The sequence below is a fragment of the Lethenteron reissneri genome, chromosome 34 (genome assembly GCF_015708825.2).
Source record: "Lethenteron reissneri isolate LAM-NWPU_2019-01 chromosome 34, ASM1570882v1, whole genome shotgun sequence".
Taxonomy (NCBI): Eukaryota; Metazoa; Chordata; class Hyperoartia; order Petromyzontiformes; family Petromyzontidae; genus Lethenteron; species Lethenteron reissneri.
In genome coordinates this window covers 12,337,905-12,462,201 of record NC_083812.1, presented here as the reverse complement: position 1 = coordinate 12,462,201, position 124,297 = coordinate 12,337,905, and the positions used below count along the sequence as shown (strand labels likewise).

General features: G+C 46.7%; 6 protein-coding genes across 16 annotated transcripts; 3 read left to right on the top strand and 3 right to left on the bottom strand.

Moving 5' to 3' along the window:
- Positions 1 to 5,282: 5,282 nt before the first annotated feature.
- Positions 5,283 to 15,796, bottom strand: RNLS (renalase, FAD dependent amine oxidase). Of its 4 annotated transcripts, none has more exons than XM_061565374.1 (7): positions 15,716 to 15,796; positions 14,458 to 14,563; positions 12,643 to 12,788; positions 11,212 to 11,370; positions 9,334 to 9,507; positions 8,018 to 8,193; positions 5,283 to 6,496 (listed from the first exon to the last, which is right to left on the bottom strand). In XM_061565374.1, exons 1-7 carry the CDS (start codon positions 15,720 to 15,722, stop codon positions 6,323 to 6,325), a joined length of 942 nt encoding a protein of 313 aa, XP_061421358.1. In that variant the 5' UTR covers positions 15,723 to 15,796; the 3' UTR covers positions 5,283 to 6,322. The 4 variants fall into 4 exon arrangements, with proteins under 4 accessions (XP_061421358.1, XP_061421356.1, XP_061421357.1 ...); XM_061565372.1 differs by lacking the exon at positions 15,716 to 15,796 and adding an exon at positions 15,450 to 15,707; XM_061565373.1 differs by lacking the exon at positions 15,716 to 15,796 and adding an exon at positions 15,129 to 15,258.
- Positions 15,797 to 19,618: 3,822 nt separating this feature from the next.
- On the top strand, positions 19,619 to 33,413 carry LIPA (lipase A, lysosomal acid type). Of its 2 annotated transcripts, none has more exons than XM_061565363.1 (9): positions 19,619 to 19,725; positions 21,671 to 21,785; positions 22,563 to 22,761; positions 23,246 to 23,355; positions 24,308 to 24,444; positions 24,855 to 25,001; positions 26,902 to 26,973; positions 27,984 to 28,055; positions 30,431 to 33,413. In XM_061565363.1, exons 1-9 carry the CDS (start codon positions 19,669 to 19,671, stop codon positions 30,668 to 30,670), a joined length of 1,149 nt encoding a protein of 382 aa, XP_061421347.1. In that variant the 5' UTR covers positions 19,619 to 19,668; the 3' UTR covers positions 30,671 to 33,413. The 2 variants fall into 2 exon arrangements, with proteins under 2 accessions (XP_061421347.1, XP_061421348.1); XM_061565364.1 differs by having other exon boundaries at positions 19,642 to 19,725; positions 22,566 to 22,761.
- A 2,691-nt stretch (positions 33,414 to 36,104) lies between these two features.
- LOC133350694 (spondin-1-like) lies at positions 36,105 to 46,968 on the bottom strand. Of its 3 annotated transcripts, XM_061565336.1 has the most exons (9): positions 46,837 to 46,968; positions 44,123 to 44,160; positions 43,348 to 43,441; positions 42,887 to 43,227; positions 41,133 to 41,383; positions 39,796 to 40,105; positions 38,981 to 39,142; positions 38,012 to 38,554; positions 36,105 to 37,269 (listed from the first exon to the last, which is right to left on the bottom strand). In XM_061565336.1, the coding sequence occupies exons 3-9, from the start codon at positions 43,419 to 43,421 to the stop codon at positions 36,830 to 36,832; spliced, it is 2,121 nt and encodes a 706-aa protein (XP_061421320.1). In that variant the 5' UTR covers positions 43,422 to 43,441; positions 44,123 to 44,160; positions 46,837 to 46,968; the 3' UTR covers positions 36,105 to 36,829. The 3 variants fall into 3 exon arrangements, with proteins under 3 accessions (XP_061421320.1, XP_061421318.1, XP_061421319.1); XM_061565334.1 differs by having other exon boundaries at positions 42,887 to 43,441; positions 46,837 to 46,966; XM_061565335.1 differs by having other exon boundaries at positions 42,887 to 43,441; positions 44,123 to 44,165; positions 46,837 to 46,952.
- On the top strand, positions 46,771 to 75,270 carry THUMPD2 (THUMP domain containing 2). Of its 3 annotated transcripts, none has more exons than XM_061565362.1 (11): positions 46,771 to 46,972; positions 53,690 to 53,834; positions 60,347 to 60,477; positions 61,258 to 61,706; positions 66,876 to 66,953; positions 69,028 to 69,080; positions 69,688 to 69,775; positions 70,470 to 70,541; positions 71,394 to 71,508; positions 71,732 to 71,793; positions 73,479 to 75,270. In XM_061565362.1, the coding sequence occupies exons 3-10, from the start codon at positions 60,378 to 60,380 to the stop codon at positions 71,737 to 71,739; spliced, it is 963 nt and encodes a 320-aa protein (XP_061421346.1). In that variant the 5' UTR covers positions 46,771 to 46,972; positions 53,690 to 53,834; positions 60,347 to 60,377; the 3' UTR covers positions 71,740 to 71,793; positions 73,479 to 75,270. The 3 variants fall into 3 exon arrangements, with proteins under 3 accessions (XP_061421346.1, XP_061421343.1, XP_061421345.1); XM_061565359.1 differs by having other exon boundaries at positions 71,673 to 71,793; XM_061565361.1 differs by lacking the exons at positions 46,771 to 46,972; positions 53,690 to 53,834 and adding an exon at positions 59,315 to 59,572 and having other exon boundaries at positions 71,673 to 71,793.
- LOC133350693 (disintegrin and metalloproteinase domain-containing protein 12-like) lies at positions 64,780 to 107,715 on the bottom strand. 3 transcript variants are annotated; one of them, XM_061565331.1, is made up of 20 exons: positions 105,259 to 105,394; positions 99,015 to 99,100; positions 98,000 to 98,073; positions 96,882 to 96,963; positions 95,655 to 95,731; positions 93,740 to 94,094; positions 92,582 to 92,650; positions 91,287 to 91,358; positions 90,797 to 90,966; positions 90,013 to 90,097; positions 89,065 to 89,213; positions 88,152 to 88,329; positions 87,628 to 87,717; positions 87,122 to 87,314; positions 86,130 to 86,238; positions 80,643 to 80,835; positions 79,483 to 79,560; positions 76,563 to 76,674; positions 75,491 to 75,617; positions 64,780 to 66,153 (listed from the first exon to the last, which is right to left on the bottom strand). In XM_061565331.1, the coding sequence occupies exons 1-20, from the start codon at positions 105,317 to 105,319 to the stop codon at positions 66,075 to 66,077; spliced, it is 2,439 nt and encodes an 812-aa protein (XP_061421315.1). In that variant the 5' UTR covers positions 105,320 to 105,394; the 3' UTR covers positions 64,780 to 66,074. The 3 variants fall into 3 exon arrangements, with proteins under 3 accessions (XP_061421315.1, XP_061421316.1, XP_061421314.1); XM_061565332.1 differs by lacking the exons at positions 64,780 to 66,153; positions 75,491 to 75,617; positions 76,563 to 76,674; positions 105,259 to 105,394 and adding an exon at positions 107,610 to 107,715 and having other exon boundaries at positions 78,615 to 79,560; XM_061565330.1 differs by lacking the exons at positions 64,780 to 66,153; positions 75,491 to 75,617; positions 76,563 to 76,674 and having other exon boundaries at positions 78,615 to 79,560.
- LOC133350722 (carbonyl reductase [NADPH] 1-like) lies at positions 106,889 to 124,028 on the top strand. The gene is given in 7 exon segments (XM_061565381.1): positions 106,889 to 106,984; positions 111,068 to 111,111; positions 112,788 to 113,013; positions 113,015 to 113,084; positions 118,020 to 118,270; positions 120,484 to 120,628; positions 123,429 to 124,028. Coding segments are annotated over 5 exon segments (837 nt in total). The 5' UTR covers positions 106,889 to 106,984; positions 111,068 to 111,111; positions 112,788 to 112,791; the 3' UTR covers positions 123,578 to 124,028.
- The last annotated feature ends 269 nt before the right edge of the window (positions 124,029 to 124,297 follow it).

Sequence of the window (124,297 nt, the reverse complement as noted above, 5' to 3'; positions counted from 1 at the left end):
ACTCACCACCACCACCAAACACATCTCACTCACCACCACCACCAACACATCTCACTCACCACCACCACCAAACACATCTCACTCACCACCACCACCAAACACATCTCACTCACCACCACCACCAAACACATCTCACTCACCACCACCACCAACACATCTCACTCACCACCACCACCAACACATCTCACTCACCACCACCACCAAACACATCTCACTCACCACCACCACCACAAAACACATCTCACTCACCACTGGCCTCTCACACCCACCAGATACTCACCTCTCACATTCACCACTCACTACCACCACCAAACACATCTCACTCACCACCACCACCAAACACATCTCACTCACCACCACCACCAACACATCTCACTCACCACCACCACCAAACACATCTCACTCACCACCACCACCACCAAACACATCTCACTCACCACCACCACCAAACACATCTCACTCACCACCACCACCAAACACATCTCACTCACCACCACCACCAAACACATCTCACTCACCACCACCACCAACACATCTCACTCACCACCACCACCAACACATCTCACTCACCACCACCACCAAACACATCTCACTCACCACCACCACAAAACACATCTCACTCACCACTGGCCTCTCACACCCACCAGATACTCACCTCTCACATTCACCACTCACCACCACCACCAAACACATCTCACTCACCACCACCACCAAACACATCTCACTCACCACCACCACCAACACATCTCACTCACCACCACCACCAAACACATCTCACTCACCACTGGCCTCTCACACCCACCAGACACTCACCTCTCACATTCACCAGATAATCATCACTTACACTCAGCAGACCCCCACACCAGAAACTCACCAGATACTACAAATACAAAAATCCCCGTATAGCCTTAGGGGCCGTCCATAAATGACGTCACGCGATTTTTGACGATTTTTGACCCCCCCCCCTTCGTCACACGGCGTCACAAAAAGTCAGACCCCCCCCCCTCAAATATGACTCTGCCCCCCCCCCCCCCCAAAAAATAAAAAACGCTTCAAATCGCTTTAAACTATTGTCATTGTAGTGCGTATTTAATGTGCCGCTGCACTCTGATGTTCTAGGTTAAAACATTTATTATAAAGTCTATTTAAGTAGAACGTGTTGTCTATATTTATTTAAAGTTGTGCATTTTGATGTGACGTCACATTTCTCACCCCCCCCAACCCCTCGTCACACATCGTCACAAATGTCTGAGCCCCCCCCCCCCAGGTGCGTGACGTCATTTATGGACGGCCCCTTAGACTGTAGACACGACTCCACTCACCAGACACGCACCACTCACCATGCAGCACACACACACTCAGTGATGACAGACAGACACGATGGGTGTCATATGAAACCTTTACATTTCCCACAGAAAATAAGCAGCTGCCCAAAGCACGGGCGAGTCCCCACGATCCTAAACAGATGCCAGTCTCTGCATTCTACTACTGCATTCTTGAGGTCCTCAAATGACTTCTTCAGCTTCACACGATCAATTACTTTATCAAAGTCGTCAAAACACAAATTGTGTGGGCATGTTCAGGGCGTGTGACGCAGTGGCTCAGCGGTGGCACGTTCGCCACTCATTGCAGAGGTTTGCGGCTTGGATCCGGCAGGCCGCCCTGGTTAATACTGGGGCTGTATATAAACAAATTGGCCTCGATTCCCCGAGCCAAATCTTTAATCTTTCGAATAGATTTTTGTGTTTAGTTTGTTTTCCTTCCCCGCACCTCCTATTAGCACGGTTGGCTACGTACGGCGCGAATGAAATTAAACATACATACATGATGCATATACACGGGCATGCTATCGCTCAGAACGTCGACACAAATAGTTGAGAAAGTGTAGCCATCCCAACAAAAGGCAGGAGGGAAGCAAAGACACAGCTGTAGGCCGTTTTCATCTTCACGAAGACGTATGGGTACATTACAGGATGTTTCCAGCCAGCATTCATTTTTCCACGTTATTCAGAGATTTGAATTCACCCAAACTATCGCTCACCGGCAGGCTTGACGAATGCGTCTCATGCGCGTTGTGGGACATTGAGGGGGCGTTGTTGGGAAGCATTGATATGAATTGTTCGCACACAAATAATGAGTCAATCGTGGACAGTGGCTGACAAGAGTTAACCAGGCTGTGCTATTTTGTGCAGCCCCATCCGTGGGAAGTGAGAGATTTTTTTTCTCTATACTGTCGCCGAGCCAAGGCCCAGAGGACCAAAACATAAAACGGCAAATGCACCGTCAAAGTACAATAGGTGAGTCAACGTGTTTCTTGAATTGAGAAAGGTTATTCCTAGAGCTGGGGGTGGGGAGGAAACGATGGGAGGGAATTCCAAGGTGGCGAGGGAAATAAGCAGAAAGAGCAGTGTGGTGAGTGTCTGAGTGTTACCGTGACCTGCAGTGTGGTGAGTGGGTGAGTGTTACTGTGACCTGCAGTGTGGTGAGTGTTTGAGTGTTACCGTGACCTGCAGTGTGGTGAGTGTCTGAGTGTTACTGTGACCTGCAGTGTGGTGAGGGGGTGTTACTGTGCCCTGCAGTGTGGTGAGTGGGTGTTACTGTGACCTGCAGTGTGGTGAGTGGGTGTTACTGTGACCTGCAGTGTGGTGAGTGGGTGAGTGTTACTGTGACCTGCAGTGTGGTGAGTGTCTGAGTGTTACCGTGACCTGCAGTGTGGTGAGTGTCTGAGTGTTACTGTGACCTGCAGTGTGGTGAGTGGGTGTTACTGTGACCTGCAGTGTGGTGAGTGGGTGAGTGTTACTGTGACCTGCAGTGTGGTGAGTGGGCGAGTGTTACCGTGACCTGCAGTGTGGTGAGTGGGTGAGTGTTAATGTGACCTGCAGTGTGGTGAGTGTCTGAGTGTTACCGTGACCTGCAGTGTGGTGAGTGTCTGAGTGTTACTGTGACCTGCAGTGTGGTGAGTGGGTGTTACTGTGACCTGCAGTGTGGTGAGTGGGTGAGTGTTACTGTGACCTGCAGTGTGGTGAGTGGGCGAGTGTTACCGTGACCTGCAGTGTGGTGAGTGTCTGAGTGTTACTGTGACCTGCAGTGTGGTGAGTGGGTGTTACTGTGACCTGCAGTGTGGTGAGTGGGTGAGTGTTACTGTGACCTGCAGTGTGGTGAGTGGGCGAGTGTTACCGTGACCTGCAGTGTGGTGAGTGGGTGAGTGTTACTGCGACCTGCAGTGTGGTTAGTGGGTGAGTGTTACCGTGACCTGCAGTGTGGTGAGTGGGTGAGTGTTACTGTGACCTGCAGTGTGGTGAGTGGGTGAGTGTTACTGCGACCTGCAGTGTGGTTAGTGGGTGAGTGTTACCGTGACCTGCAGTGTGGTGAGTGGGTGAGTGTTACTGTGACCTGCAGTGTGGTGAGTGGGTGAGTGGCTGAGTGTTACTGTGCCCTGCAGTGTGGTGAGTGGGTGTTACTGCGACCTGCAGTGTGGTTAGTGGGTGAGTGTTACCGTGACCTGCAGTGTGGTTAGTGGGTGAGTGTTACCGTGACCTGCAGTGTGGTTAGTGGGTGAGTGTTACTGTGACCTGCAGTGTGGTGAGTGGGTGAGTGTTACTGTGCCCTGCAGTGTGGTGAGTGGGTGAGTGTTACTGTGACCTGCAGTGTGGTGAGTGGGTGAGTGGCTGAGTGTTACTGTGCCCTGCAGTGTGGTGAGAGGGTGAGTGTCTGAGTGTTACTGTGACCTGCAGTGTGGTGAGTGGGTGAGTGTCTGAGTGTTACCGTGACCTGCAGTGTGGTGAGTGGGTGAGTGTCTGAGTGTTACTGTGACCTGCAGTGTGGTGAGTGAGTGTCTGAGTGTTACTGTGACCTGCAGTGTGGTGAGTGTCTGAGTGTTACTGTGCCCTGCGTGTGGTGAGTGGGTGAGTGTCTGAGTGTTACCGTGACCTGCAGTGTGGTGAGTGGGTGAGTGGGTGAGTGTTACTGTGACCTGCAGTGTGGTGAGAGGGTGAGTGTCTGAGTGTTACTGTGACCTGCAGTGTGGTGAGTGGGTTAGTGTCTGAGTGTTACTGTGACCTGCAGTGTGGTGAGTGGGTGAGTGTCTGAGTGTTATTGTGACCTGCAGTGTGGTGAGTGAGTGTCTGAGTGTTACTGTGACCTGCAGTGTGGTGAGTGTCTGAGTGTTACTGTGCCCTGCGTGTGGTGAGTGGGTGAGTGTCTGAGTGTTACCATGACCTGCAGTGTGGTGAGTGGGTGAGTGGCTGAGTGTTATTGTGCCCTGCAGTGTGGTGAGTGGGTGAGTGGCTGAGTGTTATCGTGACCTGCAGTGTGGTGAGTGGGGTGTCTGAGTGTCACTGTGACCTGCAGTGTGGTGAGTGGGTGAGTGTCTGAGTGTTACTGTGACCTGCAGTGTGGTGAGTGGCTGAGTGTCTGAGTGTTACCGTGACCTGCCCCCTTGTGAGCATGGGTTGTCTCCAGGTGCGCTGGTTTCCTCCCACACGTATAAACACTCACCATTGTCTGAAAACATCTTAAAGTAAACACTCATTGCAGGCCTTCCGAAAAAAGAGTCCATGACTTTAGTGTGGCTTTCTTGGATAATAAAAGCACATTTTACAATAAATGTGTTAGTTATTCTTTAGTCATTATATATTCATATAATATGGAGGACATCTCATGGTCTCTTAAAGAAGATGTCATCTGCCACCAGAAGACTGGTGGCAGAACACAGTAATCGACTTATGGAGGCATTGGCCCGTCACCGCTCTTTATTTATTTATTATTTGTCGACTCTTCCAGGAGAGCCACGCCACCCCTGAAGGTCTGGACATCTGGGCCATAGCATCCAAGGACCGGACAGGCAGTACACCACAGGCAGACTAGCGCTTGTGCTCCTCTATATATAGTGTAGAGTGTGGCGATCGAGTATTAACTGGGGACTGCACTAGTTGTTGTTTTGTGTATGTGTGTCTGCCTCCCATAGTTATATAATGTGGAGTGTCTGAACCACTTCTCCCTCGGGCCTCTGTGAGTGGCAACGATGTCCACTTTGGTACCAAACCCAACGTGTAGGAAACAGAGTCCAGCTTACACGAGTACATCACGTTTCACTAACCCATACCAATCATAACCACGTGCCGCTTAACAAGCAAGCATGCCTTACTTTATTATAACCTTGTTAAATTCACGAAACGTATTAACTCTGTATCTATCACGGCTTTAATGGTGCTCTTTGTTGCTAACCGCTTGATGGCTTGGCCCTTTGGCTCTGTGCTTAGCAACCTTGTTTAAAAAAAAAACATCAGGTTCAAGTTTATTTTGTGTAACCAGGTAAGAGATGAATACACAACAATGGTCTCATTTGCAAGAGTGACCCGGGTCACCAAAATAAAATAAAAGGACAGCAATCAAAGCAAATAGAAATCACAGCAAAAACTGGCACGAGAAATTCAGAAAGACCACTTGGTACAGCACTCACACAATCAGAATCTTTACTTCAAGTGTGCCGACCTTGTTCAAACCTTACTGGTCATCTGATTATCTTCAAATTTCAATTAATGTAATTTTTTCCTTTACGTGATATTATCATCATCACCTCTGATTATCGCGGTTGGCTACGTACAGTGTGAAAGAAGTTCAACATACATATACATACATAACCCAGCTATGACGAGGGTCTGCTTACTCACGTTTTAAAGCTACCGAGGAACCCGGGTTGGCAATGGAAACCTTACCAATATTGGTGACATTGGAAACCACACAGGAATTCACTAAGGCTCAAGCCAAGGCGCAATGGCAGGCGGTGGGTAAGATTCCGATGCTGTTGACCTCATAGATTCTCATCACCCTATGGTGAGATTATGAGTTTCCAGTGCCGCTGCTCTGCTGTGGATACCACTGGTTTCTGAGGCTACCCTGATTTCCGTAGATCTAGACAAGGGCTCCCCACGGTTGTATAGCCATGCGACATTGGCCACTACCTTCGGGAGATCCTGCTCATCACATTGCATGTCTACCATGATGACGATGGACGTTTAGATTTGGGAAAAGTAATACATGCAAGGCATTTGTGAAATGTGCAAGAATGCACAAACGTACCATTTTCGTTCATAAAAAAATCAGGCTGAACCACGTTATTGTTTCATAAAATGAATTTTCTTTGCTGGATGCCTAAAAATGTTAAAATATATATTATTGCATTAAATTCACAATTTTAGCTTATCTTGTACTGCGGATATCAAAAAAGCAGAAGATGTTACAGCAATGGTTTCCATGACATTATGCCAGAGAATAAATTGCATCTGACATCTCTTAATGGAAAACATCAGCATGTGGGTATTTAATGTCCAGACTTTCCATCTAAAAATATAGATTTAAAAGCCTCAACGGCCGAGAGGGCTGACTTGACACAGCCATCAAAGTTGGAATGAGTGAAACCGTCTCCTGCACACAGAATGAGAGGCTCCGCACTCAGAACCATATGTCCTGCGCTCCCACCAACGGGCCTGGTCACCTGAAACACATCAACAATGCAATGCTAATTCGATTGTGAAGCGTATTCTCCTCAATCACGCTAGCGATTATGTTGTGTCAGCAAAGCATGTGTCCTCTGGCACTAACGGAATGCATAGGGACATACGGCTTCACACGTCCAAACAAACCAAGCTGGGACTACGTTACAATGTGAAGGTGATTAAAAATTGATTCTTGCATGGGATCGCGTGAGTAAAATGTGTGTCGTAAACCCTCCCCCACCCGACACAGTCAATTAATGAAATTGTCACGGGAACAAACTTGTACGCCATGGAACACCACCAATCATGTTGGAGAGCGATCCACACACATTTAACAATTTGGTACGTTTCCTGTTACAACCAGCATCATCAGGCAGATGTTAGAATTTAGAAGTGTTTTTTTTTACCGTGATAAAGGTTGAGACTAATATCGCTTTAAAGCAAAAAAAATGCATATTTTATTATTGACTGTGTGCTGCAATGTGTACTATAATACCCTCGCGAATTACGTTAATAACTTAAAACAGACAAATGCAGACAACTAACGCTACCACAATGTTATAAGGTGCTCTTAAAATTAACAGCAGTGAGAGTTGTTAAGGGTGCTTATTCATTCTCTTAATCTTGTACTACCAAAAAGATACAACGTTAAACTTAATGCAACCACTTTTCCCAATATTGCAAATTTCAATTTGATAAGACGTGAGAAATGTTGTGGGAACAACTCCGTAGAGTGCGCAACGGTTGCACCATCTGTGCGCGCAAGCGCATCAGTCCGGCGCCTGATTCGTCCAAACTCCCTGGGATGGGGAGCTCATGTTGGCATCGCCATTCTCCCGCAAAACCTCCCGAGACCTGCTGCCGCGTCGCCATTGGCTGCCACCAACTGAGAAAACCACATGAGGTCCACCCGTTCGGTCTGGCAGAACCGAGTGCGACTGTCGTAACTAAATAAATCGTTTGGCGATGTTGATTCTGCATTGGCCATGGTGCATGAGCACGATTAACACCAAACAGATTCATCAACAACACTGCGGCCTTAAAAGGGAAAGACATGCACACAATTGCCAATGCTTCAGGCAATGGCCCTTCATTGCACATTGAGAGCGGCCAAAGAGATGGTGTGAATAGTAGTTGGAAACTGCACTATACATCACGGGGGCCTGCTATAAATTACATTTTATAATTGTTTTCAGACGAACAGTGTTATTTACACAAAGGATCTGTTTTGTGTTAGTGTCATGCCACATCCTATCCAACCCACCACAACTTTATATATCAATACCATCCTATGTATGTAATGATAGCATGTATCCATGTACCTCCTTCCTTTTCCCCATCCATTATAAACCGTATTTATGGTATTATTGTAGATTTTATTTAAAATTCCAGTTATTGTTCACATTAGTTTTTGTTTGACCGTCAACTTAAAATGTTTTTTTTAATACAGATGCCAAGCGAATTAAAAAAATCAACAGCAGCCATTGCGTCCTCCTCTGAAAAGTGTGACACTGGCCTACCTGGGAATAGCGCCACTTGTGGCACTTTCCGTAGGCATGCTGAGGCAGCCCGGGCAGGAGCCTGTTCAGTTCTGCCAGAATGAAGGGCTGCACCACATTCACATCTTCATCCACGTACTTTTGTCCAAATGCCACATTCGTGTGGACCACCAGGGAAGGGCCCACTGAACCACATTCTGTGAAAAGCATTGCACATGCAGGGAGCACAGGGCACACAGCCAATAGTGACGTTCACTTCACGACCATTGCAACAGGGCAGTGCTGAAAACAGTGAAATGTATAGATGGTATTTTTCATGGTATACACCATTGACATAATACTCAAACTCTGAACATTCCTCATTCAATGGAAAAATCAGATCAGACATGAGATTTGAAATACATGTGAGCACAGAGCCACCGTGTACACAGCAGAACCTACCATCACACTTTCAACTCATTTGTTTTATGATCAGGTTGTGCTTAATTGGCAAACATGATAGTACATTTAATTGCCAATAAAACATGTGGGACATTAAAATAGCCTCTGAGTGTTATTCATTTCCCTCATCCACACACCCCCCGTTGCCCTGCACTAGAGTTCAAGGTAGAGCTCTCCACAGAAGCGCCACTCACAACATCCTCCTCTCGACACAAAGGACCACTACGGCCGCTTGCCTGGCTTGCAAGCGACACTGAGCACGACTCGGCGCCTCATTTTCACGGCAATTTATTTCCATGAAATATTGTGCACGTTATGAAGCACATTATTATTAAATTGAAAATGAGGATATATATCATACATTTATTTGAGATGTAAATTATAATGATTAAAACTGATTAGAAACTCTGAAATTGGGCACAATTACTTAAGGCAAACCGGGATATTTCTGATGAAGTAGAGGTGGACGTCAGCGATGTGGTTGCGATTTGGGGAAAGTGGATCGTGATAATGAAAGCGGCACGGCAATGCGCTGCGAGAGAACGGGTTTGGATCAGTGTGTACTAACCACTGTGACATATGCATAGAAAACAAGGTCATGAAAAAAACTGGAAGAAAAAAAACTAAAAAGTGTGCAGAGAAGCAAGGAGAGCCGCATACTCAGAGTGACATCGGCATAAGTTGCTCTAATTTCAATACGTGCAAATGTAAACCTATAGATGTTTACCTGAAGAGAAGACTGTCTAGCAGAGAAATTCTTCAGCGGACACGTTATGAAGTGAATGTTTCATAGGTTGCAGTGATGCCATGGTTGATTGTTGCGCTAATTTACACACGCTATGTGATGCCTTGTGATTATATTGCATTTTTTTTTTACTCAAAGCAACATTCCTGACCTTGACTTCGTTTCTTTTTGTTGACAGCGATGTAACGTATGACGGAGTTATCCGAGACATATTTGGCAGTCCAGGGGAATTCAAAGTCAGCATCAGAATTATAGAAAAGGCCCAGTGCAAACCGCGAGGAATAAGTGGCCATCTCCAGGGCTCTGCGTTGATCTGCATTCAGCACTGACAACACCGTTTTACAAAGCACCATTAGTCAGCACACTACAGCGAACACATGCATTGAGATTATTTACATAAATCTGCTGCTATAAATGTCCGAATGATAAGCCACTTTGTTGAGCTATCATTTGTGGCCAGGCCACTTCTGAAAAATAAGTGAATACCTCAGTGGGCTTTGTCTGATAGGATGGTGGATGGTTTCGTTTTATTTGTTTGTGTTTGGGTGATTTGTTTACCTTTCTTGTACTTTGCACTACTATCATGTTTTGTTTGGTTTGTTGTTGTAACGTTCTTACCCGCCCCTACTGAACATCTCTACAAAAGAGCTTTATAGCTCATTGGATTCCTCCAGTATAAATAAATATTCTGATTCTGTTATTCTGAACACAAGTGTGCATTCAAAGTTGATCATCTGCACTACATCATAAACATTATCATCCATGGTAATTCTACTGCTGGATGGAGGCCTCTCCAAACCACCGCCACCTGTCGCGATCTTGCGATGTAGTAATCCACCCAGCACTTGCACGTAAATTATTTCACTGCTCCATCTCAATTAAGGCCGAATCAACCCGGGGGGGCAAGACCAGTTCAGATAATCACCACTTATGTTAGCTATGGCCAGGAATCGAACTCAACTTGATGGGTTCTTAGCGCAGTGTTCTAACCACTTCGCAACTATTCCACACAAATAACTGCATATTAGGGATAAGTTTTGGATTTAAAAAAAGTGGAATTCACATTTAAAGGAAAAGTTAGCATTTTTTACGGATTTTTCAGATCATTTACATCGTATAATAACTGAATGTGGCTCTGTGCTAACAAGTGACATCACCCAATGCCACCACATTTTACAGGAAAAGCATGAAAGTGACAAAATACAAGTGCTGTCAAATCATGTGACGTCTTACTTTTGGATCAATATGAAAGTTAATTTTCTTGGTATTATCCAAAATTTTATATCTAGGTACGATTTTATTATTTTTCAGATAACAAAAATCAGGAACACATCCCTGGTGTGGAGTGCATGGTATGTGGTCAATGATGTGGGTTATGGCTTGCTCGATGTAAAAACCACCTTACCATTTAGACACATACTCAAACTATGTTGTATTCGATATGAGAAAAAAATTGCATTCGGTGTTTCCCTAGCTTTTACGTAACTTTTGTGTATAATATACGAGTTCCTGCCAGAAGACAGGTAATCTAATAACGGATGTACACTTTTGTATTAAACATTTTTTAAACCACTTGAAGCCACCTTAAGAGAAGTACGCTAATCATACATTATGAATACATTGCAGTGTAATAGATTGCATGCCTCCCTTCCCTGACCTTTGAAAAATATTTCCTTGATGTAAGACATCCCGCTCCTTGCACGTGATTAGCGAAACCCGTGCGATCTGGTCCTCTATTTCTGATATGCACAACATTCCTGCATGTGTGCTTAATGGACTTGGTGTGACCTGGTGCTTCAGAGTTGATGTGCATCATCTGCCAGTGTTTATTTGAATGGTGCATGAGTTGGACGTTGCTTTCCTTGAATGCAGTTGCTACTCAGTCTCTGCGCTGTTATGATTTATTTGCTGTAATTTTTTTTCCCCACCAAGGTTCTCTGCGGGTCATTCTTGTAAAACAGCTCACGGCTGAATTTGTCTTACCTGTGTAAAATAATCTAATCAAATGGAGTATAACCGAGATACGTACTGGCCTGCAGGTTGCCCTGCAGCTGCAGGATTTGTGGGATAGGCATGGTGAGGATGAGAGTATCGACACAGGCCGATGAGCCGTCCCGATTCTCGACCGTCACCACCCCATCACCGAGATGGACTCGCTGCACGTGGTGGTTATACAGCACCTCTGCTCCTGTCAACACGCAGTGAGATGGCAAGGCAATTATCACATGCCAAGGCATCAAATAACCCCAAGGTAATCCCCATCAACAGTTAGCAGTGCATATTTGAACCTTGTGGCGGGACCCCGGGGTCCCGAATAAACGTAAATCAAAATCGTAATTAATTTATTGGCGACTCCGTCCCACCGCGCACATAAACGCCGCGACCCACCAGAAATCAATCCTCTCGTTCTTCTCCAAGCACCCGTCGTTGCCAAAATTGCCGTAGTCATAAACAAAACTTTCAAACTTTGATTAGCGCATCGTGTAGAGCTCGCCGAGAGGAATGGATTGCCGTATCGTTTGCCTTCAACAGACATAAAATGACGTCGTTTGTGCGAGAGCCAGGGGCTTATGGGACCTCGGGGTCCCGCCATAAGGTTCATTTATCAGTCTATAAAAATACTTGATGTTTGTGATTATGTACACGTTTTCTCGTCAATGTAACAATATTCTTCGTGGACTTAGCATGTGATGCTGTTTTATGGATCCCAGCATAATTGCTGTTTTTTTGGCTGTACTGTATAGGTCTGCACTGTGTCTTCAGGTTACACCGCACGTAGTTAGGCAATCTATATATATTTTAATTCTCAGCACGTGGAGCGAAATTTTAACAATAATGCTAAACAAGTCGCAGTACAACCTGAAAATGCATCGGAGAGATATGGATTAACATCGCCTAGGTAAAAATCACGCGGAAACCACCCGATAGTGTTGTATCTCGGAAGCTAAGCAGAGTTTTAATCGAGATGGTGCGTTTCATGGGTGACCCCCAACATCCAGAAAAAAGTAGGATGTTGTGGGGAATTGAGGTCGCCATCTCCTGATTTTCCAGGGTATTGCAATATAGTTGATTACATATTAATTCCCATCTGTATTCCATCTGTACAGGTGAAAAGTGTTGCCCCCCTCACGCACATGGATTTTCTCCAGGGACTCCGGTTTCCTCCCACATGTAAAAATGCTCATGAATGGAGTTGGAAAAACTCCCCAATATAGAACCACAGAGCTTGGGCAATTGCTGAGGCAGGTTTTGACTGCCTTCCCGCTTGTCTGTGCTTTTCCGCACTTCTGATTCTTTAAATCTAGTGAAAACTCTGCGTGTTATAAATGTATAATTTTATATATATGTAAAGCCCCTCATCCTTTGTAACATGGTGTACATCAGAAATTCCCTCTGTCTCCCACCCTGCGCTAAGTGCCTGATAATGCGACTTTCAAATACAGCATTGTACAGCGGTTACCTGACTCCTGAAGATAGTATTTCACCAAAGAAGAAGTCCCTTCTGGAACAATGAAGTGCCGGATGTTCTCTTCATACTCCTTCATCCCGTCGACTTGTGATTGAAGGGGATAAAGTATTCCCCTATCTAGGAGCTCCTCGTAAAACCTCCAAAGAAAAACACATGCTTTGATTATACATTTGAGCCAGATATTTAAAGTGTACATTTTAATAATACATCGCAATATTTGCATGTACAGGACGCTCACTTAAATGTCTCATCACAAAGGGTAACTGTGCCTGTGTGACACAAAGTGAACTCGGCACCTGGCTTGCAAGTGAACATTAGTCTTCCATTAGGGCAACGTTTCTATGTGTAATCCCAATTGAGTAACACATTTTTTCGGATATTTTGGACTGTGACGATGGCACGCAATGGCCTACTCTGCTATAATGACATCAGAGGATCTTTAACGTCCACTGTGACGCACATTATGCATAATATCTAATGATTAATACACCCGCAGGATTAACAATGGTAGGCAACCAGATTCGAACTGTGAACATTTGCAAGAAGTGGCGAACGCTCTACCGCTTGGCAATGTCACTGCCTACATTTTACAAACAAAACTTTATCAATGCACATATTAGCATCCACATGCAAAACTAACATCATACACCTCGCATCAATGGTATGCTCTTATTTATGAGGTTTAATGTTATCAACGCAGCATTTATAAATATATTCCGCATATAACATGAATGGAAAAATATAATCTTATGTGTAATCGTCTAACCAATGTGCAGTGCAGAGTAGAGAACTTTCTGTATATATCCACGATGCTATCACTCCCAGTGTTTTGAAAGTGTATGAAAAAATACGTTAGATATTAAACCTGTAGAATAATGAAGATTAATCATGTTTGGAGACTAAATAAGGGAACTATTGAAATATATAACGCATAGGCTTGAAATATAATCTAAAATTACATAGACACGTGGGATAAAAACAGCTGCAATAGCTCATTCTAGAGTTATAAAAGTATTCTAGAATTTGTCTAAAGTTTGTAATGCATCTGGACACAGTGGAATGACCCTTACCCATGGCCTTGCCCATGTCTTGTATCACTAGAGACTAAATTCTACCCGTAAGCTCCACAAGGGCAAAACAATTGGTTTGTGAACCGAATCGTACCAATACATAAAACAAATTGTAGATGTAAATGGTTACGATTTTCTCAGTTTTTAAATCCTTTATATTAAGTTCGCATGCTTGCTTGCTTGCTTGTGTGCTTGCTTGCTTGCTTACGACCGTGCAAACCTTTCGGTCGTTTTTAAACCCACTTCCCGTGATCCAATCGAGCTGACATTTTGCACACAGACTCGTTGTGCGAGACAATTAATGTTCGTGAAATTTTTTTTCCAAAATTTTACACTGTTTAGGGAAAACAAATTAAATATTTAATTACCAATTGTTTAATACTGCAGACAATCATTGCACGTAAACCCATAAAATAAATAAATACTCCATCGCATAATCGTCAGAGTGATTTCCTGCTCAAGTGAGCAATGTGGTGGTGAGCAATGTGGTGGTGCTCACCTTTTTTTTACAGCCCTGAGCCAGTGGTGGAAATTCCACATTCCGGAAACAGGGGCAAATGCTATCCATCGGACAACCACTGGTGACTTACCCACAACGTGGTACTCATATCATTGACCCCGGAGGGGTTATGGACTGACCAGGAAGCCGCTCACGATACCACTGAGTCACCTGGCCGGATGAATGGCAAGAGGCAGTGTGATAGTCGGTGTGATGTGGTGTGAAGGAATGGCATACTTCTCATGTTCCAGCCAATACGCTGGTGTGGCAGAAATGTATTGTGCTCCAAGGTCAGCTGAACAGGATTCATTGTTGGGGCTTCTACTTGTGCTCATTCTTCCACCTGCAAACCAAAACGTTCAAGTACAGAGTATGGCGTTTAAGCTTGTTTGTACTTTCAGTATAAATAAAAAAATACTTATTCGAAGTTTAACTGTAGTTCACTCAAAATCATCCATTAGACTTCTAATCACTGTCACTTTATGGTTTATATCGCTCGAGCTGGTACACGAGACGCAACTAAATAATGCAATAAAGTACAGACGTGATAACGTCCATAACCACGATGCAGTCAATCCTTCCTAAAGTGTTTTGTAAAACAAATACAATATCATACCTGTCAACCCTGTATCAATGCCTACCTTATTAGAGACCAATTCAGACCTTATTGGTCGCCCCGTGCCCTTATAAATCTAAACGTTCATCCTACAAAGTTCCATCACAAGGGAGAAACACGAACAAATAAAACAAAAATGCCCGTATTGAAACGGCTGTACGCCGTACGGACCTGAAAATATTTTATTTTTGTTTTCGTTACTTCACGATAGTCAGTAAATTAAATACAGGTGCTTAAACATAAGCAACGATAATCACGATATGTATATTTTTCTCTCTCAAAGGGACAATACTTTTATTGTGAACGCCATCCATCGTGTTGGGCGGCATGTGGTCTCCATAGAAACGGGAGGGGGAATGTGGTCCCCATGGAGACGGGAGGGCAAATGTGGTCTCCATGGAGACGGAAGGGGTTAAGTGGTCCCCATGGAGACGGGAGGGCAAATGTGGTCTCCATGGAGACGGGTGGGGTTGAGGGCTGCGGTCTCCATGGAGACGGAAGGGGTTAAGTGGTCCCCATGGAGACGGGAGGGCAAATGTGGTCTCCATGGAGACGGGAAGGGTGGGGGCTGCGGTCTCCATGGAGACGGGAGAGTGACCCCACGCACACACACCTGGGCCCCGGGCCTTGTCCCACAGGCGCACCGCGCAGCCGCTCCCTCGCCTCGCGAGCAGCGCCGCGATAATCGCTCCCACAGGCCCCGCGCCTACCACGAGAACCCGCGCCGCCATCGCCACCAAGCACCACCACCTCCCCGCTCAGCCCGGGGTAGCAAGAGCGAGCGGAGCCACGAGCGGCCACGCCCCTAAAAGCCCTTCACGAGCAGCGTGTGAAGGCCGCGATGGACCGCTCCGTCAGCGCGCCGCAGGCTTTCCTCACCCAACATGGCCGGCTCCGCGCCTTCGTTCACTCCCCACGGGCGTCTTCCCCACGCAACATGGTCGGGGCGGGGGAGGGCCCGCGGTGTCACCCCCCCCCCCCTCTACGACCCCTCCCCCCCGCGAGGGTCACGTGGGAAAGCGGAAGCGGCACGGACTGCGGGAGCACGCGGAGACGGAAGGCGACGAGGTGAGATCCTGAGAGGGACGAGGTGAGAGAGATTACCGACGAGGTGAGAGGGGTTAGTGACGAGGTGAGAGGGGTTAGTGACGAGGTGAGAGGGGTTAGTGACGAGGTGAGAGGGGTAGTGACGAGGTGAGAGGGGTTAGTGACGAGGTGAGAGGGGTAGTGACGAGGTGAGAGGGGTTAAAGACATGGTGAGAGGGGTTAGTGACGAGGTGAGAGGGGTTAGTGACGAGGTGAGAGGGGTAGTGACGAGGTGAGAGGGGTTAGTGACGAGGTGAGAGGGGTTAGTGACGAGGTGAGAGGGGTTAGTGACGAGGTGAGAGGGGTTAGTGACGAGGTTAGAGGGGTTAGTGACGAGGTGAGAGGGGTTAGTGACGAGGTGAGAGGGGTTAGTGACGAGGTGAGAGGGGTTAGTGACGAGGTGAGAGGGGTTAGTGACGAGGTGAGAGGGTTAGTGACGAGGTGAGGGGTTAGTGACGAGGTGAGAGGGGTTAGTGACGAGGTGAGAGGGGTAGTGACGAGGTGAGAGGGGTTAGTGACGAGGTGAGAGGGTTAGTGACGAGGTGAGAGGGGTTAGTGACGAGGTGAGAGGGGTTAGTGACGAGGTGAGAGGGGTTAGTGACGAGGTGAGAGGGGTTAGTGACGAGGTGAGAGGGGTTATGACGAGGTGAGAGGGGTAGTGACGAGGTGAGAGGGGTTAAGGACATGTGAGAGGGGTTAGTGACGAGGTGAGAGGGGTTAGTGACGAGGTGAGAGGGGTTAGTGACGAGGTGAGAGGGATTAGTGACGAGGTGAGAGGGGTTAGTGACGAGGTGAGAGGCGTTAGTGACGAGGTGAGAGGGGTAGTGACGAGGTGAGAGGGGTTAGTGACGAGGTGAGAGGGGTTAGTGACGAGGTGAGAGGCGTTAGTGACGAGGTGAGAGGGGTAGTGACGAGGTGAGAGGGGTTAAAGACATGGTGAGAGGGGTTAGTGACGAGGTGAGAGGGGTTAGTGACGAGGTGAGAGGGGTTAGTGACGAGGTGAGAGGGGTAGTGACGAGGTGAGAGGGGTTAGTGACGAGGTGAGAGGGGTTAGTGACGAGGTGAGAGGGGTTAGTGACGGTGAGAGGGGTTAGTGACGAGGTGAGAGGGGTTAGTGACGAGGTGAGAGGGGTTAGTGACGAGGTGAGAGGGGTTAGTGACGAGGTGAGAGGGGTTAGTGACGAGGTGAGAGGGGTTAGTGACGAGGTGAGAGGGGTTAGTGACGAGGTGAGAGGGGTTAGTGACGAGGGGAGAGGGGTAGTGACGAGGTGAGAGGGGTTAGTGACGAGGGTGAGAGGGGTTAGTGACGAGGTGAGAGGGGTTAGTGACGAGGTGAGAGGGGTTAGTGACGAGGTGAGAGGGGTTAGTGACGAGGTGAGAGGGGTTAGTGACGATGGTAGTGGAGGTGAGAGGGGTTAGTGACGAGGTGAGAGGGGTTAGTGACGAGGTTAGAGGGGTTAGTGACGAGGTTAGAGGGGTTAGTGACGAGGTGAGAGGGGTTAGTGACGAGGTGAGAGGGGTTAGTGACGAGGTGAGAGGGGTTAGTGACGAGGTGAGAGGGGTTAGTGACGAGGTGAGAGGGGTTAGTGACGAGGTGAGAGGGGTTAGTGACGAGGTTAGAGGGGTTAGTGACGAGGTGAGAGGGGTTAGTGACGAGGTGAGAGGGGTTAGTGACGGTGAGAGGTGTAATGTGAGGGATGGGGCGACGAGATGTTTGACGGATCGGGTAGACAAAGTAAGAGGTGTGTGATGATGAGTGATGATGTGAAATGTAATTCTCATCAGGCCCCATGGTGTAGAGTGCAGTCTCCGGCTCGTGTTATTAACTTTGTCTCTGGCCTCTCCGTTTATGTCATCTGAAGGGCAATTGCCCGAAACGTCGCCTGTTTTATATTTTTTCTGTTTATAAAGTCCGCAGTGTTTTGACGAATGTGTTAAATGTATATTGTTTGTGGTTGTAACGCAGCAGCGCATCACTAAATAATGTGAGAAAATAAGTTGATTGATCTCAATGGCAGGGTTTTGTGCAGTTTTATATTTGTGCCAGGATTTATGGTGGGGGTTAGGGGTGAGTTATGGGGGTGAAGAGTCATGAGGGTGAGTTATGGGGCTCAAGGGTGAGGAGTAATTTACGTGTCTTCTCGGCCAAAGTTATGCCCTCCATTCTCTATGCTTGCGAAACGTGGAGCCTTCTAAAGGAACATTTGCGCCGGCTTGAAACATTTAGGCTAGCCTGCGTACGATCCATCCTGGGTTTAACCAGACTGGATTGTGTAAGCAGTGCATAGGAGCGCCGTGGTTGCGAGATGTTAACTTCCTCACTCGGTATGCAGGAGGTCGTGTGTTTGATTCAGACCCTGACGCCTCTATATTTGGAGTTTGCGTGTTCTTTCTCCCCGTGGATTGTGTGGATTTTTCTCCGGGTCCGGTTTTTCCCTCCACATTTAGAAACATGCGTGTAGAGTATTTGGTTTCTATGAATTACCCACATGATAAGCCACTTATTTGAGCTAACCCATGGCACCTAGGTCTGTTCCATGACCTCCTGCCATCGGGCCTACCACACTTTACGTGGCCTCAAAGTGCACCTAGCATGGCACAAGTGCCGTGGTGACATCACTGCCACTTAGTAGTGAACTGCGGTTGTTATGGGAGTGAGGTATGGGGGTGAGGAGTGATTTACGGGGGTGAGGTGTGCGTGGGGAGGTAAATTGTGGGTGTGAGGGGTGAGTTAGGGGGGTGAGGAGTGGCATGAGGGTAGGCATGAGATTTTGTGATCCTATAGAGGTTCACCTGAACACTCCGCTCTATCCAGCTCCTACAGAGTAGGTCGGTCGAGAGCCATGTAACTGGTGTTTCATAACGGGTACGTCATCACCATCGCCTTGCCAGATCGGGCAACCCGCCTTGACCTTGCATAATTCATTTTACACTGTTGTGAAAGAGCTTGCTGAAAAATAAATAATCAATCTCCTTTTCTGTCATCCTTTTTCATGCAAATAGTAGCTATTAAACTAAAATTATTTTATTTTACCACTTGAGGCCTGGCCACAAATATGATAGCTCAAGGAAGTGGCTTATGTGATAATTTATAGCAGTCAAATACTACTCTAAACGCATGCTTCTTAACGTGGAGGGAAAAACCAGAGAACCCGGAGAAAAATCCTCATGACCACAGGGAGAACATACAAACTCCAAATATACAGGTGTCAGGGTTGTTATCGAACCTACGATCTGGGAGTGCATCATTTCAGCAGCATTACTTGAAATTAAGCAAAACGCTTGTTTTTTTTACGTGGAAATACACATTTGTGAAGGAGGCGGATTGCAAATAAATTACGTCGTTTAAGAGGAGGCTATGGCTCACTCCGTGCAGGGCAAAATCCAGGAAGTTGGAAAATGTGCATGATTGTATTGACAAACGTTTGCATTGCTTTGTCAAATTTGCTCACAACCTCATCAAATTCTAGATTTGAAGCTTTCGTGACTGCAAGGATTCATATTCTTAGGTTTTTTCGGTAAAGTTACCTACGTGACTTTACCGAAAAAACCTCATCAAATGCATGCGATGAGTCCAAGATTCAGCGCTACCACTTGACATCGTTTTCATTGTCTGTTTCGGATTTTCCCACAGTGTTGTGCATGTTGTGGATTTAATTATGCTTTGTCTTGATCAGGAACATGGCGCTGATTGTGGCACTGCCGTGTCACGTTTGCTGTTTGGCGTGGGCTTTGTGTCTGGTCGTATGCTGCCTGATCAGTACAACGGCCTACGCAGCGACCCAGAAATTTACATGAACATTGTAAGTGCAGGACATCGTTGTGCGTCACGTTTGTTTATAACCTAAGGTGCTCATGCCAATTGCGCTTCTGTTGTCGACGATCTTGACTATTGTGTAGAAACAATTATTGCATTTATGTTTTACGGCAGACTAGGAATTGGTGCACGAGTTTAATTTTAAATGCAGTCATTGCTGAATGCAGGGTAGGTGAAGCAAAATGTGCTGGTCAGTAACACTTTACATGCATAAATAACAAATGTCAGAATAATGAACGGCTATATCAAGTGCATGTGTTGTGGCCCACCTCTGAGGTGACAGAGTTTCACTCTGCACTCAATACAGATGGACTGACACTTTAATTATAACCGGACAGGATACAATTCGTGTTAACAAAATTATCTTGTGAAAACAACACAATATCCACATCCTAGCATATGTGTGCACGACAACGTTATCTACAACTGGTCCTACAGAACCACAATTTTAAAAAAACGTAAACCTAATTCTGTCTGCCTCACACCCTGTTGTTACTCTTCCACACTCCCCCACATCCTTCTCTCTCAACCTCTCCCTAACACTCTCAATTATACTGTGTCTTCCCGTGCAATCTTTCTGCCTCCCTCCTCTGTCCTATCTCCCACCCTGCTCCCACATTCCACTCTCAAATGCCTGTCTCTCCCAATTGAATCCACATTCCCAATGTGGTCTACTGCATCCTCCTCATTTGCACCATTCCCATCCCCTTAATTTCAGATTCCTCAAGACCCTCCCCTATTTGCTCTGCTGCCCCGTATCCTCAATTGGAGGTCACAATAACACAACATCCGATAGCTAACCTTGCACGTACGCCCCTGTGTTTTAAACATAGTTTTGAAAACAAATATTTTACGCAGATCTTTTTTTATGAAACAAACTACACATTGTGACTGCCTTCGTAGTTGTGTGTGTTTTCACATCTTGCAATGATTCCCTCATTGAGCTGTGAAATCGGGAAGTGGTTTATTGTGGTCTTGCCAAAGAAGCATGAGCTTGTTGCAAATATAAAATGAATAGGAAGTCATGGGTGACTGGACTGGGATAAACAACTTGATACTCTAGGAAAACCTGGTTTGTCATCTGCAAAAAAAGATAGATCTAGATTGTAGTGTTGTGTTAAAATGCTTTTGGTTATGCAGATATGTTTGCCTGTATGTTTTCCGATGCATGTATAGCCTGTCGAATAATAGACATTGCAACTATTGACTAAATAAGCAGACAATACGCCTCTTTTCCATCCACATAACAAATATATTTTTACACATCCCATAAGTCACAAAGCCTGCCAGTACACTCACTCAGTTTAATAAACATTGCTACAGTCTACATCATAGACTGCCAGTACACTCACCCAGCTTAATAACCATTGCTACAGTCTACATCATAGACTGACAGTACACTGACCCAGCTTAATAACCATTGATACAGTCTACATCATAGACTGCCAGTACACTCACCAAACTTAAGAACCAGGCTACAGTCTACATTAGTGTTTTTTTATTTTATCATTTTTATTAACTTGATTTTTGATTATTATTGTTCTATCTACGTGACTTTACCGAAAGAACCAAAGAATATCAGCAGCAATGGTTCAAAACAAGCAACCTCTTGACTGGTTTTGACATTGATTGTCTCATCAGCAATCAGGTTTGCTTAAACGAATGATGGTGAATTGTATATGTACGTTGAACTTCTTTTGCACTGTACATAGCCAACCGTGCTAATCGGGGGTACCTAGCTTGTGGGAGTGCAAAGGGCACTTGGATGCTACTATTGTGGAACCATGTCACATGTGCATGGTGATTGCATAAGGTATTACCTTTCAAAACATGCAGTACATTCGTTTAGCATGCTTTAATGAAGGTTACTGTTTGTATGGGGGAAAAAGTAATATTCTGATGAACGTGTGTGTGTTTCTGTGTCCCTTCAGAGCGAACTTATTTCTAGTAAGGGATATCCGAATGTGGAGTACGAGGTGGAAACTGCAGATGGGTTTATCCTGAGTGTGAACAGAATCCCACGTGGACTGAAGGACAACACGGCAGGTATGTATGATAAAGAGATGACCCAAAATAACTGTGTAATCCAGTGGTCCTTGTCACACCACCCGCTCGTGCACCGTGCTGGCCTTCATAGGTGCTCCTGAGCAGGGCACAAAAGGCAATATGGGGAAGATTTGTGTTTATCTTTTTTTTACATTTTCAAAGTTTATTTTGCATAGCCAGGTTTAAAACTCAAAGAGACCAGGATTAGAGTTTCATTTGCAAAAGTTACCTGGGTCACAAATATGAGAAAGCAAGAACATAAAAACATGTACAACAACGAATCAAATAGAAATCGGAGCATAAACAAGCCTGTTACAGAAGAAATAAAAAGCAGTGCGCGAACATAACATACATTTTTAAGAACATTTCAAGTCCAGTAACCAAACTTGGCTCGGACAGTAAAACTAATTTAGAGGAATTTCGATTTAAAGCTTTCGTGACTGCAGGTATTCATCTTCTTGGTTCTTTCGGTAAAGTCACGTAGAAGGGAAGTAATAAAATAATAAAAATAAAACATGACAGACCTGTTCTTCACCTGAGGACGGCTGCTTGCGTTGTGGCCGAAACGTCGTGAGAATTATTTTATTATGTTTTATTTTTATTATTTTATTACTTCCCTTCTACGTGACTTTACCGAAAGAACCAAGAAGATAATTTAGAGGAACGTAACAAAGAGTATGTATTGGGGTGATTATTGCAATCCGTGTGTAAACGGAAGATGAGGATGCGTGTTTGTGGACCGAGTGAGAATGGCGTCTTGCCGCTGTGTGGGTACAGCAGTGCGTCCCGCCGTGCTGCTGCAGCACGGGCTGCTGGCTGGCGGAAGCAACTGGGTGTCCAACTTCCCCCACGACAGTCTGGGCTTCATCCTGGCCGATGCCGGCTACGACGTGTGGATCGGAAACAGCCGCGGAAACACCTGGTCGCACCACCACCGTACCCTGACGCCTGATCAGGAGGAGTTCTGGGCATGGAGGTAATTGAAAATGTGGGGGTGTGTGTGTCTGTGTGTGGAAATTAGCACATTGTCACGTAGAGGCAGTGTCCTGAACCATGATCGTGTTAATTAAGACTGGTGGAATGTAGCTGATGGGATGTCTCAAAAATACTTAATTTTTTTATTTAGAGGGACAGCTATGTGAAGTATGGGAAATTGTTTGCTTCTTTATTCGGTTTCGTATATACGCCACAATTATAATTTTGTGTTACGTATTGTATAGTTCTACGTCGAAGTAACACTGAATGTTGAAACTGCCCCACCGTTTCCTTGTGTTGAACCAATGCAGCTACAATTATGCATTTCTACTCAAATTTCTATGATCCACCAACCCAGTTAATGCTGTTCATGTTCTTTTGATGCTGTGTGACACACAACTTGAGTGGTTGTGTGCAAGAGTTTAAGCAATTTGTGTTGCTCGAGCCATCGCTGTATATTTGCTTCGTCCATTCTGTCCAACCAGCTACGATGAAATGGCCTCTTTGGATCTCCCTGCCGTGGTGGACTTCATCCTCAACGAGACCAAACAAGAGCGGTTGATCTACGTGGGGCACTCCCAGGGAACCACCATTGGTGAGTCCCTATTTTGGGTGACCCAGGTCACTCTTGCAAATGAGACTCATCCTGATCCCTTGGATTCTCACACCTGGCGGATAAAACAAAAACAATTTGAAACTTGACCAGTTGTTGGATGTTGTAACTTTATGAGCTGTAGTCGGTCTTCTCTTGCTGGTGAGGAAGTGGGGGTACGTGGTGTCTCTCATTCATGAAAGCATCCTGTAATAATAGTGTAATAACACTCCGGAGACGGCTTGTGGAATCGGTCCTTTTATTTACTTTTCTCAGTTCACAAGCACTCCCTGTTGCTGGCAGGCAACGGGAAGTGGGCAGACAGATCGCAAGAGACGCACCGCCACGTGGCACTCGGAGCCCCGCTCGCGCGTGGCCCCTCTCTCTCTCTTCGTTCTTTGTCTGACCACGGGTCCCTCGGCTCTTCCCTTATTTAATGCCTGGGTCACGTGGTTCGCTCCAGCCAATCCTTAATAGCCTGTGCTGAATGTTCCAGATTCCTCCATCAACTCCCGGGACCACGCCCCTGACTTGTCTTCCCATTGGCAGAGGCCAAGAGCAGCAGAACCAATCATCCTAGCTGACATCCCTCGATCACGCCAGGGCCATGCTCCCAGGCTCTCCCCCCATTGGCTGTAGAGCAGGACCGGCAGAGCCAATCACCACGTGAGCCAGACATAGGCTCTCATTACATCAGAAATAGGCAGAAGTTGTGTCGTGTAGTGGTGTAGTGGTATGGTGTGGTGCAGTGGTGTATAGTGGTGCGTTGCCATCTGCTGGTCATCTTGCAGGTCCGCACCTGCAATGCCTGGCAAGCACTGGTGGCCGCCCATCCAAATACTAACCGGGCTCTAAGATGTGGCGCGATTAAGCACACTCTGGGTGCTTTGGTCGTACTTATCTGTGTACTTGTTCAAGAGTGAGAGATTCACATTCAGCTTGTGTGCCTTTGCAGCCCTGGCTGCTTTCTCTTCCAACCCTAAACTGGCGAAGAAGATCAAGCTCTTCATAGGGCTTGCGGCTGTGGTTAGCGTGCACCACTCCACAAGCCCCATGGCTAAACTGGCTGACGTTCCAGATTGGCTCATCGAGGTAAATGTGCAATGTTTAGAGTTTAATCCCTTGGGGAGGTGACATGATCCAGTGGTAGATGGTTTGCAGTTAGAGCATGGAAGCTGCCCTGGTGTAACAACCAAAACAACACGATGCGCCGCCTGCTTCACAGTGGCCAGTAAAGATCCCCTGACGTTCTTCACAAGGGTAGGCCATTATGTGCCTGTGTCATCCACATTTTCCATATTTCACAGCATTTACCTGCAAATTATTCAATTGGAATCTACATAGCAATCATAGAGCCTCTCTCCTGGGAACGCTTGACAGGATACTCCTGAAAAAGTCATTACACTCAGGCTTTCCTGGGTAATCAAGCGTAGTAGTAGTAATAATAATAGTAGTTCTCGTGAATGTGTAATATTTCAATTCAAGTATTTTTTTTGTTTTAGGTGATTTTTGGAAAAAAGGACTTCCTGCCTCAAAGTGACATTCTGAAATGGCTTTCGGCAGAAATTTGTGACAAGGCAATCATCGAAGACTTGTGTGAAAATGTTTTCTTTGTCATTTGTGGCTTCAACGAGAAGAACATGAACGTGGTGAGTGGAGTAATTGTGGGTGCTGGGTGCCGTTTAATTTGTGAAACGTTAAGCTTTACAAAAATGTTTAAACATTGTTAAATCAATAATTACGAAGCAACAAATCGGTACTGTACATGTGTAGTGTTGTACTCATCGTTGAGCTGCGTTGATGCTCCCTGAGCATAAAAAAACCAACGTGAAAAGAGAAACTGACGACAAGAGACAAACGGAGTAAAGGAGAGGCAAAATGGAGAGAAAAAGGAAGGGCTATAGCAGAGGTCGCAACCGGGTACCCGATACCCGTACCCTACCTGATACCCGGCTACCCGTACCCGGCCGGGTACGGGTAGCCGTTTGCGACCCTGGTACGGCCGGGTACGGGTACGGGTAGGCCGTGAGTCACTGGTGAGTAGCCGTTTGTCATTCATTTCGGGTAGGGTACCCATTTGCGACCCTGGTGCGGCCGGGTATGGGTAAGGAATCAAAACCCGTTTGCGACCTCTGGGCTATAGAGAGAAGGACTACACTGCGTGCGTGTGCCCTACAAGCCAATTGCTCTAGGTGGCGCTGGAGGGTGCACATTTTTTTTTTACAAAGTCTTAAACATGAGGCGAAACCAAAGCGTAAAACTTTGCTAACTCTAAAATGTTTAAACTCTTAAACACTTTCAACAACTAATTGAAGTAGCGAGATGGCTGTAACTTTGTGTAGGTCATTGCGCGGCGATCTGAGAACATTAATATGCTGCGTCATGTGTATGAGCGGAATTGGGGTGCCCCAAATAATCACTCTGAAATTGGTCAATGGCTGTTAAAAAATGCATATTCAGTAGAATAAAAAAAGGAAAATGTGCAAATACAGATTGTGGTTTTAGACTTGAGCTCTGTGGGCCACCATAGGCACATGACCACAGCCTATGCTTGGAAAGGAGAAGTACATTTCGTGAGACTGGCTGTGACAACAACAACCGCCACTAAGAGACAGATACAGAAAGACGAGACAGAGAGACAAGACGGCAATGACGGAGAGATAAGACAGAGAGAAATAAGACGGACATGACAGGGAGACAGACTCGTATAGACTGAGACACAAACATACACAGAACCAATTACGGAGAGTCAGAGACAAAGCAAAAGCTACAGAGACACACACAGACAGAGGGAGCCAAAATAAGCCAGATAAAAAAGAGAATTTGTGAATTAGTCCTTCCCTATGTCGAGCTTTTTACAATGTTACAAATTTGTTAGACTACATATAAGCACAGTTGCGGAGCACATCCCAATAGGCCAACATGTCAAACGGCCAGCAACAAATAACACAAAGTTTTGATAGATAAGAGTGAACACATTGAATTGAGGAAAGTCATGAGAACTTGGCTAATGAGAGAATGGAAGGGAATCCAAAGCCAAGCTTGGAGAAGAATCTGTTCAGAGAAAGAAATATCACCTGAGACATGAAGTTTGGGAGCTGAAGATGAGGTTGATTTCCTGTGTGTGGGGATGAGAGGATGCACTTTGCCCCGAACCCAGCGACTCGAGTTCGATTCCCGTTCACAGCTCACATTGGTAATGAATATCTGAAACGGTCCTGAATCTCCTCTATGTCGACTCGGCTTAATGTTAGTACCTAGTTCGGTGTGTAAGCATCAGCACTGGGGAGACAAAGGCAGCTAGGCGTTGAGCTGGCCAACCACCCCCTCATGTGCCATTCCGGCGTTGTTAGGCGCTCGCTATCAGTACTTGCCCAAAAGCCTGTGTAGCCTACATATGTGAGGAGAGATTAGATCGTCGTTGGAAACTGAGGATTTCTAAGATGGTTTTTTGATTTTCACATAAAGTAACACATTTCATTGAAAGAGTATACAAATTGTATCCAATATTTTTATAATAATGCTGCTGTTTGTGGATATTTTTCACAGAGTCGAGTGCCAGTCTATACCTCTCACTGCCCCGCTGGAACCTCGATTCAGAACATGCTTCACTGGCGACAGGTTGGTATTTGGATTTTTGTTTTCTGTTTGTTGCGGTTCCACCCAAATCAAGAGCCGAACGGCTCACAGGGCTATACCAAGTAAATGAAAAACTGAAAACTGAAAACTGATCTGTGTAGTAGAACTGATTTCTGTTTTCAATGTAGCTCTGCACTCAGTGGTGGAAACTTCTTAGAACTACAGTCCATGTTTTCTGACACAACCATCACACACTCTCTCTCATTCTCACACTTCCATTTCCTCTGAGGAAACATCGGAGTATAGGTATAAGAACTGTTTTGAAAATTGCTGGTAGACACAGGTTTTGTGTTGTGGGAAGCGCTGGTATGGCGTACAGTCGTATACCAGCCTATCTCCACCATTAGACATAGTGACGTGTGTTACCTGAGTAGGCTTCACTTTCATGGGCAGGAATGCAGTGTTTCTGTGTGTATATAATTACGGCTTCCTCATAAAATACCACCTGGTAACATCTGGCAGCATTTCATTTTGCCTCATTATAAGCACTTTACAGCATAATTGCTGAAATAATTCCAAAATAAAAAAATGTGTTGAATAGATACTGTATGTATGTTGAAATTCTTTTTCAACCGTATGTAACTAAATCTTGACTTAAAGCTTTCGTGACTCCAGGAATTCATATTCTTTGGGTCTTTCGGTAAAGTCACGCAGAACAAATTTTTTTTTACAAAGACCCAAAGAATACGTATGTAACTAATCGTGCTAATCGGAGGTGGAGATGGACGTTGTCTGCTTATTTACTTCGTTAAAGCTCTGCAATATTAAGTTCCAGAATACGTTATTTGCAGTTACGTTTTTTATACAAAAAGTTTTTCCTTCATTGCTGTTTTTTTTTTCTTACATTTTTATTTGAATATTGCTTTGGGGGTATTATGGGTGAGGATGGGCAGGTAGTGCACCTGTGTTCACAAAGAGACATTGTGTGTGCACTTGACCCATGCTGTGGATTTTAGTGAAAACTTTGTCTGAAATGTTTTGCATTTCTCCAGGCTGCAAGGTCGGGCCGCTTTCAGGCCTACGACTATGGGAGCTTGTGGCTGAACATGAAGCATTACAATCAGGTGCTGCACAGTGAAGCCTTTCCAATCTTCCTTGTTAAGTTCTTCGATCATATCTCGTAGTTCGTTTCCATTGGGTGTTATAGTTACTATGCCACTACTGATGTGATATCTCTCTCTCTATGTTTGTCTTCATATCTTTCATGTATTTTAAGAAAACATTTTATAATGTCACTGTGAATAGCCATAGAGCCTTGTCTTTTTTTCGTACAAAACTCACTGAAGCTATTCCGTTCTTGCGCTTGGCTTTTATGATTTCTTTTGTTGTAATTAAGGTCTTGTTTATTAAGACCTTGGATTTGAGAGGGGGAAATATTCCGTCCCCCTCATGGGAGTTCACATTTTCACTTCGATGATTCGACATTTGCAGTCAAGGCCGACGATACACATCCCACCCACGTGTTCTATGTGGGAGTGGAGAGTGACAGCGGGTGATGCTACCAGCATCGCCTCCACCCAAGTGACTTCATTCCCAGTGTTTGTACACTTGGACAGAACCAATCTCGACTGAGTCTCCTGGCTCTTGAATCCCATATGGGTGCTTGGCCTCTGCAATAATGGAAGGATTGGCGAAAGGCCACTTAGAACTCCCACTGAATACTGACGATTTGCAAGTGCATTCAATCAATCTGACCCCATTTATTTATGGTGATCCAAGGTTTTGATGCAAAATAATTTACATCATAATGGAGATTATAAGTAACAAAATACATAAAGATACAATATGCCTCCTTCCAAAATTTGTTTGCACACCAAAAATAAGATGTATTTTTTTAACATTTCCATCAGTCACACGGCCTGGGAGTGCATAGTTTCAGCAACAATGGTTCGATACAAGCAAACCACTGGACCAGTTTCAACATTCAGTGTTTTATCAGTAGTCAGGCTTGCTTCAACCAATTCCACCAAATTGCCAGATGCCCATAGGCAAGGACCTTCTCTGTGAGACATTCTGGGTGGTGGTGGCACATGCCTGTAATTCAGCACTGTGGAGGTAGAGAGTATTGGTAAATCACACAAATGTTGTGAGACTCCCTGTAGATGTAGAGTAGGGGCTGTAGCCTGGCTCACAAGAAGAATGCAATACAGCAAAATGGTGGACTCCACTTGTCCCATCTTTATGGTATAGAGTGTCTCCCTTTCCCACGTGTGGGTTTTCTGCGAGTCCTCCGGTTTCTTCCCACATGTTAACACTCATCATTTGGCTGATAGCACCTTAATGTATAGTGGACCGCAGAACTTTGGCAATTGTTGGTGCCAGCTCACCTCGTGGCTGTCTTCCCTCTTGTCTGTGGTTCTTTGTGCCTCTGTGTCATTCATTCTCTTTGAGAGCGAGTGATACTCGGCGTGTTACAAGTTGAAATTATTATGTGTCGGGGACACTGTCGAAACCAGTTGAGAGGTTTGGTTGTTTTGAACCCGTGCTGCTGAAATTATGCGCTCTCAAAAGGCTGTGTGGCTGATGCAGTAATTGACAGTAATGCTTACCCTAAGATTGGAGGCAGAAGAATAAACAACTTAAGATATGCTGATTATACCACACGACTAGCAAATCGCCAAGCTGAAATGATGATCCTGTTGGTGAATGTTAAATAAGCTAGTGAGAAGGCTGGACTCTGCCTCAATCTCCAAAAGACAAAGGTGATGGCGACAGAACAACTAAACTCATTTAGTCTGGAAAATGAACCAATCGAAGTTGTGAAGGACTTTGTATTCCTGGGCTCCTTGATTGCTGAATACGATGAGTGTAGCCACGAGATCAGAATGCAGATAGTTCTCAGTAGAACAGCCACGTCACAGCTCAATAGTATATGGAGAAACAATTGCATTACCATAAACACCAAGAAGAGGATTGTCAAAGCTCTGGTATTCCCTGTTGCCTTATATGGATGCGAGTCATGGATGCTTAGATTGAATGAGTGAAAGAGGATCAGCGCATTTGAGATGTGGTGCTGGAGAAGAATGCAATGTATACCATGGACAGCCATAATATCAAACATGTCCGTCCTGAGAGAAATCGATCCCACTCTTCCACTCAAGGCCTTATTCATGAAGCAGAAATGTTCATTCTTTGGACACGTTATGAGGACCTCTGGACTAGAATAATTGGTCTTGCTTGAGAATGGAGAAGGTAGTAGGTCGACCTCCGTGGAGGTGGATGGACGACATCAAGAACACCACTGGCCTTACACTAACCCAGCTACGAGAGGCCGCGAGAGACAGGTGTGGATGGCAGAGTCTGGTCATGGATGTCACTAGAGGTCCTACTCGACATGACGGCACAAGGTGACAAGGTGAAGGTTACTTACCCTAAAGTAGTTGTCAGTGGTGACTGAGCCCCCTACTAACCTCCCCCACCCCGTGTTGATGTTTGCCAGGCAACACCTCCTGCGTACAACATTAGCGCCATGACGGTGCCTACGGCCCTGTGGTCGGGCGGACAAGACTGGCTGGCCGATCCCACCGACACCGCCGCTCTCCTCGCCGAGATCCCCAACTTGGTGCAGCACAAGGTCCTGAAGGACTGGGAGCACCTGGACTTCATCTGGGGCATGGATGCCCCGAAGCGCCTCTTCCCCGACATGCTTAAGCTAATGAAGAAGTATAAGTACACATGAGAAACCAACCCAGTGAAATGCAAGGGGTGAGTTGAGTACGATATTAATTCGACAATTGCTAGTAGCCGGCTGTGCATGTTAAATTAGCCTTTTATACATATATTTTCAAGGAATAGGTTTCTAGAGCCTAATAGCATGAGCAGCCTGGGTGGTTTGACTTAACAATATGGGACATTTTATCCGTGGAGGATCTCACCATTACTCATACTGTTTTAAAATTAGATTTTAGTCGCAAATAGATACCGAAATAAAATTACTCACTGTGAATTACATGTGAATAATTACACAATTGGTACCTTAAAGTTTTCATGAAAAAAACATAATTTTTAACTCCACGAGTATAGCTGTTAAATTGCATAAATGTAACTTGTGGTTTGCCAGCTTAATCACCTTAAAAGGCATCGCCATTGTCACCTTAGTGATTAGCACTGTTTACTTCGCCCATTGCCACCATCATAATCACTCCTCGCACCCCGCCACTATCGTCACCCATATTACAATCGCTGCTGTCATTAACACCACCATCAACATCATCAGTCTCATCAACACCATCATCACTACCACCACAACAACCAAACACATTACTGCAGAGTACTACCATTGCTCACAACATCCTCGTCAACCTGAAAATGTCATTACCATCCCTACCCACAGCCATCATCACGCTCATCATGAATGCAGCACCACTGATATCAGCATTATCGCCATTTGCTGCTGTTTCTACTGATTTGGCTAAATAGATTATTCTAATATTGAAATCAGGCCCACATCACATAATTAGCAACCAAGTCTTCATAATTAGTCTGATTAATGAGAAACTGTGTGTTCTTATATGCAAAAGTATTACGTGTAACCTATTGAGAGCTCAAGAGAGCAGGAGAGTGTTAATTGCAAGAGTGATCTGGGTCACGAAAATAAAAAATAAATATAGATCTAAGCAAAGCAATGAAGCAAATACAGATCAGAGCAAAAATAATCATGTTGCAAAAGGAATCGAAAAACAGAACACTCACATTATGATGTGTAAAAGAAAAAATATATATTTCCAGTAACAAAAGTTGGCTTTGACAAATTACTTTTATAAAAAACCATTCACAGTAACGGTATAAAACGTTTCAGTAAAATTAAGTTGCAGAAACATAAATATAGATTTCAGGTGATTTTTGCCCTCGTATGTAAACAGACGAGGATATGTATTAAATATATTCATGATTGTCTCAGCATAACAACTTTAATGCCTTCCTTAGTGTGGCTTAAATTATCCGTGATATTTTACTGGAACAAAGTGGAACATGCAAAATTATTATAGAAATACGTAAACCAGACGTTCACTCACCCGGTTTTCCCACCGTTGACCTGGGTTTTTGGAGGCACAAAATATACGTTAAAGGAATTGCCAATGATTTAAATCAAGGCATTAAATACAGGGGACCTCCAATGCGGTTTGTGCTGGCAATGACCCCAATAATATTGCAATTACGGGTATATAATAAAGTAGAAAAATGGTGCTTTTTATTCTTCCTTTTTAAATCTGCGATCCAGCTTTGGTGTTTGTTGCTGATTGATTATACTTTATTCATCTCATATTTTACTTTTAAAAAATTCTTTATTTTACCAGGTAGGGTCCACTGAGCTATATAGTTATTTTTAAGAAGTGCCCTGGCCACAAATTATAGCTCAACGAAGTGGCTTACCCATATGAAAATTTATTGCAGCCAAATACTCGAAACGCATGTTTCTAAATGTGAAAAATCCACGCGATCACGGGGAGAACATACAAACTCTTAATATACAGGCGTCAGATTCGGGATGGAACCTGACGCTTGGAAATCCAGTCATAGGTGACATGGCTGTTTCCTTGTAAACTATGACTGGAAGAGCTTAACTTGCACAGACTGTGTACATGGACACCGTCGGGCAGCGTTTTGTATACTATGCCACAGACCTGGTCACCTAAGTTTGATCTCTCGTCTTGGGCCTCCCCTAGCTCATTCTTAAATAAGGATCTGTGGATTTTCATGATAAGTATTGGGGAGATGTAGGCAGCCGAGTATAATGATGGCAACTCCACCCCCTCGCGTGCCACACCAGATTTAATATATGTTCGCTAAAATACTTGCCTCAGCAGTGCGTGTGGCTCTGTGTTCGCACGCACCACCTGGAACATATTGTCCACGTGACCTTTTTTGTGTAGCAATGCAAGAGGAAATGTCTGGTTTTGACATGCTGTAGTGATGTACACGTCTCCTTGCTCGCACAACAATAAATACGATTTTACGTAGTTTTTTTGTTTATCGCAATGTAATTGCTTCGAATTTGAGAGGCAAATAACTGGGAAAAACGTGACAGGGTGGCGCAGTGAATTCAGTGATTGAAATATACATGCAGAAGTGCTGATATGAAACCCGTGCATCCTGCAGCACATGTTCACTTGCACGGAAATGGCCAGATGTGTGAGATAGTGTTTGCTTTGTCTGAATATTGATTAAAATTACTCGGGGGTGAATTGTATTGCACATGTGTTGAATATTGTTTTCAATTGTTTAATATTTCACAGTATTATTGTATCCATTATCACTCAATTTACCAACAGCCAACAAATCCATGTTTCTTAATAGAACCACTGAAAGCAGGACAGGAGGTCGTGTTGAAATGGTCGAATTGCTTCAAATTATTTAAATTGTTTGTACCAATGCTATTAAACAATGGGCATGACACCTGCTCATCCACCTGCTTGGAAAAATGTGTGTGTTTTTTTTATTCCGAATGATATTCCAATTGTGCTATTATATTTATGTCAAGAAACAGACATTCCTCCGTCAAGAAACGTATTCAGCAGAGCGTCATATCGAGTCGGGTAACGATGCTTGCTGTGGTTTCATGAGCATTGAATGACAAACCGAAACCTTATTCATCCATAGATAGAAAATGCCAAAGTATGTGATGAATAAATGCGGTACCCGTGGAAGCCGTGCCGGCCGAGTGATCTGAAATGGACTTTAGAACACTCGGCCATGTGAACTCTCCCAAGCCCAAATGTGCTGTTGAAACGAATGGGCTCCAGCTTCTTGCTGTAACGGATTCCAGAAAACTCATTGAATTGTAGTATTGTAATGAGTTCCAATCTCCGTAAAATATTAGAATTGAGGTCACACATCCTATTCAGGATGTTTCGCCGTTGTGATCCGTGTAGACCAGTGGTAGCAGAGTTACCACGAACCAATTCTGCAAGATAAATTAATCAGGACATAATTTTTGCACTATGCAGCAAGTGTCCGTTTTAATTGACAAATCTGACTTCCAAATTTGTTGTAGATCATCAGCCATGATGTATCCACTGCTGGATGAAGGCCTACCCACGTCATTACCACCTCAAAGCTGTCGCGGTGCAACAATTGAACTATTGCACGAGCTGATTTCATCGCTCCATCTCCGTGGTGGATGTTTTGTGCGTGTTCCCCCCACCGTGACAATGGCCATCGTATCATCCCTGTCCTGCCCAAGCCCACTTAACAGCGTTTCAATCCAACATTTATAATGCATCATATTCAGCACAAATCTGAGACGGAAGCATGGATGGCACTTTAGGAAATGAAACCAAATTTGGAGCAGAAGAGAAAAGAATGTTTTTACTCCGGTCTTTAATAAATCACCGACTTTCACGGCTGACGAGACTGCAGTTGGCAGAGACGATTCCAGGCCACCAGGACTGCTGATGAGAAACTCGGTTCTGCCATCTTAAGCCGAGTGGATTTAACAGCAGCAAGCAGGTCCGTGCCAGATGACCATAGATTTCGTGATGGTAAATATGGGTGAATGTCATCGCTTAGATTAGATTCCCTTCTGCACGGGTGACCAGCGCAGAACGCCTTCACAAGGAGCGAAGCGAGAGGTTGAGCCAGGTAAACGACCCTGGCGAGACGAGCGTTTTGGAGACGGTGGAGACGTTTGCCGAGGCCATCGTTGACTCCGTGCAGCAAGGGAGTTGCAGTCGTCGAGCCGTGTGGCAATTAAGACTGCACGCGATGGGATTTTCGACATCCTTGTCGATGCAATTGCAGGTGCGATGGAGAGCTCAGGTGTGGTACGAAGTGAATGACCGGATAAACTCGCTGATACGGATTCATTCTGCTAAAGAGTTGGCCATGAAAAATGGTGATTTGAATTGTTGGAATTACATTTTTTTAAAAAGAGGAACACATGCACCATAGTGCTAGCCAAGAGCGGGAATGAGAGGGGGCTCAGCGTGGAGATGGAGCAATGAATCAGCTCGCGTGCAAGATGCTCGGAGGATATCAGTTTATTTTGTGTAACCGGGTGAGGATCGTCACGTCCCCAGACCGGCAGAAAAAGAGGCGGCTTCGAGTGGCTGTTCCATTATGTAAATCCATTCAATTCAATGTATTATTTTTTAGGAAAAACGCACACCCACGAAAGAGGGCATCGAAATACTTTACACTATAAATTAGCCCCTACCTATAAAATCAAGACAAATAAAACATTTCTAAATGAGGGGACATACTCAAGGAAAAAGATCAAATAAAAAATTAACCCGTAAAAACAAAGTTTTTCACTATAAATCCTTTATATGCGTGGCATCGGTTTTATTTTATTATTCATTTCTGTTTTTCTTGAGTAAGAGTTTCATTTTTATCACATTGGTATTTAAAATTAAATATGAAAAAAAAAATCCTAAAAAGTGGGGAAAACATTTTCACGAAAATAAATTGTCACGCACAACGAGTCTGTGTGCAAAATGTCAGCTCGATTGGATCACGGGAAGTGGGTTAAAAAACGACCGAAAGATTTTCACGGTCGTAAGCGCGCAAGCAAGCAAGTGAACTTAATATAAAGGATTTAAAAATGAGTCTTGCAGTTTCCTGAACTGTTGCTTGGAGACAATCTGAGGGTCAGTGGAAGAGTTCCAGATCGTAGGCGCCACACTCGAGATGGCCTCATGGGCAAAAGGTACATTTACCAGTCGTCTGGGGGGGTCAGACAGGACTGCAGGTTACTGAGGACCAAGGCCGTTTAAAGCTTTGTAAGTGATTACAGCTAACTTAAATCGTATGTGATAGCTGACTGGTAGCCAGTGCAGATCACGGAAGATTGGTTTTAGGTGTCTATTTTTTTATGTACCCATGAATACGAGGAGACATGACAACATGAAGCACAACTTCAAGTATAATTGTTGATTATTTGAAAATCATATTGGATGATAATTGGTTCTTTACCCTTCTATCTGGCAACAAAACTGACACCTTTTTGCAAGGAGTCATGTTTGCATAGACCGCAATACCTGCAGTCATAATACAAACAAAAGAACATAACTGCAGGTATTGCGGTCTATGCAAACATGACTCCTTGCAAAAAGGTGTCAGTTTTGTTGCCAGATAGAAGGGTAAAGAACCAATTATCATATTTTTTACTGGCAAATGAGGTCCCCATAGTGATCATATTGGATACATGTAAATTTGAGAGTCCATAAATGAACCGGATTTGACAATACAGGTATTACAATAGAAAAATTAAAGTGCACATTGAACGTTGCTCTTTACTCGCTGCAGGTTAACGAGTCATCAGAATTAGACACACACGCTCTGAGACACAATACATGGATGCACTTATTCGCATGGATGCACAAAAACACTGAAGTGGTTACGTGTAGTGCTTGTGCTCCGCAAAGAAGTGGAAACAGCCTTGAAAAAAGTAACTTTAAACTTAACAACAGCTGTTTCAAGCCTTTCGGTTAAAATATAAATGTACTGGATCTTGCTGTAATTATCCTGAAAAGCTTATTTCACAGAAAAGTTACATCAAAGTGAGTTCCTGCTCAAATAAGCCAGCAGTGGACATTCTACAATCCTATGGCAGAGTCGAGTCTATCCATAGGGCAACTTCCCCCTTAAAGTGGTACTCACTTTATCGACCTCGGAGGGAAAGATGGGCCGAATTAACCCATAACCAGGAGTTGAACTCGCAACCTTCCCGACTGCTGCGGACCACTCGCTCTACTGCTGAGCCTCCCACGTCAGCTTTGGTCATATTTTTTAAAACATTCCGGGTTGTGCACGAGCTAGCGACTTTCTTAGTATTGGTACCAAACACTCCTGGCAGGGATGTCGTGGCTCGCAGCCGGCACTGCCAATTCAGAGGGCCTTAGCAGACTCTAACGAGACACACGTCGTACGCAAAGAGCTCGGGGCAGGGCCGGCCGCCCCCTCTCGATGGCCGCAGGACCGTGCGGGACATCCGCTGGAGACCGAAGCCACAGGAGCGGCTGCAGGGCCCCGCGGGAGACAGCGGAGATACCGCACAGTCCCCCTTGCTCCCCGCTGGGACCCCGTCCGCGTCTCTATCCCCGTCCGCCGCCTTGGCGTGCTTTGCAACGGCGGCGGCCCCTTGGGTGCTCGCTTCTGCCGGTCTCCTTGGCGGGGGTTTGACATTCAGCGCGGGCATCGCTGTGAACGCTGAAGGGCTCAGCCGAAGCGACTGCTGCAGCTCTGGGTCATCGTCCGGGTCGGAAATCTTCGTTTCCGAAGTGGGTGTGGACCAAACTATTGATGACCTTGTGGGCTCCACCTGTGTTGGTTCAAGATCTGATAAAAAAAAATATGTAACACAAAGCACGGTTAGTTACAATAATACGATGTTTTCAAGCACACCTCAAGTTCAACACGTACTATACGTGATTGCAGCCACAGGTAATGACAGTGCGTTTACTCGCCTGGGCCGCGTGTTGAGCGTTAATTCTCTCAAGCTTTCGCAACCCACTACTACCGCGGACATCTTCATCACAATGTAAATCCAATTTCCCAGGTGAAACTGCTTAATGAGAGAAGAGGTTTCTTGTAATTTGTTGTACCACAAGTGAGTTCATGGAGAATAATTGGAAAGTGACAAGACCACGATGGGAACATGGCCATACTTGAGATCACGTTACTGACGAGATGGCTCGTACTGTTGTGGCAATACGCCGACAGCCATTGCAACAGATAAAATAGTCACTCACTCCCCATATTCGTATTTACTGGTTAAACTTGGGCGGCAGGGCGACAGTGGCAACACTTGTGCCACACAGCAACAAGGGCCTGGATTGGTTGCCTTTCTGTGCAGAGTTAATTATGTTCTCCCCCTATTCTGCATGGGTTTCCTCTGGGTTCTTCAATTTCCTCCCATAGCTAAAAAATTGCAATGTATATGAATTGGCTAAACACCCCAACGTAGCGGGGCCATCCTGATAGAGAGTATTTGGATCAATGTGGCTTTCCTGGGCAAATCAGTACTTTAATTAAAATTGCTATAAGTACACGGCATTGGAGAATCACAAATACCACTCACCGATTGCGAAGCCGTGGTCAAAATCTACTACATGTGGCCTTTGAGTTTGTAAAACAGGACTCCTCAAATTAGTGCCTGCTGAATGCGTGGTCTTCTCAGGTCTGGGCACAACGGCAGTTTTTTTTCCCGCAGCCATCGCAGATGACGACGTTGGCTTCATATCAGAAGTGGCCATTTCTCTGTTTCCAAGCACTGGGGCCATACTGTTTGGTGTATTCGCACTCTCGGGCTCCGCCGTTTCAATTGCAGCAGAGGCAACCGATGAGTTGCCTGTATCTGCCACCGTCGCGGTCTCAACGCACGTACGCCCCCCTGCACAGGTCACAGGGTTGTAGGTGACCGAAGCACAGGCTTGCTCCACGCACGCCTCCTCCATGTGCAACTCGGGGCAGGGTCGGCCACCGTTGGCAGGCGTCTGAATGACGAAACGCGTGCTGCGCTTGACCCCTATACTGCACGTCCGGCTGCAGAGCCCCCACGCCGCCCAGTCCGACACTTCGCAGTCCAGGGGCGTTCCAGCAGCCTCCTCTCTCTGGCCCGAATCTGACATGAGACGCAGTGGAGAAACCGCACCACGATTCATATAAATCCGAATTTGTGTGCAACCATACCCGGCCTCACTATTTGTCAGTGTTTACAAATGAGGTCATCCGGCCAGGTGGCTTGGCAGTAGACTGAGCCACTTGCAAGCGGAAGGCTGAGATTTCAAATCCTGGCTGGGGGGTTGATTCAGTCAATCTTCCCTCTTGGGTCGATAAAATGAGTTCCACTTGTGAGGAAGTCAACAGTGGTTGTTGAATGGAGAGATTATCCCACGTTAGCAAAATGGAATTTCCACCACTGGCCCAGGGTATAAGATATCACCTTAACTTTGAAAATCTGCATTAAATAATTTAAGATAATTACGATTGTTACCTTAACAAAAATTAAGTTTTATGCTTTTGTAGTGTGTACAGATAAAATGATCACTTTGGATGACGGTCTTGATAGCGTTGAAGAGTTGGCTGGCGATGCCGTGTGGATGCTTGCTGGAGTTTTGTTGTATTGAGTTTTCATTTGGAGTCATCTCGTCCATCGTCCCGTTTTCATTCTGTTCCTGTTTCTGCAAGTCTGACGTCGAGTCCTTTGAATCTGTAACATTGTATAACCGTCAAAAACACATGGGCATAACAACATTAACGCCCACAGTGAAGTTTGCATTGGCCCGATGCTCTTGAGTGCTCGCCTGCTCCTGCGAGACAAATGTTGGCTGGCGCGTGAGCGCGACTGTGAACGCTGGGACATGTGTGCGGCACCTTGTTCAGTTGAGAAAGGGTGTGAGAGTGAATGAGGAGGGGCTAGTGACATAGGACTCTTTTTTTAGGATCCTCCTGAAAAATAGTCCTATGACTCAGTGTAGCACTCGTGGATAAATAAGTAAAATAAATGTGACTTTTTTTCCAAAATAGTAAATATGTTATTTTCAAGCCGGCATTTATTTCATAATAGCGGCTGGTTTGGAAGCGGTCCACTCGAGTGCAGGGGGATGCTGCTCACTCCCTGTGGTTACGCTGCTCATTGCTATCGGAGGCTCGCAAGTGGCAAAGCGTTTTCCATCTTCCTCAAGATGAATCTCGTGTTCATGGGCAACTGTGGGTAATAAGATTTCCCCCCTCAAAATGTTAGGAGTGTTAAATAAAACGCTGCACAAGCAGTACAAAAGTACAAAAGAGTTCACAGTTATGCATGCAGTTTTCACACGAACACAAAAAAGTATAAAAAATCCAGAAATGATCAATGTGAACCGTGGTCTGCAGGTTGAAGGTGGAACTCGAGGAAGCCGATTCTGGGCAGCGCTTGGAGGCGCGGGTAATGGAAGGAGTTGGCGGGATGCGACGGCCTCTGCGCCGTGATGAGCGAGATGGGCTCCTGCGGCTCGCTCGCGTAGTTGGGCGACGAGAACGCGAAGCCACTGTCCGTGCCACCGTCCCACGGCTGGAGATCGTGGCTCACCAACGGTGTCCAGCCTCCGTCTCCGGCATCGGAGCACAGGTCGAGAGAACTGACTCCCACAAACCAGTCCGGACTCGGGATGAGACGTACAACTATGGACACCTGCAGGATTGGCCCCGGTTAGTTTATTATTATAATTTGCAGTCGGCGCCCTTCATACCCTCCATCTGCCAACTTGAACAAATGTAAACAAAACAATGTCCATTGGCCCAAGGTCAGAAAGTGTCGGGTTTGAACTTTTCTAGTTACCAGCATAGACCCAACTTTACTCTACATGTACCAAATTTGAGCTCTCGAACCTCTCTAGAACATGTTCATGATTTGTCGCTCACTCACGATTGGATTTTTTAACCACTACATTCTGCCACCCTTTCCAGCACAGACTAAAACACATTCCTGCGGAGGGAGCTGATAGGAACGTTGGGTTGCTCGGTCAATGGCCAGGGTCAACGGCGGCGTGGTGTATTCCGCAAATATGGCCGACTGTGAGGGCGGGCACAAGCCGGCATGAGTAGGTTAAACGTTGAGTTTTATAAGGGCACCACGGGATGACCAGCCCCTCCCCACGCAGCCCCTCCCAACCCTCCCCTCCCCACCCAGCCCCTCCCTACCCTCCCCTCTCCACCCAGCCCCACCCCTCCCACTTTTGGATGCACGATGGACAAACGGACACAATAATCCCCTGTGGGCTGGTGTAACCAGGAGGTTCCTACCAGTACCAGCACATATTTCTCAGTCAGCCTGGGTCTGTTTCCAAAACTGCACAGTATCCTGTTTTCAATCTCAACACAATGCTGCCATGTCTCCTTTTGGTTTGGTGTTGGTTTATTTTGGTACGGGTAAAACCCACTGGGCAATGTCATTTTCGATTGGAGATCTGGTTACACAATATAAACCTGGTTACAGCAAAAAAACATGAACAAAAACAATCAGAAATCAACTGTACATGGTCAAGTTCCAAATGACAAAGTCATGCATCAACGTGGACAACCAGCATAAAGAATACAACAAGGCACAATAAAATACACGGTACAAAGAATACCACCATGTCTTGGTATATATAAATTCATGCCACCTGAACACAGACGCCAATTCCCAAACAAGTGACAACCCTCAACCTATCACGTACCATGGGATGTTGGGCATCGATATGGAAAGACGTGGTGGAATTCCCCACTCCAGCTCGCAGCGCAGGAACGGAGAACCAGCTGAGCACAGGGCTGGATCCTGCGCCAGCAGAACCAGAGTCTGCCCTGCTCATCAAGGCCTCCACTTGGCTGCGCAGTAGTCTGTAGTCTCCTTGCTCCACAAACGTCTTGAAGGCTGGCGACGAGAATGCGCCCTCGGACCACAGGCTGAACGTGCTGCTGTGGACTACACCTGCGTGCCAGCCACGGACATAGACGGTGAATGTGGCCAGCGATAACGGGTGTCTTGTGAATGCGTGCGGCATACATTTCAACGCATACCTCGCCATAATTTGATATAACTCACTCTCGTATAGATATTGTTACATGTTGTGTGTATGAATATTGGTTTTACCTACGTGACTTTACCGAAAAAACCTAAGAATATGACATAAGGTGGTTTATGCTGTTTCAGCCATTTGATTATGATTATTACACTATTTCGCTTGTTTTCCCAGAAAAGCCTTTCGGAGTCAACTCTTTTTCAGGAGTGTCTTACCAAGTTTTTGCAGTGGGGGGTGATGTTGCTTTATGCAATCTCCACTGAGTAGTTAAACATTGGGCTGTTTAGCCAAAACTAATTACGTTGTTGTTTGAGCTATGGGAGGAAACCAGGGAACCAGGAGGAAACCCATGCAGAACAGGGGTTGAACACATGAACTCTACACAGAAAGGTGCCCAAGTAGGATATCTAAACCATTGTGACGCGGTAGTCATGAGTTGTTACTACGGCGTCACAATGATGTGCGATTCCACGTTGATTGCGCGTAGACTGTTTGGGTTTGTTTTTCTCCATATTTTTCGCAGCTCCACTGTGTATTGCGACATATGAGAGGTCGCTCTTGTCATCCGATCCATAGCAACCAATGTGGATGCGATGTTTGTGCCGTCCTGTTGAATGCACGCTGGCGCGCCACGGCGGGGTCCCTCCCTTTATTTTTCAGAGCGATTATCGTGCAACAGATGTGAGTGTAATTGATACCCGCGGAGTTTTGGATATTGCCGTCAGTCCTGAGGTCACATGATGGCTGATCCACGGAGACTCGTGTGTATGTGATGTGTGTACTCGCATGTTCTCCTTTATTGGATCTGTCAGCTGCACTATGTTGCCGTGTGCTTTATTCTCATCTGAACCTATATTTGTCTGATATAAGGCAGTGTTGGTGACAACTGATGTTTTCCATTATTGGCTCATCCATTATTGGAAAGAAAGAACGAGCCCAAAACCCCTCACTCCTGGCTGCTTGTAGTTGTACTGTCGTTCCATGACTCTGTGTTAAGCCAGCAAAGAACCACCTCAGCCCATATCACCACCTCGCCTCATCCACACTCCCCACACATCTCTTCCCGAGCACAGACCACATACCGTTGCCATATGTGCCGATTACTAACGGCGGACACGGATTTCACGCAGCTGTGTAAATATAGCCTAGCCACCTTACTCAATGTAGGTGAAACCGGGACGTATTTCTGAGTCAGCCTCAGTCTATTATCAAAACTGTGCAACAGACTGTGGTAATACGGTCCAACACAATACCCTAACCAGCTCTCAGTACAAATCGGTTCCTGCCACCCCAAACACAAGATGCCCATTCTTATATTGTCCGGGTCGAACCGGGGACAAGTAGCGATCCCGTATAAATGTTATCATGTGTTGAGAAAGAGCAGTGAAGTTACTGTGGCGCGGTAAGCTCACCGATGAGTGCAGACCACTGCGCAGGCGGCCGGGTGAGCGGGTATTGCTTGGGGAAGGCACGCACGTTCCACTCGGCGTGGAACGTGAGGACATAGCGTGCCGGTCCAGCGTGGCACGGGTCACCGCCGTCACCGCGTGCGCGCTCCACCCCGCCCAGCGCCCACAGCAGCAGAGCCAGCAGCGGCATTTCACTCGGCCACCCTCGCAGAGTGCGATCCTCGACGGCGGACGCACGTGAGCGCAGAGTGGAGATGGAGCGCGAGGCCACCGCTCCCCAGCATGTGACCCCGGCCCCCGCTCCAGCAGCGCGGCACCACCGCCGGATTGGCTTGTCGCACACGCTGTGGGGGGGAGGGGGGGGGGGCTCACAGCCACATCTTGTGTTCCCCTTCAGCGTGCGGATTGTGGAATGTAACACATTCTTTTTTATCTTGGTGATGCGGTGTTTTGTTCGCACACACAAATCCTCTCTTTCTCTCTCTCTCTTGCTGCTCGGGTTCGAGGATGACGCTGGCGGCTCTGCTCGGATCTTCATGCAGCTCCGCGGGCCAGAACCTACGCGGGCCGCAGTGGATGCAATGCCACACGTTTTGGTGAATAATACTGCATTGGTGGCAAATCAACAGATTGGTGGAATAAAAATGTGACTATCCTAAATGTGGCTATCCTGGTTACCTCTCACCTGGTTACACCAATAAACTTGATTTCCCATACCTGGGGCAATAATCCTTAAGCATGGGAGCCAAGAGCAGATCAATAAAGATGTTAGAATGGCAACGTCAGCCAGCAGAAACTGCACAGCAGCAAAATTGCTGGCCAACCAAGGGCTGAGCGTGAGAACTCAACTCCGATTATAACGGCTGTGTGTGGTTGAGGGGACTGCACCGATGCGAGACTTGGACACTGAAAAAGGAAACAATCCGAAGGATGGAGGTGCCTTAGATCTGGTGACAATGGTGAGAATAGGAAAAGTTAAATGATGCAACTAAGTGTTCAAATTATTGCTTGCCAAATAATAATGTTGGATTTAGTCAAAGAAAGATGGCATATTGCGGACACGAATGGATGGAATCCATATTTCCAGAAATGTAAACCTAGTCAAACATATGTAGTCACATAGGCAATTCCAGGTCAAACTCCTGATGCAATCACTGAGGTCTTCCTCTAAACAAATGTTTTTTGTCAGGACCCCCGGTGAAACTACAAACCATTCAGGGAGGTCATTTCAGCTCTTACCTGTACCGTGATCTCTGTTATTGGCTGAATGTGAAGATCTGCACTTCACCATACCATCGCCAGACAGGTGTGACATAGTGGAGAGATACAAGCAAAGTTTAGCGGCAACATTATCTGAACTGTCAACAGTTGTCATGGCCAAGGGTCTATTCACCCACTGAGCAGGACCCTTTCCCCTGTCATTTATATGGACGTTCAGAAATCAGCCGACCTATCCCTGGGTCCTTGCAGCCCAATGGGGTAGAAAGCCAGCTATGGTGCTCTGCAACAGCACAGGGTAGGATTGCCACCTACCCGGATTTGACCCGGACAGTCCGGAAATTTAAATCTGTGTTGGGTGGCAGCAGGAATTGATTTCAACTGGTGGCACTACGTTTGATGTTACAGCAGTAGAATATAGTTTTGGTAGACCTAAACTGACTGAGAAATGCGTCCGGGTTTGGGATGTGGAAAAGGTAGGTAATCATAATTTTATTTCATTAATCAGAAACTATTTTTACTTGGCGGATTGTGTTATGACTGCATAAATGTTCATGGTTTGGGCCTAGGTTGAGCCTAAACTATGAACACACACACAGACCACACGACACGTCACTTGGCTTTTACATACCTATCAATTCCTTATAATTGCCCTGACAAATCTCAATGTTCATCCTACAAATTCCCATCACAAGGGAGAAACACAAATATATTTTTGCCCGTATTGAAACGGCTGTATGCCGTATGGACCTGAAAACTCAATTTCCGTGTACACGCACACGGGTAAACCGTATTGGTTGACACGTATGCTTAAATGTTAAGCTCCACTGTGGTGGTGTGAACGCGTTTCATGCGAAGCGCGTCCTGTGGGAGCCCTGCCTCAATCATTGGCAGCCCCAGGTAATGTCATACAGGGGCCGTCAACACAACTCAATCAGCACCAACGGCGGATTGCCTCGCGTTCAACGCTCCTCTGAATGTGGCAATCGCGCAGAGACGGCGTGAATACACCACCTGCGTTTGGCATATCACCTCGCCGGTGTGTACTAGTGTAGCTATTTGCTACATTGTTGTTCATCATAATTTTTGGTTTAGTAAAACAGTATTTTGTATTACCGGTAGCATAACCGGTAATCGAATGATACAAATAAAACCTGGGAGAAATCGGTTACCGATTTTCCACGCATATATAAATATCTATCATTAAAAATTGCTTTTATTTACCTACACTAAATGAGCTCCTGCAGTGGAGCAATGTTTGGCACGCCTGACCCACACCACTCACGAGATACGACAAATACAAAAATCACCGTATAGCCTTAGGGCCCGTCCATAAATGACCACGCGATTTTGGACGATTTTTGACCCCCCCCCCCCTATGTCACACGACGTCACAAAAAGTCAGACCCCCCTCAAATATGACATCACAAAGCTCTGCCCCCCCCCACCCCCCCAAAAAATAAAACATGCTTAAAATCGCTTTAAACTATTGTCATTGTAATGCGTATTTAATGTGGCACTGCACTCTGATGTTGTAGGAGAAAACACTTATTGAAAAGTATATTTAATTAAGTAGAACGTGTTGTTTATATTGATTTAAAGTTTCCCATTTTGATGTGACGTCACATTTCTCACCCCCCCCCCCTCGTCACACATCGTCACAAATGTCTGACCCCCCCCCCCCAGGTGCGTGACGTCATTTATGGACGGCACCATGGCAGCTAAAACAGTAAAGCTTCTAAACTCCATCCACTGCCTCTGTCCACCCAGCAGGTCGCGTGTGGAAGAGTAGACCAAAGGCCCCCTCCCCCTACAGCGCCCCCTAGTGGATGCCCTACCGACAGCAGTAGCTTGACCGAGGAAATTGCAGGGCGTGCGCCTCTACTAACGTTGACACTTTTCCAAGTTTTAACGGGGAAACGAGGGCAAAACTGACCACGCCGTGACTGAGACCGCCGTGCGTTCACTGTGAACGTTCCGATTGTGAAAACGGTTACCGGTTTATCATCGTTTGAAGCACCGTCTCGCTGCGAGACTGCTGCTGTTGCCTGCCATACTGTGGCTGCGGTTCCTGGAGAGATTGAGATTTGCATGGACGGCGACGACCACGCTGTATAAATATTTGTGGTGAACATGCCAGAAAGGGTAAAACCTATTCTTGTGTTTTCATACTTTGATACCGGCAAAAAGATCCCATTTTGTAGCTGCCCGCCCCGGGCTATAAATGCTCCGATAGTGCATCGTCCTTGTGCTGTTCGCCTTTTGGCGTTCTCTGGTCTGACGCTGGTGAGACTGGGCCCTCAAAGCTGGTGTAGGTTGGCCAATCAGTTCAAAAAACACAATGCATCATCTATTATCAGAACATGTTTTTTGGTTTGCATGTTCACCACAAATACGTGTGATTCCTTGCGAAATTTATTTATTTGGTATTTGAAAATATTAACACCTGTTTTATTTAGCCAGAAAGGATAAACCATTCTTATTTGAAACAAAAAAATATTATAATTGGAAACTAGAAGATGTGGTAGACAACTTCCGGAAGAGGTGGTCATCTTCCAGAAGATCTCATCAACAGGAAGCTCAAATCAATCATCTTCCGGAAGAGCTCGCAGTCTTCCGGAAGACTTCCCTCCGTTATAACTCGCTTCTGGAAGACGATCCGCGTCTGCCAATAAAACGCGGACCCGCGCGTGTTGGCGCGGTCGGCGTGAGAGTTGGAGGGCCCCATTCTGTACCTCGTCCCTTGAACCCTTCAGCGGAGTCTGCGAGCGCTCTTGCGAATCGCTGGAAGCCTCTGCGAGGGTTTGAGAGACTCTGAGAGAGGCTGCGAGGCACCACGCTCAGCGAACCGGGCACTCTCGCCCGTCCAGGGTGAGCGAGGGCTCAACCATGTGGCGCCTACAGAGGGGGTGACAACGACGTGGGGGGGGGGGGGGGGTGACATGGTTTCGCCCAACTAAGTCACGTTTCTTGACTTAAAGCTTTCGTTCGAGATTTGCAGCTTTCGTGACTGCAAGGATTCATACTCTTTTTATAAAATATTTTATTTCATTATTACTTTTTTTACCTACGTGCTGGAGGCATATTATATTTTTTTGCGACATAGAAGTGTAATGTATGACTTACTGTTAGTAGCTCAGCTTATTGGAGAGTATGAGTATATTGATGATATTGGATGTAGTTTATATTTTAGTTTTTTACGTGGTGGTTTGGCTGCTGCAGCTCCTTACTATTAAAATTCCCCTCCCTTTATTACTATTAATCCTACTTCCTCCCATTATGACTGCTAATCCTACATAATACACGAGCATAATATGAATTTGAGACCTCCCCACCACCTACACATTCCACAAGTAGTGACTAATCCCATATCTGCATTTTCAATAAATATGCTAAATTCTTCTGTTGATATGTACATTTATTTGTCAAGGCGCTCTCCTCCTCTAACCCAGCTTAAATATACGCTGCCAAGCTTGGTGGTGTTCATTCGGACGCTGTCTTTCTGACAGCCCTGTTCTTCACCGATAAAACCTAAGAGTATTAAAGCTTTCGTGACTGCAGGAATTCATATTATTGGGTCTTTCGGTAAAGTCACGTAGAGAGGATCAAAGAAAATAACCAAAAAAACTACGACGTTTCGATCGCAACACAAGCAGTCGTCATCAGGAGAAAAAACAGCGTGAAAGCTGCTGAAGCAGGCTGTTTTAAAGGTTTGAAATGGGTGTAGCCCAAGGGTCATAAGCGAAGTGGGCGGGGCTAGTGATGTTAAAGTGATAAATTAGCATGTCAATGTAAGATCGCAGAGCCACCGCCACATCGAGAGACATTTAGCCTGTTAATGTGAAACCAGAGAGTCAATTATAACTACTAACATCAGAAGCTAGGATGGAAACATCACATTCAGTTATGACTTAAACTGGTTAATAACGTCCTTCCAATGATTGCTCAGTTTGTACCCATCTTCTCGGTTGAAATTGTGTTTGTGTCTATAAATATGGATGGCTTCATGAACGAATCTTTGTTGATAGCCAGTGGGATTGCAAAGTACCTTCGTCTTAGAGAAATCAATTTCGCGTGAGCCCACTGCATTAATATAATGATCAGCCACGGCCGAGGTATTGGTCCTACCGTGTTTCAGATCTGCCTTATGTTCACGAACATGGTCCGATAAATGTCGCTTAGTTTCCCCAATGCAACTACTGCCGCAGACACAGCTTAGTTTGTAGACGCCGGGGTATTGCATGTCAGGGATCACATTCTTCACAGGTGGGATCCGATCATGCATTTTAAACCTTTAAAACAGCCTGCCTCAGCAGCTTTCCTGCAATTTTTTCTCCTGATGACGATTGCTTGTGTTGCGATCGAAAAGTCATGTTTATGTTTTAACATTACGAATATGAACCTGTTTTATATATTTTTTCTTGGATCGTTTGGCTCCCTTATTCTTCTTGCTCCCCTTTTTTTCTGGTGGGGAGAGTGGACCTATCTTCAGGTGAACATTTCTGGAGTATACACAGGAAATTGAACGTAAGGACTTTTAACCAGGTTAACAAATACCACGGTACTGTGGTGGTTAAGGTTGCCAATACAACGGTACACGTTCCGACTTGTGGAGGTTGTGGATGCTTAGGTCTTTGCAATATCCATAAAAAACGATCAATCATCGCCGTCCATGATATACCTGTAATAAAAGGACTCGAACACTTCTTTCTGTCTTCGTGTCTTTATTCAGGTTCACGTCTTTACCCACACGGCACTCTGTTATAACTCCTGTATTTGTAGCCCCCGGCTATTCACTGCTATTATAGCTTCCTCACCCCTCTGACTCTCTGCTTCATCTACTGTAACCTCCTCCCTGCAGACTTGCTGCTACCCCTATGTGCAGACCCTCTGGCTGTCACTGTATGCAGACCCGCTGCCCACTCTCTCTGTGCAGCCCCGCTGCTGACTGCAGCCTCCTTGCTGCTTCGGGTCGGTCACCGCTGGCCAACGGTGCCGATCCTCGCTTCCCCCGTGTTCGTGGCGATCTCGCCACACCCCGCTTCGCCCTACGTGGCCTTCCTCTGTTCCTGGCTCCCAGTCACTTCCCCTGCTCTTCCGGTTCCCCTCCTTCTATACTCAACCCCTCTCCCCCCCCCGTGACCTAACTCCTCCCCCCCTGACGGCACCTCAGAAGGGCCGTTTACAACCGCATTACATCACCCTCCCCCCTAAAGAAAATCCAGCCGACCTCGGCTGAATTGCAACCTGAAAAGCAATGCGGGTGTAAAGGGCCAACACGCAAAAAGACACGAAGCATTGAAGAACATTATAACAATAACACAACACAACACAATCTAACGAAACGTGAGGGATTTCGAGCGAGTACGGGTAGCCGGGCCGTCCCGGACGGTCGGCGGCCCACCCGCCGAGCGGGAACGTGGAAGGGTTTTAGGGGCGACGGGCGCAAGTTCTTCCGTCGCCATTGGAGGCCCGCCACTGTCCCGCTCGCGTCCAGAAACATCCCGTACTCGCGTCCGCGGAGGGATAGGAAGAGCTGCAGGTCCCGTGGGTTCTGCGGCTCCGGTCGGCGTCCCACAAGCGGAAGGTCCTCCTCCCTGCGCTGTCACGGCCGGCTTGTCTGTGCCGGAGGGTCTTTCTTTGGGACGTCCGCGATCGAGGCCTCCTGCTGGGGCGGCCCCGGAACCCGGGCCCAGCAGTCCCTGGCATAGTGGCCCCGACGGCCGCAGCGGAAACAGTCGACGTCGGGTCGGCGCGCAGCAGGCACCCCGTCCCGACGTGGCCGCGCCGGCGGCGGAGCCCGCGGCCCCGGCTCGCTTCGAGCCGGCCACGGAGTGGAGGCGGCCGACAGCTCCTTTGGGCCGGTCGCATCCGGCACGTACACGGCCTTTGTAGGGTCCCACCCTACGGCCCCCCCATCGACGACAGGACCGCCCGTCCACGCCGTGACTTGTTTCCAGCGGCGGAGATTGAACTGGGCGTCCAAACACTTAGCCGCGGTCCGGGACGTGAGTTTCTCGTGACCGCAAGCCGGCATAGGAATGCCCAGATCCCGGGATAACTCCAACATCTTCCCCAAGATGAGAGGTTCCAGCAGGTCAGGCTCCGTCTCCGGGTAAGCGGCCATCGCGAGTTCCAGCACGGCGCCCCTGTACGCTACAGGCGACTCCTCCGGTGCGCGTTGCCGCTGCACGAAGCGGCGATGGGCGTCATCCGGTGGCTCGTACGCGTCCGCCATTTCGTCGAACACTCCACGCAATGTTTTCTTCTTCGCAGCTTTTATAGAGCGAAAAAAACGAACAGACTCATCGTCAAGGAGAGTCGGAAGCACCTCCAGCGCCTCGGCGTCCGTCCACCTTGCCGTTCGTACCGCCGCCAAAAATCGACAAGCGAACGCACTCCAATCGCCCCCGATGGAGAACTCCTTAACAGTTGTAAGGTGACGACTGCGGCTCCTTGGCCTGCTTCCGTCCGTCACCGACTCTTCCGGCGGCAAGTTCAGCAAGGCGTCGCAACGCGGTGTCGCCAAGATGGCGGACGATCTTCGTGGCGGCCCCAAGATGGCGGCTTCCCGCCTTCCGTGGTGCGCCACGCCCAAGATGGCGTCTTCACGCCGCGTGGTCGATGGCGGCGCCATCGAAGACGACCCGGGCTCCTGCCGATCACCACCATCACCTACCAACGCCGCCCTTGGCGTGACAAGGTCACACAACTCCGTGATGACGGTTTTTAGGGTCGCCAGTTGCTCCGCCATCCGGGTCCATCTTAAATCTTCGTCCTTCAACGCAGATGGGTCGGACGCAGCGGCAACCTCCTCCACACCCGGGCCCTCACGGATCTCTCCCTCCGCCGAAGTGAAGCCGACCTCAGGAGGAAGATCGTCGTCGTCCGATGATGAAGCCGACGCCGGAGATGGGATATTCTTCTTCCTCAGTTGTTTCGCCATGCCGTTTCACTTCTGACTCCAGTGTAATAAAAGGACTCGAACACTTCTTTCTGTCTTCGTGTCTTTATTCAGGTTCACGTCTTTACCCACACGGCACTCTGTTATAACTCCTGTATTTGTAGCCCCCGGCTATTCACTGCTATTATAGCTTCCTCACCCCTCTGACTCTCTGCTTCATCTACTGTAACCTCCTCCCTGCAGACTTGCTGCTACCCCTATGTGCAGACCCTCTGGCTGTCACTGTATGCAGACCCGCTGCCCACTCTCTCTGTGCAGCCCCGCTGCTGACTGCAGCCTCCTTGCTGCTTCGGGTCGGTCACCGCTGGCCAACGGTGCCGATCCTCGCTTCCCCCGTGTTCGTGGCGATCTCGCCACACCCCGCTTCGCCCTACGTGGCCTTCCTCTGTTCCTGGCTCCCAGTCACTTCCCCTGCTCTTCCGGTTCCCCTCCTTCTATACTCAACCCCTCTCCCCCCCCGTGACCTAACTCCTCCCCCCCTGACGGCACCTCAGAAGGGCCGTTTACAACCGCATTACATACCCACTGCTGCGCTTCCAAAGCCCTTCACCATGTGCTATTGGCTTCATTTTATTAGTTTTTCTGATCTCTTGAATTCCAGCCTCGTTAACTTGAACAGCACGCTATGAAAAAGAGCACTCGTTGATCAGATGGCTAACTGGACATAAGAGGTGAAACTTTGGAAAATTAGCAGACCTGTTTAGAATTTACATAAATGTAAAGTGTACATTTGCGATTTCATGCATGCATCGTTACCCTTGCGCATCCAGAGTAATCGTGGAATCCAGATTCAGACACTATGCCAGCCGCATAGAGTGTATGTGGCTTTATACGGTTCTGCACCAATTATGGTGTTTCCTCCCATCGTATCTCCCAAAGCTCTTATAATGACCTTGCTCTTTTAAATAAATGTGAACTCGCGTATCACAACTTTGATTGTGCTGTTGGTTACTTGGCCGCTGTCGTTTTGGTCCTGCAAAGCAGATTTTGTATTCCACGCTTGTGAAATGACTCGAACGACGAACTACAAGGAGCCTCTCTTATTAGAACACCGTAACAAAACGAGGTCCGGGCTTCATGCTTGGTCTTGAAGGTCGTGTCTTCCCTCGGACATCCCCTCCCATTGTGCTCTGCCCTTTTATATCTCTCAATGTTTTCTCCCCCAGCCAATCTCAGTCCTCTTCCAACCGTCGCCTCTGGCTTTCACTATTTACGTTCAAAGGGGGCATCCATTTAGTACGTACGCAAAAATCTGTCAACTTGACCCCTCCCACCTGCGTACAAACGCTTGACGCACCCCCCCCCCCCCCGGCCGATATGTAATCCACGCAGAAACGATCAAGGATGAATAATATTAACGTGTTAAACAAACAGTAAGTCCACCGCCGGACTATCTAACTCATTTGGAGGCCAATGTAGACAAATTATTATCGAGCCTTCACACCCCCCCCCCCCCCGTTTCCTATGTGTACGTACATTGTCAGTAGACCCCCATACGCAAGCGTACGCATTTGGGTTAACCCCTCCCTCCCCCTCCATGTGTACGTACTAAATGGATGGCCCCAAACTTTTTCTTCCAATCACTTCAATAGACTGTCTCCTCACCAATCGCTGTGGAAGCCGCTTTCTGCCAATCGGAGACTTTGGCCTATTTTTGAATAGCCGTTATGCTTGCATTTCGATTTAAAGCTTTAGTGACTGCAGGGATTCATCTTCTTGTTCTTTCGGTAAAGTCACGTAGAAGGGAAATACTAAAATAATAAAAAGAAAACATAATAAAATAATTCTCACGACGTTGTGGCCGAAACGTCGTAAGAATTATTTATTATGTTTTATTTTTATTATTTTATTATTTCCCTTCTACGTGACTTTACTGAAAGAACCAAGAAGACGTTATGCTTGCACATTGGCTTGGGGTGAGTGTTTGTTATTTTCGGTCATTACACTTGCATCAACTGGAACCAGGGCATTGCCATGCTAGGGGATCCGTTGAGTTGGTGCAGGAGTCGCGTGTCCACTGGCCATGGAGCCACCATCCTTTCGCTATTGTTTGTCTTTTGATCTCAGACCTGACTTGTACGTACGCATATACCTGTCAACCCCTTATCATTGCCTACCTTATTACAGACCAATTCAGACCTTATTGGTCACCTTGTACCCTTATAAATCTCAACGTTCATCCTACAAATTCCATATTGAAACGGCTGTATGCCGAATGGATCAAAATACTTAATTCCCCTGTACAAGAATACGGCTAAAGCATATGGGTTGACAGGTATGCATGTGTGTTGAACCTCTTTCACATTGTACGTAGCCAACCGTGCTAATCGGTTGGCTAAGTAAATGAGTTTTTAATCTAGATTATTTAAACGTGCACAGCTCAAGTGGCTTCCTAATATCAGAAGGGAGAGCGTTCCAGACGGCCGCAGAAGCACATCTGAAAGCGCCCAATATGGTGACCATCTTTGATTCGATAGCCAGCCAAAAGCTGCTGCTGCTGCAAGGATGACCGGAGTTTGCGCGATGCATTATGCTCCTTGATGAGATCAGCAAGGTATTGTGGTTCATTTGTGGCAAGCACTTTGTTATGTAATGAGTGCAATTTTATAATGTATTCGTTCCAGGACCTGGCGCCCATGTCCGGTGTGGAGAAAACCATGACCAGCGAGGCCTCCCCGTGTCGGCTCGGCTCCTTCATGTGCACGGTGGGGCGCGGCCTGGAGGCCCTGGCTGCCGCGGAGATCGATGCAGCGACTTGGGGCCACGCAGGCAAGCCTCCTGATCCCTGTCCCACATTCCCTGCCCTCACAACCCCCCCTCCTCTGAGTCTCTGCCCCGGGTTCAGTCTGCACCACTGTTGGTCTCCACATTTAGTCGCCACTTTATTGATCTCATTCTTGGCTCATGAGGCCCAGACGTGGCTTATAGGCTGCGTCTACAAATCCACCTTGTCCGTTTGCACCGAGATGTGAAGCAGAAAACTAAATTTAGGATGACGAGAAAAACCAAACAAACTTGGGTCTAGATTCAAAATCCAGGATACACACTGGCGTACTCTGTGTCCGTCATTAACCAACCAAGAGGCTCAGTGGTAGAGTGAGCAGTTCGCAATTGGAAGGTTGCGAGTTCAAATCCTGGGTGGGGGTTCAATAAAATAGAATACCACTTCTTGGGAAGTCGGCAGTGGTTGCTCTACGGTTAGACCCCCCCCCCCCCCACCATATTTACTACTATAATGAGCCAAGAATGTCTGTGTGTGTCGCGCGTGACGTCACTCCACATGAGGCCAACCCCCCCTCAATAATCATGAGCGGGTGACGTCACTTCACATGGGGTGGCGAGGCGCCTCCTCCCCCCTCCTCAGCGTCAATTTATAACCCTCACTACAAAGGCAGAACCCTCACGTCACGCTATCTCCGTAACGCTGTTGAGACATAGACGTAAAAAGGACATCATGATGAACAAGGGATTATAACCTTTAAATGAAATAAGTCTTGTGTCACCATGGCCTTACAAATTGCACACGAATGGATGCAATGAATATCACGTCGCAGTCTGCTTTTCGCTTGCAAGTTTCAGATTTAATGCAATACACCCGTCCTTGGACGGGCAAAAGGCTAGTGAATATATAATATCCACCACTGCTCATTGGAGCAGGACATTATTTAGATATCTTCTATCTTCTTTCTATATAAAAAAAAAATTTGTCTGTGGGTTTGTGTGTGGGTTTGTGTGTGTTTACGCGCTTGCGAATGATTTGGCTCTCCAACAGTGGAGTTTACGGAAAATAAAAATAGCCAGGTACCATGCCGTAAGCCCCGCCGTGACCAAGCGCTATTTCTTTTTCACATCCATCAACTTTTAATTAGTTGAATTAGCGATTTAGTGCGATTTCTGGGCGTTTCAAATTGATTTATTTATTTATGACGCGTGCGCGGCCATACCAACTCACGCGCCTTTGGTGGGGAGGACGGCCCTTGCCAAGTCGCACGCCTTCAGTGGGAGTGTAGGGGACATTTTCTTTGGCGTTAAAAATACTTATAAAAATACACTAAACGCTCAGGTAAATTCTTCACTGTGTGATGTCCCCCCCCCACCCCGATGCGTGCAGCTACTACTATTTAACTATTAGATTAAAACTCTTCAAATCTAGATTACTACTATACAGTCAGTAGATGCTACCACTATAGGCCGAGATATTACTGCAGAGCGGCCGGGGAGATCGTGGCTGGGGGGGGGGGGGTCAGGGGTAGCAGCCCAGCCCCAGCCTGCCAAGGCGCCACCTCGGCCGGCTGGACAATTTAGGTGAGGCCGGAGGCTCTGCACGGGACTAGGCCTCACCACGCCACTCTGTCATGTGAGTACTTTGTGCTATAGAGTCGATAAATACTGCTATAGAGTCAGCATGTACTACTGTAGTTATAGCAGGTACCACCACAGTCGGTATGCACTGCTGTAATCATAGCAGGTACCACCACAGTCAGTATGCACTGCTGTTAGATTTTTCAGAGTACGTTTGAAATATATAAATTTGACCCGCGCAACGCTGGGTACTTCCTGCTAGTTACTAATATACCCCAATGATCCGATCCAAATTAGGGATTTCGATCGGATCATTGGGGGGGCACGTGCCACTCCACCACCCCCACTGGCTCCGCTAGTGCACTTACAAGTATATCATATGGAAAATCCGTCTAGATGCAAAATTGTATTAGCTTTCCTGCTGATTGACTTATTTATATTGATTTCTAAAACTTTTAACAATACACCATGCAAAAACGATTTACAAATATACCAAGTTTAGTTAAGTATCGTCAACGCCTGGCAATAATATTGCAGCTTAGGATGTTTGTTGTGGGAAGGAGTATTTATTAATTTCAAGATCCTTGCAGCACAGCAATAGACACTGTATTTAAACAGCGTTTTCTAGAGATGCTGGTTTCCATTATAGGCAAATATCGATTCTGTGCTCACTAAGCCTCGCTGGCATGTTGGGTTTTTGCTTATTTTCTTTCATTTGGCTGATGTAGATGCAGAGCAGCAACTACATTCTCACATTCAGGTGGTCAAGCCAGATAATAACGGCGTCAGGAACAGCGGAGTGTATCGCTGTGATGTCTTCTTCATATTTGTGGATTGAGCATTGCATCGTTATATGATGTACGGTCTGTTCTGGATGACCCACAGTCGCACACTACTGGAGTTTTAATTTTCTATATGTGTATCAGGTATCCGCATCAACCATGTTTTGTGCAGATGAGGTTTAGGGTGTACCACAAGCTTCGTGGAAAATCAAAACCAGGGATCTTCTGTTTTTTTTCTTATTACATGCAACTGATTTGTCAGAATTCCAAGAATGTTTTTTTTTAAATTAAATATCTACTTTCACAGATTGTGTTGAGGTTAAAGGTTTTGGTTTGTAACAATATGAAAAAAATACATCATATGGAAGGTTTTAGTAATAGGGAAAGAAACAAAATGAGGTTCTGTGGCTTTTAACCAAATCTATAAAAACCAGAGAGAGAGAGCCCTTGAGAAACCAACCCCAGAGCCACAGCGCGGGTGCCATTGCACGAATGACGTTACGCACGGCATGGCCTGGGATGAAATGCCTCGCCCAAGTCAGAGAAGTAGGTTGAGGCCATAGTTTTTCGTAATTTGGCAATAAACCACTTTGCCATAGAGTCAAGAACATCAATAGCAACAGCTCTGTTTTCACCAATCGCATTAGTGGCGAATGTGGCCGTGTGTACATGACAGACGAGCAACTCTTTAAAACCATTTGTGGGATGCTATTGGGGCCCCCTGATATTGTGATTTATAAGGTTTTATTGTCGGAAAATAAAATGGATGCTGTTGTGTTTTATGCAAACCGATACCAACACTAAATGTTCCACCATAATTCAAAGTAAATTTACCTGCAAACATTGAGGCAAGTGTAAGGACAGAGTTGTTTGCCATGAATTGTTGAATAATATTTCATATCAGAAGTCCAAAATGCAATCACAATATAAAATGTAGATATCAGCTTGTATTGGAAGACATTCTCTCTCACATTGGATGTAAATGTTGATATTAACATAGAATTTTATGGATTTATTGAAATATATGGAAAGCATTTGTGCTTCTCTTAATGACCTTGGTACAATTCCTATTAAACCATGACATTCAATACATATGTGGCTGCTTTTATAGACTAAAGAGAGTATTTCACCCTCTTATATAAAAGAGAGATATTTGATATCGCTTAGGCTGGATCAGTGTGGGAGCAGGAAGTGGCTTAAGGCAAACTTTTAAATAAATCATGTGGCTCATTCCACTCTGTTGATTTATTACACGGGCTGCTCCGGGAAGCGTTGAGATGAAAGAGCGGCTGATGTGATCACAAGAACGGATTTGAACTGCTGTGCCGTCCGTGCCTTCATTTGGCCTTCATTTGGCGGTGTGTGGTGAAGGATGATTGTGCCGGAGGTGGGGGGTCACACAGGCACCCCCTGAATTTCCCAGTAGAATCCCTGTGATGACCTGTGTGCGTTATATGTAGTGAGAAAGAAGCTCCGTTTGAAATCATCAACACCTCGTGAGCAGCCTAAGGTGGAGCGGGGAGCAGCGGTGGCACAGGGGTTAACACCGCACGTGATTTCTGGTCGTAGCTAACGTCAGCGACGAGTGATATCTGAACCGGTCTTTGGCCCTCCTGTCACCAACCGAACTAATCGGTGTGGTGAATTATGATAAAAACAACCCCCATATCCAAGACGGCATGTCGAGGCCTTCATGCAGCAGTGATTGACAACTGTACATTGTGAGCAGTAGAGCTAATTTATGCTGGTGTTTATATACATAAGTGTGTGTGTGTGTCTCCGCATGTATTTTTCTGCACCTGTGTGTGTGCGCGCCTTTGTTTTGTGATAAGTAGTTGAATAATTTATTTGCAGCCATGGTCAATCCACTGCTGGATTAAAACCTCCCCAAAGCTCCCGCTATCTCTGACGACGATGTAATATTCCACCTAGCACCTACACATGAGCTGATTTAATTACTCCATCTCAACATTGGATATCCTCTCGGATGCATTAGATCTGTTGCAGTATTATGGTAACCATTAATGTAGAAATTATTTCTTTATTGAAAATGCAATGTGATAATGAAGTATTGTCTTTTGCTTACAGGTTTTCACAGTTTTGCATACATTAATATCGGTCATACAAGGTGTAGCTGTTTTAATATTAAATTGAGGTATAATAAAAAAAAACAAATATGGTCGACAACAAATTACATTTAAAACATCAGATTCTCATCGTAAAGTTACAAGTTCAATTCCTCTCGTCTCTCGCAGGCATGCTCAATCGCCACGTGTGGCCTATCACAAGTTATAAATGGTCCCTAAGCTCTGAAGTAACACAAGGAGAAAGGTGTCGGGGCGCGTGACGCACGGTTGTTCGTCACGCGTGTGAAACGCTTGAGAATGAGGATCGTTTGGGAAGGAAACGGTGATTTCCCCAGCTGCTGTTTGAGCAATCGTGTGCAGGCAGCTGCACAAAAGAATTTAACGGCAGTATCGGTGCTCCCACTCAACCTGCTCACGATCGGTCAACAATGTCTGCAGGATGAAGGCCTTCTTAAGCTACCACCATTGCTTAACTTCTCACGTTGCAACAAGCCATTTAGCTCCCACACACCGGCTGATCTCATCACTCCATCTATGCGATGGACGTATTCTTGGGTGTGTTCCATCGTTTGGCTGCTATTCCATTGTCTCAACTGCTGGCCATCATTCCTTTTAGCTATGCACCTTGCCCAAGCATGTAATACTCCATGCGCTTTTCAGATTTTGTTCCGTTTTTGAGAACGTCCATTTTTCAATTTGATGTGTCACGGCAGATGATATCGACTGATTATAAACTTTGGTCTCGAAGTACATTGGTACAGTAAACATCTTGACGATTAGTAAAGTTGGTCGAGCTTTTCTGCTTATAGAGGGGTGTCCCACGTCTCGGGCCTGTTTTGTGTCGATATGTTGGTAGTCATTCTGTAATGAGATAGTGACATCTACTGGTTGGAAAATGGAAGCACGGGTACAGGCACCGTTATAAACATCCAATCCCCAAAGGGAGATGTATCTAGGCCAAAGGTGAAGAAGGGCAGGGCCGGCCGAGAAACTCCGAGAACCGGCTAGAAAGTTCCACGAGAGGGCGTGGCTGGAGGCGGAGCCTAGCTGCACCTGCGGCTATATAAGCGGAGGCGGAGGAGGACTCGGGGTCGGTGTGGGGAGTCTTGGGTCCGGACTGCCGCTGCTCGCCGTCATCTCTCTCCGTTGTTTGGCCACGTGGCGGATCTCCTGCGGAGTTCCACCGCCCTTCCCGGCACGCCGTCAGCCAGCGGCGAGACCGGGAGCGGACGGGCGGAACCGCCGTGTGATCAACCCGTGTGTGTAGTCTGCAGAACGTTAATATCTAAGTGTGTATTTGGAGAGGAAGCTGATAACGTTGGCCTGTGTTGTGCCCGTACGTGGAATAAAGAAGAGTACCCTCTACACGACATCGCAGAAGTCGCTCATTACAATTGTACCACTTTTTGGCAGAATGACGGCCCTTTCCAAGTAACATGAGAGCCCTTCCGCATTTCATAATTCATCTTTGGCTGATTCCATACAGAAAGTTGCCCATTCCACCACTGGTCATGCTGCAGAATGATTAAGAGTGGGCAGGATTAGGTCAGTGTTAGGGCATAAGTAATGCAGGCGGATAGCTTCCAGCAAACTGTTAGGCCACAAGGTTGTTTGTCGAATACTTACATGCAGATTATCGCAGCCAATATGATGATAATAGATATTTTGGGTTTGGCACCAGATTTATCTGGCCAAATATTTGTCATTTAACCCTCCCCCAGTCGACGTTGCCAAAATAAATTATCATGTGTACCAGCAGGCCATTTTTTTGTATCTCACGGGTAAGTTAAAGAATAATTATCACAACCAAAATGTGCAAGTAGACACGATGTTTCGCTTGAAACTGTCAAGCAAGATCAGGTTATGAAACCAGGACATTAGACTTACAACATATACTGACCAATTAGAATAATTGATTATCGCACTCGTGATATGATGCTTGTGTTGTGATTCTAGAAATATATTGTAATCGGTCACTATCTGTCATTTCATGTTCAATTGTGGCAGAAATAACCTCAGTTATTTCCCAACTTTGTTATTCTGCCAGTCAAGCAAGGCTGCGTTTGACTTATTTCTGTTTTGTTTCAAATTACATTTCTATCTTGTTTAGGTAGAAACTTCAGACTGGTAAAGTGTTTTTCATGGCGAAGGGAGATGAAAAATTATTGGAGCTGAAGTCTGTGGAGCGTCTCTTTGTGCTCGTAAAGAAAATCCCATCGGTCACTTTGCCACGGAACAAAGGTAATGAATACACTTTCATATTTTTATTAAGTTTTCTTCCCTTCCACTGTTTTTCATGGATTGCAAATTGTCCTCTCGTCCATTAATGTGTGCATGTTCTCTGTTGTAACGTTTCACGTTAAGTGGCAATTGCCACAGTAACAAATCAAAGCATACGTTGTTTTGCGTGCACATGCAAGAGTGACCTGCATCAACAAAATGACGAGAAAAAAACTAATTATAAAGAAAGTACAGCAATGAAGCTATTGAAAATCAAAGCAAAAAATAACTCGACTGAAAAATCCAAAATAATATTGCACAAATATAAATCAATGTTAATTAAAAACATCCCTGCAGCATAAGTCTACTTGGGAACATAATTTTTGCACTGATCACAGTACGGTATAAGTAAAAAAACATAAAACAGACATAGGGTGAGTTGAAAACTGCGAAAGATACACTAGTCAAACGCAATTGCAAGTGAGGTTATTATAAAGTGTGTTGGCAATTACAAGCACTTGGCAGAGTGCATAGAAATCCAAGTGTCTTCTACCACCATTGACTGAGCTTCCCATTCCTTCAATTCACATCTCTATTTGTACTTACGTGATAACTCATTCGGACCAATTAATATTGGGAGGCTCATTAAGTCTTTGCGAATGCACCACTGCCAATAAAGCCTCTTGAGCTGTGTTTGAAATTTAAATAAGGCGGTTTTCGTAATCAAGTGATTTTAGTTCTCCGGTAAAAAAAATGTGTGCGTTTCCTGTACGTACGTTGAACCCCGTTCTTTATTTGCAGGCGCTGGGTTGAGGATGATCTCCAAGCGAGTGACGTCGGACCTCGCGTCGTGGGGCGACGCTGTGACGCTGTGGAAGGGCCTGCAGGCTGTGCAACGAGGCCCTCACGGTGAGCGCGTATCCCACAGAAAGAGGCGTGCTCAAGGTGAAACGGCTTCTTGCTGCAAGAAGGAAAGGACATCACCAATGCTCGATCCGCAAGTTGTACCGACAAGGATGGAGCCTGTGCCCGATCGTGTGGCTAAGGAGATCGATTTGGAGAACGCTGAGCGAGAGACAGACAGGTGTGACGCACGGAGGCCTGCGGAAATAGGAGGTGAATCTGCGTTTGAGGCGCAGCCTGGGACCTCTGAGATGATGCACCATCGCATCTGCGCGCCAACCGATGTTGAAAGCTTCCGAGTGTCTTTCCGATGTAGTGGGAACAACAGTCAACATTACAACTCTCAGGTAGGTCCATCGGTTTAAAACGAGTTCATATTAATGTTAAAACATTAAAACGTGCGATTCATATACTGTGACAGCTTCTTGTGTTGTGGGACACAGTATGTATCAGTGGAAATTTGCTTTAAAAGTGACCAAAAATGTTAAAAGGGTTTTCCACATGATAATCTGCAATTCATTACATTTATATACACTGATGAGAGCGCAGCGTGATACGCTGATTATTTTTTACAGTGCTTTGAGCCATCATAAATCCATTTTGGCAAAATATTTTTTACAGGAAGTTTGGGCCATCGTGCAGTTTGCAATCTAGTGTGGGCCTGGGTGCCTAGAGCTGTAGTGCAACTAGGACATAACTGAGACTGCTTAATCTCACCACAGATCTGGGGTGTGGAGCACCTAGTTCCAACCTGTACTGGTATAATTCGGAGTAAAGCAGCAGTCAGGGTGATTGGTGATCCAACACTCACTGAATCACTCCAGTCACTCGCTCATCGATGGTCAGTTGCATCTTTATCACTTTTAAATCGCTACTACCATGGTTACTTTTCCCATGAACTTCACTCAAAAGTGGTCAGTCGCCTCCTTATCATTCTTGTCTTGCTACTATTCTACTTACTGTTTCTGTGAACTCCGCACAGGCTCAGGAACTCGGTCTGCCAGACTCGCTGTTTCATCTCATCGACACAGCGTTCAACCACCACGCTGTGGGACAATACAACACTCACTGACTCACCCACTCCGTCACACTACGGGTCACAATACTTCTAATTCTACTTCTTCCCTCCCATAGTCTCTTTTTACCAAGCTTTATCACAACCTTGTAAATGTTAACAGTGCTGTTTGCTGCTGGCCGCTTGAGATTTTAGGGGGTGTGGCCCTGTGTTCAGAAATTGTAAGATGCAAAAACCAATTGCTGAGAAACCGCACGCAAAATCACAGCATTCCGCAGTTGGGAGGAAGGGAGGGAGGCCAGAACTCCATCACAACATGTGCATCTTGAACTGGGGCACAATCGCTGTGGAATGCACCCGTTGCATTGCTGTCAGAATGCCTCTCCCATGGGGATGCTGTTAGAGATGTACGGCATTGCTGAATCCCGAAACGTAGAGTCGAGCTTCACAAAAGTTGCAACGTGGGTTCGGGGTGCCTCTCTCACGGTATTCTCGCAAGCGTTACTTACAGGGGCGATGTGGCGGATGCGTGAGAGAGTTGAGAGTGGTAGAAACGCGCGGAACGTAAGAGATCGTGAGCATGAGGTGCGGAGATGCACCGAGCGGGTTGGGAATTGATCGAATTCTTCAACCACATTGGAAAAGAAGAGGGTGGAAAGTCAGCCGTTTGGGGCTTGAGTAAGTAATATCTCTGTTACCGAAAAGGTCGGATAGTTAGAGAGTGAATCATATGAACCTTATGGCGGGACCCCGGGGTCCCGAATTAACGGAAGGCAAAATTGTAAATAATAAATTTATTTTGGCGACTCCGTCCCACCGCGCACATAAACGTCGCGACCCACTTGGCGCGGATCATTCTGTTGTCGTGTCGTCCAAGCGCAGCAGCGAGGACGAATGCGCAGAAGAGCTGAACAAGCGAAACTTTGATTAGCGCATCGTGCAGAGCTCGTAGAGAGGAATGGATTGCCGTATCGTTCGCCTTCAACAGACATAAAATGATGTCGCAACGCAGTTTATGCGAGAACCGGGGGCTTATGGGACCTCGGGGTCCCGCCATAAGGTTCATATCCAGGAGCAGACTAATGCCCCCTTGCAGGCCAGGTGCCGAGTCACCTGCCACGGGGGGTGTTCTCAGACGTGTAGAGGGCGCTCTATCAAAAACAAATCATTATTATTAAAGGAAGTGTTTGGCGCTGGATTGTAGGTGGAAGTGAAAACGGGGGGTTAGTGTGTGGATCGATAGCACTGAGTCACATGGAGGCAGTGCTTGGGAAGAGGAGGATGTGATGCAGTGTGCACGGTGGAGGAGGTCTGTTTTTGAGATGGGTTCTGTGGGTGCCCAGCGATTGCTCACGAAGGGGAGGACCTAATGGTGAGTGCTGAGATATACTATCGCAGCAGGCCTGGGAGGGAGGTTTGGATGCCCTTCGAGTAACATGATCTTGACTGGGACGCTGCCATGCCAAAGGCACACATTGACGATGGCCGTGAGGATGCAGTGGTGGTTGTTGACAACAAGAAGTCGCGTGTGGGTTACATGTGGTTTAGTGAACGAGTGAGACAGTGACCAGGGGGCCTACTGGCTCCATTTCACTGGCCAGTGATGTTCGCCCTCTTCTGGGGTTGCTTCCAATACAGCAGCCACCAACTGGCCTGGTTGTGATGTCACGGGACATGCCATTCAGATGACCGCTCTTGCATTGAGAGAACACGAGGATTGGGGACAGCTCGACAGCTCTGGCACAGTACAAGCCCAGCCCAATCAATTCGATTTTCGTTTCTGTAAATTAGATGTGAGATGTGATTACACTGGTCAACACACTTTTTCTGGCATAAGGTATTCCAACGGTTTTAATGTAATTTTGGGGTGCTGATTCCAAATCTGGCATCAGTTTTTGTCTATCACGTCAGGTTTTTGAGATATCAAATATTGCATTGTCAATAAAAACTGCAGAAGAAAAATATTAAATAAATGTGGATATCTACATAAAATGATATTATAAACACACTATCCTAAAATTACAGCACCATATTTTAACACTAAAGCAGTCACTGACTCGCAACAACTTGCAATCATAAGTGACAGAGTTAATTTCGGGTAAAATCAATGAAAATGAGGTAATCCGATAACAAAAAATGAGATGTGATGGAGCAAATCTGAGTTCAGATTTGGAATCAGCACCCTGAAATTAGTCTAAAACAGCTGCAACAGTCCAGGCCAGTGTTATTGAAAGATCCGTGTGATCCTTATTACACTCTACCTACCACAGATATTTTCCATGTGAATACCATGAAAGATGTATGCGTATCTGCTTTAATGTCTTTATGCGTTTGTGTTTTGTTTGTCATTTTAATGCCAACAATATCGCATTGTGAAATACGGTCGAGTTAATGCACCATGCAGGTCACACTTATTTGTGGTTTTATTTGGCTTCTGTCGCAAAAAGTCACGTACACAATATATTGCACAAGATACATAAATAACAATCATGAAGTTTGACTCAAACAGATTAGCACTGTTGGTTATGTACGGTGCGAAAGAAGTTCAACATACATACAAACTTGGTGTACACATGAACCCAAATCATTTGAGTGCATAGCTTCTCTCCCTTGTTACCTTTGTTCACCTGGGGCGGCTGCGGACAGTCAAAGGCTTCCTCTAACGTTCCCCATCCCTGCTAACGCTCACCGGTGCGCCCTGTGCCATCTATTGAGCCCTGATGATCTCTTTGGTCCCCAGTTGAAACCACAAAATATGAGTCAAAGATGTTAAAGGCACTCAAATATCACATCATCAAATTAGAATTCTACATGCTTGTGTTTCAAGTGGGCAGCAATTTGGTTAATGACAATACACATTATCAAGTAAATGGATGTTAAAATGAAGCCGGACAGACAAAGAATCACGTGTTGGTGAGATGGAGACACAATGTGTGGGCACATTAGGGCAGGTATTGCTGCAGTATCAAGATTGCCATCTTAAAGATTTCAATCACTTTGTAATCAGTAATCACATTGTCATCAGTATTGCCTCCTCGCTAAATGTAATGGAAACAAGGCACTTCATAATTATGCACATCCATCATTGGCCCCCTAACTGGTAGACTGATTCCCCAGGTCTCATGACACTCGGCCTGGTCTCTTGATGTTGATGTCCCAACCTGGTGACACAAAATCGACTTGAAACCTGTACTTGACGGCGTGGCAGCCCCCAGGGCAGAGTGACGGCCGCAGCGCCTGGCCTGGGCTGCGGAGGCAGCTGCCAGGAGCAGTGGGGGGGGGGGCAGTGGGGGGGGGGGCGCACTTCGTGCTGGGACTCGTAAGTGGCGGCGATTGCATCGAAGCAAAACGACCCGGATTTGAACTAAATGAAAAGGCCACTCGAAGGTTCATCAGTGCAAGCGGGGTCCAACCCCCTACAGCTGGCAGACACTTTCCACCACAAGCACAAAGGGAATCTGTGTTAGGTCAGGGGCCCCCCTCTTTAAAATCGTGAATAGGAGTTTATTCCCGCTGGCATATGCAAATGTAAAAGCTCCACCTGAAGGACCAGATTTAAAGTTATTTCATGGAAATTCACGGTTTAACAGTTGGCACCTTAGACAGGTATCCGATTGGCCTCGGCTCACACTGAGAGTGGGAAGCTTCGTGTTTCTCATCAGGGAATCGCACAAATGTCCTTGTTCAATGAGGAGCACTTTTAATTCCCTTCCCGGCCATCTGGGCTGCGTTTAGCCCCGCACATCTTCACCAATGCATTGGCCGGGCTGCTGGCGATTCTGCAACAGAAGATGGAGCAGTTAGGGTGCATTGATGGTGTAGTGTTTTACACAATTGAACCACTTATGAAGCTGAACGTAATTTTGCATCGTAGTCTATGTACAGAAGTCCAGCTACTACAAGGCTATATTGATTACCTCTAGACTGCTAAATGTACTAACTTTATATTCAAGCGTTGCACGGAATGCAGACCTTTTGATGATGTGATGATGATGAACGTTTCACAGAGGTTGGATACCAAATAGTCTGGTCAGCGTTTCTAAGCTGCATTGATGATGACTCCAGTTCACTTGCGGGAACACTGCGAATGTTTCTGATTATAACTCTTTGGCAAAGCACCACCCTGATGGATTTAATCTAAAACTGATGTTTGAAAATAGTTCGTTTCATTGCAAAGAGACAAACTTTTGTTTATCCAGCTGTGGAACACTGTTGTGACACCCTCATCTCACAATGGGAAGATCTAAAGCGTAATTCCTGGTTGAGAGTTAACTCGGCACAATCATCCTCTCGAGAGTCCATAAAACGAGCCCCATCTTGTGAGACGTCAACACCGGTTTGTTCTGTGGGGTGAGACTGTCTCCTGGCATAGGAATGTGACATTTCCACCACTGCTTTAGGGCTGCCACGGCCACATGTCCTAGTGTGCACCGAGGTGGGTGACACATTGTGCCCTGGCTGTGGTTCACTGTGTGTGTTGTCTTTTTTTTTATGCACTCAGGACCTGGGTAAGGCAGTAGGGAAGGCACTGGCAAACGCCTATGGGTGGAACACGGACCTACGCCATCCACAGCTCGAAGTAGGTTCAACACTCGTTGACAAGCATTTACGACAAACGCATTCCTATTTTAATGTCATCCACAACTATGCACACATTGCATGCTGCATTTAAGAAGCACATGACTAACTGGGATTCGGTACGGTGCTATAAAACACTTTCAAGTCACGGGAAATGTCAGTTGTAAGTAAAATACTCGTGTGTACACGAAAGATGTACACGACCAACGGATCTGTTATTCCACTGGTAAACTCCATTATATTAAACACTGAACTCCCTTTTCTTGGTTTCAGACTTAAAATACCACTATGATCAAACTCTGGTTTGGCATCGCAGAGAGGCGGCATGTGGACATATGGCAAATAGCATCGTGGATGCTGACTGTGTGCACTGTGGAATTTAAATTTACGACAAAAATGTCTTGCGGGTAGTTCTACAATTTAGGCAACCTCACAGTGAAAGATTCCACATCACATCTGGGGAGTAATTGTGAAGGTAATTAATTTCTAAAGTTTTAAAAAACTTGACTTATGGAATAAGTTGGTTTCACATGCACATGAAAATGAATGCATCGTCACCACCTTCCCAGCGTGAATAACAAAGTGGATGACTGATCTATTTGTGAATGATAGACTTAACTGGTGCTCATGTAAATATCCGCTTGCGATCATACCAACGGTTATACAAATTAAAGTGTCTGGAACGCACATCAGAACTCCTGGAACGGGCCCTGTGCATCCCGGCGGCCAATCAGAAGTTCTCCTGCGATGTTTCCAGCTGGATGATGGAACTCTGCTGGGCTGCAGAATAATCATATCTTTGGAACCATTTTTTGTCTGTGTCCAAATGATGGAAAAAGAATAGGCCATTACCCTTTCCAGCAATAATACGGGTGTTAAAACAGGTCTCTGTTTATTTCTTTTTTCTTATTTTCTTCTTCTTTTCTCATATTTTTTTCTTTTTTTTGTGAGACAAGGCCATAAAGGAGGTTGTCTTGTCAACGTGCGTTTGCATTTTTGACTACAAGCAAGTGAAGTCATGTAGAAGGAAAATAATAAAATAATATTCTTTTATTATTCCCCTTCTACGTGACTTTACCGAAAGAACCAAGAATATGAATCCCTGCAGTCAGGAAAGCTTTAAATCGAAATACAAGCAAGTGGTTAATGCAGACTTGATGCCTTGCAATAGGTGTCTATTTGGTGTTTGACCATCTTAACACGTCCTGTATTATTGCCGGAAATGGCAAAGCCTATTTTCATTTCATCATTCAGAATAATCATCTCTTCCAATCGGCAGCATTCTGCGGATCATTTCAGTGCAATGGCTCGTCGTCAATGTCTGTTTCGCCATCCGTAAATGCGTAAATGACCGACATCTTTCGCGCGTGTAGGTGCTTCTGTACGCAGCACGCAAATCCGCATGAACGCTCGGTGGCCTGAACATCCACTTTTAATAGACATTCCATCCAAGCTGCACAACAACACGTGTCAACTCTAGCAGTCTATAAGTACTGCAGCGCCTCCGCGTGGCCGCACGTGACACTACGTGGCGTTGTTCTATAACAAGCGTGGCGCTGTACATGGGTAGTGGCTACAACCTGTGACTTAGCGGCTACACCTGTGATTTTGCCGGAGGCATTGGTGAGCACCTGGAGTTGTCGGATCCCAGTGAGATCTGCAGAATTGCGGATCACACTGGTTCACGATCAGATGATTGAATGCGATCTGAAGCATGTGATTGTGCCCTAATCGACCAAAATCGCGCTGGCCAAAATAAATGTTCAACTCCTTTTGGATACATATGGAAATTAAATGATTACTTATCCTATTCCACCGTATATTAATAATTTTACCATTGTAACACGCACAGTTTACATTCACTGTCATGCGGAGAGAAAACGATTCGGAGGCACAGGAAACCACAGGCAAGCGGGAAGGCAGCCAAAGTTAGCGCCAACAATTTGCCAAGCTCTGTGGGGGTTCTCTATTTGGATGTTTGGCCAACTCCATTCATAAGGCATGATAGTTGATAAATTACACTGTCCCTCGTATTCAAGGTCGGTTGCCCTGTACTTGACTGTGTTATTTTGCAGGTGTTCGTGCATTTGAATGATTTGTATTGCGTTGTGGCGTTTCCTGTTACACGGTGAGTCAGCAGCAGCTCACACCTTATCTAAGCCAATTGTACATAAACTGTTTATTTCACAATATCAATTACGTAATCAAAAATAAAAGTTTTGTGTGTGGCTGTCTTATCCTGACTCCAGTTATCCATGGGATCCAGCTAATCCTCCAATCTTCCTGGATATTTACCAATTGTTTCTTTCTGTTATCTGTGAATCACGAATTAGAATACCAGGACAAGACGACTTACGACCTTTGTATGCAAATTGTTGACAGTCTACAGATAACATACATTTGAGAAAAAAACTATTCCCAAGAATTGCAAGATATTGACTCGATGTTTCACTAACAAAACAAACATTATTTATCTCTCGCTTTTATTCAAGCTGTCAATGATGTAAAAATATTTTATTTTTATTATGTACATATGTGGAACTTCTTTTGCACCGTACGTGGCCAACCGTGCGAATCGGAGGTGTGGGGGAAGGACAACAACTAAACACAAAGAGCACAGTTCTAAAGAAATTTGTTTTCAACTTAAATGTTAAAGTGCAGAGCATAATGTTTGCAAAATGTTTAATTGTATTGCATATGAACAAAATCAATGAAAGTTGTTATTTTCTTCCCAGGATTCCGTTGTCAAAAAGAGGGTACTGCATTCGCTCCGGTTTGCGTTCCACCGTGGCGTATGCTATGGCCAGCCTCGCGGGAATCCAGGTACTGTGCAAGCCAGGGACGTGAATGTCCCATTGTTAAGCTCGTGGTACGTGGGCTGTCAGAATCAGAATTACACTGGAGGGATCCGATCAGTTATAAAGCTCTTTTTCACAGATGTACAGTAAGGAGCGGGTCAGAAGATTATTACACGATCGGTGTGCAAAGTGTAGGGAAGGTAAACAGATTACTTTAAAAATATATGCAAATTAAACTAAACAATTTTTTATCTTACCAGGTGAAGCCCACCGAGCTATTAACTACTGCGACACCGCTAGAGGGGACAGGGCGGGGCGTTTCAGGCTACGCCGAGGCCAAACAGCTCCGTATGTTTCAGTCAGTTTCAGGCAATATATCAGATGACGGCATTTCACTTGAAACTGCCAAGCATCTTGAGGACAGAATTTAAGAATTGAGAATTGTATTTGTATGGCTGTGTCGGGTGGTGGGAGGGCCTTACAACATAAAATGGACCAGATCGTGTCTGTGCAAAACCTACGCATTACATCGGAATTAATTACACAAACAACTTTGTACGTTTGGTATATTGATGTCATCAGTAACAACCATTTTCTTAATGGAGGTTCAAACCATCAAGGCATCTTACAGCTAGTAACTGCTTCATGCTCAAAGCGAATGCATGGCTAAAGTGCGATGCACAGGAGTCACGAATGTGTGTTGTGTGTGTTTTTGTCAGCCACATACAGTTGTCATGGACCCCATGTGTGGCATGGGGACACTGCTATTGGAGGCTGCTATAGCATGGAAGGTGAGTGGGGTGTTTTATAGGCCGCCTGTATTTTTCTTCCATAAGGAATTCGCCAAACATCCAAAAACGCCTTGGCCATCATTGAGGCTACCATGCAAACTAAACGATCCATGGGATTTACAAGCTGAGTGAACCTCACTGCTTGGGCACCGATACCGGTGTCAATTGATTACTCAATTGGGATAACTCAGAGCAGCAAGCAGCGCCCCTTATTGGTAAACTTTTGTCCGCTTGCAGGCCAAGTGCCGAGTCAACTTGTTCCGCACAGAGGCAGCTGCTACTGGGTGTGGGGGGGGGGGTCTCCTTTGAGGATGCCTGAGCTGGGATGTGATGCAAGTTACTTATTGCGTGTAAAGCGCTCAGACACTCACCAGTGTGATAGTGCTCGATCAAAAGCAAGTCCGTTTTATTTATTATCGCCATTTATGATGTAAATAAACTAGAGAAATGGCATGGAGCCAGGTTTGCAGATTTGGCCGTGCAGCCATCGGAGTCAACCTTGAGGAAGCTCTGATATCCATGACGCAGTGGACGATTCACTGGCTGTGATCTCATGGGTCCGATATTTTTTTTAATATGTCAATGAAATTTTCTGCGAGGTCTACTGATGACAGAAGGGCTCTCCTGGCTCCGTCGGGGTGATAAAATTCGTGGCCAGTGGAGATCAATAGCTCAATTAACAATAAACACAAATTCACACGCACATTTGTCTTAAAGCATGAACAAAGGAGGACTTATATGATTTATGTTCAGTCCACAGTCCGTAACACAATGTACGTAAATATAATTGTTGGATCATTGTGGTCGCACCAGGCAAGAGCGCAGATTTACGCAACAAAAATGTTTTTCCAGACCGTGCGCTGCCTTGGAACAGATGTGGACGCACAGCAACTCGCGCAAGCCAAAGAGAACATTCACTTTGCAGAACTGGATCATAGGGTTGGGTTGCTTCAAGCCTCTGTCACAGGTGGAATATGGCAATCTGTGCATGTTTGTATATTTTCCCTTTGCAGCCTAGAGTAACTTTTGATTGTGTTACTTTTGAATGTCTCTTTGTAATAAACGTTTGATCCCATTATGGCTGAGACATGACTATGGAATGTTGTGTATGTGAACGTTGATGTCTTTTAGCCCTGCCGATCCCCTGCAATGCTATTGATGTCATCATCTGTGACATTCCTTTTGGACAGAAGTATAGCAGTGATGAAGAGATGAAGACTCTAATGCCAAAAATATTACAAGAAATGATGAGGTAAGCATGTTTTGTAATTATTTTTAGTCAATGTCGTATTGCCTGGCGTGAGAATGCTACCTTTCTGTAGTTTTTAAAAATCATATAATATTCTAGATTTGAAGCTTTCGTGACTGCAAGGATTCACATTCTTAGGTTTTTTCGGTAAAGTCACATAGGTAAAAATTTTAAATTAATAAAAGTAAAAAATCACGACGTTTTTTACCTACGCGACTTTACCGAAAAAAAACCTAAGAATATGAATCATATCATAGCCAATTCCAAATTGAAACAATCATGCACCTTTCCTACACCCGATGTTATCGTCGTCGCTGATGGGTCCATTGACGAAACCTGTCGAGGCACGCGTGCCCAAGGGGCCACGGTGCAGCAGCAGAGCCAGAGACTTCCAAGTTCAAACTCCAGTCAGGGCTTGCTCCTAAGTGCCACCTCGTGGCAGTCCCGAGTGGTTGTCAGAGGTCGCAAACAGGTTTTGATTCCTTACCCGTACCCGGCCGCAACAGGGTCGCAAATGGGTACCCGTACCCGGCCGGGTACGGGTAGGGTACGAGTATCGGGTACCTGATTGCGACCTCTGGGATGAAGCCATGTTGCAGGCGCGGGTGGGTTGATTCTAGGAACTTGAATTGTGAGAAGAGACAAGACGTTGGGAAATGAGTGACAAACGGTTACTCACCAGTGACTCACGGCCTACCCGTACCCAGCCGCACCAGGGTCGCAAACGGGTACCCGTACCCGGCCGGGTACGGGTAGCCGGGTATCGGGTAGGGTACGGGTATCGGGTACCTGGTTGCGACCTCTGGTGGTTGTCCTTCAAAGAAACTGGCTGCCATGCCAGCCATGCGGCATTCCCATCGCTAGCTCAAGGCCATCAATGGAGAGCCGCGCTACTGCACGAGATTTTAGGAGGGAGATGATGTGATGGAAATCACAACAGCCCTTTTGGTACACCCACATAACAATGACTTTGTAGATGTATGGAACACAGCCGCTACAGACAAGCCATTAATGAAAATTACCGGTTGAGCTATTTTCTCTGGGAATTATTTTGGCAAAATAATTTGCTTCAAATATTTTCTTCATCGTTTTTTACACGCTAACTTTTACTGTCAATTATTACTCTGTGCCAGATCTTAGTTTTTGAAACACTGCTTGGTTAAAGTCTGAAAGAATTTGTGGTATTGTTTTTATTCGCACTTTTCCAACACAAAACTCTTTAACTGTACTGTGAAGTTCAGGCCAACGGAACCTTCGCATACCGAGGCCTGGTGTAGTGACAAACGCCTCCACCAAATAATTATGCGAAGGGTTTTGGGAATCTGGGGAGGTCCAGCTTGACACTCACCTGCAGCGACAGCAAGATGCCAGCACGAGGCAGCACCACAAGCAGACTGCTATCCTACTGTGAATGGACAGTGTACATTCTCTCCTCCTTGCACGTGCGCACACTGAGAGTGGGACTCACCGACTTCCTACAGGAAACCTAGAAAGAGTCCTGAGACTAAAGGAGGCGTGGGGGAGACCTTCATCCCTCAGTGGCTTGATTATAACTTCTGACAATGATAATAACTCTTTGAGTACTTTTGCATGCTATAAATAATTTAATCGGTCGATAAATTCTCAACATTTAGATTATCGTGGTCTCGATATTCCGTCACTTCTACATTATTAACCTTTTCTTCCAGGGTGCTACGAGTTGGTGGCAACATCGTTCTTCTCGTCAGCTGCCAAATGTCCTCTCGCGTACGCAGTCTGTCTCAAGAGCTGCACAAACTTTGCGACAAAAATACTGAGTCCTCGGTTGATTCAGCTGCTGCTCCCAAGACAATGGTTTTTCAGGATACAAGTGATCCACAAGCAACATCAAATGAAGACGGACAGCGGTGTGTTCAAGCAAGAGCTGAATCGTGCGTTGAGAGCGAAGAGGTGATGTGCGACTCAAGGCTGACGTGTGAAGGCGTATACCCTGTGAGTCTGGGAGAAACCGACGCCTGTATCCACAGGTACAAGAAAACAGCAACTCCCACGTGAGGATGTTGCCCAAGGGTTGTTCACCAAGGGGAGGACCTAATGGTGAGTGTTGGAAAAAACTATAGCAGTAGGCCTGGGAGGGAGGGTGGGTGCGATTCGAGTAACATGTTTTAAGCCATGTTTGTTCTAAGCCAAGTGAGAGTTGATTGAGACAAGTCGTTTTTCCAAGGGTCACACAAAGCAATGGAGCAGTGACCACACACCCCTTGGGCTGCACCGCAACCTCTCAACGGCTGCGCCCACTGTACGATCCTCCCCTACCCTCCCACCTCACACACGGTGGTGGCACAGAAGCCTCCTCGCACTTCTGTGTGTGAGAGGAGTGCTGCGCAGGAGATGTGAAAGGGATACCTTCACTCACAGCCATCCATGCCTTGGAAAGGAAGAAGCAGCCTCAGTCATTCCAACCCAGACCACAGTGACACATGGTGCATCACACAGGCAGGGTGAGTGCTGTTAACGAGCACCTCTGAAAGCCAACAGAAGGCTAGCACCACTACGCCCGGCTACCTTTGTCTCCCCGCTGGTGATGTGAATGTACCGCAAGGTACCCATTTACGGCCGAGTCAACCTAGGAGGCCAAAGTTCAGTTTATATATTTGGCACTTCATGTTGGCCGTGAACCCCTGGTTGGCGGGTTCGTAGTGTATTGCGCTAACCACGACCCACTCATGTGGGTACTGTGTATGCTCACTTGCACACACAATCCCACATGTACACACAACACTTGCTTGCAAATGAAACGCTTGACCTGACACTCATCCCCTCACGAACCTTGGAAATGCTGCTTTTCTTGTGTATCTGCCGTATACAGACCTAATTATTTAGTCATTTGGCATTGGCAGTGAAGTACAAGAAAAATAACAATAATTCACTGCATTCCTCAATAATACTTGTAGCCTTAAAAAGGAAGCTCTAGAAATATTTAAGTCATATTTCAGGCAATCGCCTTCCTGCTGTTTGCTATAAAGGGACCATTGCCCGAAATGATGCCTGGTATATTTTTGGAGGAATGTGACTCTTTAAAGACTCCGCTGTGCACCCAATTCGCCGCCTCACTCTGTCCAGGCAGACAGGGCGGGGGGGCTCACTTCTGCCCATCGTGATGTTGGGGAATTCAAGTCACCATGGCTACAGTATCCTAGCTGTCGTTGACATTTCGCGGTGTTTTAACTTGCTACTCGGTGTGTGTAATGTCATGATACATACGCTGATGTGACTTCCTATTCTTCAAGCTCCTCTGTGGGTCATTCTTGTAAAACAGCTGATGGTTGAATGTTTAACCCACGATAACAAATAAAATCAATCAAATTGTTCGTCATAAGCATTCATATTCCCAGCTCACTGTGTGTATCGTCACTTCGCACCTCTTGCCTTTGACATTCCTCCTCAGCCACTGGTGTAACCATCAACAAGGTCGATGCACACTTGATGAATGTAAAATTGAAGACAAGCCACAGTTGCGCCATTGTGGCCATACAACTCAATCAATGGACCATGTAAGAAAAACACTAGTCTGTGCTCATTCAACAGAATAGCAATACTAAACAAACTCTTGAAGCCCTCAAGGCCATAAGATCTCGACATTGTTATTTAGCTCCCCAACTGTATTGCCTTCGCAAGAATAGAACGGCACTAATGTTGACGCCGCAGCGTCGGCACTTACCGGAAGGAGCCGAGGACCGTGGTGACCGACCAGTCCGGGCGACGGAGACATTTGAGGGCCAGCGCCGTGAGCGCAATCCCCAGCACCAACAGGCTCGCCACCACCACACCGGCCACCACGCCGGCGCCTGTGAAACAACGCACACGCGCCCCCCCGTTGCACCACACATCTCTGTCTCGCTTCCCTCACCGCTAGAGCCACGCGACCTGAGAGCAGACGTTGCAATGGCAAGGTAATGCCGCTTCATTGGTAAATACTGGGGGCCCCATATTGAACAGAGAGGGTGGTCATTGTCTATAAATATCTGGAATTGGTTCAAGCAAGCGTGGCTGTTGATGACCCACTAAATGTCAAAATTGGTCCCAAGAATACTTGTGCTGAACTAATGCTGCTGAAATTATGCACTCCCGGAAGGCCGTGTGGCTGATGAGATGTGTAAAGAAAATACTTGTATTTTGGAGAGACAAATACAGGGAAGGTGACTTTTTAAAGTATTTTTGTGGTCATCTACAGACTTGCAATTCTAACATACATTTTCTCAATCCTGGTTATTACAAAACCCTAACACTCTAGCAGTTTGTTATTTAGCTCTTGAACCATATTGCATCCGATTAGCATGGTTGGCTACGTCGGGTGCAAAAGAAGTTCAATATAGAGAGATCATCGCCAACAAAGATGGGCAATTTAGATTTAAAGCTTTCGTGACTACAGGGATTCATCTTCTTGGTTCTTTCGGTAAAGTCACGTAGAATGGAAATAATAAAATAATAAAAATAAAACATAATAAAATAATTCTCACGACGTTTCGGCCACAACGCAAGCAGCCATCCTCAGGTGAAGCCGTCCTCAGGTGAAGAACAGACGCTGTCTTATCGACAGACCTGTTCTTCACCTGAGGACGGCTGCTTGCGTTGTGGCCGAAACGTCGTGAGAATTATTTTATTAAGTTTTATTTTTATATTGTATTATTTCCATTCTACGTGACTTTACCGAAAGAACCAAGAAGAAGGATGGGCAACTAGGTGATGGGGGATCGCGGCATGGGAGGAAATGCTGCTGCCCTGCCACTGACCGGTGGCTGGCGGAACGGGCCCACTGTCGACGCTGCCCCCATTGCCCGGCTGATCGCAGAGCGGCGGATCCCAGCCAGGGTCACAGTGGCAGTTCCCTTTACTGTTGCAAACCTGCAGGCGCGACGGGGAGAGGTTAACAAGAGCCCCTTTCCGAAGACATTTACACACGCGGTATGGACATTTACTTTCCAATTAACTCTTTAAATCTGGCTTCATACACAAAACTGCTCGAGATATGAACCTTTATGGCAGGACCCCGGGGTCCCAAATAAACGGAAGTCAAAATCGTAATTCATTTACTTTTGGCGACTCCGTCCCACCCCGCACATAAACGCCTCGACCCACCTGGCGCGGATCATTCTGTTGTCGTCCAAGCACAGCAGCGAGAACGAATGCGCAGAAGAGCTGAACAAGTGAATGCACTCCATGCTCGGGTATGGGCAGGATCATTAGTCTTATCCAAAGCTGCTCAAACTGCCTACACGACTTAAGTCATTTATTTGTCACAACGGTGTGCATAATACAGTGATACTGCTCTCTTATCTTCATTATTATTTGTGACCTACCAATGTCTGCAGCCACAGGATCAATCGATGACAATCCTATTACCTGCAGATATTTAACAGATGAGATGCATTGCACCTTTAAATCCTCCTGTTTGATAATACTTCTCTTGTCGGTATGCATCTGCGCATAGGTTTTTTATGCGGATTCAGATTCCAAAGAACACAGGATGAGATGTTATTATCCTTTGTGCAAGCACTTCCAAGAGTTCATGAACAGTGAGCCTGGTGAAATTTGGGGAGCGCATCGTCAGTAGTGAACCTTTGGGTCCTAGGGTGTTTCGGCCTTTCATACTATACACCCTCCCCAAAGGCGGCCAGCGACAGGGTGATCAATCCTACGCTTGCGTCCCATTCCCAATTAGTCATAGGAGTTGCCTTGTTGTTGATAGCCAACATCCCATGGGACTATGCATGGCAGGGGCGTCCTCATCCCTGAGTCAAGCATTGTTGACTGCATACCTCCTGGCCCTCTCACTTTGGGGCCCAGCTGGGGTCTTTCCTCTTCATCCAGAGCCACTGACTGCTGCCTTCTGCCGCCTCCGATACAGCTCTGATTGCCGAACGCTGGCTCTGGCCCTTAATTCCCAGGTCTCTAAGCAGTCTGGTTGTAGATGTTGCCACAAAACCTCTGCAGCCCACCTCCACTGGTCGGACTTCTGTGTTCCAGCCATGATGCCGTGCTTCAGCAGCTAGATCGGCATAGCGCAGATGTTTTCGCTCATAAGCCTCATCTACTGAGTCCTCCCAGGGTACTGTGAGCTCAATGATGAAGACCTTCTTAAGCGAACGGGACCAGAGCACCATGTCAGGTCTTAGGGTGGTGGTTGCGATCTCCGGAGGAAACACAAGTTGCCGGCCAATGTCAGCTAGCATTTTCCAGTCGCGGGCCAAGCGCAGCTGGTCTCGCTCTATTGGTGTAGAGCCGCTCTTTGGTGGTTTAGCCCCTTCGCGGACAAAGGTCGTCCGTAAGGGGTGTGATGCTGCTGGGGGTGGTAGGGAGTTGGTGGCAGTTCGCTTGTCCTCCAGGGCGGATGCAAGGTTTTTAAGGACTTGGTTGTGACGCCAAGTGTAGCGTCCTTGGGTGAGGCTTGTTTTACACCCTGTGAGAATGTGCCTGAGGTTGGCTGGCATGGAACAGAGGGCACAGTCCGGATCTTCACCATACCATTGGTGAAGATTAACTGGTGTTGGAAGGACGTCATATGTTGCTCTGATGGAAAAGCTCAACCGCCTCGCTTCCATGGCCCACACATCCTTCCAGCTGATCTTCCTCTTCTCCACACTGTCCCATCGAGTCCACTGTCCCTGTTTGGCAAGAGAGACTGCCTTGGCCCACCTTGCAGCCTCCTCCTGATGGCGTACTTCCTGCACTACCATCTTCCGCCGCTCTGGTGCAGTGGCCTTACTCCAAGCAGCACGGCTAGTTAGTCCAAAGCCTCCTCTCCCTTGCTGAACATGACCCACAATGTCAGCATGTCTGAGGGCTGCGGATAAGCCATAGTCCCCACATACCGCTCGTATCAATGTGCATAAGAGGAGCGGCGACCCACTACTCTGGAGAGTAACATTGGTATAAACGCTTGTTACAATATAAACAGCCCATTGAAAACGCGTACTATTTGATGTACTGTTTACAAAGTGTGTTCACAAATCCACACTGAGAAACACGATGATTGACAGAGGGGTGTAAACATTTTTTTGTATAGTGTCTTTAAATAGAGGTACTGCAGGTAAGTAATTTCCAGTTTTAAAGACATAGTTTAACAAGACAACACTTGCCACCATCCGTCAAATCCATTAGTGAAAAAGAGGAAAGTTTTTGTTTATTACATTATAATATAATGTTTATGCGAGAGTCGGGGACTTATGGGACCCCGGGGTCCCACCATGAGGTTCAAATGTTGCATCATTAAATACTGGAAATGTTCAGATACTGGACTCGTGCATACATTTCCACATTTATTCTTTTTTCGTTTGTTTACCCAGGAACCCCTCACTGGGTCTCAAGACTTTTTTTTCAGGAGGGTCCTACCAAGTTATCCCAGTTGAGAGCGATGTTGCTGTTGGTAATCCGAAATTGAGTAATTTGCAGGCAGTTTTTCAGCATTGGGATGTTTGGCCAACGCCAGTTACATTCGTATGTTATTTTATTTAAGGGAGGAAACCAGCGAACCAGGGGGAAACCCACGCAGAACACAGGGAGAGAACATACAAACTCCACACAGAAAGAGTCGGGAATCAAGCCCAGGCCCTTCTTGCTTTGAGGTGCGAGCGTCACCCCTGCGCTGCCACCACACCCTGCCGCCCGCGTGGTGTTTTGAGCGGTGCGAGATTGTGCACAATGAACACTTACCCCATGAGCGTTACATTTTGATGAGCATGCTTCAAATCCCAGGGTAGAAACGTTAACACACTCCCGATTGTGGCAGATCTGGTAAAAGAAGAAAACTGTTTAGGAACGCAGCTGTATAATTATTTCGAGAGCTCTCGAGATGTGTATGCAATCCTAAGCAGACTGTGAGCAAATGAAAGACAAGGCATTGGTTTCATCGCTGACTGAGTGCGAGGAGTCCACGGGCTGCCACCTTCTGCTCAGTTCCACGGCGACCGTCTTGGGAGGTGGGGACTCCGTGACGCTGGCCAGTCGGCCGCTGACTCGGAGCCCCACTTCATCGCAGCCCTGAGCCCAGGGTGGACCTTCCAGGAGGGTCCTGCCGCATTGTGTGTTTTATTTGAAGATGTTTTCAGCCAATTATTGGGTGTTAACACAAGTGGGAGGAAACCTAGCACCTGGAGAAAACCCACGCCTTCTGCGAGGGCACAACACTATCCGCTGCAAAGTTTGGTCGTACATGTTATATATCGTTTATTGTTAAATTTAAATCACAGTTCCTATGATTACTGTTGTTACATTGTTTTTATAGCGTTATCTTGGTGATTTCGAAAACATATGGGTAATCTAAATTGTATTATGGTTGTTATTGTTTGACTTGCATCACACTGGGATATTTGCACACAGCGTTCGTTTTTTTTGGAAGATTTTCTGGTTTATCCAGGATGTTTCGTCGCTTTAAGATGTTCTCCGTTCATATTTTTTGTTGCGGTTGCACTCGACTTAAGACTCACAGGGCTATAGCAAATAAATGAAACTTGAAACTTGAGTCCACTTGCTATACTGCCTTCTGGCGAGCCAGGGTATGCAACCTGCTCGACGACCACGGGAAGGGAGGTTCACAACATTGGCGTGGTGATCCATCAACCCTCGCCGCTGCCTCCACAGTTGCTGCATTAAAGGCCACGCGCAGCGTAGCCACCAGAGGTGGGACAAAGTCATTGTTATGCAAGTCCAAGTCGAGTCTGAAGTCATCAAATTCATGACTCGAGTCCAAGTCACATGACTCGAGTCCACACCTCTGGTAGCCACCATTGCCGCCGCCCGGTTGCTTCTTACGCAGCTGCGGTGGGCAATTAAAAGAAGGCACAGAGGAATCTCAGGAGGCGTTGGCAAAATACCTTCCTCGGTCCGCACGTCGTTCCGGCGAGCGCGAGGCCCGGGTCCGGGATGTCCGAGTAGACGTGAACGCCCTTGCAGAGCACGCGCCGGCCGCCCCGCGTGGGCACCGTGGTCCGAATGGTCACGGCCCCTCCTCCCACCACTGGGGCCTCTGCCCCCCCCTCGCACTGCAACTTGCCGCACAGGGCGTGCCTGTTCCAGAGGTGCACGCAGACACGGCGAGGCACGCGGCACGCGGGGCCGTGGACCGACTTAGGGTGCGCCAGCCGGAGCAAGATGGCAAGCACACAGTGGTTATGGAGGACAGACAAAAATGGTCGGGTGTTAAACAAAGACTTAAAACAGGACCCTGCGGGGTGGGCTGGTAGGAATAATACTTAGTACCGGTACAGAGATATCGACCGGGTATAGAGGAGTTAAAGAAAAAATTACTGTATTCTAGTGTAACGTTAATTAAAAGTGTTTGTTTTGACAAGAAACGCTGTGAGATTTAAAGACTCGTAGTCTTTCATTTCCAACACCACCCTCAACACCACCCCTCCCACGGACGGACGGACGGACACATTAATCTATTGGTGGTCTGGTCCACTTCGTTCCTACCAGTATAAACAATAAGTAAGCAGACACAATGCCTCCATCACATATGCCCGAGTCCTCCACACATCCCATCAGACACGTGGTCTTCTTGAAGTGCATAATTTCAGTAGCATTGGTTCAACACAAGCAAACTCTGGACCAGTTTTGACATTCATTGTCTCATCAGCAGTCAGCCTCACTTGAACCAATGCTGGTGAGCTGCCAGATGTTTATAGACAAGGGCCCTCTTAGATATGGCTTCTAGTTTGACGACAAACTATATAAGCCACACGCAAACAGGACCCTGCGGGGTGGGCTGGTAGGAACGAATAACCAAAGAATATAAACATAATATATTATGACACTTGTTAAGCCAGGAAAGCCCCACTGAGTCAAAAGGTTTTTGTAGGGTCCTGCCAAGTGTTTGCAATAGGGGACGATGTTGCTACACCTAATCGGACGATACAAAGGGAGACTTTGAGGCCTATTTCTAGGCTTTAGGCCTAGCTGTAGGCTTTAGGGCGCTGTGAGTTAATTTTTAATTTAAATGTTTTAATGATTTATGTAAAAGCTTTAAATTTAAATGTTTCTATTTAAAAACATGAGGGAATGTAACATTGTTAAACATAACTCCCTTTCACACACGCGGGGGTACGATACGAAGGGAGAGTTTCAGGCCTAGTTCTAGGCTTTAGGCCTAGCTGTAGGCTTTAGGGCGCTGTGAGTTTTTTTTATTTAATTTCAAAGTTTTAATTAAAAGCTATCTCAGGGAATTATAAGGGAATGTTACACGTGTTTAGCCAGGAAAGCCTCATTAATTTAAATGTTTTAATTAAAAGCTATCTGAGGGAATTATAAGGGAATGCTACACTTGTTTAGCCAGGATAGCGTCACTGAGTCTAAAGGTTTTTGTAGGGTCATGCCAAGTGTTTGCAATAGAGGGCGATGTTGCTACCAGGATAGCGTCACTGAGTCTAAAGGTTTTACTGGTAGGAACGAAGTGGACCAGACCACCAATAGATTAATGTGTCCGTCCGTCCGTCCGTGTATCAACATCGCCCCCTACTGCAAACACTTGGCATGACCCTACAAAAACCTTTAGACTCAGTGACGCGATCCTGGTAGCAACATCGCCCCCTACTGCAAACACTTGGCATGACACGTGTAACATTCCCTTATTCCCTGAGATAGCTTTTAATTAAAACTTTGAAATTAAATAAAAAAAACTCACAGCGCCCTAAAGCCTACAGCTAGGCCTAAAGCCTAGAACTAGGCCTGAAACTCTCCCTTCGTATCGTACCCCCGCGTGTGTGAAAGGGAGTTATGTTTAACAATGTTACATTCCCTCATGTTTTTAAATAGAAACATTTAAATTTAAAGCTTTTACATAAATCATTAAAACATTTAAATTAAAAATTAACTCACAGCGCCCTAAAGCCTACAGCTAGGCCTAAAGCCTAGAACTAAGCCTCAATCTCTCCCTTCGTATCGTCCGATTTGGTGTAGCAACATCGCCCCCTACTGCAAACACTTGGCAGGACCCTACAAAAACCTTTTGACTCAGTGGGGCTTTCCTGGCTTAACAAGTGTAATAATAAACTTCGCTTCAAATTTACTTTACTGAAACGCAGCACGTTTTTTTAACACAGAGACAAGATACATTTATTAACACAGAGACAAGATACATTTAATCGCCTTATTTGTGCACGAAAAGCACGGCGCGAGGCCTAGTGCGGCAGGCTTCGCGAGGCCTAGTGCGGAAAAGGCTTCGCGAGGCCTACTGCAGAGAAGGCATCGCGAGGCCTACTGCAGAGAAGGCTTCGCGAGGCCTACTGCAGGGAAGGCTTCGCGAGGCCTACTGCAGGGAAGGCTTCGCGAGGCCTACTGCGACAGGCTTCGCGAGGCCTACTGCAGGAGGCTTCGCGAGGCCTACTGAGACAGGCTTCGCGAGGCCGTCCGTCTGTCTGACAAGATGGCCGCCCGCTCCCCCTGCGATCCGTGAACTAAATGAACTAAACAAGATGGCCGTCGCATCCGGCGCAGCCAATGACATCGCCTGTTGCAATCCTTGCTCTGTGGGCGCTCGAGTCAGTGGGGAGGGGGGTGTGGACGTCATCGCTCTGTGGGCGCGCGAGTCAGTGGGGAGGGGGGTGTTGACGTCATTGCTCTGTGGGCGCGCGAGTCAGTGGGGAGGGGGGTGTGGACGTCATTGCTCTGTGTGCGCGCGAGTCAGTGGGGAGGGGGGTGTGGACGTCATCGCTCTGTGGGCGCGCGAGTCAGTGGGGAGGGGGGTGTGGACGTCATTGCTCTGTGTGCGCGCGAGTCAGTGGGGAGGGGGGTGTGGACGTCATCGCTCTGTGGGCGCGCGAGTCAGTGGGGAGGGGGGTGTTGACGTCATTGCTCTGTGTGCGCGCGAGTCAGTGGGGAGGGGGGTGTGGACGTCATTGCTCTGTGGGCTCGCGAGTCAGTGGGGAGGGGGGTGTTGACGTCATTGCTCTGTGTGCGCGCGAGTCAGTGGGGAGCGGGGGTGTGGACGTCATCGCTCACCCCCCATGCACAAATCATTTTCTTTTTAACTCCTCTATACCCGGTCGATATCCCTGTACCGGTATTAGTATTATTCCTACCAGCCCACCCCGCAGGGTCCTGTTTGTAGGGTCATGCCAAGTGTTTGCAGTAGGGGGCGATGTTGATACACGGACGGACGGACGGACAAACGGACGGACGATAACAGGACCCTGCGGGGTCGGCTGGTAGGAATAATACTTAGTACCGGTACAGGGATATCGACCGGGTATAGAGGAGTTAAAGAAAAAATTACTGTATTCTAGTGTAACGTTAATTAAAAGTGTTTGTTTTGACAAGAAACGCTGTGAGATTTAAAGACCCCCCAACACCACCCTCAACACCACCCCTCCCACCAGCCCTCACCACCCCCTACCACCACCCCCCACCACCACCACCCACCACCCCCACCACCCCCCACCACCACCTTCTGCACTAGGCCTCGCGAAGCCTGCCGCACTAGGCCTCGCGAAGCCTGCCGCACTAGGCCTCGCGCCGTGCTTTTTGTGCACAAATAAGGCGATTAAATGTATCTTGTCTCTGTGTTAATAAATGTTTCTTGTCTCTGTGTTAAAAAACGTGCTGCGTTTCAGTAAAGTAATTTTTTTTAAAATAAACGTGCTGCGTTTCATCTCTGTGTTAATAAGCCTGCCACACTAGGCCTCGCGAAGCCTGCCGCACTAGGCCTCGCGCCGTGCTTTTCGTGCACAAATAAGGCGATTAAATGTATCTCGTCTCTGTGTTAATAAATGTTTCTTGTCTCTGTGTTAAAAAACGTGCTGCGTTTCAGTAAAGTAATTTTTTTTAAAAACGTGCTGCGTTTCATTTCTGTGTTAATAAGCCTGCCGCACTAGGCCTCGCGAAGCCTGCCGCACTAGGCCTCGCGCCGTGCTTTTCGTGCACAAATAAGGCGATTAAATGTATCTCGTCTCTGTGTTAATAAATGTTTCTTGTCTCTGTGTTAAAAAAACGTGCTGCGTTTCAGTAAAGTAATTTTGAAGCGAAGTTTTAAGTTTTGCCGTGATGCGCCGGAAGCGACGGCCATCTTGTTTAATTCACAAATCGCAGGGGGAGCGGGCGGCCATCTTGTCGGACAGGGTCATGCCAAGTGTTTGCAGTAGGGGGCAATGTTGATACACGGATGGACGGATGGACAGTCGGACGGACGGACGGACGAACACATTAATCTATTGGTGGTCTGGTCCACTTCGTTCCTACCAGTATAATCTATTGGTGTCTGGTCCACTTCGTTCCTACCAGTATAATATTCTTATGAATACAGGTGGCCAGCAAGGTTTACATTGAGACAAAAAGGTCTCTGTGCATGGACAAAATCTGGAGGCAATAACCACAGAATAGTTTCGAACAGTATTTCACGAACTCACTTGTGGTGTCCATTTAAGGAAGCAACGCCACTCCTCCACATCAAGTGGCACTCAGTTCAGCCCTGATCCACCGACGCCAACGGGGGCGAATTTATCGATGACATCACGACTCCTTAATGGAACCGCCGGGCGCCTCCCCTCTGTCTTACTTTTGGCTGCCATCCGAGGTGGCGCACGGGCCTTGCCCACGTCACCCCAACGATGGGGAGGAGCGCGTAGGACTCCCGCACCAACCCGGCAAATGCCACCCTGGCACAACCGTCACGGTGGAAACGGTTTCCACCGTGACTTGCCACCAACAACACCGATTAGACCCAAAATCCGTATTGCAAGGGAGATCTGGGGGAGGTAACAAACAGGGGGGGGGGGGGGGGACAAAAAATGTGGATAGAGAAACGAGGCACAAAATACGTGGGAAAAATTATAAAGTAAATTAAAGTGACAACAAAGCATGCATGCGAAAACATATTTTCTCAGATTTACCGCCATGGAAACATGCTCACTTGCAAGAGGATATTTTCGAAAATATATGGGAGTGGTTGCTATAAATTGGCTGCAAGTGCAGCCTAAAAAACAAACGGAGAGTCTTCTTTATAGCCAATCCAGAAGTCTAGCCGTACGGCTCAGCGGCAGGAGGGCGGGCGGCTCGCAATGAGAAGGCCGCGAATTCAAATTCTCGCTGCCTTGATTCAGCCCATCAGCCCTTCGGGGACAATAAAATAAGCGCCACTTTATCTGGAAGTCAACAGGCCATGGTTTTCCCATGGATAGATTCGCCTCCTGCCATAGGAATGTGGAATTTCCACCATTTTCTCGGGGTTGTAGACAGGAGATGTGCACAGCACCTCAGTGCTCACGTGAGCATGAGATCGCTCTGAATTGGGGCCAGAGTCTGTTGAATGGAGATTGAGGAAATGATTCAACTGGAACCGCAGGGGGGATTTGTCAGGCAGCACTTACTCCTCCGTGCAGGTCACGTACTCCCCGGACGTGTCCTTGCCACAGTTTCCGTACTTGTCTCCTGCTCCATTCACCTCCACGAAGCACTCGCGCGGGGCAGCGTAAGCACCTATAACCACAGAGACAAAGATCCCTCCCAATAAATAGCCTTCACAGACTGTCGGGTAAAATGCTGTTAGCGAGTAACCTATTAAAAGGCTGGCAATGCACACGACTGGGCGGGTGGCCAGCACCACGCCCGGTCGCCTTTGTCTCCCCAGTGCTGACGTGCACACACACGGCACCAGGTACTCATTTAACACTGAGGAATGAATTTCCGGTCTCCTGGTTGCATACGCAATAGGATTCTTAGACAAGAGTGCGACATAGCATTGCTTACATACTTTACATAAAATAAGGCATCATCTGCGCCTGAGACAAACAGTAGTGTAATAAATAAAGGCGCAGCCCTGCAATTTCCCACCCAACGCCACTGCCGGCCAAATGGCCTCCACCAGAGAAGACTCCAGACAACCCCTCTAACACGAACACACTCATCGAATGTCAGTACCCACATTTTACCCCATCACATGCGACTTGCCCATCGACTGACTGTGGTGCACCCATTTAAGTTCAACCGAAGCAAATGGGCGGCACAGGTTAAAGCAAATGTAAGAATGTTAACGTTTGTCCTCGTGGCGTTTCGTCTTTGATCGAGGACAGCGCGTGGCCACGGTCTGCAGCCGCGCGGCTTCGTTAGCATGGAGGATCCGCTCGCAGCTGCGTGGCCATGCGGCCATGCGCGCGTGGCATTGCGGTGTGGCGTCATTGTGACAACGCGGCGTGGCATCGTGGTGCGACATCGCAGCGTGACATCATATTGTGGCATCACGTGACATTGTGTTGTCACATCATATTGTGGCATCACGTGACATTGCTGTGCGACATCGCAGCGTGACATCATATTGTGGCATCACGTGACATTGTGTTGTGGCGTCGCAGCGTGGAGTCACCTGGCCCCCACAGCCGCAGGCACTGCGCGCCGAGCGTGACGCACGTGCCCGTGAAGCAGTGGCCGCCCCCCCGGCAGGGCTGCCCGTCGTGCGCGTGGGCGTTCTGGGGGCACTGCGCCGCCGTCCCCGTGCAGAACTCCGGGAGGTCGCACTCCCCCGCTCCCTCGCGGCAGAGGTGCCCTGGCCCCAGGAGCTGGAGGGGGGGGGGGAGGCGGATGGTGCGTGTGTGCAGAGGGCAGGTAGAGTGGAGAAGACGCGGGAAATGAATATTAAGCGTGTAAGCTTTTTTTTCACGGGACCTGCTCAAAAGTTTAAAGGTTTATTTTGTGTGACTGGGTGACATCTCATTCACAAGAGTGGCCTGGGGGCACCAAACTGATAAAAGCAACAACAAAAATACAAAACTAACTACAACAAAGAAAATATTAATTAGAGCAAAAACAACAAAACAGACATCAGAGCAGGAACGACCACATAGGCGAAAAACGCTGTCATTAGCAACTTACCCTGCACCTGTCACAGCACTCCCCGTGCGCGCAGTCTGCTCCCAGCGCCAGTGCGCATGACGTCGCGTTGCAGCACGGATTGTCGCACTCCTAGAGCACACAACGACACGCACCTCTAGCCGGGCAGCGGTGACCGTGCTGGTGGTGGCTACGGCGCTGCATGGGACGTTGGATCCAGCAGTGCTGTGGAGGCAGCAGCGAGGGTTGTTGGATCGCACAAACATTTCCCAATTCCTTTTCCTTGGGCAGTCGGGGAGGTGCCATGCCCTGGCTCGCTAGAATAATGTGCTGCAGGCAAGTGTGGACTAATCTATCTTTTCCAACTGAATGTGTTGTCCCCTCGTACACATGAGTTTCCTCCCACGTGTATAATAAATCGGCTGAAAAAAATCTATAAATAAAAACCCAATGCAGGGACCCCCCCTGAAAAAGTGTCCTACGACTAGGCGTGGCTCTTCTGGATAATTTATCACGAGAGAGATGCGTTGTTTCCACGACGATGATGATGAGGATGACATTGACACCTGTGGCTCCCCGCAGTCGCAGCTCTCCCCGTCCTCCACGTAGCCGTTGCCACAGCGGCCGCCGCCGTACAGCGCCGTGACGTCGGGGGCGTTGAACACGCAGGGGGCGCCCCCCTCGAGCAGCGAGGCTCGCAGCGCACGCACGCTGCACGAGCTGAACACGTGGGGGTACGGGTGCCTACAAGGGACAAAGACAAATATCCCCCATATAGCCTTAATCAGACTGTTGGGGCAAGTGCTGTTAGCGAGCACCTATGAAGGCTGGCACGGCACATGAGGGGGTGGGTGGCCAGGATCATGCCTGACCGTCTGTCTCCCCAGTGGCGATGTTTTTAAACATTTAGGCTGAGTCGACCTCGGGGGGGCCCAGGACCGCTTCAGATAATCGTCACTGGTGTTCGCCACAAATTGTCGATGGCATCCCCACGGCTCTTGTGCCAGGCTAGGTGCACTTTGAGGCAATGTGGATTGTCAGAAGGGCCTGTTACTGGCAGGTCACGAGACAGACCCAGATGCCAATGGTTGACTGTGATGGCTAGCAGATGCACCACCTCTGCTCTCCACTGTGCCAACTTTCTGCGTTTTAGCCACCCGGCTCGTTGTTTTGAGCATCTCTCCTCTGCCTTCCATTGTTGTGGAGGGTGACTACCTCTAACTGCCCAGTAGCGTCCTTCACGAACGTCCTCCAAAGAGGCCAATCTTGACACCGCTGGGAGTATCAGTCTTAGGCAAGTCTACTCAGCTCCACATCCTCCTGTACCACATCAGCTCCATCTCTTCTCTTGCCCATGCCGTGTCCCTTTATCCCCCTCTATCCGGCCAGACGGAAAGATACTTGGCAATGTGGTGGCTGTGCATAAGGGCGACATGATCCAGCCAACGCAGCCTCGCCTGCCAGAGGAGCGTTACGAACCCAGTAGCAGGCGCCATGATGCAGCCGCCCTGCTGTGCCGAGTGCTGGCACGGGCACCGACGGGCATCCCCGTCGTGGTTCAGTCCGAAGTTGTGGCCCATCTCGTGCGCCACGGTGGAGGCCACACCGAGTACGCTCTCCGTGTGGTCCTATGCAGAGATGGATGCACCAATCGCCACACGCAACGAATTGATCAAATAAAGCTTTCCACGCTGGACACTGATAGCGTATCAAGCACATGTATGTATGTTGAACTTCTTTCACACCGTACATAGCCAACCGCGCTAATCGGAGGTGCGGGAGGCACAACTAGTGCATGCATTTATTACATTTTCTGCATGAATCCCTCATTTTGCCTGGACCTGAGCATGCCCTCCCCTATGCATAAAACTTCATAACCAAAGTTATCTGTTTATATCTCGAAAACCTTTACCATGTCTCAGTGGGACATTTGGCCCATTTCCTTCTAACACGTGTTATGTACATGGAAACCCATGCCTGCAAGGGGATAATGCTCAACATTCTGTCATAGGGACAGATCGCCAGAAACCCATTTGCTGCGCTGCCATCACCTATTAAGGTTGGTGGATGACACAAATGTTGCTCAACTCCCTGTGGCCGTCAAGGTGCCATACCCTGCCTTGCCAAGAGAAGGCGGTACAGCAAGTGTGTGGACTAATATCCATCTGTTCCATCTACGTGGAATCAAAAGTTGATCCCTCTCGCATGCCTGGGTTTTCTCCGGACGTTCTGCGGTTCGCTCCTCCCCCACGTATAAAACTCGTTATTAAAATCGCCTGAAAACATCTTGACGTCTAGGCACGCCTCCGCGTGTCATGCAACATGCAGCTTTGCGCGATGCAGTCGGCGGGAATGGCGTCGCTGTATGAACACGCTCGTGTCGCCGTTATCGGCGCGATGATGATGATGATGATACTGATGACTTGCCATGTTCACGCCTCCAGACTGCTCGCGCGAACACATCCCCATAAGCGGTGCCATGCCCACCGTCACGCCGGTGAACCTGGCGCCCCTGGAGACAGGAGAGAAGGCGCCGTTATTACTCGAGTTTCTCTCAGCACACTCGGCACACGAGACGCGAGCTTCACGCCGGCGTTGTTACGCGGGTGTTTGTTTATTTATTTGCATTTCCGGTGACCACATTTTAAAAACCCGGTTGCTGGATTGCCGCATACATGGAAGTGCCTAAAGCGACAAACATTCCACTTTACGTTGGCCATACAACCCAAACTATGGGCAAAATAGTAACCCACTGCAGTCTGCGCTCATTGAACAGAGGAATAGCAAAGCTATACGAACTCTCCCTCCTGAAGCACTCTTGTCCTGGCTAACAGCCCTCGACATTGGTATTTAGCCACCGAATAAATGGTCAAATACACCTTAACCGAGGAACGAGGGCAAATGGACACCACGGTGACTTGGGCTGCCGTGCAGTTTGCACGTCCGTGTATGCCAATCAGCGTGGGCGGTTCTGGCATGCCCACTTGACACGATTGTCAGTTCCTGACTTTTGGAACCGGTAACAGTTTCTGAAAACAAGTACCGGTTCACTGGTTGCCGTTCAACAACTCTGCTAGATACGCAGCTACACAACCCAGTAAACGTGTCACGTTGTGCCAACGTTGGGCCGACGGTTCCAACCGCACGCCAACTTTGAGCCAACGTTGCACATTTTTTGGGGATGTGGCATCCTCCTGCGTTGTGGACGCACGTCACGAGCTGGGCGTTGTCGTGCTCCTTCCTGGGTAGGAGATGTTTTCTTCGCCAGGACAGGAAGTGGGCGAGGGCCTGGTAGGGGTCATGGGGCACGGGGGTCTCATCCCCGGATGACCAGATCTCCACGCCGACCAGTGGCACGCGCACACCAAGCGCCCTGTAAAACTGGCGCAGACACGGGCGCAGCGAGCGGAGCAAAGTCACCAAATTTACCCTCAGATACGGCCCACGATGTCCCTCTCTGTCGGAGCTTTAGAACAACAACAACAGCGAAATGGAACGCGGCGAGCTGCACTATGGGGGCGAAATGTTTCCGTGCGTTCAAGTCCCACTCCGATTGCATTACCGCACCACGTGCAAGATGCTCTCGAATTCCCCAGACAGGCCTCGTGGGCACGGGAAGACGTCCTCTCATCGCCGCACGTAGTGAACAGCCCAGTTATTTTATGTTTTATTATTTCATGCAGCAGAGATGGCCGTTGTACCTTGTCCACGTGGTTGGCGATCTCCATCATACGCAGCGCCGTCCTCCAGTAGTCGTGTCCCATTTTCATAAACTGTGACAGGTTTAATAAATGGTGTTTAAAGTGCACCGCGAGGTTGACTTCCAGGCATTTCACCATCTTTGGGAGAGGTAACACAATGCTGAACTGTGCTCCACACATCACACTTCCACAAACGTATACGTACGTCCGCAACGGCACGCATGACTTCACACTTTTGCCGAGATTCACACAACATGAACACGTCGATTAACGTGGACATCTATCAGCTCAAGCCTCCCGTAAATCCCGTGACTTCTATGCAGCCACCCCCTCTCCCCGCCTCATGTGTATAAAGACGCTGCTGCTCCTCCTCTGTGCAGCTCACATCTGCTCCTTCCTTCGCTCTTCTGCCTCTCTTAGCTAGCCTCTCATCATCATTTAATTCTAGATTTGAAGCTTTCGTGACTGCAAGGATTCATACTCTTTGGTTTTTTCGGTAAAGTCACGTAGGTAAAAAATGTAATAAAATAAATGAAACTAAATTAAATCATGACGTTTCGGGCGCAACACAAGCGTCCTTCTTCAGGTGGGGACAACGTAGCGAAAGCACAACCGCTTAAGTGTGTCTAAGAGATGGCCATGACGAGGAATTAGAAATGCGCAAGCTGAAAACAACGTGTGGTAATGGTGACATCTTGGCCCGGTCATTCCTTCTCCCCCTCCGGCCCAGCACTCCTACGTACTTCCTGCTGCTCGCCTTGAGCCGTACCTCCTCTTCATCTCTGTTGGGCTCCTCTTCCTCCCGATCCTCATCCTTCCTGACCTCTTTGCGCCTATTTATCCGTTGCTTTTCCATCATTTTCCTTTTCATTTCCCATTCCTTCTCTGCTCCTTTCTCTTTTACCGTGCATTGCATCCTTGACTCTACTCCCTTTCCCGCGGTAATGGTGATGGCCAAACTATTTAAACTAAACTAACATTTTTTATTTTTTTACCAGGTAAAGCCAACTGAGCTATATAGGTCTTTTTTCAGAAGCGACCTGGCCACACATGACAGGTCAATGAAGTGGCTTATCACGTGGACATTTATAGCAGCCGAATACTCTAAACACACGTTTCTAAATGTGCAGGAAAAAATACGTGGCCACGGCGAGATAGAACACGCAAACTTCAAATATACAACAGGCGTCAGGGGTCGGGATCGAACTCCGCGACCTCCTGCATACCAGGCGAGGTAGTTAACGTCTCGCCACCACGACACCCCAAACGCGAGAGCGCACGCGTTCCCGACGCACCTCGGCATGGTCGGCGACGAGCACGAGCTCCACGTGTTTAGCAGCCCTCCACGCGCTGCTGCGCTTGAGCTGAAACACAGTGCCCGGCACCGTTCACGGCTTCACCCAGGCGGCATTCGAGATGACACGAGGCATTAGCCGAGCGGCGGGGGGCGCTACGCTGCACATGGTTGCCTGTAAGTCAGCGCTGTGGAGATGGCGAGCGTTGTGTGTACACCGCATGTTGAACTTCTTTCGCACCGTACATAGCCAACGGTGCAAATCGGAGGTGCGGGGAAAGGTTTGTGGATCACACAAATGTTGCTAAACTCCCTTCCTGTGGGCGTAGAGGGGAGGCCATACCCTGGCTCGCCAGAAGGCAGAACAACAAAATGTGGATTCCCACCCATTACGTCTGGATAGGATAATGTGTTTCCCCCTCTGCAGATACTGTGGTTTCCTATCACTTGTATGAACGCTCATTAATTAGCTGAAAACACCTTTAAAAAAAAACCCAAATGTAGCAGGACCTTCCTGACTTAACGTGGCTCTCCTGGATAAATAATTAAATATATATGGACAGGAGACAAAGGGAGCCTGGATTGTGCGGTTTTGAGGAAACAGCACTCGGGCTGGCGGATCAAGCTCATTATGTTACAAAAGCTGTGTTGTAGCAATTGGATATCGTAACAGGCAGGCAAGGTTAAATCAGCTCATTTATAATTATTTTAAAACGCAAGTTTTTACTTTAAATATTGGAGAAAAAATGTTGCATTGTTTGATTTTGTAATCTAGGAGTAGTGTTTTACAGCTGTGAGGATGGCAAAATGCTGCCTACTCGTTTTGCTTCCTGACGCCACAGCCTTCACCAACACCTCTCCTCCTCCTCCCCTGAGCCTCATCTCCCGGTCTCCGGCACTCTGAACGTGGCCCAGCTGGTGCCTGTCTTCCCTGCCCACGTGCCGACCATCTCACCATCTCAAACCTCCCCACTTGGCTCGAGTAAGGGTGTCATCTTTCAAGGAGGATGGAGGAGCAATAGGGGCAATAATCGAGACTTCCACAATTGTTATTCTATTGACATTGACCATCGAACATACGTCGCGTGTTTTATCTCGTGTGTTCACGTGGCAGGACCCTGTTTAACAGGCCTGACGTTCTGCGACCGTGGCCACTCACGCGGATGTGCGGCGCCCGCGTCCGAGCCCGGCCTGACCGAGCGACAGCGCCGGCCTGGGTGAGGTTCGTGTGGCCGTATGCCACCTCGAGGCCTCCTCCGTGCCTGGACTGGCGATCCCTGGCCCGTGACACAGCGTGACGAGGGCAGCAGTGATAGTGGTAGCCGCGACGGCGACGAAAGCAAGGCCCTCTGACCGCCCCGCCGATGGTGCCCGCGGCATTCACCATCCCCTCGTCGGTATCGTGTTCCTCAGAATTCCCGTCCACTTTGTCTTCATCAGCATGCCGCCCGCACTCTCCGCGTCTTCCCAGCGGCTCGATGAGGAAGTGATCTGCACCGACGACGATGGAGCCCCTGCACGCGGAGAGGGCGAGGAGTTCGTACGGAGATCTGCGACAAAATCGGCTTCATCTCGAGACAGGTGCCGCTCGCGATGACCTGTTCAGGTTAGCACGGCGCACCAGGGGGGTTGTGGGACCAGCACTATACCCAGCCACCTTCGTCTCCCCTGCACAGATGGTTATATGTCATCGATCATACGTATATATGTCGTTAAGAGGCATAGTCCTCAGTGTTCACATTTTCTTCTGATACATTTTATTTTCTCCACGTGGAATTGACCTGAGGTGGTGTCCGATTTAGAAACTGAAGCAGCCACGGTTCTCTTGTTTGTGGGTGGAAGAAATGGCACCGTTTCTGGCAGAAACATCAGCCATGAAGCAAAAACAAATATTCATGCAGATCCTCATTGCTGCTGCTGCTGCTGATTTATGGAGGTTGAACTTCTTTCGTACCCTACGTCGCCTACCGTGCGAATCGGAGGTGCGAATATCGGGTGCTGATGTTCTTATCCACAACTCATATCCACAAACAAAAATGTGGAAACGTAGAAACGGGTTGTGGCGGGATGAATCCGATTGGCCCTGCAGCCAGCGCTTACTGCCGTTTCCCCTCGGAACACGAGCGTCGCTCGAGTTTAAAAACACCCTGCAGAGAGCTGGCGTGGCGTTCGCCGCCGAACACTGCCCCCCCCCCCCATCTCCAATACGCAGTCACTAGAACACTCTATATGCGAATATCCAATCGTCTGGTCGCAGCTACCACAACCAACTAGTTGTATGCAGTGACATTATAAATAATATAATGCACTTCGTTTGGCATCGCAGACCTGCGAGCAATGGCGACAGCTTGACCTTCATCCAGCAGTGGGCAGATCACGGCTACTGCTGCCGACGATGATTATTTGAGAGTGGTGTGAAATGTGTTCACTCTGCACTCCACCGTGACGGTGCCTGCGAGTCAGCGACACGCCCTCCCCCCTCCCCTGCAAGGGAGTCCATCGCTGCCCTCTCACCCACGCTCGGGATGTAATGACGCATGGGGGCAATTGATTCCGTCGATTCTAGACAATGGCATTCAACGTGCGGGTTAAATCAATCGCTCACTATTCGTACAACCGAAGCGTGATGGACACATGGAGCCCATCAAGGCCGCGGTGAATGCTGCACAGCAGTCACAGTGGACGTCACGACCACTTTGTGCTCGTGTGTCTGTGTGCATGCGTGTGCACTGCATGGGGAGCGGTGGCGCAGTGGTTAACGCACCGTGCTAACAAACCCGGCGAGCTGAGTTCGATTCCCACTCAAGGCCAACACACCAGTGACGATTATTTGAACCGGTCATCCGCCTCCCCTACATCGACTCAGCCTCAAATGAGTACCTGGGGTGATGTATAAACATCGCTAGTGCGGAAACAAAGGCAGTCGGGTGTGGTGGTAGCCACCCACCCCCTTGTGTACCGTGCTGGCCTTCGTAGGGGCTCGGTAACAGCACTTGCCCCAAAAGTCTGTTAAGGCTATAGGGGGGATCTTTGTCTGTCTCGTGCGTGCAGCTGGCTATTCGTGACGATCTTACCTAAGCCCCTCGCATGTACTGAGCACCACCAGGGAGTCGCGCTCACCCGCCACGCGTCCGTGGTAAAGGCAGTGATTCTGTAAAAGCACAATCAAGGGACCTGTCCGTTACCCACACTCCACCGAGGCAGCACAGACTGATCCTCGTGGTGAGCAATGTCGCCGTGAAAATTATGCATTTCACGGCTCTCATTGCACTCAATTATCCTTCACGCAACAGTCACCACTGGAAACGCCTTGCATCTGGTTATTACTGCGGGGTGCATCAACCATGGAATATGCGCCATCTGCTGCGCAGCGGACGTTGAAGATCCCGTGATGTGATTTCAAACGAGCAGGCCGTCACGCGCCGCCTCCACGGGCCGAAATCGACAAGTTTTAAAAATGATTCCACTGGGTTACGCATAGAAACCGTTGTCCAACTCCCCCCCCCCCGCTCCTCTACCGGCAGACCAATGTTGTATTGCAGGCCAGGTGTTGAAGTTACCTTGTGTTGAAATTACCTTGAAGTTACCTTGTGCCGCAAAGAGAGAATTGGCCACTGGGGGGGGCACCATTCAAATGGTAGAGATGGGATGTGACTCGATTCGCTTATCACGTGTAAAGTGCTGTGGTGTAAAAGGAGGGCGGCTCCATCAAACAAATCATTGGAAGCACCACCACCAACATCATCGCCATCATCAGCCAGGTAAGCGAGCGCTCGTGGACTTTAAAGAGTGCCATGGTAATGCCCGCGATAAGTGTGGGTGGGTGGGGGGGGGCTCAAAGTAAAGTGCCCATTATACTGCAAACACTCCCAACGATTTAAGTGTCCAGGTCGCAACACCTTGGCAGACAAATGGAAGCCGAATTTCACACTCACTGGACGCTTCTGCACAACGAGGAGGTAAATTACACCGCCCAGCAGGGCAGGTGTGTACAGCCATCTTGGGATGCAGGATTGACCATTCACCTGACCCTCACCGCTCGCCAGTCCATACCACCCACAGACCCTTTCCTAACAGCACCTTCCAATCTGTTCTACAATTTATTTAAAACAAGGACATGTGACATGATGGGCATTTATAAATGGTAGAGCAGTTAATCATGGTCCGGCCTGACAAGTCAAATCGTTGGGTCATATATTTTGTCATTTCGACTTAATGACATTGTTGGAGCGGTCCAGGAGTTCTCGGGGCCCAGACACCGATAAAGATGTAAATCCGCTCGGTGGACAGGAGAGACTCACCAGTGTCAACGAGGGCGTCTCTGTGATGAGCGAGCCATTGGCAAGGTGGTGCGTTACTGTAAACGTAGGCGGCAAAAGTTTCCTGAAAGTCAAAACCAAACGCGACGTTACCTTACGCGTCTCGCTCGCCACGGTGACGTGCGCGCCGCACACCAAGGCGTCGTACGCAGCTCGGGCCGTCATGAGGAGTGTGTGCGAACATCACATACGCTGCATCTTCACACTCGCAACATTGAGAACCTTTCAACAGATCCACCCCAAAAAGGTGCTCACAGACGCAATGTGTGCTCAGCTCCATTGAGTCGTACTCTCCAATGCAAGTTCTTAGACAAGGTCCCAAATTCCTAATATTCCATGGACACTGGGAGCCATGCTCTGCTGGCCTGGGAGCCACCCAGGAACGACTCCATTCCGGGCTGGAGTCGCCACCCTCAAAAGAGTCACAAAGGTCTGGGCTCAGCTCCACAGCAGAGGTTGCAAACGGGTTTTGATTCCTTACCCGTACCCGTACCCGGCCGCACCAGGGTTGCAAACGGGTACCCGTACCTGTTCCCAGCCGTACCCGTACCCTACCCGTACCCGGCCAGGTACGAGTATCGGGTACCTGATTGCGACCTCTGGGATGAAGCCATGTTGCAGGCGCGGGTGGGTTGATTCTAGGAACTTGAATTGTGAGAAGAGACAAGACGTTGGGAAATGAGTGACAAACGGTTACTCACCAGTGACTCACGGTCTACCTGTACCCGTACCCGGCCGCACCAGGGTCGCAAACGGGTACCCGTACCTGTACCCGGCCGTAGCCGGGTATCGGGTAGGGTACGGGTATCGGGTACCCAGTTGCGACCTCTGCTCCACAGGCATCGTTACCCGGCCTCCCACCTCCTCATACCCTCCCCTTCCACTTAGCCTCGAGAAGCATTCTTAACGTATCATTTTCAAATGGAATAGAATCGTACACGTACATAAGTACAGTGCCCCTTGATGTGCATCGGGTATGACTTTGCCGACCATGACTCGCATGACACACTGGGGAATACTGCACGCATCAGTGAAGGTATACTCCCCCGCATTAGCCATGCCATCTTACGATGGTTCAGGGCAGGAACCGCAGCACTCACCGGTTCCTCTTGATTTGGAGAATCAATCTTTTTCCTGCAATCCTCAACACGATGTTTGCATTTTCAGGATGCACCTGGAAAACATGAAGAGTGTTGTGCAGCGACTACTTATTTATGTCCTTCCTCTACATCCCCAATCGCTTTCGCTCTCAAATCTCGATCCTTTTATTGCAGCTGCTGACGGTTTAATCTCCTTAATGGACCACTCTCTGTTTCCTCACTCTCATCTCTGCTCCAGCCAGTCATTTTACATTAACCCCTTCGCAAGATCCTCATTCCTCTCCATATGTACACGCTCACTCTTCGCAGGAACCTCCCAAATGCCTCTCAACAGCCTTTCGTGAAATTAGCCCAAGGGTTCATTCAGACTCGAGGGTTAACACGAACGTTAACATGATCTGTTTGCAGCCTCTCTTACAACGCAGCTCAAATGACGCTTACTTCGTCCGCTGGCGTGTAGCCGTGCCTCAGTGCATGAGTTTACGAGTGAGTCACCGAATCGGCCATTGCGAGGCAGCTTGGCACAAACGTCCCAGTTCTTGCCAAGTAGAGCCCTTGCATAGATACCGTACAGGCAGCAGCGGATGTACACGTACAGGTAATCTTTGTAAATACACTGCTGGATGAAGGCATCCCCACTGCCATACTATTCTATACTTCACCAATGCCGGTCAATGTGGGTTTGCGAAGAGGAAGCATAAACCTTATGAGCAGTGGAAACACAGCTCTGTACTGCCTGCACTGCCGATCTGCGGATGTCGCCCCATAGCAGCTGCCTACAGCACCCTGTTCTGTGCACGGTGGTGGCGGCGGCGAACTGCCCATCACCAGCACCACCCAGGCTCAGCTCTGCACTGGCTTCCGGGTCTCTATGAGATCGGGCACGGCGTGCCCCCTTGATTGTCGTTGGTTAGGGGCAGCGAGCATACAAACACACGGCGAAATCACTTAATGCACACAGATGCCTTGATTAGTAAATACCAGCTGACACGGGCTGGAGGTGAGCATTACTCACAGTGGCAGACGATTGGTTTATTATCCACGCTGGCGTTGTGACTTCAAGTCCATTCATCCGGTCTTCCAGAGGAGAACCGTCAGCAACTGACAAAGTATATTTGTGTTAGAGAGACATTTTAACGGTTCTTATTCAAGTAAAAGTTACGGGTTTTTTTTTTCAAACAAATATTTTTCGTTCTTCACCTGAGGAAGGCTGCTTGCATTGTGGCCGAAACGTCGTGAGAATTTTATCTTATTATGTTTTATTTTATTATTTTATTATTTCCCTTCTGCGTGACTTTACCGAAAGAACCAAGAATATGAATCCATGCAGTCACGAAAGCTTTAAATCGAAAATATTGTACCCTTCATTTAAGATTTTTCTTTGTTATTTTAATGAATACAGCAAATATACAATCACAGTAGCAGCGATCCTTATGGTAAACAACAAGATCACCGAGGCAGTTTATAAGAAAGCGTTAATGTCATGAAACACGAAGATCACAATTTCCGCATGTTCCATGATGCCAGTAAACACCGCGTCGAGTATCGTGTGCACGCGCGTAAAATTCTTTTGAAGCCAGTGAACACAGTGGGATTGCAACGGCCAGGCCTGCATTCTGTTTGAGCTCTTCTCTCGGCCACCGAGATTTTAGCCGTGCGGTGTTTTACCGTACGCTTGCGATTGTGGCTGGGATTGAGGATGAAATGGCTGCGAGAACAAAAAACAAAGTCACAACAAAAAAAAAGCCAAAGTGATTTCCTGCTCAAGTAATCGTTGAGGTGGTGCTCACCTCCCCGCTATGTGATGTTGGTGATAATGAATGCTGCTGGGTTACCAGGTCTTCTTGGCAAGGGCACTCCGTATGAAACATGGCACTCCATCCAAAAACCAATACCACACACAACCTCATCACGATGCCCACGTGGAACATTACGGTGGCCATTCAACCAGGTGATACATGTTCCAGCTGGGGGGCAATTCAGATGATCACCCTTCATCACCCCTTTTTGTTGTGTTAGGGGCCGTCCATAAATGACGTCACACACTTAGCGGGGGGGGGGGGGTCAGACATTTGTGACGATGTGTGACGATAAATAAATATAAACAATATAATTGTTATAACAACACAAATTTTTTCAAATAAGTTTTCATTATTAACTATTTTATTATTTACGTTTACTAAGGTCACCTTTTATATATTCCATTAAGGAGCATTCTGCTTCTCCATGGGAGAATGGAGAAACATACATTTTCTTTAAAAAAATTATGATTGTTATTAAACATTTTAATTTTAATGATTCAGGGCTTTTCATTCTGTGGAATGAATATGTGATTGTTATAATTGTACTCTCCATTTTGCTTCGTTCTACTACAAAGTTTCAAGAATTTTTTAATAGTTATAATTACTTTTAATATTTTATAATTGTAAGAGAATATTCTGAACATCTGCAGTTTTAGTTAGACGTTGAATATTTTCAAGTGAATGTTATGCAAAATTTCAGCTTTCCAACGCCTCCTTTTTAATAAATGTTCTCTCCTACAACATCAGAGTGCAGCGCCACATTAAATACGCACTACAATGACAATAGTTGAAAGCGATTTGAAGCATGTTTTATTTTAAAAGTGGAAATATGGTTGGGGGGGGGGCAGAGCTTTGTGACGTCATATTTGTGACACCGTGTGACGAGGGGGGGAGGGGGGGGTACAAAATCGGCCAAAATCGCGTGACGTCATTTATGGACGGCCCCTTAAGTTTGTTGTCCTTCCCCCGCACCTCGAATTAACACAGTTGGCTACGTATTGTGCGAAATAAGTTGAATATAGATACGATAAAGTGAATATCACTTTGTGGGACTTTACCATATAATCTACGGTACTAGCTTGGATTCACGACGCCCGGCCGCCTTTGTCTCCCCAGTGGCGATGGTCACACACCACACCAGTTACTCGTTTGAGGCTGAGTCGACCTAGGGGAGGCCCAGGAACGGTTCAAATAATCGTCACCGGTGGTGGCCGTGAGCTGGAATCGAACTCGGGTCGACGGGTTCGTAGCGCAGCGCGCTAACCACTACACTACAATGCATTTCGCTTCCACGTGCGCGGGTCACGTGACAGATTTGACGTCACAGCTCACTTGCCGTGCAAAAAATCAATGCATGATTGAGGTCCCCCCCACCCCACAAAAAAATAATAACTGTATTTTTTTTATTTTAGCATGGTGTACAGTCTGGAAAGTACCCACATGGCAAATTTCAAGTTTGTTGCACGTCGGGAAGTACGCTACACATTTTGAGCAGACACAAATAATCACAACTTTGCCTTTTATATATATGGAGATAATCTCATGGGTCTTGCCATGGCAATGTAGAATGTCAACAACTGGCTCACGACCATCATCATGGGGGAGACCCCGTAGATTGTCCGAGCATAAAGACACCGACTCGTTATGCAACCCTCAACATCTGAAATACAAAAACATAGGCACTTGATTTTGTCTGAGAAATAGCAAACTCTGCACAGGAAATATTATTTGCCGTGCATTTTTTTTTTATTGATTTCTTTGTAACACAATATTTCACCCCGCAGTAACAACTATTATAGAGTATACAATTCACAAACAGAGCCGTATAGCAGGTTGTTCAAATTTCTTATAGAAAAGAGAGAAGATATGCTATTGCATTGGTGTGGCACAGTTTTTCAGTATCAAACTGTATTTTTTTTATTCTGGGTGTATATCACAAAAAAACATGCACACTTGCAACGAGAATGTGCCTGCATTTTCAGTAAACATTTAATATGTTAAATACATTGACCAGAGTGGTGAAGTATGGTCAAACAGCCCCCCCCCCCCATTAGCATTACAGTGTGCGGCGACCAATATCGGCAGCAAAGTACCTTAAATGATAAATTTTTAAAATATAAATGCTCCCTCTACCCCACCCAGCAGTCTGCTCACATCCCAACCATTAGCGGGGCACACACGGGGGGGTCGTTGGACACTCGGGGGACGTCGCCTCCCTCGTACTGAAGCCATCATCAAGTCGCTGGCCTGAGGTGCGATTCACGAAGGGAGACATCACAACCAATTCCCACCCACCCCCCTTGGCCGGAGCTGACCAACTAAACTCCTGACGGGAGCCCAGCCACCAAACACCCCGAGCGGGCGCTCTTACCAGTCCTGCACTCCTCGGTGACGGTGCAACCACCATCCCCGCCGCCGGCTTGTGCCGCCGTGCCACGCTTCGCTCGCAGGTGCTCAATAAACAGCACTTGCCCCAACAGTCCATGAAAGCCTCCATGGGGGATCTCTGTTAATGTGTGTGGGCTGTACGTAGATCTGTACTGATTCCACCCTGGTGGGATCTGATGAACGCTTTTCTTTAGAATAGATTTTTGTGTTTAGTTTGTTGTCCTTCATTCGCACCTATGATGAGCACGGTTGGCTACATATGATGCGAAAGAAGTTCAACATACCAAGGCCGTAATTATAATATATATTGGGGGGGGGGACACACATCCCCCCCCCCCCCCAATATTCAAATATGTTGAAAATGTCCCACACCCAATATATTGATATAAAATTTTTATTGAAAATTCTATGCTATGTAAATAAAAACAAAAATTTGCTAAACCTTGGCCACAATATCTGGACTTGTCTTCATATAACAATGCATAGATTTATGTCTATATGATTATGGTTGTACTTTATAAAGCCCTAATCTCTGGCATTACAATGAAACAAGAAAAGGTAAAAAAACAGAGCAATGTAATACAATACACTATTTGATATTATTGTCAAAAAAAAAGTTCATTCCATGTGTTAGTGAATTTTTTTAATATTTTAGGCAGGAAATGGCAGGAAATTTGTTTTCAAATTTACATTTTTATTCTGGAGGGGGGGGGGCTAGACCCCCTGGAAGATTTGGTCCCCCCCAATGTTGCACACGGCCTTGCAACATACATCTCAGGAGCCTGCTGCTGCCTCCTCTTTGACTACGGTCATGAGTCGCACCACATCACGCTCATCCCTCCTTCAGCGAGCCGACAAGTGCACCGCTGGACATAACCACGTGCACCGCTGGACAAGACCACGTACGCGTGCAAAACAGCCCCAAACACCAGGCGCGTGTGACTCGTTCGATAAATGTTGCACGTTCGAGCTGAAGAGGTGAGGAGCTCCAGATCGATAATGACATTGATTTTGAATGTCTGTAAAATGCAACAATGCGTAAATCACACTGAGCAGGTCGGCATAAGGCCTCCATTAGCCACGTGGCTGGGGTACAAAAGGCGACTTAAGATCCCCACCACCCACCCACTGACCGGAATCGATAGACTGCCCATACACACACGTGTTGTTGAAACCTATAGCAATATAAACAAACCCGGTTACACTTTTACTACAAAATAAATAATTGGGTGGATGGGGGTGTCAATTTCTATTGTGCCACAAGAAGTTAAAAAAGAACAGTTAAGCAGAATGGAGCGACTCTGGATAACTAGGTGCTGTCAAACTGTGCACGCAAAATAAAATCTCTCCTCCGAGGAATTCTGCACGGCTATTGACGAACAAGTACCCCCTTTAAAATGCTGCCCCCAATGGGGATGGCACTCAAATCTGACGGCGCTGACAGACGGGCATTCTGCCCAGAATTATGATTTTGTTTCTTCCCACCGATGCTTAGCGCACAGCTGCTACACAAGACAGAGACCTCCTGTCACGACACGGAGCTGGGTGAAATGTGACGCCGAGAAGTCTACCGCCAGTCTCGGCTGCATGCAGCACGAATTAGCAGACCCCCCCCCTCCCCACCTTCTAGGATCGGGGTGCTGTCACCACCCCAGTATCGCACCCAGATCCCGAAGAATGCTGGTTCACAGAATCAACATCTCATTCGAGGACCCAAACATCAATCGCACCTCCTCGCTGTGACATTCCTCCTCGAAGACGGTGGTGTAATCATCAATCGCACATCCCCTTCATGAATGGAAAATCAGAGACAAGCCAGAGTAGTGTCATTGTGGCCATGCAACACAAACTATGGACGATATAGCAAACCCACAGACAGAGAGACAAAGAGATTGCTGCCATGCAAGCAAAACTATGGACCATTATAATAAACCACTGTCGTCTGCGTTCCTTCAACGGAGGAGCAATATCAAAATTACACGAATTATTTCCTGAAATCCTCTTGCCGTGGCCAGAAGACCTCGAAATTGGCATCTTGTTCTTTAACATATTGCTGGCACACACAAGAATACAATTAGGCGCTTACATATCGTATCTACATCTATTCCGCAAACATAGGCTAAATCATGACGTGCCATAGTGAACAGGAGTGTAACGCAGCAGAGTGCAAGAGTGCATGTGCGAGTCTCAAGTGTGTGGTAGATTGTGGCGATGTCATTCCAAATGTCCCCTGTACGTACGTACTCTGGTCAAACCGGCTGGGTAGCTCGGCGGTAGAGCGAGCGACTCGTCAGTCGGAAGGATGCGAGTTCAAATTCTGGTTGGGGTTTGAAACTTATCCAATTATCCCTCTATGTGGAGGTCATGAAAATAAGTACCGTACCGTGCCACTTATTGGGGGGGGGGGAGTCAAACTTTGGTTGTCCTACGGATAAACTCGCCACGGCAATAGGAATAAATAATTTTCCACATCACCGGCTCAGGGTCGTAAACTGGAGAACTTCCTTTGCACCGTGCTTGGCCAGCCGTGCTAATCGGAGATGAGCACCACCTCATTGATTATACATAATCATTTGGGCAGGAAACAACTTCTATTTGTACAATCGAAGCCGACCGTCTCAGCTAGAATATGAGCAATTCCGTTAACATCCTCATTAAAGGGACGTGGAATATTGCTGGGCTATTCGTCTTACACAGATTCAACAAGAGTACCAGCTCCACACGATAGCCCACTCAGCGTGCAGGCAGAGTGGCCCACACAGCCGCATCCGTCATCCCCAGCGTAGGGGTTTAAATGCCAGCAAACACGTGTCCGTATGTACCACACTCAATAAACCAGTAACCAGACAATGCAATACGCATTCTCTCCCAATACCTGTCCCTTCGCTATGCGAAGTGGGGGGGGGGGGGTCCAATTATTTATTGTGGGGCTCATTGTCCCCACGACGCCCCACGCCGACGATCACGATATTCTGTGTTCGGTATAGATGAGAGTCAGAGAGACAGAGAGAGAGATGCACGCACACATGTCTCTCTCGTTCTGCTTGTGGGCGAATGCGTGCGCCTTACCGGGCACTCCCAGAACTCTCGCCATCGCGTCCAGCAAGCAGCAGACGCACCACAGGATCATGGTTGACGATGGCAGTGAGAGAGATGAAGTGGATAGATGATGATGATGAAGATGATGTGCGGAGGGATGTGCGATTGTTTGCCGGGGGGAATGAATGGAGGGCGTGTCCCGCCACTGTGCTCCACACAAAGACAAAGATCCCCCGTATAGCTCTTGACACGATGTCGGGGCAAGTGCGGTTAGCGAGCACCTATGATGCTTGAGCAAGCAAAATAAAACTCAGCTCTTAGGATTTACTGTGTACGGATTTGCATTTTCAGGATGCTGTACTGAGAAACCCAAAGCCTTACAGGAAATCTCCGAGTCCTCCAGTTTTTGCCACCACATTTAGAAACTTTAGAAGCGTGCGTTGAGAGTATTTGGCTGCTATACATTTCCACGTGATGACAATAACGCCACTTCGTTGGGCTGCTATCATTTGTGGCCAGGTCGCTTCTGAAAAAGAGCTGTACAGCTCCGTCGGCCTAACCTGGTAAAATAAAAAGTTAGTCGTTTAGTATTCAATCATTCCAATGACCTACAGCTGCATTTTTTAGTTTTTTTTGTACACCTAGGGGACCCCCAAGCCGCAGTTATTTGTATAAGGCAGCTGTCCCTGTGCGGCACATGGGTGAAGAGGGCGGCACGTGGTGGGGGGAGGAGGAGGAGGGCGAGCAGTGAGCGTGGGTGTTGATGGTGGAGCTCGGGTCGCCCTGCAGGTCACGGGAGCCACAGGTTCAGTGACCAGACCGACCGATCTACCGACGATACCACCTCCAACGCAAACCACCAATTGCACGGCTGCGCTCCAGTCATTTATGCATAAACACCATCAGTGCCAACATTTTTACAGACCAATTCAGATCGTATTGGTCACCCAGTGCCCTTATAAATCTCAACGTTCATCCTGCAAAGTCCCATCACAAGGGAAAAACACAAATAGACAGTAAATATTGCCCGTATTGAAACGGCTGTGCGCCGTATGGACCTGAAAACTCAATGTCCCAGTACAATAATACGGTTAAACCGCCTGGGTTGGCACGGTGTGTTTGAGTAATGACCCAAAATGACATTTAAAAAAATCAAACTCAAACACGTTCGTCAAAAAACCAACAAAAATAACTTAAAAGGCGACGTTTCAGACAACGTACTGTGAAGGGCAATTGCCAGAAACGTCGCCTTTTATATATTTTTTATTTTATTAAAAATAAATGAATGCGTATATGATTATATTTGCTGCGTGGAGGGAGAGATATGGGAAGCAGTTGAATCATCTTGCTGAATTGTTTTAACACGACCATTGTGGAGGTGATGTCACCGGTCGCCGCATCTGCACTCAACGGATGACGTCACGCTCGCCTCGACACGCGGGATGAGGTCACGATAAACTCGACACGTTATGACGCCACTGTATAGCTACGCTAAGGCGTCACTAGCTTGTCGTCGATGACGTCACGATAAATTCGACAGTCTATGACGCAACTATCTCGCTACGCTACAACGCCACTGTCTCAACGTTTTTAACGTCACTGTCTCGACATGTTTTGACGTCACTTTATCAACGCGCCATGACGTCACTTTATCAACGCGCCATGACGTCATTGTCTCGACTTCGCGGGGTGACGTCAAGTCGCGCGCTCTGATTGGCTGCCGAGACCCTCCCCTCTTCCGAGTTTCAGGATTGCGGTGAGGCGGCGCACGCTCATCACCATTCACATCATCACAACATCATCATCATAATATCATCATCACCATCACCACATCATTATCACAACAACATCATCATCGCCATTCACATCATCATCACAACATCATCATCACCATTCACATCATCAATACAACATCATCATAATCACGACATCACCACCATTCACATCATCACCATTCACATCACCATTCACATCATCATCACCATATCATCATCACCATTCACATCATCACAACATCATAATCACATCACTATCATCACCATTCACATCATCATCACACATCACTACCACCATTCACATCATCATAATCACATCATAATCACATCACCATTCACATAATCAGCATCATAACATCACCATTGACATCACAATCACATCACTATTCACATCACCATAATCACATCATAAACTCCACCCTTACATAACATCTATATCGTCATGAACACAATCAGCATTAATATCGTCATCTTCACAACTCACCGGTATCATCACCATTAACAATCTTTAACTCTTTCGTCAACTAATCTTTCCAGCGACGTCGTTATCACATCTGAACCCGGTCCCGGGACCTTGCCTAGGTCGACTCAGCCTCAAATGAGTACCTGGTCTCTGGGGGAGACAAAGGTGGTCGGGCGTGCAGTCCACCCCCTTCTGTGCCTTGCCCCGGTAGCCTCCCTAGGTGGTGCTCGCTAACGCCTCTTGCCCCAGCCGTCTGTTGAGGCTACACGGGGGAGCTTTGCCTTTTGTTGTACGACCACGAGGTGACCTGTAAACTTATCGCACTCAACTAAAACTATTTCATTTAAAGCTTTCGTGACTGCAGCAGGGATTCATATTATTGGTTCTTTCGGTAAAGTCACGTAGAAGGGAAATAATAAAATAATACGAATATATACAATAAAAATTCTCACGACTGCAGTTTCGACTGCAACACAAGCAATCATCAGGTGTGAAATCCACAGCGAGGTAGTTAACGTCTCAAAGCCACCGTGATGATGATGAGAGAGACACCACAAACTCAATATATACATGTGTCAGGGTTGGGATCGAACCCACGACCTCCTGTATACCAAGCGAGGTAGTTAACATCTCCTAGTCACCGTGATGATGATGAGAGAGAGACACCACAAACTCAAAATAAACATGTGTCAGGGTTGGGATCGAACCCTCGACCTCCTGTATTCCAGGCGAAGTAGTTAACATCTCCTAGTCACCGTGATGATGATGAGAGAGAGAGACAACACAAACTCAAAATATGTGTCAGGGTTGGGATCGAACATTTGGAGTCTTCCAGCTCGTGCTGCCCCTACAATGGGGCAACTTCGACTGTTCGGACGCCACAGTGGCTAGGAGATGTTGACTACCTCGCTTGGTATACAGGAGGTCGTAGGTTCGATCCCAACCCTAACACATGTTTATTTTGAGTTTGCGGTGTCTCTCATCATCACGGTGGCTAGGAGATGTTAACTACCTCGCCTGGTCTACAGGAGGACGTAGGTTCATCATCATCAAGGTGGCTAGGAGATGTTAACTACCTCGCCTGGTCTACAGGAGGTCGTAAGTTCACTCCCGACCCTGACGCCTGCTGTATATTTTGAATTTTACTCGTTTCTCATCATCATCACGTTGGCTAGGAGATGTTAACTACCTCGCCTGGTCTACAGGATGTCGTAGGTTAGATCCCAACCCTGACACATGTATATTTTGAGTTTGCGGTGTCTCTCATAATAATCACGTGGCTAGGAGATGTTAACTACCTCGCCTGCTCTACAGGAGGTCGTAGGTTAGATCCCAACTCTGACGCATGTATATTTTGAGTTTGCGTGTCTCTCATCATCATCACGGTGGCTAGGAGATGTTAACTACCTCGCTGGTATACAGGAGGTCGTGGTTCGATTCCGACCCTGACGCCTGCTGTATATTTGGAGTTTGCGTGTCTCTCATCATCATCACGGTGGCTAGGAGATGTTAACTACCTCGCCTGGTATACAGGAGGTCGTGGGTTCGATCCCGACCTTGACGCCGGCTTGCTATCTGGAGTTTGCTTGTCTCTCTCTGCCCGTGGTCGCGTGGATTTTTCTCCGGGTCTTCCGGTTTTTCTTTCCGCATTTATAATCAACACGCGTTCAGAGTATTTGGCTGCTATCAATTTCCATGTGATAAGCCACTGCGTTGAGCTATCATTTGTGGCCAGGTCGCCTCTGAAAAAGAGCTACATTGCCCAGTGGACCTTACCTGCTAAAATAAAAAAAAATCTTTACTTTTTTTTTTACTCTATTTTAAAATCTAATCTTTCTTGCCTTCGCCAACCTTCACCGACCGGCGTGGTGTGAAGTATGATATTCACAATCCCATTGGGATAATTGTACAATTATTCATCCTATGTGTTTTTTTGTCACAGTTTGTGTGTAAAATTAGAAGTACAATAGTTCCTGATGTGTCCTAAGACCATAATAAATGTGTTCTGTAACAGTGGTTGCACAATACCGTACATGCAGTACTCTGAGTTTCCGTGTTACTCTACCGCCTATGCACTTTTACACAGTGCACTGTTACACAGTGCATATGCATTATTGTAACACTGAAACAGCGTACTGCATATGTATAGTTACAGTACTGCATTAGTACTGCACATGTACTGCCAGGGTGTGTCGTATGGCGCTGTTTGTGAAGGCCTGGATAAGGGGTCACACTGGGAGCGTGTATGCGACTCGACGGAGCCAGTCGGTTAAGCAACGGTTGTGTAAGTGGTTAATCATTAACATAACATTTAACACTTGGGCTTTTGTAAGGATACAAAAACATTCAAAAGTGAGAGGTTCAAAGCGTTCAACTGCCATCAACAAACATCGCTTTAGGTGTTGCAACAGGTGAGAAGTTAACGCGTTTCTCGAATTGAGCAACGTTTTTGTTCCCGAAGAGCTTCGCAAAAGAGACCATGGAAGGGAATTCCAGAGTGAATCAGTGCGAGATTAAGAGCCGACAACTTCAGGCTGCAGATAGATGGCATCCATGTGACGGTAATACATCTTGTTGGCAGACGCAGTTGTTTTGGCTTTTCTGGTTTTAAATAAGCCATGATTCCTTTGATGTTGCAGTCATTGAAATTAAACGGTTCCTATTTCGTACGGACGTAATGCAGGAATTACTGTGAAGCCAAAACGGCGTCGATTGGCGCCGTGTCGGACTTCGCGAATCTAATCGCAAAATTTGGTTGTGAGATTTGCTATGAACGACACGGTGAGCTTAAACAATAATTGGAACGTTTAGCACATGTACGTGTGACGATTGAATTTGTTTGGAAGGTCTTACGACTTAGATTACCCATATCATTGCTTGGCCTCACCCAGAAATCAATTATGAAAAAAATTACATGTGTTCAGATCACGGAGAGGAAGAGGACAACATGGGGCACGCTGCATATGGGTAGCTCTGAGCAGATTTCGACTCATTTGGATGGTTGTCAGTTCGACACAGCCCATTATTCCTCTAGGATCTATAAAATGAATAACACTTTGTGGGAAGTTAATTGTGGTTATCTTGTGAATCAACATGTCCCCTGTTTAACACGTAGGCTTTCGCGACCAATATTATTCATAATAAACGTTTTGGGTTAGATCGCGTTTTTATAAATGTGTCGTAACCCTCCACCACCCGACACGGCCAATCAGCAATTGCATCCAGCATTTGGCGAATTGCCCGATGATGCTGGATGCAATTACTAGCGAAACGTCGTACTCAAACATTGTAAATCTTGTGGTTTCACTCTACAACACACCGGTGGGCTAAAGTAGTGAACTATTTGTCTTTTGTCAACGTGACACTTTTTTTGCTGATTGGCCATGTCGGGTGGTGGATGGTTACGACACATTATAAATAACGCGATCTAACCCAGAAAAGTTTATTATGAACATGTCCCCACCATATGAATGTGGAATGCTGCTCTAATGCTCATTTACACACAGAAAAACTTTGAATTGAGACTGTGAAGTGAACATCTGCTCATATTGTATTGCTGCGTCAAACCCATCTAAGTTTGTCCTATGTTGTGTTGGGCCAGGGTGTGGAGAACTCCAGCTTTTGAAGAGCGGATCCAGATCACTTGTGAGTCACCCACATGCCCCCCTCTAATCATCACCATCATCACCTCTCATGAGTCTTCCATGGGACAGTCCGGTCCCATTGCATCACTCAGCCGAGCTTCCTCTACTCTGGGTATGCACTCAGGAGAGGTTTGCTTTCAGCTAAATATACCCAATGAGGTGAATGGCCAGTGCCGGCATCTAATGTGGTCAGAAGGCTCTGGCAGGTGGAGGTGTGATCTGACGGGGAGACCCGCACTGGCAATTGGGCACTCTAATGGGGATGGGGTGCCGACTGGCAGTGAGCAGAGATACTTACGAGACACGACAGACAGGAAAATCCATGAGGGAGGTGAGGTGAGAGGAGGTGAGAGGATTGTTGTTAAGACATGGTGTAAAATGAAATAGAGGCAAGAGAGATGAGACACGCTGACACGATGTGAATGAGGGGAATTGGCCTGGCAGACGGGGAGATCATACGTGGGGAGATGGAGCAAAGAGGTGGGCAGGTAGAAGCAGGTGAGGAGGGCGATTGCAAAGAGCCATTCCCCCTTAGTGATCGGTCACCCACAATGTGCTGAACTTGAGCAGAGGCTGCACTCACTGTAGCAACATGCTCATTTTGCCCAACGTGGTGGAATTATGATTTCAAGCCACACATTTTTTTTTTTAAATGCCACTGATTGGAAAATCTATAAAACTAAGTAACAGCCATTAACCAAACTTAAAACAAGGATTGTATTATATAAGGCTTATGACCCTGACTGGGCCCAACTTCAACTAGGCAATTTGTGTCCTGGTCATTAAAAAAACCATCTATATTCAGCTGCCTTAAGGCAGTCCATTCGATATAAGCATGTTTATTCAGAATTATGTTTGATACTTGTAACCAATGGCAGAGTCAGGATTTTCAGTTGGGGGTGGCAACCCCTCCAGCAATGAAAAATGATAGGAGTTGTTAGTAAGTATGGACTTGTCCCTTGCTTTTTATTTGACGCGTGTGCGGCGATGGCGCAGCCATCGATCGAGGGTCGAATTCGAACCGTGTGTGATCGGCATCGCGTTCGCTGAAGGTGAATGCCTTCAGGGAAGTCGTGTACTGTATACACAACTGCGCACAATTCTGTGAGTCGCTTATAACTACTTTGCCGTTACTTATTGCCAATTATGGACTCAGACTATTGTCCTATCATCTCATAGAGTCCCTGGCACAATACTATGCTACACAGTGGCAGTGGGGGTCGCAAAATGCCAATTTATTACGAATAAACCCCAATGATCCGATCGAAATTAGGGATTTGGATCGGATCATTGGGGTGGCACGTGCCACCCCCCCCCCCCCCCCACTGGCTCTGCCTGTGCTTGTATCTGTGACCTATCATGAACAGACTGAACAAGCACATCCAGACAGTGGTGGCGAGAAAAACTTCCCGTAGCCCGGTGATGCTTAGCACTGCCAATGCACCCCAATGACCTTCGTAATAAACATTGCGCATGCATTATACATCAACGATAAGATACGATCATGTTAAGTGTATTTCTAGTTGCATTCAGTTCTGATAAAGTGCCAATGGTGTTTTTCCATAAATTAATATTTTGTTACGTTTGTGGGTATGGTTAAAAAAAAATTTCTCAATAATAATTATAACCAAAAAAAATGCCAATAATGAAATGTGAAATGTAAATCTCTTTTGACAGAAAAATGTTAAAGAAAGTAGCGGTCGTTACAGGCGCCAACAAGGGCATTGGCTTGGCCGTTGCGAAAGGGCTCTGCGGCAAGTGGACCGGAGACATATTATTGACGGCGCGTAACGAAGAAAATGGCCAGCGCGCCGTCCAAGCCTTGTCCACCTTGACTCACGGGGACCAAGAGGCAGTGTTCCATCAGCTGGACATCACTGACAAGAAGAGCATCGACAGCTTCGCAGGGCTTTGTGCGCGAGAAGTACGGAGGCATCGACGTTTTGATTAACAATGCCGGCATCGCGTTCAAAGGTGAGCAGTATACAAAAGTGTCAGTTTACTCGAGAAAAACATGACCAAGATCATTCATATTGTCATTGGGGTGTGGTGTTTCCATAAATGTATGCTGTGTTTTGTTAATGATTTGAGGATTATATAATTGTTATATCAGCGCCATTGATTTCAGTCTTGCTGCTGAAAGTGTATATCACTTCAATTCTGTCCAGATCGGTGTGGCTAGTTTGCTTGACTCTTTCTCATGGCCTCTCTGTCATGCATTTATGTTGAAAAATCGGTAGGATTTTACGTACGTATGCAATTTGCACCCGTACACTTTATTTCTATTTATATATTTTTTGCGTGACTTGCTTACCTTTTCTCTACTTTGCACCCTGTCCCTACTGGACATCTGTGAAAAAGAGCTTCATGGCTCATCGGATTCCTCCAGTCTAAATAAATATTCCATTGTTTTTACCAAATGCAATTACATTTAAATGTATTATTGACCACCTTTTTTGGATTGTATCACCGTTTTTGTCCTGCTTGTATCTCGAAAAACGAGCCACTTCCAAAGGTCTGGCTCTGAACAGTGGTTTAAAAAAACCGCATCTCCTATCGTCTCGCAATTCTCTAAACCGTAGCGTGGGGCCAAGTTAAACAAAACCGCAATATAGCCGATGGTGATCAGTTGAGACAACCTACTGCAGTTCACTTCAGATCTCATCACGGGTGGATTCCCAGCTTCACAGCCAGAATCTCTCTGCAGGACTTGACATGAGCACGACTCTCCGAAGCAGTAAAGCTGCCTGGTATCTTTTCCTTTCTTATTCGGGTTAAGTTCCAAATTGTAGTTCATGATTTAATGCCTTTGTTGTGATATAAAAAGTAACGTTTTTGGCAATGTGATGAGTGATATTTGAAATTATTTAAATAAGATTGCACATTTAACATAACATGCAGAATAATACAGCATATAATTTATATATATATTTTTACACAAAATCTAAAATCGAGAAGTTTTAGAGGAACATTTTATACATTTGATTGATTATCATCCTTATCTTTTTATGCTGTACTTCACTCTAAACGTATCCCAAAGCACAGCCGAGACAAAGTAGTGGCCGGATGAGTGAACCAGCGGTTGTAGAACTACTATGGCACATGGAGAAATGACAACCAATCCACAAACACACTTTCCTAATGGGCTAGTAGTAGGAACAATTCCAACAAAACTTCCCATCTTTTTCATCAAAACCAGCTACAATGCTATTTGTCTCGGGCGAGCTGATGTATGCAATAAAAAGTCTCGAGAATGCCATAAACTGATTTATATTTGGGGACTGAACCACAGGTTCTTCTTCTTTCGTATGGCATGAGGGGGGGGGGGAAGAAACAGTTTGTCAAAGTTGAATGCTTCAACTAATCTAAAGCAGCAGGAGACGCTGTGTGGATCGCAGCAATACCGCCAGGGTGTGCGTGGATGGCGCATTTGTCGGTGATGTGTTTTATGGTTTGGGCTTTTCCACAGTCGCAGTTTGACAATTCTTTGATATTCCATTTGTGGAACAACGTGTACGACAACGCGCATCTCCCATGCTGCGCCAGTGTGGTCCACAGTTGTCTTGAGAGAATATCGGTACTTCCATGTTCGGGTCCTCAATGATGGTTTTGTTTGCCACGTTCTTAGCCGCCCAACATTCAGACCATCGAGTGCTTTTGTCTTTATTTTCAGAGACGCGTATCCATAACGGCTTCCTGGATTTAAGCCTAAGGCTTAAGGGTAGCTATTGAATGGTTAGGTGTGCAGACAGAGCAGCTTTTGGAAGTCTCTGGGTACTCGTGGAGAAGTTGGCGATCGCCAGAATGAGTTTGCCTCACTCTTGGGGGAGGCCGTCATCCAGCAGTGGATTGATCATGGGTACTGATCATGAAGATGATTTGCCTCACTGGGCGATGATAGAAATACACTTTGAGTAGAGGCCAATTCTCGGAGCACTTCATGCGATTATAATGGGATCGATAACTGGCATCTCAAATGTCGGGATCCAGCGCATTTTTTTCCAGAGAGGAGTCACCTGATCCCAGCATTTTAAAATAAGGTGTGCTTCAGAGCTGTGCATCTGGTTACCTCTTGAGTCCCTTTGCAGAAAGACCCAGGGAAAAAAACATATTTTGTGATAATAGAGCCTCAGTAGAAGCAGCCAAGAGGATCGTCTCAACCCTTGGCAGAGGATGTTTAACAAACAAGCAGTCGACCCAGATTACATTTTTCAGATTTGACTGTATCATGATTGAACAAAACAGATTTGAGTCCAGGGTGATGTCCAAAGTCTAGGGTCTCTGCATGATCGGTCTTTTATAGCCTGCAATGTTCCCTGTTCGATGATATTCCGACCAGCTGTTAACGAGTCCCAAATAACTGCAAATGATGTTTTCATATTTATCTGAAGGGAATATTGCTTACACCAGCCCATTATGTTTTTAATTAAACATGTATGCAGCATCTCTATTGTGTGGTTGAGGGCATTGCTTAATTACTTGGATATGCCTTGAAATATCAATCTTTTTGTTGTGTAATTAAAAAAAGTTGGCTGTTTTAACAGAACATGATTATCCCGAAGCTACTTATTTTCCATGTTTGAATGGCAAATCGACAGAATTTACTATTTTAGAGTCATTCTGTCAAGGGCTTGAAAGCAGAGGAGAGTTTTCATTCATCAGAGCAGGCAGGATGTCACGTCGAGACCGATGAGTGAACGTGGCTCGTAATTTTAAGAGACTGCTTTCATCCATCTTCTTCAAGGACAACTAAAAGATGGCAGACAGGCCCAGTCGATTAAGCGAGCCTCCACTTTGTTTGGAGGATTGGGCGGTCCAGAAGCGCTCGTGTGGAAACACGCCGACACGCAAACGTGCACACACGTTTGTGTGCACACGTTTCCTCGAGCCGGGAGGCACGCTTCCCCGAGCGCGCGTGGCCCACTATGCGCTGGCTCTGCCAGGCACCGACATCCGCAGGCGTGCGCACCTCAACGCGCGTCTCGAAGCCACGCAGGCAGCCTCATGGTAATTTAGTATTTTTCAATAAAAGCACTTTTTTCAAAAGTGTGTGTTGTCAGTCTTACTAAAAAATTACAATAGGTCTGGGAATTGGCATTGTAAACGCTGTTGTGGTAGGGTTTTTTTTTTTATAGCAGTCAGATTAGGAGCTTTGTCGGTATTTATTCATAACATATGAAGTGTATATGGATAGACTGATGTCAATTTTCCAGGCATTGCAATATGTGGCAATGATGATGATTTATGAGAGTGACTTGTTTTTGATAGAGCGCCGTTCAGTGCTTTACAACGCAGTAAACGGTGACTTGCATCTCGTCTGCTGCACACGTGAGAAAGTGGCAGCTGTCCCAGTACAGCATGAAGTGACTCGGCACACCTGATCTGCAAGCGGGCATTAGTCTACCAGTAGGGGGCAATTACTGCCATGTGTAATCCCAATTGAGTCATTTGCCAAATTGGGACCCAAGACGCCAGCACGGAATACTCGTTTCGAATGACGTCAGGGGATCTTTAACGTTGACTGTGAAGCAGACGGCACGTATTTAATGGTTATTGCGCTCGCTGCAATAACCAATCTGTGTGGGAAATGTTTATTCGTTATTCGGATGACGTGTGGCGTGAATGGTATTAAGAGAATTGGATAGGTACAGGAGCTAGTTCACTCATTAGGCCCATGCTGTGTGAATAGGCTCTTTGGAAAGTCCATTGATGGTATCGCAGTGAAGCAAAAGCCAAGACTGCTACATAAATGATACAATGTGGATCCCAATACTTGAATGTGTTGTTATGAAATTACCACTCGTCAACAAAAATATATTTTTTTTGGTTCATTTTTTCCGAACAAACTAGGAAGTAAAGCATTGTTATTGAACTCTTGACAATGTGTTCCGCTATGTTGCAAACGTCAAACAGCCAACCGAATGGTCAAGAGTCGTCTGTTGCATTCACTTCCCCGCAGGATAGCAAAAATTCGTTCGGCATCCAATGACGCTCTCGACTTTTCAAGACCCATTCTATCCATGCCATTGTTGCAATATCCAGTAGAGTTGGGTTAAATTAAAACTATTACATTTTTTTAAACGTTTCTCTTTTACCAGGTAAGGCCCACTGCGCTATACAGTCAACCCTCTATTTGCGAGGGTTACGTTCTTGAAAATGCTCGCAAATGCAGAAACCTTGTTCAAAGGGGAAAAATGGGGGGGGGGAATGGTAATGCATTTAGTAACTCGCGAGTATGCAAAACTTGCGCATAGCGAGGGTTTATGGTATAGCTCTTTTTTTCAAGAGAGACTTGGTTAAAAATGACAGCTCAACGAAGTGGCTTATGTGGAAATTTATAGCAGCCAAATACTCTGAACTCGTGTTGATTCTAAATGTTTAGGGAAAAACCGTAGGACCCGGAGAAAAGTTCACGCGACCGCAGGGAGAACGTGCAAACTCCAAATATACAGGCGTCGGGGTCGGGATCGAACCCACGACCTCTTGTATGCCAGGCAAGGGAGTTAACATCTCGCCATCGCTGCTTATTATCAGAATGTTGGCGTTGGTTATAAGAGTGCGAAACATTGAGCATTGCTTTACAATTTCATGGCAAAACTTCCATGCATCATGACCCTCCTGATGGCCTTAAACTTATTGAGATTTCTCTGTCTAAATAAAATCTCATTATTCAAGACAATCCTGGAAGCAACGTGATCCTAGTACTTTTGTTGTTCAATTGGAATTGAGATTATAAATGGAGAACCTCCAAAATTGACACACTTAGTTTGCTGTTGCCATGAACAGAACAGCAGTAGCTTCACTATTCATGACTTTATTCCAGAGTGTCTTGTTTGAGATTTTTGGTAATTTTTGTTATTGTTCGTGCGGTGTATCGCTAAATTACATGTGTTTTGTTCCTTGTACTAGTGGCTGACACGACACCGTTTGGAACACAGGCGGAGGTAACGATGCAAACCAACTATTTTGGGACGCTGGCGGTGTCGAAGGTTCTCCTGAAGCTGGTGCGCCCTGGAGGACGTGTGGTGAACGTGTCCAGTTTGCAGAGTAAACGCGCGCTGGCTGCCTGCAGCGCTGAGCTCCAGGCCCAGCTTCGCAGTGAAACGATCACCGAAGAGGAACTCACCGAGCTGATGAATCACTTCGTCGAAGACGCAAAGGTAAGTTGACTTCTTTCCCTCATCGATATAAAGTTTTGTGGCGATGATAATTCTGCATTTTGACGACATACATTTTGAACATGTTATATTTTGTCTTGTATTTTACATTCTAATAATTAGGATTCCCAGCAAATATTACAACTAATTAGATGCAGCTATCTTACGGCCACACTCCTTTTGGACATCTGTGAAACTACTGGACATCTGTAAAAAGTAGCTTTATAGCGCATCGGATTCCTCCAATCCAAATAAATATTTTGATTCTTTGAATGAAAGGTGCAATCTCTATATATAGTTCACTCCCATATACATGTCAGTGCACTGATGGCCTGCCTGACTAACCTTGTAGTATTTAATCTAGATCTAATTGATTATGCCTCAGAGACCTGTCAGATAGGCCAGCGCGCTCAGGCGCTGTGCATGTCCACACGACAAGAGCTTGAGGGAGATTGAGGCCTGGCCCCTCACGTGTGTTGTAGGCACAGGCGAAGCGGGAAATGCTGGCCTGAGACGACCTCAGGTGTTGAGACTCGTCGACGTTCAGCAGCTGCACAGCTGCATCGGCTGCACACACCGGCAAGCACAAATCTGCAGCAGTGCAGCCTTGCTTAGGCCATCATTTCTGGTCCCTACCGGACGTAGCGTCACGTAGCTATCGCACGCAACGTCGATAAGTTGATATGTTGCTTTTTGATAAGGATCATAAATTATTATTAATTCATCTTAGTTTTTATATTACCCATTGTAAACAGTCTTGTTATTAAACATTTTACTAGGCTTTGTCACAGATTTGCCTCTGATGAGAATGTTTCATCTCTTGGGCTTACCATCACAGTGCAGAACCATCCTTGCAAGATCACTGTGATTGGCTGCTGATGCTCCGATAGGCAGCAGATCAGATCACTGTGATTGGTTCTGATGCCAAAACCCCGATAGGCAGCGGACAAGATCACTGTGATTGACTCTGATGCCGAAACCCCGATAGGCAGCGGATCAGATCACTGTGATTGACTCTGATGCCAAAACCCCGATATGCAGCGGATCAGATCGCTGTGATTGGCTCTGATGCCGAAACCCCGATAGGCAGCGGACAAGATCACTGTGATTGGCTCTGATGCCAAAACCCCGATATGCAGCGGATCAGATCGCTGTGATTGGCTCTGATGCCCCAATAGGCAGCGGATTGGGTTGCTATAAATGGCTGCTGATAGCTTCTTGAGGAAGTGAATTTGGGTTTTCGCATGGGTATGTAAATACAGTGGGATGAATGTGAAAAGATCACAAGTCCACATTCACTGTGTTTTGTAAATGTAACACGATGTAAAACAGGGCAGTAAGTGCTATAGCCTGTGTCAGTCATACTTAGTAACGAGACATTGCAGTGTTCTAAAATACAGTATTAATAGAGTACATTGATGGATAATTCATGTTTCATTGCGACTTCCCAAGTTACTTATTTAAGCCTTCAATAAAAATATATATGAAATGTTTTCTTTTAAGGCCACAGTATTTTTGACGAATGTGAGTTTTGTATTGTGCTTTTGCACCACCGCTTATGTAGCATCTCCAAATAATCTAAGTCTCTGGAAGTTTGATGGAGTAAGCACAATATCTATTTGCCCATCAGACTGCAAAAACACGTAGGGCTTACCTCTGTTGCGAAAGCAAGAGTGCGAGTGATCCAGGATTTACGTTAAACGTATGTATGTATGTTAAACTTCTTTCGCACCGTACGTATCCAACCGTGCTAACCGGAGGTGCGGAAGAAGGACAACAAACTAAACACAAACATAAATTTTAAATAAATTAGTTGGCAATCTAGATTTAAAAGTGCATAGCTCCAGTGGCTACCTAATATCCGAAGGAAGAGCGTTCCAGACGTCCGCAGAAGCGCATCTCAAAGCATGCGAAGCGGTGACCTTCTTTGTTCGATGGCTAGCCAAAAGCCACTGCGAGGATTGAGCGGACGTTGTCTCTGCCCGTGATGTGTTCCGCTGAGTGGATGAACTGTGTCTGTGCCGTAATCATTGCCCTTTCATAACGAGGGAGCATGACGCTTAATTATGCACACTGTGCATTTGTTGCCAGGAATTAGTCTTCTTGGTTTGAGAATATACCATACATTTTGCGTGTTTGTGCAAACACAAATCTGCTTGTTAACCACATTATAGCACTTTTTACTTACCACCGAGTGATTGTCATCTGTCTTAAAGCAAGGACGGCACCAAGACAACGGATGGGCGAATTCGGCCTACGGAGTGTCCAAAATCGGGGTTACTGTGATGTCACTCATCCATGCAAGAGAATTAAGTCGTAATCGACCGAATGACAACATCTTGCTGAATGCTTGCTGTCCAGGTATGTGTAAAATACGGTTAGAAAGTAAGGATATGCTCTGATTTGCTACATTGAGGCATGATCTTGTTCACGACATTGTAGAGACTAATTCATTGCAAATGTAACCATGAACTTGCATCTTAGTTCTGATTTTAAAGCACCAATCACAAGGCACTGTACAAAACACACCTTCAGGCTCACACCGATACATTCAACCCCAAAACAATTCAAGAAAAAAAAATAAGCCCTTAAAAACAAGTGCGTATTTATGTGCGATTAGGATAAAGCGAGGGAGTCGGCAGAGCAAGTGTCCAGTGGAAGTGAATTCGTCTATAGTGAGTGTCTCGGTTCAGATGCGCAACTTGCCTAAACAGTTTGCGCCAAAGTGCTCCCCTGCACAGTCAAGCACATGAAAACCGAGGCATTACATTGAACACAATTCGGAAATGCATCCTTACGGTCATTATTATTTTCTATTTATTTTCTCAAGGTTTAGAAGTACTGCAATTTGGTTATTGAGGCTGTGAGAGGACAGAGAGAGACGGGAAGTCAAGATAGACACTCGGAGGGAGACGGAGCTATTGAAAGACAGCAACATTGAAAGTGTTGCCAGAGACGGGAATGTGGGAGATAAAGAGAAAGCGGCAGAGAGACTTGCAGACACGGACATAAATAAACAGTTGTGCGATACATACGGAGACGTACAGCCAAAGAGGAAGAGACACAAACATATAACAGCAGCTTGGGGTCGTATCTCAAGAAAATAATCTGTTTAGGAAGCAGTGCCTCCTCTAACTACAATCCACCAGTCTCGCCCAGACTGGAGTACTCCTTCCACGTGCGGGGTGATGCGTCAAAGTCAAGAGTCACACTTCTTGGCAGAATCCAATCAAAAGCTGTCTGCCTTACTGACGATCCAGCTCTGTGACTCTCTCTGCCTCTTGCGCAGGTGCTTCTGTAATCAGCACTCGTCTTAAGTCCCTCGCATTAATCCTGCCCGTTCTTATTATTGGCTTGCCAAGTTTTTCACACCCAGCTGAGTCCTTCCTCGCTTTGCACGGTGTCTTGAGATGCCATCCCAATCAGGTGCTTAGTCAACGGAGGTCGTTGTTTTACGATCAACTCACTCTTGCCGCTTGCATCTCTTTGCATGCAAATGTTTTCCGTGCTCACCTTCCGCACGAAGCACGTTGCCTCTTTCTTCACACCCTGTGCAGATAAATTATGTAATTATACTCCTTTTTATATCTGATTACAACTTTTGCACTTTTATACAAGGCTGCTTGCTATCGTTATACAAGTTTGTGACTTACATTGCTGATAGCATTTGAATTCACAGATGGTCTGGATGCACCTTGAGGAAGAAGAAAAAAAATATTTTCTTGGAGTAGAGAGAGACAGAAGCTCACTAAGAATAAACATCGGGATGCACAGGGACACGTGAGAGATAGAGCGACAGTGATAGAATCAGCGCGGGCAATGCACAAAGGCAAATATTGAGAGATGCGCACAAACGATATAGTTACAGACATACCAGACGCAATTACTGAAACAGATCCGCTGAGATGGGGACAAATGCAGAGATACACAAAGAGACGCTAGGATGCAGGGCATAGCTATCGGGCCCCATCTGACAGGCCCGACTGTGCTAGACTACCACACACTGACCTTGGCTTCTCCTGCAATGAGGATGACAGATGTTGAAAGAAGTGACCTCGTCTGAACTGCTGATTTTGATGGCTTATGTAGTCCATAACCACGACCCCTGACTGTGATAATAAAATACTCATATTGACCCGACCTCACGCAGCAAACGGCATTCCGCACGTTGCTGCCTATATGGCATAGTGTATCTCCCAAACACTCTGTGTGTGGAAGATGGGTAACATCTGAGCAGAAGTCATCTGAAAGTCGTGACTAAAGGTCTAGGATTGTGGAACCCATAGCGTGAACAACTGAAGCCTGAGTACACTTCTTTGGGGGCAATGACATGTACAACAGAATAGGATTCATATTGAGTGTTAATTAATAACGTGGATACTGTTAATCGTTAGCTCAGATTAATTTTAAATTAGATATAAATATGGTTTATATCTAGTTTAAATCTTATTGGGTGTTTTGTGAGGTCATGACACCTATTTAAGAAGCCGAGTCAGGTGACTTTCTGGATTTTATTCTGAATTCCTGGAACTTGTCCTGAAGATGATTCAGTTTTAAGCGCAATGTCGCATCTCATGGCGAAGTTCGGTTGTGGACATTATAGTTTATCTTAACAGTCATCTTAACGGTCAATGAGCTGAAGCACCAGTAATTGGGGAATTAAATGTGTGTACACCACGTGAAAATCTAATTTGGTTGTCAAGTGATGGAGGATCTCGAAACAGAAATGTGCCCGAACCCAAAAATCAATCGTGCATCATAAGCCTCACTTTCTAATTCATCACTACTTCGATATAACTCCATGGGTACGAGTACATGTGCACATGCACTTCTCTACAGTACCACTTATCCGTGTGTTCATGTTGGGCGTGGAAAGTTATTAGGAGCCATTCGCGTGTTGGCGAAGCCTTTGAAGCCTCGTGCAACGCTCTCCGTCTCGGCGCAGCCAATGCAAAAAAAAAACAGCGCTCCACCAGGGTTAAACAGCTTTGCCAAGTATTAATTGCTCCCATTATTTATTGTAACGATGGCGCGCTTTATACGGACATGCTGCTGCTACTGCTGCCTAAGGCTGCACGTGTACACCGAGCTTCTCGTAACGTTTGAGTGCTTCGCGCATCTGTACACAGCCTAATGTCTGTAACTATCTGTGTCCGCCCAGGCTGGGTGCGCACAGACATGGCTGGACCAAAAGCCCCAAAGAGCCCCGAGGAGGGGGCGGAGACGCCGCTCTTCCTGGCGCTGTTGCCTCCGGGAGCCGGCGAGCCCCACGGGCGGTTTGTGAGCGAGAAGCAAGCGGAGCCCTGGTGATTCACCACCCGGCCTCATCAGGGGAAACGGCTTCATCGCCACCCTGATCTTCACAATAATCGCCGCATATTTTTCTGAAGCATAATAATATTTGATAAATTCTTATGCACGCTGCGACCCTTCGTAATAGTTGCGTATAGTAAATGGGAAATTTGGGGAGGTTTTATTTTAACGCCGGAGTCTTTGCTCGGGCGGGAATGGGCCTCTGGTTGTAATGTGCAGTGATGCACCGTGTACCTCGCTCATGGGATCAGCAGGGAGCCTATAATCGTTTCTAAAAACCTGCATGCAATCTTTCTAAAACCCACACAATTTATTGCTTAATTTGAACAATGTTAACTGGAGAAATTGCATTTGAAGAAATGGGAGCAATTATAATTGATCTTTTGATTGTATTGGTAAAACATAGAAAAATAAGCGCTTTAAAAAACAATAAATGCATCGAACGCTCGTTTCTAATTGTGCATGTTTATTTCTCGGTTTGGTTTGTGTAAACGATTTTGAAGAGTTTTTTTTTATTAAACGACTCGAAGCAATCAATCCATGTGGATCGTTGTAACGAGCTTTGGGAAATTTTCACACTTTGAAAACGCTAACTTAGACCCCCTGTGAATGTGGAGAACAAATCCAACTTTCGATTTAAAGCTTTCGTGACTGCAGGGATTCATCTTCTTGGTTCTTTCGGTAAAGTCACGTAGAAGGGAAATAATAAAATAATAA

Coding starts and splice junctions, on each gene's coding strand:
- THUMPD2 (XM_061565359.1), top strand. CDS start 60,378: ATGGCGAAGGGAGATGAAAAATTATTGGAGCTGAAGTCTGTGGAGCGT. Junction 60,478..61,257: donor CACTTTGCCACGGAACAAAG/GTAATGAATACA, acceptor CTTTATTTGCAG/GCGCTGGGTTGAGGATGATC. Junction 69,081..69,687: donor GTGGCGTTTCCTGTTACACG/GTGAGTCAGCAG, acceptor TTTTCTTCCCAG/GATTCCGTTGTCAAAAAGAG.
- RNLS (XM_061565372.1), bottom strand. CDS start 15,567: ATGGCGGCGCGGGTTCTCGTGGTAGGCGCGGGGCCTGTGGGAGCGATT. Junction 14,564..15,449: donor GGACAAGGCCCGGGGCCCAG/GTGTGTGTGCGT, acceptor TTTGGTTTGCAG/GTGGAAGAATGAGCACAAGT. Junction 11,371..12,642: donor ATACTATCTTCAGGAGTCAG/GTAACCGCTGTA, acceptor GCGTGTTGACAG/GAGCAGAGGTGCTGTATAAC.
- LIPA (XM_061565363.1), top strand. CDS start 19,669: ATGCTGCCTGATCAGTACAACGGCCTACGCAGCGACCCAGAAATTTAC. Junction 26,974..27,983: donor ACATGCTTCACTGGCGACAG/GTTGGTATTTGG, acceptor GCATTTCTCCAG/GCTGCAAGGTCGGGCCGCTT. Junction 28,056..30,430: donor ACATGAAGCATTACAATCAG/GTGCTGCACAGT, acceptor GATGTTTGCCAG/GCAACACCTCCTGCGTACAA.
- LOC133350694 (XM_061565334.1), bottom strand. CDS start 43,421: ATGAAGATCCGAGCAGAGCCGCCAGCGTCATCCTCGAACCCGAGCAGC. Junction 39,143..39,795: donor CCTTCAACCTGCAGACCACG/GTTCACATTGAT, acceptor ACAATGTTACAG/ATTCAAAGGACTCGACGTCA. Junction 37,270..38,011: donor TGACCACGGCTTCGCAATCG/GTGAGTGGTATT, acceptor TTTTTTTATCAG/ATCTTGAACCAACACAGGTG.
- LOC133350693 (XM_061565330.1), bottom strand. CDS start 105,319: ATGATCCTGTGGTGCGTCTGCTGCTTGCTGGACGCGATGGCGAGAGTT. Junction 94,095..95,654: donor AGTACATGCGAGGGGCTTAG/GTAAGATCGTCA, acceptor CTCCGCGTGCAG/GGGCTCCATCGTCGTCGGTG. Junction 92,651..93,739: donor CGCGGGCGCCGCACATCCGC/GTGAGTGGCCAC, acceptor ACTGTGTTTCAG/CTCAAGCGCAGCAGCGCGTG.